This window comes from Lutjanus erythropterus, chromosome 11, assembly GCF_056507025.1.
Source record: "Lutjanus erythropterus isolate fLutEry1 chromosome 11, fLutEry1.hap2, whole genome shotgun sequence".
Classification (NCBI taxonomy): Eukaryota; Metazoa; Chordata; class Actinopteri; order Lutjaniformes; family Lutjanidae; genus Lutjanus; species Lutjanus erythropterus.
In genome coordinates, this window is record NC_139327.1 from 35,914,167 (window position 1) to 36,058,345 (window position 144,179).

General features: G+C 39.8%; 1 protein-coding gene across 1 annotated transcript; it reads left to right on the forward strand.

The window, feature by feature from the left end:
• Positions 1-9,572: 9,572 nt before the first annotated feature.
• On the forward strand, positions 9,573-113,143 carry doc2b (double C2-like domains, beta). The gene is made up of 9 exons (XM_084730664.1): positions 9,573-9,591; positions 11,870-11,949; positions 54,828-54,902; positions 72,906-73,015; positions 81,911-82,037; positions 99,011-99,168; positions 107,149-107,230; positions 109,958-110,054; positions 112,619-113,143. The coding sequence occupies exons 1-9, from the start codon at positions 9,573-9,575 to the stop codon at positions 112,750-112,752; spliced, it is 882 nt and encodes a 293-aa protein (XP_084586790.1). The 3' UTR covers positions 112,753-113,143.
• Positions 113,144-144,179: the final 31,036 nt, after the last annotated feature.

Sequence of the window (144,179 nt, forward strand, 5' to 3'; positions counted from 1 at the left end):
AACGGTTTTACTTCTCTTGTAAAAATGTGTATTCAGATTGTGGTATTTCTACTTTTATTTACCTCTGATTATTGCGCAGTATGCTGACTTTATGTATCAGAGGTGTTTGATTTGTAGGTTTCACCCTGTGAGGTCTGACATGTTGAATTATGCTGCTTATTTCACCCAAACTGACAGCGACCCAAAGCCCACAGTGTTTTTTTTTTTCTCACATGCTGTAGGTAAAGTGTTTCACTGGATTTTAATCCTGTTGGTGTGAATAAAAGGTGAAAATTTAGATCGACTCGACTGGTAATCTGTTAAATGGGATTTTCCGAGGGAGGATTTTTTGCTTTGTTGCCAGCAAGTTAAAAAAAAAAATCTTTAAAAAAAGGTTCACCTGACATTAAAAGATCAGAGAGTGTGTCTCATATTTTAATTTAAATTTGCCTCATTTACTATATTTGCTTTAAGGAGGTTTATAAAGTAAAATAAATCTCCTTACATGTGAGGAATTATAATTAGTGTTAAATATGTTGTGCTGCTTTTTAAGCAGGTGGCACGAGACCTGCACTTAATATAGATTAACATATACGCTCTTAGAAATAAGGGTTCCAGAGGGGTTCTTCCTCAAGGGATGAGGTTCTACTCAGAACCATTTGCTTCTGAAGAACCCTTTTTTGAAGACAGTTGTCGAGGGTTCTTTGTAAGACTAAGGGTTCCTTTTTTATCTAAAGAATCATTTTTGGAGAGAGGAGTTCTTCAAGAGGTCTTTGTACCCGAAAATAAATGGGTTCTCGGAAGAACCGCTTGAGTGTGTTCTAGATAAAACCCTTGGAATATAAAAAGGTTCTCGGGAGAACCCCCTGGGTGTGTGCTAGACAAACCCTTGAAATATAAAAGAGTTCTTGACAGAAACCCGAGTTCTCAGTAAAAGGGTTCTCAGTAGAACCACCTGGGTGGGCTCTAAGTAAAACTCTTGGGATTTTAAAAAGTTCTCTGTAGAACCCTCTGGGTGTGTCCTACATAAAAAAAAAATGGAAAGAAAGGTTCACTGTAGAACCTTCTGGGTGTGTTCTACATAAAAAAAAAAAACCTTGGAATATAAAAAATGTTCTCTGTAGAACCCCTTTAGGTGTGTTGTAGATAAAATTTTTGGAATATAAAAAGGTTCTGAGTAGAACCCCTTGAATGGTTTCTTGTTAGCACTAGTTCTGGATAGAACCTCCTGGGTGGATTCTGCGTGGGACCATTACACCCTACAAAGGTTCTCTGGTATGAGGACAAGCTGAAGAACTCTATATGGTTCTAGATAGCACCTTTCTCTCTCAGAGTGTCAGACTCAGGATCTTTTTCTGTTTTTTTATCACCACTCTGTTCTAATTTTGAACAAGAGGAACAAGAACCTAATGCGCTGCAGTAATTGACACAATATCAAACACAAGCGGCTGCTGTGATGTTGTTATTACATTAAAAGTAAATGTTCTCGTGTCAGAACACTAGTATGGGTCCACATGAATGTGAACTCTATCTAAAAGCATTAAGATGTTACAGTGTTTCATTTTATTTCTCATTAACATGCAAATTTGTGCAGTCATGAGCTCCCAAATTTAATCATTTCCTCTGTAGGTGGAAGCTGGTGGTGACGGTGGGGAGGTTTCACAAAATAACCTCTGATGTCAAAAACAGATTACGTTGTAAAGTGAACAGATCTGAGCGTTCAGATCTCGTGACGGCCGAGGTCAAGATCCTCTGTGTGAGACGTTAAATCAGCTCCGCGGTATAAAAGCAACACAAACAGCATCTTTTACAGAACCTGTCGTCCCCCATGAGAATTTTCCACTCTAATGAGAGCCACATAATGGGATGCTGAAGCAAAGCGTGCAATCTAATTGTTCATTCAAGCACTGCATAAGCAGACAAATTAACACTTGGGTAATTTGTCCCTCAGACTACAGTAATGCAGTGCGTAGGGTGGGACTCCCCCCTGCTTTCTGTCTGATTCATGGTCAGATCTTTGGATGATGAAACACACCAGCTCTGTTTTTGAATTGTTAGCCTCGCTTGGATGATGAGCTGGTGCACTAAAATCAGTGGACAATTAGTTTTAACAGCCCTGTTTTATGTACTAATATTGTATAAGCCTGTGAAAATACACTTCTCACTAATTAATATATTTTTATTAGGTGTCTGATGTTTTCTAGTGGCAGGGCTTGACATTAACTTCTTAGCTCAGCAGCCAAATGTCTGGAAGATGAAAAATTCTACCCATCAAACTTTTGATTTTTGTTACCAGCCAAAATACAAAAAAAAATATTTATTTTATGAAAAAAATAAGTTAAAATGATCAATTTCAGCATTGTTTTTTTTTTTTATTTCAATCATCATCATATTCATCGACGTAATCAACGTCATCGATTATGTCGATTTGCATATCATGCGTTCGTGCGTTGCTATGAACTGCTACGCCTGGTCACAACATGGATTCACCCGGGAAACAAGATGCAGAGAACACGCCTCGCAGTGATTGTCTAAAGTGTGGTCGTTTTTCAGACAGCGATGCACAAACTGGCTCCACAAACTGGACATGACTTATCTCGGCGGGACAAACTGCTCCACAGGAGTGCTGGAAGTGAAGCACCGAGCAGCCTGTCCTCCTCCTGCAGCTGCAGCAGCATCGTCCTGTTTACTTCCTCTCAGCACCCAAACACGGTATTTGAGGATTATCAGCACGTGGAACGTTTCTGTCACATTAGATAGATTTTCTAGAAGTCTCTTCATCGCTGCTATTAACTTTACACCATGCATCATCTGACTGCCATTTTATACTTTCTGCTCATTTGAAATTGGTAAAAATAATGTTACAGACTTTCAGTCAACAGAGAAATGATAAAAAAAAACAAAAACGTTTTCTTTGCTCCACACTGATGAAAAAATTCACTACCAGTGATCACCTGACCTGCATTTCAGTGATGAAATAACTCAATGTCATGTACAGGTTAAGTTTTAAGTCAGAATACTTATTTTTCTGTTTCAGCTAAATATCGACATTATTGATTACGTATTACATTAAAATGCATCATAGCTCCTTTTGAATTAAAGTTCCAATATTTTTTCTGATCAGGCATCTGACATGGAGATTATTAAATAGGCTAGAAATGAAACTTTAAAATACTCCAATATTATCGTTATTATAATGAGCTTAATGTGTCTATTTTTCAGGATTACGGTTGAAATATATGATATGTATTTTAAGTAAACTAAGTGTTGTATAATTGAATATTTAAAAAAATAATTGATAGATTAATCGGTTAAAACACAAGGGGTATCCTTCCTGTTATGTTGCTGTTGTCGTTAGCAACGCTGTGCTTCAGACTGTAGTATTAACCCATTGATAGTCTGCAATTCACAATATTGGTTTCATACTAAGTTTTTGAACATGCTAATAAAACACACACACTGTTGTGGTGTACTAAATATTATGTTGGTAAGGAGTATTGGCTATTGCTACTAAAATGCTAAGCCAGCCGGGACAGTTATCACAGTAAACAGCCAAGTTATCTCCAAGCCATATTGTAAATTAAAACCAAACGTTCCACCAGCTTTTGTATGCTGTACATTAGATGAGGTTAAAAACTACAATTTGTGTCATTTAAATTTTATCATGGATGTTCTGCAACAAGCAGACACAAGAACGGTAATATGACAATACAGAGACATGACTGTTAGGCAGTAAGGACAGACCGGGGGGGAAAGAATGGGGGAGGTTATACATATATATATTTCATGTATTTCTATTTAACACATGAAAGTAAATTAAAGTGAAATGGTGTTTTTTGCTTTTCTAATGCACATAAAACAATATACTCAAATTTGCACACAATCAGTGACCCCAAATTTGAACTATTTATTATCATTTCCATTCATTTCCTGCACAGTGATGTGAGAAAATCAAAAGGTGTTTAACCCAGTTTTGCAAGATGCATTACTTTGCACTCATTTTATGCAATTTTTGAGCTATTTACCGCTAATGGCATCCTAATTACACTCCCATTTCACCTGAGCGAGCCCCAAAAAACAAATTGTGGTGGTAGTCGCAGGGCGTGCTGATTAATTCTTGCAAATGTTCATGCCTGTGTTCCAACTGGCTTGTTGATCAAAATTCAAAGTCTGCAATTAAAAAGCACAAATGTGCAGCACATCATTTAAGACCTTCAATGTGTTTGTCTCTGTGGAAGAGGAATACCAAGTCGGTGTGTGTATGCAGGGGTACAAACCTGGCGTCGCAGTTTGTCATGAACTTTCAGTGGGGAGGTGACTGCCCGGTCAGCCTCTCTCTCAGTGGGAATTGCCTCTGCAGTTTTGCCTGGAGGGAAGTAATGGAGCTGGTGTGGCTCTCCTCTTAACTGAGCGTTGTGGTGGCCGCTTTGACAGCAGCCATCACTCAGAAAAGCTCCTGTTCCTGTCAGCTGTTTGTCCTTCATCAACTCTTTTAACACTATTATGGCTGAGAGAGCGGACCATTACTATAAAAAGCTCCCTGACATGTGCAACAAGCTGCGTGGCTGTGTTGTCACATCAGACACAAATGTGTGAATGTGTAAATTAAGCCTCTTTTTGCCCGCTAACTCTCGACTGCGGCGGAGGCCGGAGGCTGTTTCCTCGCTTTACCGGTTTTTCTAAAGCCCTCTCAGCGCTGTTGTGGAGATCAGATTTGTAAAATGTCACTTCATACAAATCATGTGTGACTCTGCCTTTGTATTATCTGCTGCCTGTTTTTTGGTACGAGCCAGAGATTTCTCTAGAGTTTGCTCAGGTTAATGTGCCTTGAGATTAGCCCACACAAGCACTCTGTGCAACAGACACTACAGCCGCAATTTCACTGCCAGGGGGCTCGACTCAACTCGACTCGACTCTGCTCTGCTCACTCTTTTTGGTATCCATTGCGGATAATGCCTGGTACTTTTTTTGGTATCATCTATGTCGAGGTTCCACAAGAGCTGAGCTGATACTAAAAGGTGAAAACACTGCAGACCACAGTGGTGAGTGGGATGTGTGAGCCACTTTAAATTTACCTGCAGGTTTTTGCTTTTAATTATTGGTGTGAGAAAAACTAGATTCTTCTCAGCGTGTGATTTTTTTAATCCCTGAATAACTAGCACAGTCTATGAGCTCGATGCTAACACATAATGGGAATTACCATAAACATGCTAGGTAAAATTAGCATTGCTATTGCAGTAATATTATCTTCACAGACAGTGACAGTTACCCATGGGTGGGTTCTAGATAAAACTCTTGGAATATAGAAGGTATTTCAGTAGAACCCCCAGGGTGGGTTAGATTTAAAACCCTTGGAATATGAAAAGGTTCTTGGTAAAACCCGCTGGGTGGCTTCTTGGTAGCACCCTTAAACGGTCAAATGGTTCTGGATAGAACTCCCAGAGAAGGTTCTGGATTCTGGATGATTCTTGATGAAACCTTTCACAGATGGTTCTAGGTAGAACTTTCTGAAAGGGTTCCAAGTGTATCATCTGGAAAATGTTCTACCATGAACCAAAAAGGGTTTTCCTGTGGGGACAAGTTGAAGAACCCTTTATGGTTCTAGTTAGCACCTATATTTCGAAGAGTGTGCTAGCAATGCAGAAAATATGAGCCCCCCTGAGTGTGTTCTAGATAAAACCTTTAGAATATAAAAGGTTTTCGGTAGACCTCCGTGGGTGGGTTCTTGTTAGCAACCTTAGAAGGTGGAAAGGTTCCCCAACGAGGATTCTGGATGGAACCATTACACCATAGAAGGGTGCTCTTCTGAAATCTCATTCTGGGTGAAAAGTTTGACAGGTTTCTGTACCTATAACCCTTTATGTTTGGTTCTTGGTAGAACTCTTTTAAAAAGTTTGCAAGTGGACCTTTATAAAAGTCTTATCAGGAATCAAGAATGGTTTTGGGGTGGTTATGGTTATGGGGACAACTTGAAGAACCCTTTATGGTTCTTTTAAGCATCTTTATTTCTAAGAGTGGGCTGGTAACAGAGAAAATACATGAGGTTTTCATTGGTTTTGAGATGTTCAGGTGTCAGCAGGACTTTTGTGTTTTAATGTGACAGTGAAACAAATCGTCACATACGTGAACTTGTCTGCTGTTCAGACATATTTAACTCTGTGATGTATTTTTACAGTCGACTTTTAATCAATGTCCCGCAGAGCAAATGTCCCCCTTTGGATGTGGATGTCACTCCAAAGCTACGATCCATCTTTTTTTTTTTTTTCCAAAAAAGTGGTCGATGTGTCGGCTTCAAAACGTTGCCTCGAGCGATAACTGATAACAGGCAGCGAGTTCCCTCGGGACGCAAATCATTACACGCGGTAGGAACAACATATTTTGTACAATAAGCGATGACACTGGGAACATTTTAACAATTTCTCAACACTTGTCGTCCGCCACTCCCCGAGAAACAATCACATCACCTGATTCATGTCCTGTTTTCATCAGTGTAATTCTCTCTGGACCTTCGCCTGATGTTTTTCTGGTTTTTTATTTCAACATATTTGCACAGTTCTGCTCTCATATGATGCTCTCACATCTTTCTCAAGGCACAGAGAGAAAGTTGTTTCAGCACCTTCTAATAAAATACCTTGGAAAAAAAATAATTATTATGTTCATTTATTCCTTCCTTTGCTGGGAATTATGTAATCAATTAATCCTTGTAGAAAAATGGGTAATTATTGCTTTCAATAAAGTTGCCACTTGAAATTGAATTAAACCCATCGCCTTTTTTTTCCCAGAATCACAGAAATTAGGTTGCGCAGCATGACTGGAGTATGACTCCACTGTCGGAGAACTGACTCCACTTTAGTAAACTCCTGTAGAGTTCACAGCACTGTTGCATCTTACTGGGCCGTACCCCACAGCTACACAGATGGCTCATGCGTTTGGCAGCGCAAAACAGTGTTACAAGCAGCTCCTCCACAAACTGCCTGATATAAACCTACTGTTCCCCTGAACACACAGATAAATACAGGACAGTAAATTAAATATTAATGTTGTGGAGGAGTTCATGGCAGGACAAACTATGTTTTGTGTATCCGAGAAACAAAAAAAAAATCATTTTTAGAATACCTCAGTTTGCCTTTCCTGCAGTCACTGTGAAACATGTTGGCTAATTGAATCTGATTAATTAAACATTAGCAGGAAAAAGCAAAGGACAATTTGGAGACTCTTGAAAAGGAGAAGCTGAATACTCAATTATTAAATTAATCGCCAACTATTTTCATAATCAATCACTCATTATGAGTCATTTTCTAATAAAAGATGTCAAAATTCTGTGATTTCAGTTTCTTAAATGTGAGTATTTTCTGATTTCTTCAGTCGTCTCTGACAGCAAACTGAATATCTTTGTGTTTTGGACAGAAGGTTGTCAGCTTGTGCTTTGGAAAACAGAGATAATGAAGACACTTTGGAGGTTCCATCATGACCTTGTTGGACAGAACAATAACTGTACTAATAATTTTTTTTCTGTTCTTAAAAACAAACCCATCCTGCTTCCAGTTCTCCGAATCGCTGCCCACATCATTCTTCAGTGATTCAGTTGGCCCGATGTTGTCCTCATTGACTTCTCTCGCTTTTGTAGGTTAAGAATAGAGACATCATTGTCCTGTGTCAGAGCCAGAATCAATTGTCCAAACACAAAACAACAGAAAGACAAGTGTGGATAAGATCAGCTCAGCTGTAAAGGCTTTTGTGAGTCGACTTATAAAAATAACACCTCTTTGTTTGAAATATTACTTTTTGAAAAATATGAGAAACATTAACTGCTCCTTGCAGCCACTGCTGCAGCTTGTCTGCTGGCTGAAAATGATGTAGCGCAGTTTGGGGTATCTGTTTTTGGATCCTACTCATAATGAAATGAAAAACGCATCAATTCAGTCTGATTATCAGGCGAAGATGAACCAGCGGTGGAGCAGAAACGTAATGGTGCCGCCAGAGGAAAGAGTACGATGTCATTAAAATCAAAAAGGTGTCTCCTCTTGGGAGCATGCTGGGAAAAGTTGATAGAAATATCCTTGTGAGATTATGTTATGTTGTTTTCTTGTGCACGAGGTTAGAGGGATCCCTCAGGGAGCGTGAGTGTGATTTGTGGCAGTGTGCTTGTTGGATTTCCTGTGCACATGTCAACCTGCTGAAAGGCCGTGATCGTTCCTCTGTGGATCATGATTGTTTGTGCCAATTTTCAAATCGCACAGGGTGTAATAATAATAAACATAAATGTAGCGACGCCTGCAAGCTAGTTCAGGCAGTCAGCCAGAGGTGCGCCGCAATCGCTTCACTCTCTGTAGTACAAACCAAACGCACCCTTCCAATCTAGCGGTGTATTTAAACTGCTAAAACCTCTCATCTCTCCCTCCACCTGGCAGTGCCATCACTGCTTTGTATCAGCATCACCGCCTGCGCATTCAGCCCCACCACCACTGTGGCATCCACCTGCAAGCTCCGACAGGGGGTCCAAGATATGTGTTCATCACTCCTCAGTATCTCTGTGTAAACATAATCTGCGAGGAACGATGAGGTCAGAGCCTAAACGCCAAACTCTATGTTCTGATGCTGCAACAAAAATTCTTAAAGATGAGCTGTCTGACTGACTTTTATTTTGAAAGTGTAACTGGTTGTTGCATATTAATTATTGCTAACTTGACAGCAGAATGCGAACAAACTAATCAAACTAATGTATTAGTTTGGAAGATGTGCTGAGTGTTGCATGAAAAATGGAAAAATTGTGTCCATGTACATGAATATAATGGATTAAATTTCTTAGAAACCACTATGAGGCTGTGTTGGACATAGCAGAGTAAAAACTTTTCACACTCTGGTTTTATATTTTTCTGTAATCATGCATCAGGCAGTGACTGTACTCAGTGATTGTTACACTTCTTCTTGTTGTGTGCGTTGGGGGTGGAGGTGGTGAAGAGGTTCAGTCATTGTTGATGAGCTCAGCTTTCTCTGGAGGACCATTGATTCACTGCTGTTTAAGAGAGTCAGGATACTCTAATCACAAACAGAGACTTCAGTCAAACTGGTGGGATTTAATGCTTTTAACGCTCTGGAAGGTAACCAAGTATCGATACCAGGTTTATTGATGTGGCACCGGTCTGGTGGGTAAGGAGACCCTGTAACTCATCTGTTTTCAAAGCCTGAAGCGTGGAAGACTTTGGGTGCATTAACGGGCAATTTAATAGCTTTCTTTGTTCCACTCTGCCACTATAAAACTGTTACATTAAAAGAAAGAAAATCCTCTTCTGATATCCAAAATCTGGTCTCCTGTAAAACTGTTTGTAATTGCACTTAATTAAAGTGAACATTGCTGGCTGCAAAGAATACACCTGAGTAATTTGTTTGAAAGCTGTGAGTGTAAAAACTCAAGTTATTCATCAGAGCTCAGTTTTTCTTTCTTAAATGAGGCACCAAAGGTTTGCCCTTTTCCAGAATAGAGCTCTTGTCTGCCCCTCAGTCACAGATTAATTATATCTTCCTGCCAGTGGGGGCGTCAAATCAGAAAAGGCTTCTGTGTGTTTGTTATATGGTGGTGTATCAGCCCGATAATGTCCCGACCTGAAAGACGTAGGCGTAGACATTGATCATTTTGAGCTCTGATCGAGCTCTGATCAGCATTTTCCACCATTTTCTGACATTTCATGGACCAAACAATTAATCGATCAATTGAGAAAATAATCACTAGTTGCGGCCCTACTACACAAAATAAATAAATAAATAAAAATCATCCCAAATTACCCAACTCATCCACTGCATTTCAGCCAAATCTATCTGGACGTGAAGAGTGGAGGAGGTGGTGGTTACAGCAGCTACAAGTCCAATTACAAATCCATAAAACTAATGTTTTCTCTGCTCATATAAATAAAGTGTGAATGAAACAGGGTGTTATTAATACCAACGATTCAATCCTTTAGAACCTGTGAGGTCCTTTCAGGCCAACATGTCTTCTCCTATGTTGTGTTTGTTGAAATGTTTTTCATCCTGACAACGTCGCATCAGTCCAGGAAGTCCCCTGTCACTTGGCATTTTGAAAGGACAGACGATGAAATCACGCCATTAATTGTTTCAGCTCACTACTCAGCACTGTGGCGCTTCAGTAAGACGTGGTGGTAGCTTCTGAGTTTAAAGAAAAGCTGGTTAATTACAAACAGAATGAAGTGGGTCTCATTTAAAGCCTGAGAGGTGAACAGTGTCAGTCAGCAGAGGAGGTTGCTAAGGAAACAATTACTCCACACCAACAAAAAACACAACTGTGAATGGAAAAATCAATTAACAACATTCAGGCCCCTGAAAAACCTAAAGAAAATCTTGACCAGTATACTTTCAACTGTCTGTCTGCTTCGTCTGTGGACGCTTGCAAACTCGACAGTGGATAATAGAAGCAGAAAGACTTCTAATTGCTAATTTTATTGTCTGGTAAGATGCAGTCTAAAGGCTAAGATGTTCAGCTAATCTAAAAATTACATTATGTCCATTAATTTTTCCATTTTCACTACTTAACATTTGCACTTGAGCTGCCCACTTACAAAGAATAGATCCATTAGACAGCATCATGTTACAGAATTTATTTATCTTTTAAAACATCGTTCTTTGCCTTTGTCCTTTCACTTTTTGCTCTCGTCAAAAGTGAGCGATAGTTAAGCTCTATGAGCAACAGGATGGTCAGTATTGGTCAGGATTACTTTAAAAATGTATCCTGATACAGTTACTAATTACATGTTAAAAAAAAGGAGTAAGTAAACTAATTCAAGTATCACAATATTAAAGTAATGTATTGGTGAAATTGGCTAGATTAATATGTTTTCTGCTTATATCTGGTTTATTAATTTGTAAATTAATGAAATGGTTCAGGTCTTGGCCATGTGTTTTTACCCACTCACCATCCAGGTCACCAACACAGTAATTGGTCTGTGCAGCTAATCTTAGCAGTTGGCCTGTTTAGCTAACAATTAAGTGTTGGTCTTTGTAGCTAGTGTTAGCAGTTGGCACGTGTGGCTAACATTAGCAGTTGGTCTGTGTAGCTAACATTCGCAGTTTGTCTATATAGCTAATGTTCGCAGTTGGTCTTTGTAGGCAACATTAACAGGTAACATTTTGGTCTGTGTGGCTAACGTGCAGGTGGTCTGTCTTGCTAATGTCAGTGGATGGTCTGTGCAACTAACATTAGCAGTTTGTCTGTGTAGCTAACTTTAACGGTTGGTCTTTGTAGCTAATGTTAGCGGTTGGTAAGTGTAGCTAACCAGATCAATGTTGTGAGACTTGTAATCCTGCTAATAATCACATTTGTACTGAATGCATCTGTAATCTGATTATGTCTTTTTTTCTGTAACAGTAATGGAGTACAGTTACCTTTCTTTGGTGTCCAAATTACATAATCCCATTACATGTAATTCATTCCTGCCCAAGCACGAAAATGTTACAGCCCCAAATGGATTTTTCCTGACTGCCTCCATACCACTGATTAGACATTGACTGTGCTGTGCTGCAGATGCACTGTGCATCAAAAGATGAGGACACAAACATTCATTGAAGTGAATCAATGTGAAATAGGATCTGAAACAAATATTGAACATATTGAAGTCTTCTGTTATTTATGCAGACACACTTCTACTTTATTGATCAAGTCTGTCCACCCCAAACTGAGACAAAGAAAAAGATTAATGAAACACGATATTCAGCTTAATGTCCATTTCTTATGGTGCCGTGAAGGTTTCCTTTAGGACATTCTTTCAAATAATGACAGCAGGCAGGTTTGTTTCTTCTCTCCCCAGCGAGCCTGTTGGTGTGCCATGAGAACGTCTTTACCAGCTACTGATTTTCTTTTCTCTCTCTGTTCTCCTTACAGCTACACTGGGGACCTTGGACTTCAGTTTGCTGTATGACCAGGAGAACAATGCACTGCACTGCACCATTAACAAAGCCAAGGTGAGTCGCCACGATGACGATCATGATGACGATAATTTGCAGCCTCTGAATGGTTTGCTTAGATAATAACTTACATGACTTTGAAAGATGTATTCTGAATGAAAACGAAGCGTCTCGACTAGCAATTCAAGTTTGTCTGTGAGCAGTCACAGCTGACTGCCAAAGTCAGCATCAGGCCTTCGGTTACATTGAATATACCAACATAAGATAAGGAAACTACAACATAAGTTCAAAGCATTTAATTTAGCTAAACTGATCCCAAGTGTTGTGGCCGTATTGACAGTTCTACTCTTTATTCATTACAAACAGCAGACCAATAAACCAACTGACAGTTTTTCAATATGTTTCCAAAATCAATAATGACTGTTAAAGATGAATATCTCTGCAGCAGCCTACTCACGTGTCAGCCTACACGTACTGGCTGTGCAGTAGCAACTTAACACGTCCCACAGTTCTCTAGGAGAGATATATCTATTTTCATCTCAGAAAGCATTAATTATTTCTGAAGCATATTGTTAACAAACAGAACAAGAATACACATCCAGCAAATTGTGTTCCTGATGTTAAAGCGGCATTAATCGCCACGGTTTATTTTAAAGATGAAGGTAATGCAACCAGCTGGTGAATAAAGCCAAACACCTAGCAGCCACGGAGCCAGAAATGTTTTACTGGAGTTGGTGAAGACCAAAACAGAGCTAAAATAGTGAATTTTGTGTAAAATGTCGAAAACAGTCTGAGTCCAGTAGCTACCCAGTGCCTGAATTGACCCTTTCGAAGTCCCGTCCCTTTTTGCTTGTACCCCAATAACAGTTGAGCAGGCTTGGCAATGGTCAACTTCTGTTTCCTGTACTTAGATATGCTGTGCTAGACTCATCTATGTCGAAAATAATTTGGAGAACGGTTAAAAGATGTTGCTGGGGGACCTGGAAAAAACACATATAGCAAAGCGATGTTAGCAAAATGCTAGCAAACTAGCTAATGAATTGGAATGTGCACGATTAATCCACCCCCTCACTCTCCTTCCTTGGGGTCTTGTTCTCGAGCGAGGGGACAATGGGGCGTGAGATGGGACGGGTTATTGGAGTAGCGAGAGCGGTATTACACTCGGTATTGTGCCCAAAGGAGAGCTGAGCCAGAAGGCCCTGAGGGGTTTTCTCAGGAGGGTGGCTGGCATCTCCCTAAAGGATAGGGTGAGAATCTCAGTCATCCGTGGGGGATGTGTAGAAAAGAGCCGATTGCCACCTGGTCGCCTGGGAGGAGGCTACGGGGCAGACCGAGGACCAGGCAGAGGCAGTACATTTCCAAACTGGACCGGGAACACCTCGGAATCCCCCAGTCAGAGCTGGTTGATGTGGCCGGGGAAAGGGAAGTCCAGGGTCTCTATATACAATTAAACATCGTCAGCCTCGCAAGTCGGGACCAGAAATACTAGTCGCTTAAAGTATAAACCTGGCGCTGCAGCCCCTGGATGTTGTCATCAATGAAGTGGGACAGATGACAGCTTGTAAAAACAGCAGGTTTGTCTGTATTTTTATGTAGAAATTTAAAATAAGGTTGGCACGATTCAACCTAACTAACCAAACCAACAAACACCAGCCAGTCAATGGCAGAGTAAGGCTTGTCTTCGCATAGTGCTGGTGGGAAAATAAATTAATAAATAAAGCATTACACGGATGTTTAGGGCTGCATACCAGGAAGTGATGGTGTGCAATGAGAAGTGAGGGTACTCATGTGGACAAAAAGTCCTCAGTACGCCGTCGCTGCCTCAACTGAAGAGAGGCCTTTATTAAAAGACAAGGTATTATATGATGATTTATGTTTAATTTCCTCTGTTTTCTGGGTATATTTTTATCACATTGTAGTGAGAAGACCCTCTGTTCTCTAATCTGCTCCTGTTTGAGGTGTTAATTTGTGGGTGCTGCTGTTTGCTGTTCATGCAAATGTAGTTCCTCCATGATTAATTGTTTTTCTGATAAATTCAGAGCATACTTCATCATCATCTCCATTAGTACAAAACATACAGTACCTTTGCCGTAACCGCCGTTATCTCTGGTCCGAGTTTCTCCTCATTAACAGAAACACTTCATCTCACTCGCTAATTAATTCTGATCAGATCTGCCTCGTCTTTATTTGTCTTAGTGTTGAGCTGCTGTCAGTAAAACTCACCCCTTACTGCAGATATTTAAAATTCAAAGCCTGCCAATGCAAACATGAACCGGAGCTGCCAGTAGACCCTTCTCACGCTGGGTATTTTGAGTTGCCGCCGTAGGAAAAGCACAAGTATCGCTAATACACACTAAAAAATACCGGTCTGAGGTCAACATAGCACAGACGCAACACTTATATACATAATTATTGATCAAAAAAGGGGCGACCCTGTTTCTTCTTTAGTTGTTCCAGCTTTCCTCCTTTTGAAGAGGACCCTTTACAGCCCACTCACCTACTTTGAAAGCTACTGACCTAGTAGGCTACCAAGAAAACCACCCAATGGAGGGGTGTTTTGATACCTAACAGTAATAGAAAAATATTATTGTCGTGTAAACAATGGCTGTGTTAACAAGGAGGTGACAGTGAGCTGTGCAGGATTCACAATAAGGGCCCATATGGAGTCCTGGAGTGTTCGCTATTAAATAGCCTAAATAATTAAATAAGTAATTATGGAAGAAAAGATGAAATGAATAATTTGTGTACATTTTAAACTGAACAACAACAATGGAGCTTTTGTTGAGTTTCTCTCTAAAGAAACTTCTGAATTCAAGTGACTCTTTCACCTCAGTCAAGCTTGTTAACTCGTCATAAAACACACTCCATTCAAACTCGACAAAAAACAAAACAAGACTCACCAAAACCATCCAATTATTTCACAGAGTTGGACGTGAAAACGTTCTGGCTCTTCGGGCTATTTTTCATCCCTGCTGCAGAAAACATTTCCAATAACTCCAGAGCTTTGTGAAGTCCAAAAGTAAAAAGTTTATTGAGAGCAGTAATTGTTCCAAACTTCATACGTTATGCCAGCCTAATAAATTGTCTTTCACTCTTTTAGAAAGGGAAATATTTTTGTTTTTATTGTGTGTTTTAATTTTAATCTTTAAAACTAAAAGCTGAGAAAATATGTTTTCTGAGTCATTTAGGATGGAGTCATTCCAGGCGGGTAAGACGCTGTGCTGCACCTGTGATTTCCTTAAGAGAGGCTGGGAACGTGTGATTGGTTGAAATGTGAGGGAGCAGTGACATCACTCAGTTATTTATATACAAACCCAATGTCAAAAAAGAAATTGGACATTTTATAGATAAATGCAAGAATGCAAAAAAGTTTTTGACCTATTTTTAGTTGAATACAGTACAAAGATGAGATATTTAAAGGGATAGTTCACTCAAAAATTTAAATTTTGGTCATTATCTACTTACCTTCGTGCCGATTGAAGGTCGGGTTTATTTTCCAGTCCACGAAACACTGCTGGAGCTTCACAAGAAAACAGCATTTCAATTTAAGCGAATAGTGACCAATTTTCAATGTTAAAAAAAAGACAAAAAAGAAAAAGAAAATGCCTCTGTACTGCTTGTCCAGGTGTTTTAGCCTAAATCTTCATTGTAGATCCTAATGTTTTTTTTCTCAGTAGTTTTTTGTTTGAAAATTGGTCACCATTCACGTTACTGTTTTTTGTAAATATACACTCATTCCGAATTTGATGCCTGTGATATATCACTGTTTGTCTTTTAACAACACTTACTACGTGTTTGTGAACTGAGGACACTAATTAGTAAAGTTTTGAAAGCAACATTCTTCCTCATCCTTGTTCAATGTACGACTTCAAGTGCTGAAAAGTTTGGACTCTTGTGTCACATATTTTTAGAAAGCCACGCTGTTGAAAAAGACGTCATCTGGACGGCAGCAAATGTTGCTCCAAAACCTGTACTGTATGTGCCTTTCAGCATTAATGGGGCAGTTACCCATGATGCAGTTGGCACCCTCATACCATCACAGATGCAGGAAGTTGAATCTGAAGAATCTGTATGTTCCTGTCCCTCGACATCTATGGTTCTGAAAATGCGGACTCGTCGGACCGCAGCGCACTTTTCCACTTTGCGTCAGTCGATCTCAGATGAGCTCGGGCCTCAAACCTTACACACTGGACCTTTAAGGCTGTCTTTGTAAGTGCCATTTGTATTTGTCTATTTATATATGTTTGAAAGAGCAGTGACTCTGAGGAGCTGAAATAGGCTGCAAATCCAGGGGGCACTCGAGTAGATTAATGTTGCAGGTGAATCAATACTGTTTACAGGCTCTCTACGGACGACCAAGGTATCATTGATGAATTCTTACATAGTATTAATCAACCAAATATCCAGCACACTGGAGGTGGACTGCTATAACTGAACCATATCTAATTTGTAATAAAAAGCCAATTTTGATCCAATGAATATACAGTAATTATGAGCCCGGAGGTGTCGTCCTCTCTGATTCGCCCCCTGTGTGTGTGTTGTGATGAAGTGGTGGCTCTGACAGCCAGGCCTGTCGTCAGCAGCTATAACTCTTCCTATCTGTCCGCCTGAATAGCTGGTTTGGAGGAAAGTGGGCATCAGAGGAGCCGCTGTTGGCAGGACTGTTGGACAGCGGAGTGGGCATCAGGCCATCTTGATTTATGGTGGTTATTTTCTATACGACTCTGCTCCTGGACTTTTCGGCTGCTGCCTAGCCAACCAGAGAAAAAGCTTTTTCTCTCTCAAATACTGTATACACCCATTTCCATGATTTAATTTGTTTGCTAAATCCCTTAATGGTCTTTCGAGCTCCAGATTTGTTTTTGTTGCTCTTGCTGCCAAAGCTGCAGCAGCTTCGATAGTAACTGTGACGGAGCAAAACTCAATTAACCATGTCTCTGATTAGATCTGGAGGAATAAATACTTAAAGGGATAGTTCAGACTTTTTTAAGTGGGGTTGTATGAGGTACTTATCCATAGTCAGTGTATTATCTGCAGTAGATGGCAAGTGGGCGCCTAGTTTCAGATGAAAGTGGGGGAACAAGATTAGTGACAGGCAAGGAGGCAGGAATAGCAGGATTTTTTTTCTGTAGATAAAAAATATACATGCAGTACTTGTCAGTAAAGCACTGGAGCTCCCTACACTCTCTGGGGAAAATATTACACCAAACCTCCTTTAAGAAATATGACATAGCAATTTCTTACGTGTCTACAAGATAAGATAAAGTAGAACTTCATTAATCCTGAAGGAACTTACAGAAATTACAGTACAGTAACATAAGAATAACTTTCGAATATGGGTCGAAAAGAGTGTAGCAAAAATCCAAGATGTCTTCAGACCTAGTGATGGAGTCCTCATGTCATTTGAGAAAATTTTCCAAAAAAGCTTCTTCTTGTTTTTTTTTACTTAGTACATGCAGATCAGAAGTTTCATTTTAGTCAGCCAGAACATTTCACTAATAATGCCACCACTTTCTGCTTTGGAGAAAACTAAAGCACACAACTGTACGATGAAACAATATTCTGGATTTATAGAATCTTCTGATAGAAATTCCTGGAGGGAGGATTTACAAGTGGAAATTGCACTGGATAAGTGTCAGGATGCTTGTACAAAGGCACAAACCCAATCCGCACTTATGTAACTCCAGTTAAACTACCTAAAATTGATAGCAATAATCCAGATACATGCATCAAATGTAAACAGGAAAGGGGAACACTAGTCCACTGTCTTTGGGAATGTGTTAAAAGTTTGGGGGAGAAATCAACACAGCTGTTGCAGAGATTTATCCCCTAAAGTTACTCCTCAACCCACAGGTCTTTATTCTGGGAATACACCAGGGTATCCCAAAATTACAGAGAAGTAAACAATCCCTCCTCGACACGGGCCGACTACAAGCGAGACATCTGATTGCCCTCTCTTGGAAAAACACTACCAAACCTTGAATAGGTCAGCAGTTGAGAGAAATGTCCTGTTGTTTGCGGTGGAAAAGATAACCTATATTCTTAAGGGGAAGAAAATGACCAGGAACTCGCCTATTCTGTGAGGTGAAATTACAGATTTCACGCACGGAGTCTGGTTGGTGAGAAGAGAAAAATATTTGTCTTATGTCACAGCAGTTTCCTGTTGGGAAAAATCTGTCTGGTGGTGAGGTAAAATGGTGCAGATACTCTAAATATAGTATGAACATAAACTGATATTGATTTTTTTAAGGTGTACCTTTTTTAAGTGGCTAAAATCCGTTTTTTTGCTGACCCTGTCCACAACAGTTCATGGCTTTGCTTCCATGCTGGTACTTTACTGTAGCTAATACACTGACTGTAGACCCCACTCAAATAATGCAGACTCTCCCTTTAAGTCGGTAGGGACTGTGCGAATGACAGTGCATTGGGGACGGGGTTTATAGTGATGCAGCAGTGATAGCTCACATATAATATCATGGCCCTGCTGGCATTTAGTCAGAGAAATAAATGGCTCTCATTGCAGAAACTGACAAAAGGTCACCAGACAACATAACTTAAGCAAACAAAAGAGGTTAAAGGATGGCGCAAAAGGGCACTGGTCTGATGATTATTCCAACAAGGAAAAAGAGCTGACCTGAATTTGAATAAACGAGGCGTTTTAAAAGAATAATGTGTCGTACGTGGGAAATGCAGTGCAGCTTATCTCTTTATACAACTACTCTTAATCACCCTGACCCTCTCGAAATGGAAAAAAACCTAAAAATCCAACATGGTCTGAATGATACACAAGAGCTCTACAAAAAAAAAAAAGAAAAAAAAAAAAAAAGAAAAAAAGAAACTGCAGTTTTTGACAAACTGAAAGGATGCTTGGGTATTCATCAGAGAATGGTTGAAAATGTGAGAGTGAATTAATTTTGTGACATTACTGTCATAAAACCAGAGCCATTTTCATCCATTTAGTCATTAATTCTTCTGAAACTGTTGAAGAATATTTAATTTTTTTTCTTTTGTTTCCAAATGTCAAAATATCAACATTTAATTCAAATGTTGAGTGCGCTAATTCCTCTCTCTGTCTGATTCCTCTCCAATTTGGCTACTGGATAATGAAGGATTGCCTAGTGCTGCAAAGCAATTTAAAGCCAGTTTTTCTCTGTTATTTAATAGAAAGTCACTTATTTGAAACCGACAACTTGCTTCCTTGATATAATTCCCTTTGTGCTTGGAAGGCTGTGGAAACTCTCTAAAGGCTTTCTAACACCAGATTTATAGCAAGCAGTGGTACAAAGACCCTTGACCCGACACTTTAATGCTAAAAAAATCATCAAGAATCCCAATATCAACGCCAGAAATTGTAAAGAACCCCAATATTACTTCTCTAAAATATCAAGAACCCTGATATCAATGCTAAAAATGGTTAAGTGTGTGTGTGTGTGTGTGTGTGTGTGTGTGTGTGTGTGTGTGTGTGTGTGTGTGTGTGTGTGTGGAGGGGCAGTGACACAGACAGGGAGGAAGAGATCAGAGGCAGAGAGACAGCAGACTGACAGGCTATTTTTGCGTTATTTCTGCTGTGTGAGAAGCTGTTAGATCTGTCCAAATTGTCACAATCCCCTAATGAGATTGTTTTATCACCCAGCGCTCAGACACCCGCCGGCGTTGTGCCGACGCTGAAACGCTGCTTCCGCTTCCAGACAGGATCCCTGGAGCATAAGGCCTCCCATTGGCTAAACGGTTTGTGGTGCGTTCAGATGTGGTCGGTTTTATGAACGCACTTCATGTTAAAACAACTATAAACTATTTCCCCCAATAGAAAAAAGAAAACATTGAATATTTCCTACCACTGGTTGCAGAATTGTCCAATGTGAACGTAATTCTGGGGGGACACAGATCCATCACAGGTCTTTTCACGTGTTTCCTTTTGGTAATTTCATTTAGAAGTATATTTTTTCACTGTTATGCTGACGACACTCAGTCAAATCTGACTCTAGGGGACGTCCAAAGTTGCATGGGTTGTAACTTTCTATCCCATTACTTCATGTAATGAGAACACATTTACACCCTGGACAAGTCGCCAGTACTACTCTCATATTTGAGATTTAGACCTCACCTCTGCCTCAGTGCATTCAAATTAAGTAATTATTGATTAAGTAATCAATAGTCAGAGGAATTTCTCCTTACCTACTATCACATGTGGAGTTCCTCAGGGATGCATCATAGGTCCTTTGTTCTTTTCAGATTTCCTCTTGGTAAATTCATTTAGGAGAATATATTTTTTTTAAATGTTACACACTCCCTCTAAAAACTGAACAATCAGAGGACTTCAAAAGTTGGAAGACTTTCTATTCCATTGCTTTGTGTGATGAGAGCCTACCTCAGATTTTCCTTTTAGACCCCCTGGTCTTCGCCATTGTTATAACTGCAAATGTTTGATTTGAATAAGCTAAAAAATGTGGCTCAGGACAATTTAGCACTCTCACATTTGTTAAAACATGTCATGTAAAATGCCACATTAAAAGTAATTTGCTGGACAGTTATTGCATAAGAGTTTCTGCAGCAAGAAACCTTTCCACACTTTATACAGCATCCAAGTCCCTTCATTTACCCACCCAGCACAATGCAGACAAAACACTACCTGCATTATTGCCCTTCAATTAAGCCGCCAATCATCACTGCTTCTGCATTTTCAATTTTTCTCCTTTTTCTTCCCGCTCTTTTATTACAAAAAGAATAGCGTGAATGGACACTGATAAACCCTTTAAATATTTCTAAGTGTGTAGTGCAGCAGTTTAGATAATGTAGAATACACATAAAGTAAGAAGTCCGTGGGTTTCTTTCCAGCTCGTCTCAGTAATCTGCTTTTGAATTAATTTGTAAGTGGAAATGAAGAGCTCTGAACCATGCAATAAAGATGAAGGTAGTAGCACAAATAGCCCATAGACTCCCTCTTGTTAACATTTAATTAAATTCCTCACCTTGGCGTGTCAACAGTTTGAGAGCCAGAACTATTTTATAATTAGCTTTTATTTCATTTTAATGAAGGTTACTTTTACATGGCAAAAATGACTGTTGCAATCCTTTTTTCTTTTTTTTACAACATGAGACTTGTCCTTTATCCTGTAAGATCTTTTGGTTTTTTTTTTTGGTTTTTTTTGCCGTGTGAGATAAATAGGGGTATTTACTTTGTCAAAGTGAACTTTGTTTTATGTCCACGCTGGCATCATGCTAGCAAATCACTGCTGGGGGGGGAATTGCATTCCATTTGAACCAAAGACATTACAGAGACATCAAATAGTGTTTCAATTAAGCTCTGGGTGTGGGCACAAATGGTGTCATTACAAACAGTAATGACTATCATGTCAATCAAATCTAGAATTATTAAGAGAATACTAATGGCTATTTACTCATTACATGAATGATTCAATTTAGATGAGTATATCATAATGAAACCTCCCTTTATGTACCAGAGACATTGAACTTCTTTGCCGCTGTCTAAAAAGCTCTGCTGACAGATGAAGAAGAAATATTCTTCCATTGTGCAGCGTGCATCAAAAGGCTTTGTAATGTTGTCAATTTACATTGTCTCCATTTAACACACATAGAAACTAAAAAAAAACAGATAAAAGGGCTACTGTTGCCTCCATTTTTAGGTGCTAAACAATCAAAGAGTATTTTTCTTATTGAGTAAATATAATTTACTTTGCCCTGGTGAAATGCAAGAAAAGTGTTTTGATCTTATGCAGTCTGTATTTTAAGAGTTTCCTTTGCAGTTGTGCAAAATATTGGAGGAGGATATGATGTAAATTCAAATATTCAGCGCACCTGTTTACTACAGCAGAGTATATTGCATCTGTAGTTTATTGTCTGGGAAAAGCAGGTATGTAACATAGTAGGATTAGTAGCGAATGTAATAACTGACTATAAAAATTGTATGCAATACTTTATACTGAGAAAAGTATAGAATCCCCGGGAGGCAAGCGAGAAAAATAATCTGGTGATCCATTTTCTAAATCTCTCCAGTGTGTGTTTATGCCCTAAAGCTGTGGTTTCCAAATGCTGTGCTGAGCCACACTGGTGTGCTGTGCAATATACAACTGTGGAAAACTTTTTAATGTATTCTAACTTTGTTTTATTGTTGCAATGCATGCATTTATTTCCCAATACAGAGGCAAATTCTATACCGTAAAAAAAAAATCCATTAAAAACTTTCCATCAAAGCGTACCCAAATTTTTTCCACATGCACAGTTGCCAGATGGTGGGAATTATGAAGAGTGTGACACATCAAAGGCCCTCATTGATTGACAGCTATTTTTCCCCCTCTGATTGGCTAGTAGGTCACTCATTGCCTCTGCTGCTTAGGTTAGTTATGGAGGCTATTTTGCATGAATGTGAAGACAGGTGTGCCTTTAGATTTTGGTCTGCCCTTTGGTGTGCCATGGGCAAAAAAGTTTTAAAAGCACTGACCAAAAGTCCACATGCAATGGAAATCTCTGGTAAAAACATACAGGAAGGACAGGAAATACAGTACAGAGGTGGTTTTCTTGCCACATTTGACACCTGGTATTTAAGGGTGAGTCAGCTAACTTAGCTGCACAGCTAACCATGCTAACTGCAGAGCTTCTTTAGCAAAAAGTAAAGCTATCAGCATGCTCAGGAAAGCATCAGGAAACTGTAAATGACCTCAGTACGTTCTCCCCTGTTGGTCTCGGAGGCTGTGTTCAGTTCTGGTTCGGTTTTGCTCACTGGGAGGCTGCTGAGCCTGCTAACAGAAGCTAAAACATACTTTCAAAACAAAATTTTCGGTGTCATAGACCTTTTTTTTTCCTGGAGAGGGCAATGAAAAATGGGAGGTTGTAGGGAAAATCAGGAGAATTGGCAAGTAAGCAGCTAAGTGAGCAGAAAATTTGACCCAGAGTTGAAGGTGAGGTTGATGTGATTTCGTATAGTAACGTTAATCAGCCCATTTTGTCCTTCATGTAGCTAACGTTAGCTAGCTGCTGAATCAGTCCACTGTAAAATGCCTCACACATAACTGGCTGTCACAACTTCCACTTTCCTCAAAGTGAACAAATTCTTGCCAGAGCCGTAACCTCTGTATTTTGGTGAAGGTTTGAGGTGGTGAACATCTTGGAAAACAAACCGATGGACTGCTCTTATTTCTATTTCAACCAAAAGTCTTTTAATATTCCAGTGCCTTTATTTAGAACCTGCTGAGAACCCTTTTATATTATGGTACAAAGAGCTCTTGACCAAAGGGTTTTATCTAGAAAACACTCAAAGGAATCTACTGAGAACCTTTTTATATTCGAGAACACACTCAGTGGGTTCTGCCAGGAACTTTTTAATATTCTGAGTACCCCTTTATATTCCAAGGATTCTGTCTAGAACACACTCAGATGGATCTTAACCCTCTTGAACCTTTGAGCAATGACTGTTGAAATCCTTGAAGAACTCATTCTTCCAAAAATTGAGTTCTTAATGGAACCCTTAGCACTTTCTTCACAAAAGGGTTCTTCAGAAGCAAACAGTTCGGGGTAGAACATCAGCCCTACAGGGAGAACCCTTTTGGAACCCATATTAAGAGCATCTGTCAGATTTGTAAAATGGACCACCAGAACTTGTTTTTCTCACTCTCGTCTTAGTGCTTCCATTGAAAAGTAATAACACTTTTGTAACGCAATTACAGTAAAGCCCTACTGTCCAGCACTGCATGGAACTGCTTTAGCGACCATATAACGCCTGGTAATAACAGTAATTAGAAAGAGAAAGTACTTATTCAGGAAGCACTTTTCTTCCAGAACACAATGCTCCGCAGTCTGGATAATGATGTTAAATTGATGGTGTACTAGTTTCTAACATTGCAGTGCCAGTCACCAACTTTTTACCTAACTAACATGACTTCATCTGTAGCTTCACCTTCTTAACAGGCTGCCGGCTGCACTGAGAGGGTCAGGCCACATCCATTGTAATAGCTCGCATGAAGGAAATAAGTCAATTTTGCCCCTCGGAGAAGGCTTTAATTGATTTAAAGGGGCGCACATGCATGTAAGACGTTCAGAGAGACAGAAATAGCTAACAGCACTTCCTCTCCATGGACTCCATCTCTGTTGGCTGCAGTGGTCAGGATGTAGAGGATCATCATGACGCAAACACAGTTAAAAGCAAGGGATGGGAAGAGACATGTTCTTACCAATGTCCAGAGATTACTGAATTGCAAAAGCAATAATTTTTTATCAAATTAAAATATAACCACTGTTGTCTGTCACTGTCTAGTCAATGTTAGTTAATGAGATTCAGCATTGTGACAAAGCCCCTGTGCTTATCATAGATGCAAAACTACATGCTTTAAAGTTTCTTAAGTCTATATTCATGGGTCTTTTTGTGCTGCCAAAATTTAAAGGTTCTAAATATTCAAAAAAAATTCAGCCTCATTAGAAGCCAGCAAACAACTATCTGCAACGAAAAAGAAGACAAACTTACACTCGCTGTGTTTTTATTGTTATTCACTCATATCTGTTTCGCCAAGACAGACGTTGTGCATGCGAGTCCCTTTTGGTTTTCCCTGCGTCTGTTTTCAATACGGAGGTCTTGTGAGTAACTTTATCACATCTCAGATAATCAGTGAACTAAAATATGTTTCTGAAAACATTTTAGGCATGAAGCAGGTGAAGCAGTAACAGTTGATCAACACTGCTTAATTTTGACAGTTTTATCTGAGTTTCAGGAGTCTCTGTTGGAAATGGTTGTGTCTTTGTTTATTGTGCACATTGTACAAACTATTTATATGTTATAATATAACAGTGCTTTTACGATCTGGGTGTGTTTATGAAAAGAAAGCACTTGGTTATGCTTAGAGAAAGATCATAGTTTAGGTTAAAATGATCAATGTCACGAGATTGAGCTTGCATGTCTAGAAGGGATCACCTGACCTGCAAGCCAGAGTGGTGGCTGCCTGGTTACAGTCTTTCTCATTTCACAGCCAAACAGTCAATAAAATGTTTCTGAAAACATTTTAGGTGAGAAATAAGCAGCGTAGTACCAGAGTCTTGTGACACTTTTCCCCCCGCAGGCTGACAAATATACACAATTTTTTGTAATTAATTCCCATGTTGTAATCTTAGTCATCACTCCTCTGGCAGCTGCACATTGTCCACTCTCGTACCGTGCGCTGGAGACTGATAGCTTTTACTATGCTTATGTCACTCTGAAACCATGAAATAGCCGCCCTTGGTCTTCAAATGTCAGCCTTTTTAGATGTTTCGCTTTCAGAGTTGTTGCCTTGGTAAGATTTTAGTGAATTGTACAGAATGACTCACAGGCCTGACTCTTAAGACCTCAGATACCAACAGAGCTTTTTAGATAATACAATAGGTTCATACTGGTAAAACTCAAGAATGTCACTGGTTTTAAGACTACAAGGTAAAGGACATTTTCTTTGTGACTTTCTTTTGTATCTGACAAACTGAATTCTGTTGAAACCGGAGCAGAGCACACATATTGTGTGTTTCTTTTTACCTGTGTATAGATGTTCAAGCCAAATCAACTCGAATACAGTGATTGTTGCCCAGATTTCTCACTTTACAGCCTCCTCATGCTACAAAAAGAGGAGAAAATTAGAGGGCAGAGATCTTCAGAGCTACAAAGTCAATAATTAATTGGACTGATTGAACTGCATGTCCAAATTCTGTAATGACAATAGTGCTTCATTATTATGAATATGCCAATATAGATCAAGGCACAGATCCTCTCCAGAGTCTGTTTGCAGCTCAGTGTCACTGCATCAGGCATCCACAGGAGAGTTGGTGTTATTGATCAGAATATTTATATATGAGCGGAGGTTGGCTGGATCACATGTTGCATTTGGAGGAACCACGATCATGACTGGTATTTTATAACACAGTGCAAGTATGTTAAAACTACATTTTAAAATGTTGACATTACCTTTTAAACACATTGGGGGTTTGAGGCTTCACCCATAGCTGAATCTTTCTTTGTCATCTGCTGATTAAAAAGCAGTGACAGGAGAAATCTGTAATATATAATAAACCATAAAACGACCATGTTGTGTCATCAGAGAAAAAGAAAACATGTTTAGTTGACACGAATGCTGCAGCTGCTGTGTGCCCCTTTTAAAATTTCCATTCTGGACGGGAATAACTGTTTTGTATGTCAGTTTCACATTTATCAAATTAAGTTCAAATTAATGCTGAATGTTTGCTAATATGTTGAACTGTCTGTTTATGAGTCTTAAGCAATCATTAATAATCTATTAGAAGGAACAGATGTTTCCAACGGTTAAATTAAGCAAAATGTCAGTGGACTTTGGATGCTGGGTTTAATGTTACAATAACAGATAATTGACAGTTGATCAACTTACGGTGGAGGACTCATTGTCACTTGTTTTTGTCAATTTATGATATCGCATGCATCCTGCACTTCTGTGGAGCTCCTGCAGCCTGCCTGTCTCTGCCGTGTCAGGGGAGGAAGGGGGCAGAGGCAAAGGGAAACAACTTGCTTGAACTATAGATCATATATTAAATCAGGATTACAGCCTATTTAATATACAGTCTATGGCTCCAACTCACTATTCAGACTGTTGTACTCATTTTTAAATGCACACTGACTACATATGTGAATTTGTGAGCAGCTGTTGATGATGTCAGCAAGAACTCATGTGGAAGCAGAAGCAAAAAACAAGAGTTTGAGAGTAGTTTTATTCTCGTTGGCAGGACAAATTTGGACTATAATTAATAGAGTTAAGAGATTCATTGAGACCGACCCTGACCCCCGGAAAGGTTAATGTGAACAGGTGAGGCCTGACCTGATTAAAGTATAAGCACTACTTATAAGTTAAGGGACACAGATGAGTAAAAAGTTTGGATTTAAAGGCTTTAACTGAGTCGATTTTCTGATGAGGTTATTCCAGAGGAGGCGGGCGAGGCTCTTCTCTTTAACTCTGGGGACACAAAGAAGCCCAGTGTTCTGAGAGCGAAGAGCATGGGATGGGATATTTAATGAGATCCGAGAGACAGGACGGAGCGAGCCCATTCACAATTTTGTAAGTCATTGGGAGCATCTTAAAGTCTGATCGGACACGCACAAGAAGCCGATGACAGGAGGCTAGGATTGTTGTAATATGATCAAAATTTTGGTTCTAGTTAAGATTCTAGTTTGATTTTAGCAAAGTTGCATAGGCGGAAAAAGGCAATCTTGATGACTTCTGTAATGTGCTGATCAAAAGAGAGTTCAGGATGAGACGTAATCAGGAATCATAAGCATTGTGTAGAATGGCAGCGATCAGCACTGGCGGACGCGACGCAGCCGTGCCCGTTGGAATCAAACGACTTTTAGGATTTTGTTCCTGGTTTTCTACTAGAACAGCTTTTTTCAGTTAAAACGCCCCTTTTTAACGAATTCACTAATGAAATCAGCTGATGAGAAACTAGTTATTCTCAAAAGACAAAACAAAAATTGACCATGTTGAGAGACAGTTGCTGCCTTCAAATGGAACAAGTAAACTTGTAATTAAGAAACAGGAACTCGATTTCTACTTACAAGGTCGCAAATACCATGGGGGAAGGGGTTAACATGAACTCTCTTCCTGAACACTGTAACACGACCACATCTAAAAGCAGCAAATCATCAGGAAGAGTTGAGATTTCAGATGCCTTGTTTGCTTTAAGTATCTCCAACATGGCCACCCTCCAGACTGATGACATGCTGTGAAAACACTCTAAGATAAAGACTCCGTTAGGACAATAATGCAATAGAACAATGAATGGCTGTTTGTTCTTTTTCGTTGCTGATATTCTCCTTAAAAGCCCTTTATCGCCATCTGGAAACTTAAAATCTCTGTGTTTTGTTTTCAAGTGATGAGCTAAGATTTTGCAAAGCAAGATAAGATGTTTGCTCTTGTCACATTGACTCCATCAGGCTTAAGGGTTTGGGTTAATCTGCACTCTTCTATGCATTTATAGGCTTGTTTGATCCAGATGCTGTGCGCATTTCTTGCCCTGCACATACGGAAATTTACAAGACAGCAGAACCTTTTTAAAAAAGGATTTATGCCAGAAACTCAGTGTTAATTTGTTTACATTTCACTCTGCCCTAGAAAACACAAAATAGTGAAAGCATTTCACAAGGTTATTCAGTACTATGTTTTATATGCAAATAGAAATGATAGGAGGCTGAATTCATCAGGAATATATTATTAAACCACTACATGTTTTTGAACAAAATTACAAGAAGCAAAAACACATTGTAGCACACACAAATAAAAGCATGAATTTATTTGTTGTGAAGGAGCTTTGCCTACTGCAGTACAAGCAAACATCAGCTATTCACCTGATGCCAACATAAAATAGCCCTGCATTCTTATTTTGTACCATTTCAAATCTCACAAAGTAACCCCCCGCCACTTTCTTTGGCTCCTGTCACCTCGGCTGAATAAAGAACTCTTCACTCCCTCATGCAGCAGCATTGCAGTGCCCCCTAAAATCAGGCAAGACGAGACAGTCTCCGTCATTGTACTTCGGTTCTGCTGCATCCTCGTAGCTTGTTATGCCTCGGCACATCACCGCACAACCATAAAATCATCCACAGTACGGCTCGCTGCGGGAGGCCTATCTGTATGGAAAGATGCCGTCCCTGCTCCTCTGCCTTTGTTCTGGTTATTCAGCTCTGTGCTTCATAAAATTACAGGCAAATTTACAATCTTACACCTCTCTTTAAAAAAAAGACAACAACTGCCAACTGTTGTAACTCACTCGCTCTGGATCTCCTCCGTCTTCATTTAAAATAGGAAACAATCTATTAACTACTGATAAGGGCCCTGTGGCAGCCTTCAATCTCCTGGACCTCGGACAGCCTGGAAGGCTTTCAGCACTGCGCTGGCACCACATCACTGCTTCTAACAGGTTTTTCCTCACACCCGACTTTTCCAATTATCTTACTTGATCATAGCTGATCCAAGGTCTGTTTTACATCTTTCTGTGTTCGAGGCGGAACTATCCGGGTGGCATGAAGTGGCAGCTTGCCACCCCTGCAAGATGCCTTGCCGCCCCAGCTGCCACCCTAGTTTTGGACAGTGTGGGAGCCTAAATGCAATTCACTGACGCTGGTTCTAAAAGAAGATAATTAAAATCGCAAAACCATTCATTCATTTACTGTAGAAGGAACTACAAGGAATATGTGCAGGTACTTTCAGATCAGTTAGTTCATTAAATGTCACTCATGTTATATTTGTAATGGTCGGGTATAGGTAACTGTTTTCCAGCTAAGTGCACACCTTCAATTGCCTTAATTGATGTTCCCATGAGGAGGGAGTTTTGGGGTTAACCTGAGGGCAGTAGAGAGAAGAAGTGAACTGTTGAACTTTACTGAGTGGTTCTGTGGGTTTTTCCAAGCTTCATTCAGTGGAAACCCACAGGCGCAACTGCAGGTTTGAGTTCATTACGGTCGTCGCTGTACTCTCACGTTGTTGTTGTGTTGGGCAGTGCATTTAAAATTACTGGTGTTACACAGGACAGGTCAGGAACACGGCCTCTGATTGGTCCAACACCCAAAAAATTAGTAATTAATCACATTCTTTGTTGGATTTATCATTATGGATATATTTACATTATATATGCCAAAAAGATGCTGTAGTTCAAGACTGGATTACAATCCTTCTGAAAGACATAGGAGTGCACCAGAGCCAACACTGTAGGCCTTTTCTGCTTAGCTTACTTCGGGGCTAACATCCTTTACCTTTCCAGCAGTTGGGAAACAACAGACGGGACTTTTCTAGGTCTTGAGAAGCTGCAGCATTTATTAATTGACGCACTGTAACCTGAACTGCAAGATTGTCCTTAAGGCTGATTTCTCTCATGTGCAAGGACTTGTCAAAGGCTTTTTAATCAGCATTTCTGGATATCTTGTATCGCTGGCAACAATAGAAGTACAGAGTATATGTGACGTTATTGACCCTTCCTGTGTCCCGTCCACTTTTTGCTCTATTCTCTAATAACAGTTGAGCAAGTTTGGTACCTCAGTCAGCTGTCTTCTTTCCTATAAAAGCAGAACATCCTAATAAGGTCTTTAGCAAAACACTAATTTTAAGTTAAGTAGCTTACGTTAATTAAAAAGATGTGCTCGGAAAAATGTCTAAAGACTCAGAAATATTCTGTTGCCACCTTTAGATATTTATATTCATTACACAATAATGTTTTTGAGTTCAGATAACTTTATTTGGGGGCTTTCCAAGCAAATATTGATATATGTAAATTTTTTTAGATAAAATCTTCATATATATATGTCTGCCACCCCTTAAAGTCTCCATGCAACCCTCTTGCCGCCCCATGAATATTTCTGTAGATCCGTCCCTGCTGTGTTCAGATGTAGAAGGTTTCTAATTGGCCTGGCTGCCTGCTGCTTGTTCAGTCTAGTTGTCTAGAGTGAAGATGGATCCCTTTCCTTGATCATTCTTGCCTCCGTAGCAGCGGGACCTGGCGATATGCGTCAGTCTGTCAGATCGTCTATTCATCTGTCAACAGTTTGTTTGGTGCACAGCAAGATATCTCAACAAACTGCTGGTCAGATTGTTGAATGAATGTTGCACACATGTTGAATCAGCAATGTTATGCACTTCAAACTTTACTTCAGTGGGTTGTGGCCAAACAAAAAGCACTGCCGTGATTGCATGGATTTGGTGAGGGGCATCGAGTACGTTCCTGTAATGAACCTGGAGGTGGATTTCCTGAAGACGTTCATGGGTTCTTGGAAAAGTTATCGAAGCCAAAAAGGGCCATTTGCTTCCTTCACAGTAGGATTCAGCTCAGCATCGTTATCCAAGTTTTTCAAAACTTTGCAGTCTGTGTTCTTTGCTCAGTACAACATACTGTCGTCTTTCCACTGGGTTATTGCAAAAGTATGTTTTAGTTATAACAAGTTTGAAAGACGGGGTTTTTGCCAGGTAGGGAGAGTCTAAAGAAAAGATGTGTGGTTGCATTCTGGGATGGGATCCAGTACTTTTAGATCTTCAAAGGTTTTGTTTTTGTCCCCCAACTTATCCTGCTCAGTGGCCTGAACTGTTGCAGAGCAGGCCACTTCCTTTAGGGTGAGAAGAAGCACTTTAAGTGCCAGTACCAAACTGACAAAACCATAAAACATCAGTTTAGAATTTTCTATACATCCCAAAAGAGAAAAGGACAGTAGGTAGGTGTGCGGCAAACACTTCATCACAGATGTTACTGAGTCAATGGCATGTGTGCTGATTGTGCCTGTAGATCAACGTGAATCAGAAAAGAGTCTTAGTGATGGTGAAACTAAAGCTTTACAGTGAAAATATACATCCCTACCATAAAACTCCTGCTTTTTGAATGGAGTTTGGTTTAACAGTCTGGCCACTGAAAGACTGCAGGGAGCAGAGGCTATTCTAACGTTAATAATTAACATAATAAACCTTCCAGTAATGAAACTTTTAAACAGCATGAAGTAAAGTAAGAAGTGGAGCTAAAACTGACCAGTTTCCCACTTAGCTCATAATATGTAAATGATTGTATGTTAATCACACTTATTTCTAACCTTCTCTAAATTAAACTTTGATACCCTCTCTAGTCAGCACCATAGAGAGCAGAGGAAGAAGTGGACGGAGCTTTCAGGTCTGAAAAGTGATGCAGAAGTCCCTTAAACCTGCATTCTTTCTCATCGCCAGCAGAGGGTGACTCTACTGGTTGCAAAAAGAAGTCACTGTATGGAGTCTCATACAAAAATGAGCCCACTTCTCACTTGATTTATGACAGTTTCCTAAAGATTTTATGGTCTCAATCGCCACTTTCAACTTTCCTTGCAGCATGACTCTCAGTTTTGTTCCCATTCATAGACATGTGCTTTTGGGCGGGGCTACCATGTGATTGACAGGTCTGTCCAGTTCAACACACAGGGTTCACAAAACTCAGATCAAACTGTCAAACTAGGCAGTGCTGATCAAATAATGATCAAGATTCTGTTACTGCATTTCCTGTGTCTGGTTAAAATACTCACTCTAGCAACACCTTTTGTAGGTCTGAGGTTCCCTCCTAGACACAACCAAGCAGCCGTCATTGTGCTACTGGTTTCCAAAATAGCCTCCCGAAACTCGGATCAAACTGTAAAATTAGACCGTATTGATCAAATTTGGATCAAGATTCTGTCACTACAAGAGCTTTCCCTGACTAAGATTCATCAAACCAAATTTGGCCGCACAATATGAATATTGGACAATTCGACCATTTCACAGTGCAGTGCACGACAGTAAATTCCTATATGAGCCTACATAAGTGTGTTTTACCAGCAAGACTCGCATTATAAAGAATGTCTTTGTCATCTGTGATGTGAAAACATCAGATTTTCACACAGTCAGAGGAAATAAAAATGTGCATCCTCCAATAGTACCCGTGGAGTTTGTCTCTGCAGGCTGCTACAGCAGGTGTCCGGCATCACATTAACTGCCTCTGTTATTTCTCTCCAGACAGACTGCATCCTCTTGTCTTGTTGTTTGTCTTGTCTTGTTGGTTGGCTGTCAGCATGGCTCTGTGTCGGCTGTACAGCTCATCTCTATGTCCATGATGTTTCACTTCCTCTTTCTCTGATCCTCCATATTTAAAGATGCCGCTAATGATGACAAAGTAGCGAGTTAACGGGAGATTGTTAAAGTGTTTCATAGCAACATGCGCTGCTAGCCAATAATTGCGATAACGTGAGCATTCACATGAAAGCGCATCACTAAGACCAGGCATAGTTAAGACTAGGCTTAAGTCTGCTTGGTGCAACCAACCTAAAGTCCATTCTAAAGACTGGTCTTAGCTAAGACCGACTTAGCAGTCAGGACCAGGTGTAGTTAAGACCAGGTGGTGCAACCCACCCTCAGTTTGTAAAGTTTACAGCCTGTCATGCTGGCGCATTGCTCTGTCTGCAATGACGTGGCTAAAACACAAACGCTGACACTTCATCACTGAACCACCAGAGCGTGTTGTCACAAGGATTTTTTACAAATAAGTGCGCCAGCTAATATGAAACTATATACATGATTCCCTTTAATTACTTATTGAAATGTTCTATGCATTTCTGTAAGCTTCTATCTGTTTTATATTGTACCTGTAATGCACACTGACTGACCAAAGAAAAAAAAGGACTACTCAGCTGGAAGAATAATGATTTGAATCATCGAGTATCTTCTCGGCTGCCCTAGTCACTAAATTGTCAGATTTTCTTTTTACAGCGCTTTCAGTTGACCTCACGTATTGATAAATTGTTCCTTTACTTCCTCTCTCTCAGGGTGGTCATATCCCTCCTCATCATTCCGCACATTTTTAAGTAAATAGCTGCATGAAGAGTCTTTGTGTAAGGCGCCGCCTCCCTTCATAGAAAAACGTTTGCTGGCCTTATCAGTGAATCAGCTGCTGTCTCACTATTCAATTGGAGATCCAAGACCTGTTTATTCAGCACCGCCTACACTACAACCTACCTTAACACTCCACTGCAGTCTTTCATTCTCTTCCTTCTTCTGCAGACTGCCCTTTCATTGCCCGGTACGCCCACGCAATTGTGTGTGTGGGAGCACACACACACACACACGCACACACACACTGGCTCTGCTTCTTAGAGACGTTTCTGCTCTTTTATATTCATTATCCTTGTTTGTATCTGTTTTCATGCCACTGGTTTTTACATTAAACAGCGTCATAAAACAACTTGTCTTCATTTGTAAACCTGGCATTACACTAACACCTGAAAAATCTGAGAAATACTTTATTTTTATTGTTCAACTTGTCACATTTCAGCTCCAAATATTGATGAAATGTCGTTCCCACAAGGCTGTTCAGAAAGGATTAAGTGAGTAGCTGCTGTGTCAGGGCCGAAGCAAAAATCAATTGTGATTCATATCTTAACAGTTAATTCTGGTGCTGTCAAGACTGGCCTGAGGCTTTTTTTCCTGCCTTTTGTTTAGATCCTGTATTGTTAAGTTTGTGCGTCATCAGCGTAAAGGTTAATATAGTTCAACATGGGAGTGAGATGAGAGAGAAGATGGATATCGCTGTAATGTCTCAAATTAAGCCATGGTTAGTGGAGCACAAAGATTGAAGGTAGGTAGAAACAGGTCGTGTCTAGAGGGGAACCCCAGATCTGTCAAGAGTGACCATTTTAATTCAAACCCTAAGTGGGTGTTTTTGTCCCTAAACCTAACAGTATCTTAACCACAGTGTTGTTACATTATAAAACATATTTTTGTACAACGTGCACAATGAAGAAACACAAATCTTACAAGAGTTTTGCTCTTTGCTGATCTAGGGTTTCCTTTTGCACCCCCGCTATTTGACTTGGTGGAGTAAACGTGGGTTTTTGCATCCCTGCTTTTTTTTTTTTTTATCACATAACTGCACTGTTTTAAACATTTAAACTGGTTTGGATCAAAAATAGTTCATAACTGCAATAAACTCAAACATATTTAATGTTAAGGCAGAGGTGCTCTCTCAGCACCAAACAGGAATCAGCAAACTGGGCAGTTACTTTAGTAATGGTCGAAAACACTCCAAAAATACCATCATACACACAATAAACGGTGAATTAACAGTGTTATGAGTTGGTGTTGCATTTGCCCAACCAGCACCTATTTTGGTGAGAAATCTTATCTTTTTTAAACAGTTTCCCTTTCCTTTCCAATGCCTTCTCCCACTTAAATAGTGCAGCTAACCAGTGGAGGCTGGTAACAAGTCGAGGCGACAAAATCCAAACTTTTAAGTTTGTATGAAAATACAGCTTAACTTTACTGATTGTATTGATGCCAAACTAACAAGAATTCTGTCAACATATGACACCTTTTATCTTGTGTTTTTAGCGTTATTTGTTTTTCTGGACAAGAAAGGAATTGTTAATATGTCATATTTCCTAAAGGGAGTTTGATGTGATATTTTCCCTGGAGAGTTCAAGCTTTAATTAACTGGTAATACGCATATTTTTTTTTTAGCATTTTGTCACCACTGCAGAGAAACATTTCCTGCCATACCTCCCCTTGGCTGGCACTAATCTTGCACACCATGGTGCCCATGGTTCTGTCTAGTTATTTTTAAGTTCCAGTTGAACAGGAGAGATCTTCAAATTTTCAATTAAAATAGTCCAAAAATCACCTACCAGCACATTTAAAATTGAAAGTCTTGTTTGTTTAATCTGAACACGTACAGAAATGTAAAAACACCAGTATCTGTTTGAATGGCGAACATAAGCCCAGCACAGGTTGCCAGATTTGGTCATTGAGTGCAGGTTTTGGTCATAGTTTCTTTAAGGGCATGATGGTACCAAACCTGGCAACCCTACTGTGATGACACAACTTAGCTGAGTCCGGCTGTTGTTTGCCAAGAAATATAACGTTTTCCATCATGCTAACGTGTTTTCTCACTTCCCTCACGTCCTCTCTGCACCTTAGCTCCTCCCAGTGAGGATGTGAGACGTGTGAGGAAGAGGATGGGTCCTAAACTGAGAGCTCCCAGTGAACACAGCCAGACCGGGACTAAAACAGCCTCTGAGACCAACCAAGCTTAAGTATGTTAGCTGGTAACTGATAATTACTGTTGGCTTGGCGAGCCCTGGGGTGCTGGGAGCCAAACCCAGCAAACATGCCACCTCAGTACAACCTTGGTACTGTATTCTCTGATGATCTCCGAGGCTGTGTTTGTCCCTAAAGCCATCTGTCCATCAGAAAATAGGACACATTTTCTCATAAGATACAATCCAGTTTCACCCAAATCAGTGAATAAAGTTCTAAAGTTTTGCTTTTGTACAGCGAGGCTCCTAGAAACTTTCCACCCCACTCACTCCAGTGAACGGATTAATTCTTCCATGCTCTGCAGCATCATAAGCAAGAAAGCTTTTCATTGGATGCAAATTTAGCAACGCCTCCGGCTGCAGGATGAGTCATCTACAGTTTCAAGTAATTTTCTAGGGAAAAAAACTATGAAATACCTCTAAATTTATTTGAGAATATCTACAAAACTACTGTTTTGCCTTTGTTTGGCCAAATACTCCCATATAAGTGTCATACAGCACAATGCAAATGTAGTAAAAACACTGAAAAATTGATTTAGACTTCATGGGAACGTTAAAACAGTGTTCACAGATTGTAAATCCAATGAGCTGCAACCTTCAAAAGCACGGTCTTCTTTTGTCCTGAGCCTGGAGGACCAGAGGAACAGCCAACAAGACCTCAGATTCCTGCTGGTGTTATAAGGCTGCAGTAGCTCTTTAATGTAGGCAGGTGTCTGTCCATGCATGGCTCTAGACGTGATCCTGATAATCTTGAGCTGGATTCTGAATTTGATGGGAAGCCAGTGTGGAGATATAAGGATTGACGTTACAAGAGAAAGAAAGCAAAGAAGCGTGTTGCCCTAAAAGACCCCAACTATTTCTTTGAAGAGTATGTCAGCCGTTTTATCTTTTCACATGTTTTACTGTATTTATTTTTGCTGTCAGAGTCAGTAAGGGCGGTGCACTCACCTTGTGGAAGAAAAGTCCACCTCCAGTCATGCTCTGCAAGAATTTTTTTTTTCAAAATAAGTTCAAATGCCTTTTTTAAATGGCTTACATACATATAACTCTGCATCTTGGCTTCTTCTGTGTGTGCTGAGACTTTAACATCTTACTTCTCTGCCTTCATTTGAAACTTGTGCGAAAGTTTGTGGGCAGAAACTCTTGCCGGATGATCCTGAAGTCCACACGCCAACTCAGATGTACTTGTTGTCTCAAACTGTCTCAAACTGTTGTCTCAAACCGCAATTAAATGAAAGTCAAATGTAAACAAATACTAACGAGTGAGTGGTGAAGATTACTGTATAAACAGAACATTCAAATGAAGAACGACATTAATCATTTTTCACTGTTTCCACAGCAAACATTTCAGCAGCACTCTGATCTGTGTAAACCATTACAGAAAGCACACAGACCGCTTCTTCTTGTTTTCCTTTCAGCATCCATCACGGTTGTTTGTCTGTTGTTTTATTTACATGTCAGTTAAGTTGCTTCGACTTTAATTTCACATGATGAATGTTCTTTTTTCTTTTTCTCCTCCTCCTTGCTCTTTTGCATGCTGTCATCGTCTTTGTGTCGCTGCTTTATGTTTGCTGTGGGGGAAAAAAAACAGCTTCCTGTCCCCAGATATAAGAAGGTAAGCCGCTGAGATCAACTCAGATCCCAACCAGCCCCTGATAACCAATCCTTAGTCTCGTCCAAACAACACCCAGACCTGTGAACCCTGATCAAAACCATCTCCAACCCCTAGTTAACCTCTTCTCAGCTTCCTCTTGTGTTATCACTGTGGTGTGATTCCAATACTTGAAGGGATAGTTCTGGTTTATAGATATAGTTGGTGTATTAACTACAGTAGATTGGAGAAGCAGAGCAGCATCAGTACTGGCATACTTTGCTAAACAATGTACTGCTGTGGACAGTGTCAGCAGCAAAACATATTTTAGACACTTAAAAAAGGCCTGTCTAAAAAAAAAAATCAATATCATTTTAAGTGTACGCTTGAGCTGAATGATTTTGAAAAGTTATCTGATTGAGATAATATTGACTGATACTGCAACTGTTGAGTTTCCTTAAGTCTATAATATGATTTGTAGGCCAGGACATCAGTGCAGCACACCAATATTGAATTTAAAATGGTATTTTGACACACATTTCTCCTACAACAAAGAAGAAGATGGCATTAGGCCATGTTGTGATTTTGATAACCTTTCGATGCATTGTTTGGCCTCAGTGTACACTATATTTTCACTGCTTTACTTTGCTGTCAGACAGCCTCTTCCGACGGGAAGACTCTGTTGTATAAGCCAAATATCGCTCTCTCTCTCACTCAACCAGACTCTATTTGCAAAACAGTAATTTTACCTCACAGAACACAGGAGTTGCTGTTCTTGATGAGATGAGATGAAGTCAGCTTTTTTTTTGTTACATTAGTTATGTTAATTAACATTTGTTTAGTTTACACACATTCATAGACGCCTCAGTGCAAATCCTCCATTGCTTTGAGGATTACCCATAATCCTTCGCTGCTACTGCTCAATGCATGTACCGATTTAAACATCAGATGCCGCTGGTGGCCCATTTAGCAGGATTTAAACATTGATTGAACATAACTAGTTACATACACTTGAACTGATATTCATTTTTTAGTTATCTGAAGTACCTTTTGTCTACAACAATACATCACTTAGCTTCTGTGTTGGTGCTCCTCTCTGCTTCTCTGAACTGAGGGTGTGTCGACAGATGAAAACCTTGTACGACCCAAATTTTAAATAATCCGAACTTTCCCTTTAATGTTTAATTGTTCACCTGTGTTATTCTGTTTGTCTCAGTCTTATCTGGTACTGGAACAGTGCTGTGTATTGTAAATAATTACTCTCAAAGACAAGTCAACTAATTAAAAGCCAACACTTTAATAACAAATAGTGACACGGAAGTAAAAATAAATTTAGTGATTGACTACACTGGACTGAAAGGTCAACCAGTGTACTGATTCATTAAAGGTAAACTCCATCTGTAGATACAAAATGTCATTAAACACCATGAATCAGAGCTGTTCAGGTGGTTATTTGTAATTAAGTGCTGTAATTTATGTTTTTTGGTGAACCCGTTTCTTTTTATTCTGCTTACAACAGTTTTTTCATGCTTCGCTCAGAAAGTCCTTCAGCAGTCAAACTGCTGCTCCTCCACTTCACTATAGGACAGACTTCATGCATCACAACCGCATGTACCGAACATGTTCCGATCGCGTGCTGCGTTCGCGCTGGAAATAACAAAATGAGGGATATTTGAACTAGAAAACAGCTCAGTGTGTTAGCGAGGTGCTGACGGACACTTGTGTCTCCCACAGCGTTACACAGTGGACGCTGCTGAGCCTCCTTTACCTGGAAATAAATGCAAAACTGTGAAAAGTGGGTCGGTGATTCGGACATCAACCCAGAAATAAAGTAGTAATCCTTAAACAGAGCAAATGATATTGAAGACATTTTGGTTTGCTGCTGCTCAAGCAAAGAGGGGACATTCCTCTCAGTTATTTATTAAAAAAATAAAAGTTTGACCCTTATTAGAATTTATTAGAAGGTAATTGGGGGACACATTTCAACAGAACTGTACTGTAAACCAAAGTGGAATCACATATCTGCTATTTCTAGACCAATGCCTAACTCTTTGATCAAAACACATTATCTGCCTACGGTATCACAATAAATCTGTGCAGTCACACACAAAGGAAATATTCATCTAAGTCAAAAAACTTGGTTCACATATTGTTTTTAAGCAGGGATGTAGCAGATATGTAATATGTCATTAATTACCATCTAAAAATAACGACTAATAAGGGTCTAAATCGGGGTTTAATAAGGGTGTAATACTGTCTAATAAAGAACATAATTCTAGTTTTTGTCTAATTTGATATAAAGTATGGCCTGTTACATCCTATTAGTGTGTTGTGAAATTAAATAGGTAAGTAGTTGTTTATTTATCCCCTTGGGGAAATGTCAGTTTCACAGCAGCAGAGACGTGAGAGGAAAGGAAAGCTATAAAAAATATTTAATACAGGACTGCAGTACAGTGCAATTAAAAGTAAAAAGAACTAGAGATAATAGGGATACTAATACTAGTACTGGTGTGAGAACAGGTTTATCAGTAAGTACAGACTAAAGCAGTGCTTTCAAAACCTTTTCTGGCATTTTTGGCATTTGGCAAGTATAAAGAGTCTAAGGAGAAAAAAAAAGAAGTGTAAAAACAGTGCATTAGGCAGAATACATCAACAAGTTAAAGGGTGTGAAATGTGTATTGTACAAACACAGTGCAAATTTATAATGAGCGGTGGTGCTGTGAGGGACGCCTGCTCAGGCTGGGGCCGTCTTGCGATCCAACAGCAGGCAACAACAAAACAGTGGTACATGCTTTAGTGGTCCATGAAATAACCGTTCAAAATCTACACTTTTTTACACAAAATTGAAAAAGGCTGCATAAAGAAAACAGACCAACTAATCTCCCCTTCGAGCTGCAGAGATGCCTCTGTTCTGTTCTGTCTCCTTTCCCTTGCGTTCCTCTCCTTCTCATTTTCTTCTCCTGATTTTCCTTCTTTTTCACAGTTTAGTGTTAGTACTTTTAGTGCAGCACAGTATCTGAATACTTCCTGCACCACTGCTCAGATCCACCTTGAGCGCAGCTGCTCTGCTTTCTCTTCCTCCGTCGCTCACACACACACCTGCCTCAAATACACACAGCGAAAACCATGCACAATGATTGACACAGACGATCAAATCCTACCCCGCGCTGGACACACGCGCACACACACACACACACACACACACACACACACACACACACACACACACACACACACACACACACACACACACACTACAGACGTTCCAGATATTAAAATATAATTGCACAGGCTGTTAACAGCGTAATGCATATCTGTTTGTTTCAGTTGTCTGACAAATGAAGTAATTTCCAGAGTATGCCAGACCAGCTTGCTTGTTTTTTACTTAATGGTGGCTGTACCGAGAAGTTTTGGTAGTGGCGTAATTGCACAATAATGACAAACAATGCCGAGACTTAGAGCAAACACTGTCGTCACCAGTGAAGGCTGCAGGTCAGGGAGACGTGAAAGCTTATTTCAATCAATTTTTGATTTAATGTTAATGTACTATTAATGTTTTATTTGTTTCACTTATTTATTTTATTTTAGTGTGACCTCTTCTTTGTGAACGAGCCCTTTATATCAGTAGTAGTAGTCAAGGTACGGGTCCTCCTTCCATGGAGGCCACCATGTTGAGCCCCCATGTTCCTACAGTAGGCCAGAAGCCCAGACAAACCAAACACTGGCTCTAGATATGACCATTTGCATTTTGTGTGATTTTTGCGGCCAGGCGAGTTGCTGTTCTACACGCAGGTCCTTTAACTCTTTGCCTTCTATGCTCAGCTGCTTTCCCATGAGGATTTAAAGAAATGCAAACACCAGCACTGAAATGACAAGAAATTTATGACCTGATAGCTCCTTAAGAGCTGGTTTAGTGCCTCTGCTCTTCGGCAAACTTCACAAAGCAGCCTCCCCGGTGTGTTTTTCCACCAAATCAGTGACACGTTATCAATGACATGACTGGCATTGAGAATAATGTGTCCCAGCGTGACCCGGCGACACCACCCCCGTGTCCACCCCGCTCCTCTTAAGCCTCTCCATCATCAGCGTTGACATTCATCGGTGATGAACGGGACCCATCTGCCAGCTCTCCATATTGCTTCTTCCATCACTCCGGGATCGCGTCAAGTAGCCTTGACCCGAGCACCTCTGCTGATCCCATGTGTCCCCCGAAGCATTAACCCCTTCTTTAACACGGCCGCGTGTCAGCTCTCTCTGGATGAGATCAATGACCCCCGCGTCATCCGCCCTGTTATCTGCTGCTCTGGGTGATTGATGCTTCCTCCACCTGCGTGTTAGCAGGCCAGTCAGATATGGTAATGAAGACATATGCCCCGGCTGATGAAGAGGATGATAGCGCTGAGGAAAACAAGCAGCCATGTGGGACGCACGGCTCAGAAAATACACATGAACAGTATTATCTCAAAGAAAAGTGTTGGTTCTCAAGGCCTCATATATAAATAGTATGGATTTGTGTTAGGAAATGATATCAAGAAAAAAACAAAGACAGCAAGAAAACAGAATACGTGCACAGGGAACAAAAATATATACCGTCGTGATGCTGTAAAAGTGATTTTCTTACGGTGGTTGCAGACTTTTGATGCTTTCAAACTCAGTTAATAAACATTTGGGGATTGTCAGGATATGTTTTTTTTATCAGGAAATGTATCTTGAACCGAAAATATGGACCACTAAGCATCAAATCTTTCTTGTTTAATGATGTGCAGGATATGAATAAGATAAGATAATCCTTTATTAATCCCACAACGGGGAATTTTGCAGCATTGCAGCAGCAAAAGGGGATACAGCAACAACAGAAACATCAATAAAAAGCAAGCTATTAAGTGAACAGTCAACAGTAAGATATAATAATTAAATAAACAAGTAAATAAACAAGACATAAACAAGAGAAAATTTGAATTATATAAACAAGAAGCAGTGGACTGAGCACTGTTCCACACAGGAACTCGCACAGTTATGTGTGAATCAGTATCGCACCTGAGTGAAATACTGATATTTATTTGAATGGTAATGAATCTTTGATATTAAAACCTTTCCAATGAACTGAACATACTGAATCATTGTTATCAATAAAATAAGACAATCCTTTATTAATCCCACAATGGGGAAACCTGCAGTGTTTCAGCAGCAGAGGGGATAATATTATGATGTAATGACTCTATTGCATGATAGTTATCCAGGAAACCTACAATTAGTGCTCATGTAGGCCTGGTTTGGTAATGAGCTGAATAGCAACGTACTGAATTTACTTAGAAGTTAACCCTGAATGTAAGGTGTAATGTACCGTCCGCTTCGTGTCGGGGTCCTGCATCGCCCTGAGCAGTGTTATTTCACGACACCGCCTCACTGTCAGGGCTGGGTATTGATTCAGATTTTCCAAATCAATTATGAATAAAAATTAGTAAATGTTTGTCTGTGAGTCATAAGAAATCAGAATCAGAATTTAGATGTGTATAACGTTTAAATTGAACAATATCTTAATGGAGTCTGGCAGCCGGTGACACAGGCAGCCACTGAACTCCAGAGTGTGTATTTTCAGAGCAGTGGGTTTTTGTTTTCAGGATAACGAGGTTAGCTTTATATTGACACACAGTTAACAGTTATAAAGAGCTGATCAGCTTACAGTAAATTACCCGTCGTTGCTTGTTATTGTCAGTTTACAGTGTTAGACTTGTCTTGCACTCCTGCAGTGTTCCTGCAGCCTGCCTGAGCTTCCTCAAGGCTCGCTATTTGGACTGCAGGACTCATTTTTGGATGTGCAGTTTATACGTACTGCTCCTTGAATTTGTGATATAGAGCAGATTTAGTGTTTTTTTTTTTTTTTACCTGGAGTTCATGAAGCTGTATGTCTGCTCCTTGTAATATTTGAACTTCAGTGCACCAACTCTTTTTCAGTTCATTATGATGTTTTCAGTTTGACAGCAGCACACGTGCCAGGCCCCTCTGCACTGCTCGCTTCCTCTGAAAGAAGCTCCTAATTCCCAAAACAAAGAGAGCTCAACTTCATTTCACAGCATTTAAAGGCTGTTATTCAAGGGAACTGTTATGAATGAGTATGTGTGAGATGGGTGGTGTGTGTGGATACACTGATGCATGTTACCCATCTGCCTTTCGCAGTGGTCATTTTTTTTCCTCCAGCCCTCGGTAATTATGATCAACCGAGTATTCACAGTGTGCTCGCGCAATCAGCAGCATGACGCAGCTGTCTGTTCATCCCAGTCCAACCCCACATAATGTGCCTCCGCTTAAATGATAGCTCAGGTGTTTGCTGAAGGCAACAATAGAGGTAGATGAAGACGGCACATTAACCCATCCAATCATCTGTCACGGTGCCGTCTCAGTAAGTTTGCTGCATGGAAAACACGGTCGAGGAGCACAGCAGAATATCAGCAACATTTCAACGCCCAGAGGATCTGCGGAGGACCCATCTAACTGCAGAAAATGAAAATCAATGGACAAGGAGTTGCAGGAGGAGCCACAATTTTACAAGACGTTAAGCTTTGACCTGGTTTATATTCCTATCTTTTGCACATGGGCCAAAAAAAAAGCACTTCAAATTGTTTGTATTTCAGATCAAGCCGAATATTTTACGTGCCTGGTTCTCCCGGGCTGCAGCTTGGATAAGGGGGGAGAAAATAAGAAACAAGATTGAGGAGACGGGGTCACGGCTGGCACACAGATTGGGGTTTCAAAGTGAATGTTGACTGTTGTATTGCCTTATTTTCAGGACACTGTAGACGGCAGAATCCCTCCTCTGCCTCTCAGCTTTGACTTGTTTTTTTTGTTATCCTCAGTGTGGCAGCAGGGCTACAGACGTCTGTCAGTGTACTGTAAATATCTAGGGCTTAATGATTATTTCCATTATTGACTGATCCATTATCTATGTATTATTTCCTTGATTAATCGATCCACGACATCCTCAGATATCTTGTTTTGTTGACAACTTAAGGATATCCAGTTTACTATTAGAGAGGAGTAAAGGAACCAGAAAATATATTTATATTATATATAATATATTTAAAATGATTTATCAATTATCAAAATAGTTGTAGTAGTCGATTAATAATCAATTATTTGTTGCAGCGCTACATGCATCTTTGACTATAATTTAAGTATTTTACAAGGTTGTACATGCTTAGAAATAAAGATGCTAACTAGAACCATAAAGAGTTCTACCAATTGTCCTCATTGGATTGGAGAACCCTTTTTTAATTCCTGTTTGAACCTTATATAAAGATTCTGCATGGAACCCTATCAGAGAGTTCTTCCGAGAACCATATATGAAAGGTTTCACCCAGAACTCAGTATCAGAGGTTCCACGGAAAAGCCCTCTTTGGTGTAATGTCCATTCTGGGGGTTCTAACCTGAACCATTCCTCTTTCTAAGGGTGCTTGAAGAACCCGAGCAAGGGTTCTACTGAGAACACTCGGTATTTCTGAGAATTTTACATGGAACTCACCCAGTTCTACCGAGAACTCCTCTATGTTCCAAGAGTTTCATCTAGAACCCACCAGGGGACTTCTTCTGAGAACCTTTCTATATGCCAAGGGTTTTATTTAAACTCCACCCGAGAGAGAAGAGAAAAGAAGCCAGTGGTTCTGGGTAGAACCGCAGCCCTTCGTGAAGAACCCTTTTGGAACCTTAAGTTCTAAGAGTGTACTCTTTCACTTCACAGCAAAGCTATCCACGATATATTATACATAAAAATATATATAAATTAGCCTCTAGCTTTGTGTTTAAGACGGGACAGAATGTTAAACGTCAGACTAAGATACAGTTCATTTCTCAGCATCACTGTTCAGCCCTCTAGCAACTCACGACTTGGCCATCAGAATAAGTTCCACTTTGTTTTTCTTTCATGTCTGTCATGACTGTGAAGTCATCATTTCACCACCGTTCTCTGGAGATGCAAACAAACAAAGGCCTTTGGCGATATTTTAATGCACATTTAATGATCATAAAAGGAAGCACAGGGACAGAATAAGAAATACATATCACCACATTGTGTTACATTACTGATATGTGTAGTTATGTGCCATGTGCAGACCTGGTGGGGATCATGCGTTAGGTCAAGTATGCATGAAGCTAATCTTGCACTGGACGCATCAGCCCAAATATTTTTTGTCCACAATTATGACTGTATGCTCAGGGACCTCCTGTAGGTGCAGTGATTCACAACTTTTGAGAAACCTATTTTATTGATGCTGTTTTATACCAACTGGCGGATCCTCACTCCCCTTAAAGCTGCAGTAGGTATATAGCCTAAAAACAGTGTATTGTTGAGACTCATCTGAGTTAGGTTTCGTTTTCTCCGTCCTGAGCCCCTCCCACCTTCAACTTTTTGAAACAACTTTCTCTCAGCTCAGTATCACAACACTCACGCTCAGGGGAAGAAAAGGAGGCTTGTCACGGTCAGCATGATGTTTCTTTACTCTCACTCCGTGACTTTCAAATACATTTCTCCTCCGGTCAGCAGTCAACATGGACAGACCGACTTACTGTAAACAGCACGGTCGGCTCCTCCGTGGTAGCTGCCGCACACAGGTTTACAGGCAAACGTACATCCACTTTTTAATCCCTGAATTTTAAAAAAGAAACGCTCTCGTCTGGCCTGTCCGCATGTCCCTAATTTCTCTGTGGTCGCTGCTGCAGAGGGGCTGAGAAGCAGACGTAAAAAAAAAAAAAAAATCCACCTTTTAATCTCGAAAGTGTAAAAAACAAAACAAAACACTGAGTTCTCTTCTGGCCAGTCCGCGAGTCCACAATTTCTTCATTGTTGCTGCAGAGGGTTGAAACAAAGGAGTGAAAATAAATCCTGTTTTAAATTCCAAAAGTTAAAAACATACACTTTCATCAGGAGCAGTACAGCACTTTCTATCCAAAGCGCCCCACAATAATTCTATACTCACACATGCACTCAGGCTGATACCCCAATGGCAAAACCATCGGGGGGCAATTTCAGGTTCAGTATCTCACGGCCCCAAGGACACGTCGATGTGCAGACCAGAGGAGCCGGGGATCAAACCACCGACCCTCAGATTAGTGGTCAACCTGTTCTATTCCCTTTCGCCTCCGCTGTCTGCTGTGGTTACAGCTCGATAATCATGCACGCATGCTGGTCCTTGTCCCTAGGTGGAGGGGGTGGTCAGGTTTTTCTTCCTGATCTTATAATAATTCCATGATGTCTTTCACATTCATTTAAGTGTTTGACAAAAACTGATGAATAATAGATTATACCGACTGCTGTTTTGCATACTTACCAAATATTGTCATGCACTGTAGCAGCAGCTAACAAACTGTAATCTGTATAACATTTGGATAAACATTTGCTGGCTTTGATGGCTGTTGATAACTGATTAATATTCACCAGTGATTGCATTAAATGCTACAATAAAACTTAGCAAAAACAATTGTATTTTTCCAGCTAGCAGAGACTTGAATCTGTTGAAATGATTTGGATCAATATTTGAATATAACTGTTGTTATTTGATGTCACTCTAGCTGGTACACATGAGCTTAATTTCCAATCCAGTCTGTCTAAAAAATTGCTGTCCAGCTGCCAAAATCCACTGTAGAGGAGAGAAGAGAGTTGATCAAAATGTTGATAAGCTCTAATTAGCATGCACTGCAGAGAGTAGTTTGTGGCCTTTTTCTTTTTGCCCTGGGTTTTGCCTCTCAGGCTCTGTTCAGGTTCTCCTACATTATTAATGGAAGTTGTTGCTGCCGGAGAGGAAACCTGCAGGCACCTCTTAGAGCTGAAAAAGTACCTGCACCTCCTCTGCATGACTTTTCTCCTTAAATACCCTCAAGGTTTCTGCCTGATTTTAAGGTTAGTGAACAAGAAAGTTTTCTATTGTTATTTTTTTATACTATACTATTACTGGAGACTAACACTTAAAACATTTTCATCATAATTTGCCCTTTTCTGGACTGAATATGACTGAATACAGAATTTGCTGTTACTGAACAGTAAAAAAAAGTTCAAGTATTGTTTAGTATTATTTCTTAGTCGGTTTGCTTTTCATGTTACCTTGCGAGGCAGCTGGATTTGCAAGATTATGCGATTGCACAAGAATCCATTTTGCCAGTCTTCAAGTTAGCCATTTATGTCGGCACCAAAAGTGGTGCAGCCAATCAGCCGGGCTCAGCAACCAAACCACAAGTCAGCAGTTTCGGGAGCGCTGTACCGAGCTGGTGATTTTTGAGCTAACAAAAGACTTTTTGGGGGAGTTCTGTTTTGTTCCTGTCGAGTTTAAAGTGTATTTTACAGACAAGTTCAAAAGACAGAAAGTGCACGATTTATTACAGACAGCCAGTGTAAGAATCGTTTCTTTCTTGACATTTTTGTGAGTTTTTATTGTTTTTTTTCTGATAATCTATAAAAGCTAAGAGCTTGTGAAAGTTTCAACGTCTGAGGCAGCTGAGAGTATGAGTGGATTGGACTCGTGTGTGTGGGTAGGGGGAGGAAAGGCATCTGTAACCTACGTCACTGGTTCTTGTAACAGCTGAGTGGCCGTTTCCATTTGAAAAAACCTGGAAAAGAAAGGCGGTGGAGTCGCCCCGTCAGCACTTGTGGGAGTCATCATTGGACTAAACAGAAAAATGTCACATTTTTCACGGTAACTCATAACTCATGAACGGTTTGTAATAGAGTCTTGTGGTAGGAATCATTGGCAGACAGTTTCTTTTTCAACTGATGTGACTTAGACGCACTCCTTAGACTTAAGCCATGGAGGTTAAGTGGTTGTGTGTGGATGCATGTGCGTCCATATGTTGCAACAGCTGGGTTTTCCATGTTTTACAGTAAACAGCTCCTCTGAAAATCCTAGAAGGACAAGCATTGTCCTGTCTAACAATTGCAATCCTGTTGAAATGATATCTTACTGTGTGCAGACATAACTGTCTCTGTGACAGACCTAAATGAAATAAGGCAAAGCCAGAGAAAGTACCTCTCATCTAGTTATTGTTTCCTCCTGAACTGATTTAATTGTCTGTTTTTATAACGTGATCTCCTCTGTCTGGACTTTTCCTCAGATGTCAGAGAACAAACTACATCCGACACTGTCTCTGTGCAGTCAAATTGTGGACATGTTTATGAGAGCCGGCTAAAGAAATCATTGTCACTGCAGTTCTCTTTTGTGCAGACAGGATCTAAAGCAGTAGAGTTGCCTTATTAGAGACACAGTCGAGTGTGTCACTTTGCTGCCAGTAATTCCTGCTGAGTGCTGGGCTTTGAGCCGAGCTCCTCTATTAAGCCTGATAATTGTGGGCGAATGGACGTCATTTGTTTTGTTTTTCCCCTTTTTGGGTCCATTAAAGGAAGAAGCATAAAGACAGAGAACAATTAAAATAATGACATCAGGCTCATAATAAAGAATTTTCTACTTTTTTTTTTTGCATGATGGCTGTTCTCAGTGATGTGGAATCTGTTTTTATCTGCCAGATGAGAGATGAAATCTTTGTACTGTGAGATGATAAAGCCACAGGGTTTCTGAGCCTTATTATTCTGTATCCTGTGTACTAATATACTGTATATGGTTTATTATTCCGGATGTCTTGTTTTACTGTGTCTTCCTCTCTGTGGGCTGCAGCACACTGCAGTGAGGCCAAATATAAAATGAGTGCCATTTGCTATTGCTATTCCACAAGTCTAACCATTTCTATTACATTTATAACTCTTGCTTTCATTTATAACCGCAGATTTATTGTTATTGTTTCAATTATCCACCAGCTACAAAGAGGAGGGAGCCATTGTGATATGATATGTGGAAAATTATTATGCATGGCAATCTAACAGGTCCCATTTTTAAGGTTTCCCTGGTTCCCTTTACCTTTGCGCTGTACACACCGATACAGAGTCCGTGCTGCTCATCCAGGGCTGTTTTCAAGGTTTTCAAGGCGATCGGAGAGCAGACAGTCTGAAAACTTTGTGTAAATTTTGGCCCTCCTGCTGCTTAAGATCCTGCAGGTCAGGTGTTTGGTTTCCCATCAGCGACCACAGCTGTTTCTTTTCTTCATAAGATGGCGTTGGAAATGTTTTTTTTAAGTAAGAAATATCCAGACAGGGCTGCTGACATTTGACTTCAGCTTGGAGTGAGATTTGTTCCAGAACTTCTGGGGTCTGCGGGTCTGATTCCACCAAGTACGGCACATCTGCACCACAGTTCTGATCCATCCTCCACACAGCTGTAGGCCCCACCAGCGGCGTTTCAGAAGCATTTCAGCAGTGGAGCATTTTGGCCGCCTGATTATGTTACCTTGCTCAGATTTTGTTGATTAGGTCCTCTGTCGTTGTTCTTTATGATCATGAGTCTGCACGGGGTCTTTTATTTTGAAAATGAACCGGATTCTCCCTGCCTTTTCTCTGTCTGACTTCCTGCCCATTTGATCTACTCTGAGCTAATTGACGCGGCATCCATCAAAAATAGACTTGGCGCGTATTTGAAGTGGAGCGGAGCGTAGAACCGCTTCTGCGACATGCCAAGGCGCTGCTGGTGGAATCACAAGGATTGTGTAGGATGGGTGCAGTCAGCTCCGGCTGCGCCTGGTGGAATTTCATTAAATTAGAAATGACCATTGCACAGCTCTTTTATGCAAGTATTTATACATAACTTATTTTCCTTTTACTACTTTATACTTCCACTGTGTGACAGTATAGAGAAAAATATTGGACATTTTACTCCACTACATTTATTAACAGCATTAGTCACTAAATACTGGATGGTCTGTGGATTTTCTTGAGTAACCAGGTCATGATTTTTGTAAAGAGACATTGCTGTTGATTTTTTCATATGAATATTTTGAGAGTAAAATAACTGTTTGCATAGTAACTCTTCCTGGACTCCAAATGTGTTTGAGGTGCTCCTTGTGGATGAACCATCCACGTGTCCAAAACACAGCAACTCACACCATAATAATCTAGATGGATAAATGTCACGATGGGCCAGCAGAAAAATACATATTTTTGATTTTGTCCCTTTAAGTTTCAGGAAAGGTAGTTTTTTTTTTGTTTTTTTTTTGTTTTTTTTTAAGGAGCAAGTTGTTGCAAAAACATATTATACTTTTAAAACAACTTTTCTGGCTAGTTTTACTGGAGTCTGTAATCCTGAGAAAAAAAAAAAACTATGAATAATGAACATGAAAAAAATAAATGAGAGAAGCTTTAACTTCTGCCTACCCTGACTGCTCATCACTATAGTCAACAAACTAGGATTCAGGTTGATCTGGACAGCAGACAGCAGAGGTGGTACATAATGCAACCTCACCTGCCACCTCCTCCAACAACAATAATGGTGATTTTCAAATATTGATTCCATGGATTTGTTTAGTACGGTGGACACGAGCACCGTCGGCCTTGAAGGAACCCTGGAAAGATCACCGTAGGCCTTGGCCCTGAGAAAACCCTGAAATGCTCCTCCTGACGCTCTCTCAGAAGGATCGGAGTAAAGAAAAATCAACATTTTTGGACAGTTCAGCAACAAATCGTAATATACTGCATGCTGCACTCCTGAGTCTGTTGTGCCGCCCCTGAGAATCAAGACTCAACTCTTTGCACCAGTGTTCAGCAATCACACGGGGTGAAATCAATTGTCGAAGAGGCACAGATAACGATTTCCCACTGATGGAAACCTCAATACTCCAGAATGCCTTACAGTGCAGCCATAAAAAATCATCTTGCATACAGTCGGGGCCACAGCTTTCACTTTTACTGTAGGATTACTGACATACTGCAGGCAGGATGATTCACAAGCACTGGGTTTTATTGTTTGAGGAAATAAAGCCGCAGAATTGTTGAATTTCAACTTGATGTTAGACCTGTTTCTCAATGCAGCAGATTCACTTTTTAACTGCAGACTTCATATGTTACTTTGTGTGTTTTAATGATGGTTTTATTTTATTTTTTTGTTGTTGTAATGGCAATTAACTTCAGCATCACTGTTGTCGCTTTGACCTACAATTTAATACGGTCCCATTAATTCAGAACTGCAGACAAACACAAAAAAGTCAAAGGTGACTGGTTGTGCTACCTAATTATAAAAAGTTAGTCCAACAAAAAGTTGCCATGGTATGACTCATCATAATGCTTGTTTATTTATAAAAGAAATATATTTAGTGTAATAACTCATAAAATGATACGTCATCACAGATCATGGAAACATGTTAAGTTGAAATATATTCGCTTCACTTGACATGAACGCTGTCTTCCAAATTAATGCTGAGTGTTTGCTGAATGAGAAATTGTCTGTTTATGAGTAGTTAGAAATAGGTGTAGATATTTATAACTGTTAAATTACACAAAATGTTAATGGAATTTGGCAGGCAGGTGAGGCAAGAAAGGTAACTCGTTGTCCAGAGTGTGTATTTTCAGAGCAGTGGGCTTTTGTTTTCAGGATAACGGGCTTAACTTCACATTGACAGACAGCTGACCTGATCATCTCACAGTGAAGGACTCTTTATCGCTTGTTATTGTCAATTTACGAGGTTGCACGTGTCCTGCAGAGCTCCAGCTACCCATCTCTGCCATGTCTGGAGACGGCGGAGCCGGGCGGAAACAACTCACTTAGACTGTGGATTGTATATTAAACAGGATTTCAAACTATTTAATATACAGTCTGGGCGGTGCAGTGGTTCGCTCTGTCAACTCACAGCAAGAAGGTTCTGAGTTTGATCCCCCAGCTGGCTACGTGTCTGTAGGTTTTACCTGATTAAAACTAATTCATTTTCTGTTATTTGTTGGATTGTATTCGACTGTTTTGTGGCTGTAGTTGAGAATGCAATTTGTCCAAATTTTGTTGTGCAAGGTTTTAAATAGCAGTCTCCACTTGTTAATGATGTCTGACTTTTTCTCATCATTATTATGAACTGTTAGAATTAGTTTATTTAAGAGATGGGGGAGCTGAACCATGTAGTATCTTATAAAATAATTGGTTGTGAACAAAATAATTTCAGTACTTACTAAGTCAGCTGTAAGTAATTTTTATAAGAAAAAAATGTTTCAGCTCCTGAAAGGTGAATATTTTCAGGTTTCTTTCATCCTCTCTGACAGTAAACTGAATATATTTGGGTTTGGGGACACAACAAGGCTTTGTGAAACACTGATTGCTTCTCTCTGACATTTTATGAACCAGACAACAAATTGATCAGCCAAGAAAATAATTGGCAGATTAATCGAATGAAAATAATTGTTAGTTGCAGCTCTAGTTTAGAGTTCAGGTTCAGGTGCAGTAAATGAGGTAAAACCTGTTAAAAGGAGAATTAACCAATTTCACATGTTCACTTGAAGGATGGAGAGCCTGAACTGCAAACCGGTGGAGTTTTTAAGGCATGTTTATTCACCAGCAACGGAGGCTCTAACAAAAATATCCTCTTGGTTGCATCATCCTGTGTTTTTTAGAGCTTGACTCATGCTAGGAACCAAAACTGTGAAGATCTTTGTTTCTGCTGCTTTGATTTTGACTCTCGTGGGCCGGCCCGGTCTGTAATCATCACCAAATTTCAATCAATCAATTTCTTTAGTTTTTATTTGTATCGTTATTATAGTAACAACCTGATTAAAAATTATACTCCATCTGTGTGCAGATGTGTGTGATGTGACTGGCTGAGACAGTATTTAAATCCACCTCCAGTCACGCTTTACACAATTTAAAATGTTCTGCAAGAATTATGGGTTTTTTTTTTGCAAAATAAGTTCAAACACCTTGTTAAAATGACTTACCTCTGCTCCTTGCCATCGTTTAGTATTAAAGGAGAAATTAATAAGCAAAGTGTCAACATGCTCCTCACACACACTGTGCACCTCATCCTCCACCCCCACCCCTACGTAGCTGCACCTGCCTTCACCTCTGTTTTGATAGCTAAACACAGTAACTAGCAACATCTGGCTTCTCCCACAGGCAGAGCATCGCCGCTAATGATGTGTATAGCGCCGTCCCCTCGATTAACGGGATTAGTTCCTTAGGTTTGTGATGTCATATACCCAGACTAATCACCATCCACTCATCTATATTCACCTTCACCCGGCCCCTTTAACACAGTAAGCTGCTGCACATACATGAACCAAACTAAGGTGCACAAAGAGGCGCAGTGCGTGCACAGTGTTTGGCATTTATTATTAAAATTGATTATTAACATCTCAACTAAGGGTCCAAATATTAAACTGAGGCTGCAGTGTGGGCTTTTGCACCCATCTAGAACTGGGCCTGGCCTTGTTAACTGTGCTTGTTAGTGTGAGTTTTTTTTTTTTTTTTTGCCATCTATACAACCAGTGGATTTATAATTAAATTGTTTACAAGGTCAGAAAGTTCTTCACAGATCGAAGCTGTTACTTTTGCCCCAGATTGATGCATTAAGCTTGATGCTCCCGGACTATCTAGTGTCCGTATCAAAGACTGTGGCTGTTATTGTTGCGTGTTTGCCCTGTTGAATTTATTTGGGATGAAGTGGGAGAAATAGCACTAAAAGTAGCATTTTTTTTACTTGAGAGGTTAGGTGGTATAGAACAATGTTGTAAATTTAAGGAGGACCCTCAGACACCCTGCAGAATATGTTTTTTCTGAGTTATTTCAAACAGAACTGGGTGCTCATGTCTCTAGCGTCAGAGTTTGGCCACTGACCAAGCTGCCGTATTTGACGAGTCAAAACATTGTTATTGATTTTCATATTTTTAAATAGGTTTTGAAGGATCACATCCATTGATCTTTTGCGAAATCCTTGAACATACAGTAAGAATGTCAAAAACTTGAGAAAGTTGGCATTTGCGCTGCTACCTGACAGATGTGATATAATACCAGACAAACTATCCTCAGCGGTGTCAATAAAACCCACTCATTCATGGACTCTTAGTTTAAGCTTTCACCTCTAAAGGAGTGGGAAACCTGAATAATCTCAACACCACATGAGGCCAAAGAAAAGGAAACTCTTAAGTGCTCCGTCTGCTTTAAGGGAAAACACTTCTGATTGGTGTTTCACGGCTGCAGTTTGTTTCAGTTCTTTTGTATTTTCCCTCTGCATAAATCCTTCAGTTCCTTTCACTTTACTTTGTTTTGTGGCGCACACATGGTGTTGTTTGATTCGGTCGTTGTATGACTGACCTTTACATACTGTTCCCTCCATGAGTCGCATTGATTAGCTTTTCAGAGGAAGGTAAAAGCTGTGTTTTTTTTTGTTTTTTTTCTTTCGGTCAGTTCTTCTGTTCACTTCAGTGATTCTCAGGGTAATGTGGCGGGCGCTTCCCTCTGAGATGGAACCGCACTGAATGTGTCCCACAGCTCAGAGCAAAAGTGTTGTGGTTCAAAGAAGAAATAAGAATTAGGATGTAAAATACACTTGAAGAGTTCAAGGAATTAACATGCAGAGGAAAACTGGAAAGAAGCATCGTTTTGCTGTTTTGCTGTTGCAACAGAAGCATCAGGCCAAAATTCCCATTCAAATCCCAATCGGCAGACAACACGATAATCTCCAGAGGATGCACCCTTTTGATCTTTTTGTCAGCTTTCTTTTTGAGACTCCCAGAAACTGTATTTGTTGCACACAAGATATTGAAACTGATCTGCCGTTTTTAAATTAAATTTACAGGATATTTGTGCTGTAAGAGGATGAACTGTAATACTTTTGTTGACCCAGTGACCTGAAGATGTGTGTTGGCTTAGGGCTGCTAATGAAACTGTTTAGACCCTCTTAAAAATTTTTATCTTCATGATTTATAATGAATTCTCTGTATCTAATTCACAGGGGCTCAAGCCGATGGACCACAATGGGCTTTCTGACCCTTATGTCAAGTTGCACCTACTGCCAGGAGCCAGCAAGGTGAGGGACGTCAATTAATTATAAATCTGGGCTGGAGTTTTTTTTTTACTTTCCATGAATGCATCTCTTTTACTGTCGTAACAGTTTTGCACAGCTCTTCACAATCACAAGTGTAATTACCCTCACCAGCCGTAAGCCGGGAGGGATCATGTAAACACTTATGTATAAGCGTGTGTGTGTGTGAATGTGTGAGCGGATGTGTGTGTCTGCCACAGCTCGTCCGCAGCTAATCTCAAATACAGCTTATTTTTTGTGTACATTCATGAGTGTGTGCTGAAAGCAGAGTTTGTGTACTGTTTGTTCAACAGGTGTTTGATAACTTCATCATACTGTCTCTCTGTTATGGATAATGAATATCGGCATTGTTGTAAAACATATCCTAAAGTCTGTGTCAGTCCCTCTGCTGAACTCTGCTCTGAAGCTGCGCTGCTGTCCACTGCGTGTGTGTGTGTGTGTGTGTGTGTGTGTGTGTATGTGTGTGTGTGTGTGTGTGTGTGTGTGTGTGTGTGTGTGTGTGTGGAGAAGCCTTGCAGCCTCTCCCCTGTGCAGCGTCACAGACAGAGAGGAAGAGACAGCAGACTGACTGACTGTTGTGTTATTTCCGCTGTAGTGAGTGAAAATTGTTCTCGTTGAAGTGTGTTTTTTGTTAAGCAACAGTAAGTCGTGTTTAATTGCGTGAGGGACAGATTAAACCTGACTTAAGGTAAATATTCACTGGTGCAGACAAACATCCCAATTTCAGCATCCAGTTTAAAATACAATAAAACCACTTACTCAAAGCCCCAACCACAATTTACAACTTACCTTAGAGTTTGCATTTCCACCACATTTTCAAACTGAAGCTCAGAGAAACGGACTTTCCTTTTTAATCTGGATTACTGGATAAAAACTGCATATGTTGTATCATTGGTAGGGCTGCACAGTATAATAAAAAAAGTTATATTGTGATTACTGTGACTTAAATTGCAATCGCGATACGCAGTACGATAAATGGGAATCATCATTTTTGCATCACAGTTCTCATTTTTACTGAAAAAACTCTGTTCAAATCATGATTATGAGACATTTGTTGGGGTCTGTAAATGTTTTTATTTCATCTGGAGAACAGGATTTTTAGTCTGGCGCACTTCTGCAGAACCACAACACTTCATTATAATCCTGTTTTCTCACACATTTTCCCTTTTTCAAAAAATTGCAATTTGGTTCTGGTTCTACAATTTGCATATTGCAATTAATTGTGCAGCCCAAATCATTAATTGTGTGCCTTAGAAGTGGCACAACTGGTGCACATTGCCTATCTATTTTAGGGCTGTCAGTTTTAAAAAATAATGTGTTAAAAAGTGTAAATTGATGCACATAATTTAATGACCTGCTCTGCTCTTTGGTGATAGTTTTATGTTTACTGGAAAAGTGCATATTTAAAAAAAAAAGAGGAAAAAGATTCGGAAATAAAACAATGAATTGATTTCTACTGGCACCTTCAGATGTTTTTCAGCACTCTTCTCGTGATGTTTTTGAGTTAAAATATCTCCTAGTTCCGAGTTTTTCTGAGCAAATATTGATATGTATGATTGTTTGTTTGACTCACCCATCCAGCCCACCTCTGCCATACACAGACTTTCTTGCTTTTTATACTAAATCACCTCACTTCAACAGCACATCAAAACATAATGTTAGAGGAGTGCCTGCAGAAATGACACTAAGTGGTACCTACAACATGATAGAAGGGGCTCTGACCAAGCTGCTGTATGTCAGGAGTGAGAATGGCCCGACACAAACAAATAACACACAAACATGATGGTTATATAAATCTTCTCATCTCACCCTCCTGATGAAATTGAATAACTGTCTTTCCCAAAATGTAGAACCATTCCCCTAAAAGAGAAATCTGTAATATATTTTCTATGCTAAATTATAAAACGCCCACGATATATCATCAGAAATGAAGGAAACATGAGAAGGTAAAATATCACCTTCTCTGAAAACAATGCCAGCATGTTCTCCTTTGAAATGTCCATTCTGATCCAGAACAGCTGTTTTAGTTTGCCCATTTCACATTTATTAGTTTTAACATTAATGCCAAATGGTCATCAAATGAGTTAGAGTCAGTTTATGAGTCGTACGAAATCATTACTAGTCCTTTAGAAGGAGTAGATGTTTGTAACGGTTAAATTTAGCAAAATAATAATGGAGTTTGGCAGGCACTGAGGCAGGCAGTCACTGAACTCAAACTCCAAGGCGTGTGTTTTCAGAGCGGTGGGCTTTTGTTTTCAGGAAACAGGCTCAACTTTACATTGTCAGACAATAGACAGTGAGAAAAAGCTGATTAACCTCCAGTATCGAACTCACTTGTCAGTGTCAGAATATAATGTTGTAGTTGTCTTGAACTCCTGTTCAGTGTCAGGTCTGCTTGCATATATCATATATTAAATGGGGCTTCAACTTATTGGATATACTTTCTCCAATTCAATAGTCGGACTGCTGTAACAGCAACATATGGACAGGATCACAGCCTCCCGGGGTGAAGCCAAAGTATCTTCAGTGCTCCCTCGTGGCCGGCTGCAGTACAAGTAATAAATTCAGCCTTTCAATGTCAACAGACGGGACATGGGCCAAAGTAAATCATCGAAGTATACGTCAAATAAATATTTCCCAAAGATGGTTTCTGTCATTTTTTTCATGCTGATGTTTGTTCAAGCATTAATTTTTCCCATCAGTTTGACTTTGATTAGTAATTTGATGATATAAAAATGGAGTTTCGTGCCATGATTGACAGCTGAGCTCGGCTGGCCGTGTAACGGGAACCTGAAAGCACAGCTCCAACCCTGGTCACTATGATTACAATGACAGTTCACACAGATTTCATTTGGCAGACGCTTTTATCCAAAGCAACATACATCTGTGAGCTGATACAACACAAGCAAGGATCTCGTCAGGAGAGAACAACACGAGGAAGTTTCATGAAGCAAAGTTCAAGTCTGATAGGACATGGCTTCCTACAGGCAGTGGCAGTGTACACAGAGTGCATAAGATGCATTGGATTTTAGTTTTTCAGGATATCTTGGGCAGTCAGTCAAGTACAAAGGTGTGGGTCTTAAATCTTTCCAGCTAGAGTCTAGAGACCTTGGGCCCCATTGTGGTGGTTAAATCAGGCATCTTTCATTGGTAGAGCATAGTGACGGAGAGGGAGCGTAGACCTGGATGAGAGAGTTCAGGTAGGCAGGAGCTGTTTGAGTTGCATTACCCGCAATTTCCACCAGGCACAGCTGCGGAGCGATTCGCGGGCTTTCTAGACAGTGTTTGTGATTCCACCAGAAGCACCGTGGCGTGTTTCAGACACTTCCCAGAAGCGTCTCGATGCTCCGCTCAACGGAGAATATGCACCAAGTCTATTTGTTTTTAACCAAAGAGTTAGACACAGTACAGACTAGGGCAAAAATCTGCTGTTACAAAGTTGCTCCTTGACTGCTTCATACCTCATTGGATCACCATTTGTTCTAAATGATGATTTTATTTAATTTCTCACCAACTATTTGCTGTTGTCTTAAATGAGTCCTCTGAACCCACCGTCTCTTCATTTTTCCCCAGAGTCATAATCCTGTACATCATCTCGGTAACGTTGCTGTCTAATCGTTGCTGTTTAATAGAACCGCTAACTGTGCTAATAAGCTAAAAGCAGCTACAGCACAGTGACTACAGTGTTACAAGAGAAGCATTGCAATAATCTCCTGGGCCAAATTTTAAGGCACAACACAAGTCTATGACACTCTCGCCAGCAGGTTAAGTCAACTATTCAGGGGTGAAGGGATGGATGTACATGCATTAAATTCTTTGAGGTTGTTTAAATGAGCTTTAATGGGTCAGTAAAGTTCCCTGAAGTCTGAGTTTTTTAATATTTTGTACAGATCTCTTCATGTGGTTTTGTAAATAGACCCAGATGAGGGAGAGGACTAATAATCTATTTCCTGATTCTGGAAGCACCGCAGTGAGGAGATGTCAGTGCAGGGCTTCATCAATGTAAACAACATTAACTGAATGACCTAATGTACCCACTTACTAATGACAGGCCTCACTTGTGAAGGCCGTGCCTCTTATCACCCCTCTGTGAGCCGAGCTTTGGTCTGCTCAGCGTCGCAAGTGGACGCACTCGAAGAGACACGACTTATGATCTGTTGTGTAAGAGCCATTAAAGCTCTCGTTGGTCCTCACGTGTCACTGCTTTTCCAACAATGTTATTACAGAATGCACAAAAATGGAAATGCGGCTCAAATTTCAACATCAAGATGACTCACTGGTTGTTTTATATAAGACAATGATTTTTTTTTTTTTTTATTTTCCTGCGTCAAACAGGAGGCCTTGTGGTTGAATTAATCCTTTCATTAAAGTCTTCAAATCTAATATAGATCCTGTGAATGAGTACATTCCACAAAAGCAGCTTATTGAAGGCTAAAGCTGTGTGATTATCCATCTACTTCTGCTAATACCTTTTCAAACTCCTCTCATTTATTCGTTCAATCAAATTTGCAATTGTTAAGTACCTGCTCCTGCCGTGAACTTCGGCTTTACACTGCTGTTATGTGTGTAGTTACGTCTGACAGGCATGTAAATGAAGGATGAAAAATCACTTGACTGTGTGTGGACTGACAGTGGGTGTTTAAATTTAACCAGGTGCTGATATTCTGAGGAAATTCACTATGCAAGACAAACCGTGTGTGTTTACTGTACTATGAAAGTCAAAGTATAAGCTTATTACAGTAAGTTGGCTTCAATAACAAAGACAGACTGTCCTTGTTGAACTATGATCTAAGCCTCTTAGCAATGACTGCTTCGTACTAAAGATTAAAAAAAAAGACGAAAAACCTCAAAAATGAACAATTTCCAGAAAAGTTTTTAGAGATCCTGGCACAGATGATGGAGGAAAAACACGCCACAGCAACATCCATTTAGAAGTGTTGTGAGTGATGCTCAAGGCCGTCAAAGGAAGGATGTTTTCTGTCCCTGCAGCGTGCAGTAGATAACTATTATTACTGCAAACCCGTTGAGGTCATACTCACATTTATAGATCCACAGATACTGCAGCTCTGACGAATTCACTTCTCACTGTTATATTAATGTAAGCGCAGCGGTGGAAGGATTACTCACACCCTTCATTCAAGTAAAAGTAGAAATTCCATCGTCTTACAAGTAAAACTGCTTAATTTAAACAGTATGGAAAGTAGATTACTGGCTCAAAAACATACTCAAACAGTTTAAAAAAGGAACATGTTTTACTAGTCACCCCTGGACAAGACCAGCCTGTTCTCATTCCCAACTTGTCAGACGCCAAATTTTGTCGCCACTGTTCGGCGACTCATACAAACGTGCACGTAATACCCATTAGCGTCTGAAAAAGACATGCTGAGCCTTCAGCTGACGCTTTCATGAGCATCCTGATAGGTTTGCGTCTTGCTAAACCGCTTGCGTCTTACATAACCACTAACTGGTTAGCCAAGCAGCTAAGATAGACAAACTTGGAAGATGATGTTGGGTCCCGGACTCGCCGTGTCCACTCCCAGTCCAGGAAGAGTCAGGCAGACTTGACGATGCATTTAGGTGCTAACTGGCTACTGCGACACGCGTACATGCTGAAGCAAGTAGCACTCTGATCTAGTTTTACGTGGACTTTAAACCTCCCCAAACTACGACTGTTTCACAAAGCTGTTAAAAGATTTTCTGGCAGCGTCTGATATAGCCGCCAAAGGGAACCTTTAGGCCTGTACAACGTGCCCCGGCGTGGTGACAAGACGCTGGCGGGCTTTGTGACAAGTTGAGAGGAGAACAAATTGACTTAAAGTCTGAACTGAAGACTCAAAAGTCTGTTAGATCTCTCAGACAGATGGAAACAGCCATCATGTTTGCTATGCATTTTCCACCTTTTAGTGCTACTTAGACCACGGCGTGCTCTGCCAGACTACGTGCTGCGACTGTTATTGTGCACCACGTGTACAAAACACATTGTTATTAACATTTCCGGTCTCTTCTTCACATCTGACTGGAATAAATTACCGCCTGCTTCATGTGTGCACACACTGATGGCGTTCTGCTGTGACACAACTCGTTTTCTTGGGATTTAAAAATGGACTAATTAGTGAGAGACTGCACAGATAGAGTTGTGATTATTTATTAGCATGAGAATGTGTAATTAGCCATTCAGAAAGTGAGAGAGCCCAGGGCCTGACAACTGTAATGAAACAATAGCGTAATAATTGTCACAGAACACATGGAATAGGCCCATAAAACAAATCAACAGTCTGCCTGCTGTTGGTCTGAATTGAACAGCTCCTCCCCTTTAATCACTCGAGTTACCGGAGAAATCCGCCAACTGGAGATATCATCTGTGATAATATCCGTCCAACAGATTTGGTCCACAGAAAGATTTTCGTAACAACCAGTGACCAGATTGCCGTGTATATTCACTGCACCCTGAGGAGGATTCAAATCATTTTGGGTCTTGCAGGAGAATCAGTGTATTTTTTACTGAAAGACTACCCACAGACTCGTGTTTACACAGCAGAAAACACACTGTAAAAGCCCTGGTTAGAAAATCTTTGTGTGCTCTCATTCTGCAGAGACAAACATGAAGAAAAAGTGTCACTTAGAAGACAACTGAAAACACCATGTAGCCTACACATGCTGTGGTTTGAGGCTAAAAATACTCTGAACCTTCGAAAGTAAATGACACATAATTACGTCAGTAATGAATCATCACTTCATTTGTTCTAAATGGTGATTTTATTTAATTTCTCACCAACTAATTGCTGTTGTCTTAAATGAGGCTTTTGATGGGATTAACCCAGTTTTTAATGGTTATGACTCATTTATTGTTTTAGACTATTGACTCTGAATCGGATGTCATTACTCTGTGATAAAACCAAATCTAAACATCTGTCCACTGTGGGAAAAACACCCACCAGCACCTCTAAAACTCACCAATTAACATGTTGTGTATGTCATGCACAAGCTGAAAATGTAAAAATAACAATGTGTGGTGTTCAGGGGACATATGCTGGAGCTATTTCTTGACAAGCGTACAGGCAAAATGACTGTGAGCTTCTCTGTGTTTTCATAATGAGTTTGCAAGGTTTGCCAAAACTTTCACTAATCAACTGCAAAATCTGCTAATTTTCTTTTGCTTGTAATGTGATAGACAATATTCATTTGGGAAAACAGAGATTGTTTTTGAGCAAAAATAAGCACACAATGAATTAAAACAAACTAAAAATGACCTCAAACAGACTAAAAGAAATTATTATTTGGACTTTTACATTTGAATTTTTTTTTCCATCCCCAACAGTTCACAAAGAAATGTTTTGCAGGAAAAGTCAACCATAAAATGTAGGACATGAGACCACTAAAATGCACAGTTCAATGTGGAACAGAGAGCAAATATTAATTTGTGACACTGTTAACCATTAAAGTTTTAGTTTCACAAACAGCATCTCTATAAAATCTGTGTAATGTTGTCAGTGAGTGACTAAAATAGCGCCAGGTATAATATAACACAAGTTTTGTACAAACTGAGCAAATCTAACACGAATCAAAACTTTTAGTCACTGATTGTATTTGGCAACCTGTGCTGCACACAAAGATGGTGCACATAAATACCTGGCAGATGGATAAACTGTTGTTCATCAAGGAATAGCAACTCCCCACAAATGAATCTTTTTACGTGTCCGTTTAGTTACAAACTGAAATCCAATGTGTCAGTTAGTTAGCATGGGTAGGCTTCCAGTCTTTATGCTAAGCTACATTAAGCTAAAGCCGGCTGTACACTGTACAATTTGAGCCACGTGACTCAATGTCCAAGGAGGGACATAAAAAGTTATTCTTTCATCCCTGCTCTCCTCCATTTGTAAGACTAGTGGAGCTGGAACTGGACTACTGATGAAACTGCCTATCAAACCAGTGGATCCAGCTGCCTCAGCAAGAAGAGTATCTGCTCCTTGCTTGGGTGAGGGTAGGATTTAAAAAGACTGTTCAGTGGTTCATTGGGTCAGGCCTGGAGAATGATACCCACTGTCAAAACATCATTTAATAAATGCTGAGCTTTCATAGGAAAGCTCCCCTAACTTTTGACACATTCTGCTGTGTGCTGTAGGGATGAAACAGTTTCATGAGTAACCATGATAAAAATTCACCACGATTAGTATAACCATTTCAAATATTAATTATTACTTTAATAAAAATCCAGCATCAATCAAAGTTAGCAACAGTCTCCGTGGGCGCCAACTTGGGTTGAACACTGGGGGGCACAAAATGTCGACCTATGTAATGTTAGATGATGTTATATGGAGAGGAGCAGGGTTTAATAATTTCCCAGAAAATGACACAGCATACTACCCTGATGTATGTGGGTTCTAAACCTGGCCACTTTAGTCTATTATCTGATTAATTATTGTTAAGACACAAACATAAACTGCACACGGCGCATGAAGTTTGACCTTCACCACACCTAGCACAGCCAGGATGAAAGTTTACTGCCTGTAATCTGTCACTGTCTGACTGAACAGCCTCATAAAAGTAATTAAAATTCTTGATATTTTAAACTAAGGATATTCATTGAAACAAGTCATTTGTTGTTTTCAAAGTCACGATATTGAGCTGAGACAGATTTCATATTCTGCTCGTGCTCAGAGGCTGCTGCTGAGCTCAGCAGAAGGTTCGTGCTGCGCATGCTGCAGTTTTCAACATAGCCGGTTTAATAAAGTTAATGATCGCTCAAAATTATGAAGAAAAACTAAAAAAAAAAATCTCTCTCTCTCACTTGGTGTGAGGCTTCAGATGGATTTTTGGTGTCTTTCTTCAGTGAGGGGTGCTTTTAGCCACAGCCAACTGCTGAAGGTGAATCCATCGTGTGCTGCAGTGTTTCACTCAGAAGCGTTTTTGACAAAGTAGAAATCCAGTGTTTTTGAAGGTTTGGACTTTCACCCAGAATTTTGTCTGAGAATTTTGTCTCAGCAAACCTCAGTCCAGCGTGTTGTATCCCTCCAGCGCAGCGCACATCATCTTCATAGTTTAATATTGAAGTATTTCCACACAAAGCTGGTGGCAGACACCGTGTTGGGCATCCAAGTCAGATAGTAGAACCACAAGTTACTGCGTTAAATGCAGTAATGATCAGAGTTGTTTGAATTCATGGCACTTTGTGCTTATTAACCAATTAATTAAAGAGCTCGGTGTGCTTGACCAGTAACCCATAAGAGCAACAAAACACAATAAATTAAATCTGAACAATAATAGAACACATGCTATGACTTTATTTGTTGTTCAAAAGCCAATTAAATGTATTCATATGTGGCAATTTTACAGCTGCATTTTTTACTGCTTTGTCTCAAGATTGGAGGGTCTCCGCACCTCCAACTTCAGCTTTACTCCCCCGTAGATGGCGCTTAACAGTCCCCCAGACTCAGGCGTAGCATGCAACCATGGGTTTGTTTTGCATCAGAGAAAACAGTGATGTCGCAAAGGACGCGATGCCATTTCAAACTGTTAAAATCGCAGTGATTTCAGTATGTGTATCAGTACTTTTTCAGATCATTTTAACAATACCATGATAATTATCACCATAACAATTATGGTCACCATAACTGTGACATGAAATGTTCATACTGATTCACCTCTAATGTGAAGGCTCTCTTGTTAAGAACTATAAGTAGGTGTTTTGTCGTCTTTCCTCATTGATAGGCTTCAGTTTTCATCCACCGCTCATTTCTTCAAAGGCTGAAAGAGGCCAAGATGCAGACTTTTTGTTATCTACAACACTGAGTTTGGCATGCTCCCCCTGCCATCTGCTGCACCCACCAGCTCTGGCTGATGAAGTGGTACTGTACATCTTCTGTGAATGGATGTCGTGGCATCACAGTCAGCTCTCACATATTCAGAAGATTTTGTTTAAATGCGGTTTCTAAGCCGATTTAAATGTACTTTTCAAACTTCCCTGAACAGACGAAGACAAAGTTTTGTGCTCCTCAGGAAAAAGCCTTGTTTCTGCAGTGCTGAGATCATTTGTCACTCACACGGTGTGACCAGTGTCGCATCTTTTTTTTTCCTGTGATTGGTTTGAGTTTATGTAAGGGGTTTTCCATTCTTTATGTGTCCTGTTATGGTGGCTATCAACACTAATGTCATCTCCTTTCAGCTTAGTTTAGAGAGCAGCAGAACAGGCATATTTCTGACAAAATGTCACGGATTATTTGACGTAAGTGAAATAAAACTCTCCATGAGGGCATGTGGTTTGTAGGGGATTTGTCTGCTGTCTCTGTAGCAGGTCTCACAGAGGCTTTTGCATATTCCTGCCAGTAAAACAAGATGCCGTCACCTTCTCCCCCCCCCGCCTTCTGATATTCTCACAGCTTGCTCTCAAAATAATCATTAGGCTCGGTCTAAGAGCCTCATTAAGACCCACTAAAGAGGTCATAAGTTCTGCTTGCACTCTAATCAGAAGTGAAGTTTCACGCTCTGCTGCCAAGCCAGATCACACTTTCATCTCCTTTGAGACCACAATCAAACACAATGAAATGCCTGTAATTATTCCAGATTAAACTGTCGATTACTGACAGGGATTAAATACTGTAAAATGATGATGTTTTCACAGAGGCACAAGGTGATTAACTGCTGCAGTTGACAAATTTGGGATACAGTAGCCACAGCAAATATCTAAGCTGTTTGTGTGATATGATGCCGATAAACAGGCAGGATTTACACGTCCGGCGTCTGCTAAAATAGTTTCTCAGTGTTTGACTTGACTGTTTTGTAAAGGCTCAACAGTCGTCTGACAAATCAATCAGTTTGGGGAGACTGAAATTGATTCATCATGAATAAATCTCCAACAGTGTTTATTGTATATTGTAGTTTGAATTATGCAATAAACCACCAGAAAGGCGACGTTTGAGGAGGTAGATATAAAACAAAGAATCAATGCAAAAAATTGATTGCACAAACACATTGAATTGCAAGCTCAGAGACACTAAACGGCTCTTTTTTATTTTTAGATTACCTTGAAATGAAGTCTGTGACTTTTCATATTTATATTATAGTTTATCAACAGGGTTTGAACTTAAAGGGAAAACCCAACACTTTTTATGTGGATGTCCAGATGGTAAATGTAGTCAGCTGAAGCAATGAATTCCTCCGTGCTGCCGTATTGACAGAGAAAGCTGAGTTCTCCTGCTGCAAAATCTGTGGTTCTTCCTGCATCCAGTGATGTCACAGTGATGTCGTTGGAGTTAAGGAAGAACTACAGGTTATTTCAGCTTGTATTTCTTGTATCTCCACCTCTGGGTAGCCAGTTGTGCCAAATTAGTATTTTTGTTCTGCTGTTGTATACTGTATGCAATGCTTCTGCTTCAGTTCATGAAATCATGAAATCCCTGCAGCACCTGAAGGCAGCAGGATACTGCAGCATGTTATGTACTGCCGTTCATTGTGTTTACCTTCATTAAATCACCTGAAAACAACACCAGCTGCTAAATAATAACCATACAGACCTTGACACACACCAGACTGGTCGGCTATAACCATGTATTCAGCTTTTTTAGGAAGGAAACATCTGGTTAGAGGGAATCTCTTTCCCAACGCTTTTGTGTAACATTTACTAAACTATGTGACCATGTATGAGGTGAGACACATTAGAATTATTGCTGAAGTGTAGTTAGAGTTGGCCAAAAGTGATCATCACCAAATCAGTTTCTTTACTTTTTATTTTGATTATTATTATCTGATAGAAAATCAGTTTTTGGGTGGAGATTTGTGGTGATGTGTGTTCATGTCGTGATGCTCTGAACCATCCAGACATGTTGGACATTTCCTGAGGTAAATGTTTCTGTTTGCTGTCATTACCTTGTTTAACTGTGCGCAGCACAGCACAGCTGTTTCAGAGGTGTGCATGGAGAAGCAGTCTGTGCACCAGACCTGCCACCTTGAACTTGGCATTTATTATTCAGATTTGTACCCTGGACTGGGCCTGTGTCAGACAAACGTACAAAACTTATTAAGCTTAGTTTTGGCTCAATCGTTCAGCAGGAAATGATGGTCTGCTGTCTGGCCACAAACTAAATAGTCACTAATAGATGTTTCTTTTAACATTTTAGGCGAGAACTCAGTTTCAGGAGGCCTCCACTGGAAACTGAAAACACAATGATAGCTGTCAGGCTGCGACTTTTCTCATATTGCAACTAAACAGTACAAACAGTGTGACACATTTCTAAAAACATTTTGGCCGATGCAATAACAAAACCTTTATCCATATTTGATCAGCAATGTTAAGAGTATCATCATTCATGAGCCCTGTGTGCTGCGCTGAACAGACTCACTGAGAATGACCTCTCCGTCACACATGTTCCTCTGAATGGGACCACAATTTACTAAATGAACATCATGCTGTTTAAAAGAAGACTTGAAACCAGTGATTGAGACCATAAACTCAGGAAACTGTCTCCTGAGTGTGCACATGCAATCTGACTTATTTCTGCAGCCAATAGAGTCTTCAGCTTCACTTTTCAGACCTGGAAGCTCCGTCCACTATGAGGCTAAAAGGAGCATTTTGCTTAATGTCCACTCACACAGTTGCAATGGGTTTTAGCTGTTTCTGATTGTAATAAGAAAAAGGCTACTTAAGTCACACAACTGGCAAGGAAAGGTTCTGAGTGGAGCCATCTGGCCAAATGAAGAACTAAATTTGTCATGTTTTCTATAATTTGTCACACTTGAGGAATGTTTGTACTTTCTGTTCTTCTAACTTTGTAACTTAATGAAAAGTCTGTCCTTTTGTTTTGTTTGTTTTTGTCCTTTTTGTTTTTGACACGTTGTCAGTGCCACTTAGTCACCGACTGAGGAAACTCCCACCCTGGGATTGATTAATTAATAGATTTGAAATAATTTATTGAATTGTACAGCAGGTCTAGGTTGAGTATTCACTATGATTGACTCAGTAGTGTCAAAATGTAAGTGTGTTTGCCCAGTTAAAGGCATAGAATTAATCTGTGTGCTCCAGTCCAGTAATACAGATAATAGTGAGATACAGTTTTCAAACATAGATTGAACCAGCAGTTTTTAGCTGGTTAAGTTGCAGATTTTTAAGAATTAATTTTTAGCGTGATTAAAATTCGGCTAGTGAACTGTCTAAAACTGCAGCCCAGTGACTGACGTCTGTGCCTTGGCCCTGCTGCGTCTCTCCACACCTCTTCTGGGGAACGTAGGCCTTTTAAACTGAGGCTAATTTGAGCAGAGATCCAGAGGTCCGTGCATGAAAACCCCAATAATTGGCCTGATAAGGAGGCTTTTTAGCCTCTGCAGCTGAAATGACTTGTGACACCGGTTGCTCATTTGTAGCTCTCCATCTGTGAGCAGGTGGTAGAGGTGAATTATTTCCCTCTTTAATGCATGCTGATCGCACGAGAAAACTCCATCTCTACAGAGAGTTTACTCTTTATCTATTTATTTCAGTCCTTTCATCTGCCCGGTTAAAACCAGCTGCCTTTCATTATGTCATTTTAAGGATCTGAGCCGTGTGAGGCTTTGAAACCCTTTAATTAAAGACTTGTTGAGTCATAACCTTGGGTCAACCTGCTTCATTATGATTTATTGACATCTCGGCCCACATCTGACAACATTGTGATTCAACTGATCACTTCTTCTGCCTTTTGCCAACAATCCACTTAGTAACCACCAAGCAAAATAAACAAGGTGTTCCTCTAACAGTTGGATCACCTTGACCTTCATGTTTGACAGGAAGACGGCTTCAGACAGTGATGGAGTAGCCGAATGGACAGGTACAATATCACATATTGGCCTTTTCTGGCGAAACTGAATTATAAAACAGCATCTTTTGGCTACAAGTTAGAGTTCTTTGCTGGTTTTAAGTCTTTTAATATTCACCACAGCAGCTGTTCAGTAACTGCTTTGTTTTGCAATATTGTGCACATTAATTATTCATCTTTGTATGTATTTAGGTTGGAGTGAAATATTGCTTCAGTGGGAGGTCTAATTGCACACAAATCACTCTTGATGGATTTTTGGGTTAATTATAAAGTAAATATTTAAATTTGTTTAGATTAGCGTTGAGGTTCCAGCACACATCAGGAATGTCTATCGGCTTAATTTATCAGCTCAATCATACATAAATAGGCCTATGAATCTTGTGACTCAGTGATCAGCGATCTAAAACGTCATTTATACATCTTCAACAAGGACTGAGCTTTGAGAGCGTGCTGCACCCTCATCAAACTTTAAATAAAAACTCAGGTTAATATGCAATAATTAAGCGTTTCGGCCTTTGAGCGAATGATTTAATGCATGGCAAATGTAATGCCGCCAAAGGAATCAAATAAAAATGTTGGGACGTCATTAAATCAGTGCAACAGTCCATTGGAAGGTGAAGAGACACAAAGGAGACGAACAGAGGAGGAGAGCGATATGGAAAGCGGGTCATTGCAGGTGAGCCGTGCAGAAGTGTCGGCTCTATTACGCTTGATAATGAGGGGAGAAATTGAAGCTGCTTTTGACAGACTTCAGCTGCAGCTTGATGCTTTAAAGATGGAACTCTGCCTTTCAGTGGTGAAAATGCTGTCATCATCCAAGAACTGACACCTAATTTAATTTAATTCTAATTTTAACGTCAGCAGCACAGAAATCCAGTTAGCTACCTGTGAATACTACTCTTGCTGAACAATATTTTTGTTTCTTTGAGTTGTTCTTGCCTTGTTGTTTGATTTTATGTCATATGTTAGTATGATATTGCATGTGCATGTGTTGAGCATTATCTTACGGTGCAGCAATTTCATTGCATTTTAATACACGTAAGAATGAAGTTGAACTTGTTTGCATTTACCCGTACCTGCTATGTTGGCAGCAGTTGTAACATGACTAATGTTAGCCGCGTTAGCTTCAGAGCCTGTGAGCAGAGCGGAGCAGGAGCGAGCAGGTATCACGAGCAGAGGAGGGTTGGATGGAGCATGAAGCGACTTTTTTAAAAAGATGGAGCATCATGTTGTCTCCCCCTTTCCGTGTCGCTCAGGTGCCACTCACATCACGAATTAGCTTTTAGCTATTGAATAAAGCTTATTGAATAAAACTTATGTTTTTAGGCTTTCATTTTTAGACAGTGTGGTTACCAGCCCTAAAACTTCACTTTGAATGCGCCTGTGTGTGTGTGTATATGTGTGTGTGTGTGTGTGTGTGTGTGTGTGTTTGTCTGTGTGTGTGTGTCTGTGTGTGCGTGTGTGTGTAAGCTTCCTGTGGGAATCAACCACTGATTGAGGGAGAAACAATCAGCGAGGGCCTTATTACGTGGAACCCTGCCATCAGACTTGCAAATAATCACACCAGCTAATTGATTAAATTCAGCAGAATCACATGTCCTCAGCCATGACTCACAGCGCACTATCATCATCCTCATCTTGTCATGTTTCGGCGTGCGGCGTGCTCCGAGGATTCCCCCGCACAATATCGCACTGATAAAGCCGTGTCGCTCGTCACAGTCATTTTTATCACCTCGCTGGATTGCAATAGATGCAGCTCTGACAAAGTAAGTCGGTGGAAACGCTCCGCAGCAGTCTGATGTCTGATTATTGGTGCAATTCTCGATAATCAAGCCTCTCGCTGACTTTATGTCTGACATGAAGATCTCAGTATATTCCACACATCACACATGATATCCATCTGGAGGGCTGATCCTAAGTTAGTCATAGTTCACAGTTGGTACTGAAAAGTTTGAACTTACTGGATGTACAGGGCACAAACTGTGATGTGATCATTTAGTTTGTTTTAGTTTCAACCACTCGCACTGGTGACATCATTTGGAGTCTGCTCAGTAGCTGCGATCTTTGGAGCTGTGCTTTCAAGTTCCTGCCATAGATATATTATTAGGAACTAGATTGTGAATGCAAAGATGTCGCCCGTTAGGGCTGCACAATTAATCAAGCCAAGTGCAATTATTGCAGAACCACAAATCTCAGTTTTTTGAAAAATGTGTGAGAAGTCCAATGACAGTTCCAAGTTTTCTGGCTTGTGGGTTTGCCTCCTGGTTATACGCCCCACTGAATATATGCAGTAGTGTTTCCTGTGTTGCCTCCTGCTTGGCCCATAGTCTTTACATTGTGGTGACATCTGAGGAATTCCTTTTTCTACAAATATAAAAACTCCGTGGATCAAAAATTCGTAATAAAAAAAGTCCTGTCAACAGTTTAACAGACGTGGCCCATGGGGTAAAATATTTTTTGGGCCAGTGGGGAATTTTGCACGGCAATACTGGAAGTGGCCACTGGGAAAAATTGCTGGCACAGTTCAGCGGCAATGCCCCATCTAGTGCTATTATAAGTTTATGGTACTCATACGCAGCTCGCCGACTGAATCGTGAGCAGGGCTCAGCTGTCAGTCATGGCATGAAACCCCCTTTTTATAGCATCAAAAACTAATTACACCAAACGGATTAAAAAGATGACTTGAACATACATCAGTTTTGTGTCTATGAGATAAAAATAGCGCCGAGGTCAGTGGCACGGCACAGACTGAAAGCAGAGGGAATCAGCTAGCCTGGCTCTCTCCTAACTTTAAAAATATGCAACGCCTCCAAAGCAAACAAGTTAAATGTAAAAGCTGTAACTATTTCTTGGCGAACTACACTGGAGCACAGTGACTGTTCTGAGCTCTCGCTGTCACAGCGAGGTTGCAGGTTTGGCACCATAACTGCAACCTGCACTCATCCATCATATCTGCCAACCTGCGCTTTAGCCAGACGCACAGCACAGAAAGTGGTGGGCGGCTGAACTGTTGATCATCTAGAAATAGTAACTTAATCAACAAGTGGTTCTTATTACATTTATGTTTATGTGTAGTGTAAACAAACTGCATCATATAAATTAAACACCTTTAGAAGTGTTGTTAAGCAGAAGCTATTTATTCCATTTGGGCAGAACCAGGCAAGCAGTTCCAATGTTTCTTCTGAAGAAGGGTTCTTTGTAAGACTAAAGGTTCCATTAAGATCCCTTATCATCCAAAGAACCCTGTTTGGAAGAAAGAGTTCTTCAAAGATTGTTGGGTGGGTTATAGATTGAATATAAAAGAATTATTGGGAGAACACCCTGGGTGGGTTCTAGATAAAATCCTTGGAATATAAAGGGACTCTTGGAAGAGCAGGTTCTAGATGAAACCTTTGGAGTGGGTGGGTTCTTGTTAGCGATTGTGGAGAGAACTCCCAGAGAAGATTCTGGGTGGTTTACATTACATCTTAGAAGTGTTCTCTCTGGGGGGGGGGGGGGTTCTAGATGGAACCTTTCGCACAGATGGTTCTCGGTATAATGTTTTATGTTGGGTTCTTAGAAAGATCTTGTGAAAGGGTTTCAAGTGGAACCTTTATAAAGCGTTCTAGCAGACACCAAAAAGGGTTCTTCTATGGGGACAAGCCAGAGAACCCTTTATGGTTCTAGTTAAGATGTTATGTGTCAGTTATCACCTGATTTAAGGTATTAATTGTCTTACGTTCATGTTGTTGGATGTTCTTTAAATATTCTTGTAGCATGTAGCTTAAACATAAAGATGTTTCTTTTTTTCCAAGTTGTTAACGTAATGCTTGCTGGAGGTTCTATGAATGGAACATTGTTTTCTAAAAACAAACAGAAACAAACTGAGCCAGAATGGAGCCATTGTAACTATCTTTTACTTCAGTTAATTCAGCATCATTCACTTCCTGCATTGCTTTGATTACGCCTGTCACTTCATGCAAATACAGCCGTCTGTTTATTCTCCGTTCCTGACAGTGTTCAAGATGCAGCAGTGAGCTTTTGTTTGCATGTGTACCACCAGATGTCAATGCATTGACAACTTTTCACCAGGGCGGAGCGGCTTTGTACATTTTCGGGGATGTTTGTATAATTCTGGCAGCGTTTCAGTGAAACGTGACACCTGAGGGATGAGCCGGTCATGACGTTCAATCCCGTTAAAGGCCGACGTCTCCGTTTGTCTTTTCAGGCCAATAAACTTCGAACCAAGACCCTGCACAACACGCTCAACCCTGTCTGGAGCGAGACCCTGACCTACTACGGCATCACCGACGAGGATATGGTCCGAAAAACACTCAGGTACGCTCAACTCTGTTCTCTCTGTGTGTCATGAAAAGAAAATAAAGAACATGAGAAGTAGGAAAGAAAGATGGAGGAAACACCAGAAGAGTAAAAGAAAGAAAGAAGGAAATTAAATCAACTGATAGGAAGAAACAAACTGAGAGGAATAGAAGGGGAGGAAAGGTAGGGAGGAAGGAGGTAGAGATAAAGGAGCTAACTAGAACCAAGGGTTCTCCAGCGGCCCATAGGAAACCATCTTTGGTGCCTGGTAGAACTTTTCCACTTGGAACCCTGTCAGAGAGTTGTAACTAAAATCTAGAGTTATATCTAGGACCATTTGTGAAACGTTTCACCCTGAACCCTCTCTGAGAGGTTCTATAGAGAACCCGTCTATGGTGTTATGGTTCCAACTAGGGGTTCAAAACAGAACATTTCCACCCCTCTAAGGGTGCTCTGTTTGGATCCCAGAGATTTTTGTCTGAAACCCACCCAGGGGATTCTAATGAGAACCCTTTTATATTTATCTAGAACACACCCAGGGTGGTCTACCTCAAACTCTTTTTAGATTTCAAGGGTTTTATCTAGAACCCACACAAGGGTTTCTACCAAGAGCCATTTTATATTCCAGGAGTTTTCTACAACCCACCCTGGGGGTTCTACCAAGACCCCTGTAATATTCAAGAGTTTCTTCAAGCTACCTAAAACCCTTTCATATTTCAAGAGTTACAGCTAGAACCGATGGTATTCAAAGGAAAATCATTTTAAAAGATTTCATCTGGTAAAGAGTTTTACCTAGAACCCACCCAGAGGGTTCTACTGAGAACTCTTTTTCTAATATTTTTAAGTGCTGTACCTAGAACCCACACAGGGGTTTCTACCTAAAACCCTTTTGTATTTCAAGAGTTTTATCTAGAACCCAACCATGGGTTTCTACCAAGAACCTTTTTACATTCCAAGGGTTTTATCTAGAACCCACTCAGGGGGTTCAGCTGGGCATCCTTTAATTTTCCGAGGGTTTCATCAGAAAGTTTATCAGTTTGAAGGTTAAATATTTTGTCTTTGTTCTGTATTCATCAGTTGATTGTTGACTGACATGACTTTCAAATTAATTATTATTCTCTTCTAAATATAAAATATAGTGTTTGTCATTCATACTACTTTATTCGTACTTTCCGTACAAACATTTGTATTATATTTAAAGTACATTCCTGTGACATTATGCCAAATTGTGAATTAATGTAAAACTAAATATATAAGCTGTCATGAACACTGTTATGCTCATCTGACAGATAATAAAATACAGAAGTGGGCTATTATAAAACAATGGAAGGATGATTCAGCTGTGCCACCAGTTATATTTAATTGACGTCGGGTTAAATGACGCCTCTGAAGCAATGATGTCTCACTTTGTTAAATGCCCGTTGCCTCGACTACTGTCTCCTCGTGTGTCTTCCTCACCTCCTCCCCTCGCATCTCAGGTGAGAGGGACCGGGACGCGAGGAGAGGAGACGAGGAGAGGAACGACCGAGGAAGTACGAACTGAGAAACGAGTAGAGGGGATGGAAGATATGACGAGAAAAAAAAGAAGGGAGCAGTGAAAGAAAGAAAGGAGAAGAGAAAATATGCCTCTTGTTGTTGTGATATGTTTCAGCCTCAGCTGTTTTGAAAGGGTTTAGAAAATCATTTTCAGGGAGCAGTGATGTTTGACAGTTTTTCCTCTTCCTGACTCTGGAGGTATATCTTTTTATTACAGCCTGTACGTGACAGCAGACATTTTAACCAGAAATGATGTCGTTATTTATCCTGTGTGTTCCTTTTCACTACAATTTATGGTGCATGTCTGCATGCCAAGGCGAACGTGAAAGTGTGATAGCCCCCTGAACGGTTTACCAGCCGGGAAATCCTTTGTTTGTGTAAATTCCAAATAGCACTTTTGTTTGTGTGAGATAACTTCCTGTTTTGTTTGTGTTTTCACTACGACACCCGAGAATAGACCAAAACCTGGAGCACAAACTTGCACTTTACATGATGACACTGTTATGCAATAGAAGTGTTACTTCACTGTTCTTTGCTCCTTTATTTTTACCAAAGTGTTAACACGGCGGTGGAAGTAGGTTATGTAATCATATGTGTAATCATTTCGGTAGCTACGGTTCAGTATACTGTACGTCCCAGTGATAAGTGGGCCGAAGTGGATTTTAGTTTGCTTTAGTTTTCTGTTTCCCCCCGAAGGATCTGTGTGTGTGTGTGTGTGTGTGTGTGTGTGTGTGTGTGTGTGTGTGTGTGGGAGGGTGGCGGGGTGTGTGTCTGTGCCTTTAGTTGTGACTTCCTGTGAATACCGGCAGCTCTGCCTCCTGGAAAATATATTTAAATACAACTAATGAGCAACAACAAAAACTTTTTGAGGGCAGTGTAATGCTGACTGAAATACAACCCCATGTCCAAAAAAGTTGGGATACAGTGGTACAGCATGAATAAATACAGAGCGTAATGATTTGCAAAAACTTTTCGACCTATATTCAACTGAATATGGTATAAAGATAAGCTTTGTGTTTTTTTGTAAATATATACTCATTCTGAATTTGATTCCTGAAACATTTTCCAAAAAAGTTGAGATAGGATGTTTACTGTGATGCAGCTTGTCAGTAAGCATTTGAAAACTTCAACAATTAGTCTCCTCAGTTCTCAAAGTGAAATGAAGACTTGCCGTTGGAACACATGCAGAACTTATCTTGGCATCATTTTGCTGAAATAAGCAGTGACGTTTCTGAAAAAGACGTCGTCTGGATGGCAGCATATGTCGCTTCAAAAGCTGTATGTACCTTTCAGCATTAATGGGGCCTTCACAGATGTGACAGTTACCCATGATGCCATGGGTACTAACATACCCCCATACCATCACAGATGCTGACTTTTGAAGTTATAATCTAATCTGGATGGTCCCTTTCCTCTTTAGTCCAGAGGACACAACATCCATGAGTCTGAAAACAATATGAAATGTCTTTCATTCCCAAAAGCCTACATTTAATATACTACTTGGCAACTGTGACAAACTGCGCTCCCCTGAGACGCGTCTGTCAGATTGCGATTGACAACTTGTGGAAAGCTACTGGTTGCATGGCAACAAGTGGCACCTCCCGAGTGTCACAGGTGGACGACTCCGCGGTTTAATATGGAAGTGAGATGGAAAAGTCGCCGTAGAGAAAACAATGCTGCATGGTTGAGGAGAAAATGAAGTTCCGGGAAAAATGGATCAACTCTTGGTGTGTTGGACCTCGGGGGACAGATAATCCGCCTTATCTGCAAACAGGCGAATCTAATGTTAAAAAGACCAGTTTGAGATCACTCATAAATCCTACAATAAGTTTATTAGTTTCCTTGTGCAGCCCTCAATCATATGATAATTTACTAAACTGGCATTCAGCCATCCAAACTTTGAGATCCCCTGATCGAGCACCGCCATGAGGTCGACATTTGTGGTTCTGAGAGGAAAAGAACATTTAGACAGACGGCCGTGAAATTTGGTGCTGACATTCATGCCCCCCCCCCCCCCCCCCCCCCCCTCACAGTTAATTCTAATTATTTCGTTACCCCTCAACATTTCATTTACTCCCCTCACTGCCTGGTTTTATGACCAAATATAATGACATTCCCATTGAGTGCCAAGGTCATGACATCACTTCCTGTCCAGCCTCTATCCCACTAGCTTCTTTAACTCAGTGCAATCTCTCATTCAGCAGTTCTTTCATCTGCCTTCTCTGTAAAAGATCATACAGGAACTTAACATAAATATACGTAAACATGATATTTTATTTATTCAAGGTAATTACATTTTCTAGTATTTTATTTTTTGTCATTTTAGTATTTATTTTCAACACTTCAGAACTTATAAACATGAGTTCTTATAGCCAATCAACTAATTAAATTAAGTTTCCAAAAAAACATGATCATCATATTAGAAGACTTCCCAGCATGCATTGTTTCACAGTTTAAACTCTTTTTATTTTTTTTTATAGTTTAACAAAACATATGTGATGAAAACTTGCTGTGTTTCTCTGATAACACTTTAAGATAAGTCACGGTGGCTTGTTTTCACACTAATGGAAACAGTGCGAACCATGATGAGGGTTAGTATTAAATTCAGTTCCACCCCCTCTGGGAGCAGTTTCATATATTGGCTTTGTGTCGGTGCAGGAACAACAGGAGCAGCTGGAAGTTCTTTCTATGAAATGAAGAGCCGACTCGTCAAACTGAGAAAAAGTGAAAGGAAATCAGATTTATTTGTAATGTCTGGCGCCTGGTCTAACTGAAGAGTTGTTGGTTCAACTTTAGTATCTCAAACTTATTGAACATGTTTTCTCCAGTACAACTTGCAAAATTACCTCAGCTTCTCTTTTTAAATTCAGTAAACTTGCAGCATGGATACTAACTTTTTTATCTTTAGTTTTCCTGAAAAAAAAAATTTACTTTTCATAAGAAGAATCTGCATCTACTGCAACAGTTGTTGTTAGAAATTAAATTTAAAACTTTGTGATAGCAGGTGGCCACTTGACTCACTCTGTTGGCTGAGGGCTTATGGGAAATGGTGAAAATGGAAATATTGCATGAACAGTCACATAAGATCATTTGCTGCTTAACATATGGCGGGTACAACACAACATGTAATGGGAAATGTTTTGTTCCAAGGCTTGAATTTTAGTCATTAGCATTATTACAAGTGCCACTGAGCCTATGAATGAGAATTACTCTGCAAGTTCATTGAGAGCCTGTTAGCATGCTGATGTTAGCATTTTGCTCAAAGCTCTGTTTTGTTTTATGCCTGGGGCCTACGCATATAAATTAGCATTATTGCTAAAATCCTGCATGTTCACATCTTGTAAAGTTATTTATTAATGCGCGCCGTCCGTATAGCTATAGACTCTGTTTACTATCTTATTTGACTGCCTGTGAATTTTTATGATGTGTTGTCATCAAAAATTGGATATGGTACATTATGCACACTGCAGTCTGCTAGCAATCCCAAAATGCAATGCCTTGTATCTTATAGATACTGTTCATCAAACCATCAAACCAGCTATTTACTGTTTACTATACCAGTGATTTTCAAAGTGGGGGCCACCACAGGGGCCTCAGCACAATGCTGAAAGATATGTAAAAATATTATTGTGTTTATTATCACTAAAAACTAATTTTATTTCTTGTCTACCCACAGGTTGTGGGCGATCTTAGGGATGCTCCTGGCAACTAGTCAATTAAACGGATTGTTTTATTTAGACAAATCAACTAGTCTGTCTAAATGCTAATCTAATGGAAAGAAAAAAACTCAGAAAACAGTTAAAGTCTAAAACAGTTTAAGTCCTATAATAAATGCCACTGAAATGTGAGGCAATACTGCACATTATCTTAAAGAACGTGATAACAACTCAGTAAATGCTTCAACTTTTCAGACCGAGTCTGCAGATGAATGACATTGTTTACCCGGAGCTGACGTTAGCTGCTTCTTGCAGGTTAACGTCCACGTGATGAATGTGGTTACTCATTGCTCCAGTCAAGTTTATTTGTACACAGACTACATACAACCTTATTTTCATTTTGTAGAACAAAATGCTGCTAAATCGCGCTGTTCACAAGCTGTCACCTGTCCCACTGTGCTGACATTTGGCCATACAAGCGTTAGCAAGGGGAGAGGAGCTGCCGTCTGACGGAGCTGCGGCCCCTGTTACATCTTAGAGGCAACAGCTAAAAGGAGTTGTACATTAATTATATTAATAATATTAATATATATATTATTAATAATATTAATAGTTAAATCAACTAGTTTTTCTGGTGCTAGTCGTGCACAGTCCGAGTCAACCTGCACATCATTATACCCTGTAGTATTGCCCAACCCATAAACTAATGCTATTTGGGGGGGGGGGCTTGGCATGGAAAAGTTTGGGAACCCCTGCACAATACAGTAAACATGTCAGTGTACTGGATGAATCACAACTTGCTGTAAGCCTCTTAGAGGGAACTTTACAGTATCAAGAAGCTGCTGGAGATATTTCTACAACTGAGACCAAATTGGATGTTCATCCGTTAATACATAATAAACTTTATTAATGACTGAATGAGCTCATCTAATCATCATAAAATGTTTTCACCATCATATCGTAAACATTTTATTGCATTATCATTTTAATTACTGTTTGTTAAAAGCTCAGATTATTTTTTTAAAAGTCATACAGCCGGTGAAGTACTTGCTTCATCCTCGTTACTGCCCGGCAACCTTATCAACGCTCTGCAAAACATATTTTGTGGTTATTTCGTGCCGCAGAGCAAGAGAAATATCCCTGTATTGCCATTGCATTGAGCACCATAGCAACAACAAATGTCAGTAACTTCTCAGAGATGTGATCTGATGGACAGTCGTCTGCACACGAGCCAAAAAACTCTATTCACACAGCGGTGCCTTGATTAACCATTTTCCAGGAACAATGCTGTGAGAAAACCTCCACATTCCCTCCACACGCGCTGTTCATTTCTTTTTGTAAATTGAAATTTGAATTCAGCACCACCTGTGCATGTAGCAGATAAGATATATATATATATTTTTTATCTGTTGAGTTTCACTGGGATTCTGATTACACCACATATTACTCATGCCGCCGGGTGCACAAAGGCTGCATGTTTTCTTCCACACGGCGGCTGATTATGCAGAGAAAAACACTTGAAAACAGGCGGTATTCCGCTACATGAGCCTCATGAGTGTGAATTATGTCATGTCAGGGTTGTGAGTGCATACATCGGGACAGCTCTCTGCATTTATTGAAGACATAGATTCACCTGAGAGCAGCGTTGTCCCACAACCATAATTGACAGTCATTACAAATTTAATGAAATGGCAGAGAGAAATATAGAGCCCCAGTCTGTGAGGGTAAAACTGAAGCTCACAGTGTTACGGTGTGTGTGTCTTTGTCCTTGTGGGGTTTGAAACGAGAGCTGCCTTTCAGTTCGCCATCAATCATTATCTTTTGTAAGCAGTTATACTCCGTAATGTCATGAATTTTCTTTTTTATTGATTGGAGAACAGCGCTGGCAAACATGCGCTGCCTTTCTCAAAGGCTGTTGCCGCGCTCTGAAACGAGGCGGCGTGTTGTGTTTGTGTGTTCGGTGGAAACAGATAATACAAAGAGGTAAACAGGCTGAATGCGGCATGCACACCGCGGCACGGTTCAGTTCAAGCTGCACTAATTGAGTAAATAAGACGAGCACGGCAAGACACGTCCACGTTAAAGTCGTGATTTGGTTTTAAATGATTTTGATGTGATGGGGAATAATGGCGTCTTTCAATCAATCGAGTTTCCCCTCCTATTTTAGTATAGCTGAGTTTTATGATCCATATATGGCTAAATGCATAATTTTCTGTTGTGCTGATTTTTAACTTAATGATTCAAAACAAATAAACTTGATATTAATTTAGTTGTACTCGAGAAAACATGTTCAATAAGTTTAAGATATTAAGTTGAACCAACAACTCTTCAGTCACAGTACAAACAAATTTACATTTTCTCAATTCGAGGAGTCAGTTCTTCATTTCATACAGAGAACTCACAGCTGCTCCTGTTGGAGCCTCTTTGTTCCGGCGTAAAGACGATATATGAAACAGCTCCCAGTGAATTTATTACATTTAAAGTGTGAGGGGGTGGAGACTGAATTCAATACTAACCTTTATTATGGTTTGCAGTGTTTTCAATATTGGGAAATCAAGCAACCATAACTTATTTTAAAGTGTATCAGAGAAACACAGCAAGTTTTTAACCATATATGTTTTCTTCAAACTATAAAAAAGAAGGGTCTCAGGAGAGTTTTGACTCTTCAGCAGTGCATGCTGGGAAGTCTGCTAATGTGCTCATCATATTTGTGAAGAAACTTAATTTCATGAGTTGATTAGCTCTAGAGTTGTTTGAACTGTGTACGGTACATTTATTCAACTCATCATTTCAAGTAAAAAGACTTAAACTTAGATTATTAGTTGAGAAAACATTTATTTATTTACTATTTATTTATATTTACTACATGACATCTGATGAAGGGCTGGGGCCCGAAATATTGCATGTATATTAAAAACACTATAAGGAGTTTCTGGTGTGCAGAATTTATAGTTACAATTTACTAATGAGAAAAGATAAGTTGATTCCACTAAATACTTTTGATTTCTACAGTGTAGGGTCATTTTTATAAAAATGAATATCACAGGGAAACTCGCCCAGTGGATTACACACATTAAGACAGTTTTTGCATCACAGGTTTGCTGAAATGTGATGTTTAAGTATGCAAATGATGCAACATCTAATTAAATATGCACACATTTACAATTTAACAGAAGTAAACACTTAAATGTTTATTTTTTGGACTTTTTCCGTACACCAATCCATTAGAAAACATTAAATGGAAGCAAAATATCTCAAAACAATGTTTTTGCCTCAAATAATCTTTACATGATCAGAAATAATGGCATTTTTCCGATTGCAAGACTTTGCATGAAGAGTTTCCCCTCTCACTGAAGAATATTTGAGTCTTTTGATCCATACATGGCTGAATTCTTCCTAAAGCATAATTATCTCATCATCTTCTGTCATGCTGATTGAGTCTGACAAAAAAAAAATCTCATGAACTCCATCACCGCAGAGCCGCTCTGGTTTGTGTTTCAGTGCCGCGAGGCCCACAGAGTCGGTGGGAGTAGCTCTGGAGTTAAGTGGAGATTTTGTCGAGAACTGAATCCCTGCGATGGAGGATGACGGGCTCCTGGTGGAAAATGACTGGTTTTATGGTTTTAGGCCTCTTCTCAGCCACAGAACTTTAACCTGAGCCTCACTTTATGTCACTTCACTTCCTCCTCTACCTGCTCTGTTCTCCTCCTCCTCCTCTCAGGATCTCAGTGTGTGATGAGGACAAATTCCGCCACAACGAGTTCATCGGGGAAACACGGATCCCCCTCAAGAAGCTGAAGCCCAACCAGACGAAAAACTTCAACAACTGCCTGGAGAAACAGTTACCTGTAAGTCCAACCTGCCACACAGACACCTGTGGTTTTATAAGTTACTATAAACACGTGATTATGTGGTTGTTGTTTTTTATTTAACAGAATAATTTAAAACTCTAAAGCTCAGAAACAGTGATCAGACAAAGCTGTATGATTAAAATTAGCTTTTCAACAATTATTCAGGCTGCTGCTGGCCTTTTGGGTGTCCTGAGTATAATTACTTTCTAGTGCCCAACCCCTCTAGTCATAAATCTCTAATAAAAAATGTGTTTTGGTCAAGCACATATTAAAATGTTGAAAGTTTAGAGCGTGTAAAGGCTTAGAACATTATGCCTGAAGTTTATGATGGTCATTTGATGCTCAGTTATGTCTCAGTTGTTGCAGAAAAGTTTGGGTTGATACAATTAAAGGAGAAATATGTACATCCAAAAATGAAAACTGTCATCCAAGTAAGAGTTGAAGAATAAACTGTATATGAAATAGGTGAAATCCTATTTAATAGCTGAGTTTTTTTTTTCCAAATTATACACTTAATACCTTTTATTAAGTTCCTTCAAAGTTACAGGTCAACATAGTTCCATATTACATTCTTTAAAAGTCTTTGCAACAGACGTTTATTTGAGACTTTTGGTGGAGACAAACTGTGAGACAGTCAATCTGTTTTATACAACCACTGACAGCTGACTTCTCCCTCCTCTTAACCGACTGTAAGTGATCAGCAATTGCTTCAGTTGAAATCTTGGTTCAGCTCAGGACAACATATGTGGAGCTTCATGCTAATGTTGGCAGAACTTTGCAAATCTCTGCTGGTTGCATCTGGTGGTTGCCGTGGCATTGCAGTAGGTGCTTCACCATCTGTCGCCTGGCGTGGACCTGCACTCTACTGAGAGGCCTCTTAGTTTCTTTATCACGCTGAAGCAGAAGGCACATGTTGTTGGAAAGGAAACCAAATGTTGGAGACAGTTTGGGTTTTCGGGAAGCCCATCACTGGTGTATATTTTAGTCCGGTGATCAGACCTTTCTGGGCAGAGTTTCACAAAGCACTAAAAGGCATAATTAACACCAACCTGCTCCTGCACTTTTCATGTTATTTTTAGGAAATGTTGATTATCAGGCAAGGCATCCTGAACATATGAATATGTTTGGGATTTTGATGTGGTTACTTCCTGATCCCCCCATAATACAGAAGTAGATATATATATTAATTATTAATGTTGTTAATAATGTTATGGAAAATATGACTTTTCTCGTCTTAAGAAAAATATGTCCATTAAATTCTGGATTAAGTGCATCAAATATGTACAGATTTTTTGGAGGTTTCAAATGCATGAGGCTGTAATGTTGTTTTATTCTAGCAAACCTCATTGATTTTTGTTTTATTTTTATTTTATCCTTTTTGCTCCAAACATACTTTTCATTGCTCTTATCTGCACAATTTACCTCTTACAGAATACAAGAATATTAGTCATGTTACCACTAATGATAACCAATTTTCAAAAGTAGCAGTTTGCTCTGCACATAAAACAGATATAAACTTAAATCTACACCATTACAAAAAAATTCAAAATTAGGGTCTTGAACCAGAACACTGCTGGTTCCGTGTTGGTGGGCACGGAGAGATTCTACAGAGAACCCTTTTATGGCATAATGGTTCCCCCTCTGTAATGGTTAAGGAGAACCCTTTTATACCCTGAAGGTTTCATCTGGAACCCACCTAGGGGGTTATACATGGAACCCTTTTGTATCTCAAAGGTTTCATCTAGAACTCATCCAGGTGGTTCTATTGAGAACCCTTTTATCCAGCAAGGGTTTCACCCATCCAGAGGGGTTATACGGAGAACCCTTTTACATTCCAATGGTTTCATCCAGAGCCCACCCAGCAAGGTCTACCAAGAACAGTTTTGTATTTCAAAGGTTTCATCTTAAACCCACACAGGGGGTTCTGCGGAGAACCCTTTTATCCAAGCAGAGGTTTCATTTAGAACCCAGCCAGGGGGGTTATATGGAAAACCCTTTACCATTCCAGTGGTTTCATCTAGAGCCCACCCAGCGAGGTCTACCAAGAACCCTTTTGTATCTCAAAGGTTTCATTTAAAACCCACACAGGTGGTTCTACTAAGAACCCTTTTACACCCCAAAAGTTTCATCTGAAACCTGCCAAGGGGATTCTGTGGAGAACCTTTTTATACCCTGAAGGTATCATCTGGAACCCACACAGGGGGCTCTACTGAGGACCCTTTTAACCAGCGAAGGTTTCATCTAGCACCCAGCCAGTGGGGTTATATGGAGAACCCAATGATTCTTCAGAGAACCCTTTTACACTCTGAAGGTTTCATCTGGTACCCAGTGAGGGGGTTCAACAGGGATGTACTTTTCTGTGGGGTTCTATGAAGAAACAGTGGAGCCCTTAATCATACAAAGAACCCTTTCTTGAAAACAAAAACGTTATTCCTCAGCCCTTCATGAAGAACACTTTTGAAATCCTTTTTTCTAAGAGTGTAGCTGTACATCCCACCACGGCGCGCTGAGGGTGTTCCATGTTTCATGTCGGTAATTAAAAGACGAACACCAGTACAAACAACAGCATCTGTAAGGATTCAGTTTAAACCACATGACAGATTAGAGGGTTGAGTTTTGAGCCCATGAGTGGGGTGCAGGAGTGGATTATGTGTTATGAGAGCATCGGAGCAGAGTGGAGTATCATTGAACTGCGATTGGATATCCTTTTTTTCAAATTGCCTACACAGTTTCTGGTTTTTAAAAGAAACGAACACAGTGTAATTCTGGATCGTCCGTATTTGGCGCACAGGACGCTGCCTTGTGTTTGGAGAGACAAATTCCTGTTGCTCGTCTCATATGCTTTGTTGTCTATGTGGGAGTGTGAAAAAAGCTTCCAAAAATACAAAATATGTTTACGTATAACTGGTATCAAACAGCCGCGGTGCTTTTAACCATTCAAGGCCCTGCCAAGGTTTACTTAGTGTCAGTTCACACTTTAATGGCCATATTTTGAATGTGTATGGTGGTTATTGTTGTAGTTTTGTGCCATTGTGGTAGAAATCAGAATATTTGTAAATGGACATTAAAGGGATGGTTTCAATTATTCGTAGGTTCCTATTCATAGTCAGTATATTACCTACAGTCAGTGGAGGGCTGCACACCCCAGGTTTGGAGAAACAGCAGGAATACTTGTGTAGGAAGCAAAGAAATGCACTGCTTCAGACGAGGTCAGCAGCAAAATGTATGAAAATGTAACAATAACTATTTAGCATAATTGCATTGCTTTACCTTGCCGTCTTTTCCGACGGGAAACTGCTGTTATAAAAGTTGAATTTGGCTGTCTCCAAACCAACCAAATGTAAAATGGTAAAATGGGCCAAATAAAAACATCACAAGGATCCCCAAAATTTGAAGGATATAATCAGTTAACAAAATTAAAATGGCCAGAGCAGAATGATAAAACCACTTGACTGTGATTAACAATTTGTTTTGATGGTATCCTGCAATAAAGTCCAATAAAACATAATTATTTTGGCAGTAAATCACCATCCTGCAGGAATAATTTGCTTCTTCATTATTACATCACCACATCATCTCAGCCCTGCCTCAAAGTGCCAAAAAAACTTTCCAGAAAAATTGGCCCAGTCACTCAAGATAATCTCCAGATCTTGTTGTGAGCAGTTTCATGTGGGAACTATTTGTCTGCAGTAAAATCTACTGGAACTACTTTCCTTCTACAGGAGCTCACGCATCATGAGTGCCATTTAGTCCCATAATATAATTAAGATGGATTACAGCTGATATCTCCAAAACTCCAAAACTTAACTGCCCCTTTAAATATTTTAAAATACTGTTTTAACAATATGCACTGGCTCTGAATTCCACCTGACCATGCCTCTACATAGCTGTTTTATGCATCACTTTATGTAGCATGAACCTTCTTTCTGTTGAATTCCCTGCAGAAAAAGACTGCACAGAGCGATCATTTCGGATGTTTACAATAGAGGCTGTCAGTCACGTATATTCATAGCCTCCACCACAAAGAGCACATCCTGTCAGTGGATTACATGATGTTTCCGGCCGGTTCTACACAGTCACCATAACTAAATATGAAAAATATTTTAGAAATTGAGGGTAGACCTGTTTTAAACTGCTGCCTACAGCTTCCCCACAGCTATCTTCGGCATAAAGTGGATGGATGTACTTCCTTTTAGAGCGACTGGAGGAGTACATCTGGTAGCTCACACCATCACAGCGTGCACTGCAGTGTGTTTTACACCAGATGTTTGTGTCAAACTTCATAACTGTGTTTTTCAGGGCTGTCTGTTCTTTCCCAGTTAGGTTGCTTTGCTATTTTGCACCATCCTGTCATATGTCTCACCCTCACAGCGGAGAGTATAAAGCACAGTTTGGCCATTTTCACATAGAAATGCCCGAAGGCGAAGTGAAGCTACAGCCGCGGCTGGTTACAGAGAGAAGGAGCTGAAGGCAGAAGGCTTTCTGCTCTGCTTGCTCTTGAAGTAGCAGATAAAGAGTTCTGTCTGAACACAGGATGTTGTTTGCTGTGCTGGAGAGAATAGAGCACCGACCATTTAATCATCTCATCCAGCAGCTAGCAGGGCCCATCTTATTGATGGTTTTGGGCTGACAGTGGAGCGTTTTGACTGGCCTGTCCAGCTCATAAATAAAGCAGGCAGTACACCAAGTGGGATGGACCTGTCAGGACTGAAATATAGTTAAAGGAAAGCAGAAGTCTGATTAGATGTAGCCTAAAAGTCTAAATTTATACCATGTTTAATCGATTTATGTCCTCATCAGTAAATCACCCAATCAATGTGAACACTGCTGCAGGTTTTAGTCCTAAAACCTGGAAATGGGTTTGCATATCTGCGCCTCTGGTTCCCTCATCCTGAAATCATCAATTTTGAAGCTTTTACAGGTCTTAGAGTATATCCACACTGCTAAGGCTACATTTCAACATCATGTTCACACTCCAGCATTTTAGGACACCTTAAATGGAGACGTTTGGAAACACTGCTCACCCCCACCTCAATGACTTGGCTTCCTGGGTCTTGTGATAAAGGTCACAACATGTCATTCCCTACTTCAGATGCTGTTGCATGATTGTTTTGTTTTAATGCTCAAATTATTCACTTTTAGTTTTAATGCTCTTTAGTTTGTAACTGATCTTCATCTGCCTTTTAATCTGTGCCTTGTTTGCCCCATACTAATCTTCAGTGTCGGCTGAGTCAACAGCCATGGCAGCCAGGTAGTTTTATATATAATGTTTCGGTTGGTGGTGTTTCAGTAAGAAAAGAGACGTTCATCCATTCAGTTTTGAGCTGCTGACTGCCGCCATGTAAACACCACAACACGACTAACAGAGCTATCAGCTATTTACAAAGTTAGCATGCTAGTTGTATCACCTGAGTGATGAGGGAAGATGGATTTGCTGTGATGCGCTAGTATTTGAAAGTTTATTACGGTATGTTAGTTGCTAGCTTTAGTTAGCCTGCTGTTGGTGTTTTAAGTCTGTAGACAAAGTAGAGTAATAATCGCGATCAGATGATTGATCGTGATTGAGTGTCTATTGCGTCTTCAGCAGTCACTGTTGTTGTTTTTACTCCTCCTTGGTTCCTTGACAACAGTTTTAATCCCACCCACTGGTGCTGATTGGCTAATCATTAGTCCCCATGATTTTTCAATCAAGAAACGGCTGTTCCATGGCAGATGAGAGAATCAGTCAGCTCTGTAGATTGGGCGAATTCAAGCCGTCGACCCATTGGCTTTTTGTCGAGGGAACCCGAGTGATGCCGACCTCAGGGTTGGCCCACAGAATTCATCATCCCTGCAGCACACGAGTGGCACTAAAGTTTATTAAAGCATTCAGGCCAGCATTCATGAATGAGTAGTGAACATGAACCTGAGGGGACCAGAAAAATTTATACAGGAACGGACTCAAAAGAGTGCCTGCATTATTATCATAGATAGTTAAAGAGGAAATTTGTACACATGCTCACATAAAAATGAAACAGAAGAGCTGTTTGTATGTTTTGGTAACCTCAAGGTACCTGGACAGCTGTGTCCTTGCTAACATTGTGACCATTCACCCGTTTCTATCTAATGGATATGTCTGCCAGCCTCCGCTCTGGATCTGCCCTTAGCATTGGCACCAGCATACAGCGAGAGGGCTGGAGCAGTGTCAGAGCCAGCAGTCTAATCTGGCAATGAATCTTGGATCTGTGTCTCTGTGCAGTACATTTTTCTATTCCCTCAGCTCTGTTGAACAATGAGAGGCTTAACTGTAAGAGATGACCAACCATTTGTAGCTCACCCTGTTGCCATTTTGAGGTCTAACTCCTGTTTTTGGAATTGAACTTTGTGGCACTGCGGTTGCATGTAAACCAGAGTTTAAAAGTTGTAGATTTGTCTGCCCTGGAAGCTCAGCAGCACCAGCTGTAATGATGCTGCTGTGCTGGATTGTCAGAGAGGGCACACAAAAGGTTACGGCCCCATTAGTGGAGGGGCCTAAGGGTGAGAATGTTTATTTCACAGAAAGATATACTGACATGTAATGAAACTGAACCGTGAAACATTCATGGTCCCCGGACGGTGACCCCTGGGGTCAGGTCAAAATCTTCTGTATCAGAGCCGGTCCTGACCTAACTTCCAGCTAATCCAAAAATGGGGCAGAGAGTTGCAGAGCGAGTGGAGTTGAACCAGCTGAATGAAGCTGCTAGCCACCTGTGTTGGTACCCATGTGTCACTTTAAGTGGGCACGCCCTTGATTATGCATAATTTTAAGCCTTAATATAATTCACCTCCATTACAGCTGTCATGAACTGGGAAATTAGCTTTACAGACAAAAACTTCTTCTTGCACCAGGCTGTAAACATGTTAATTTCTGCCATATGGCATTTTAATATAAGGGTCTATGGGGACTGACTCACCTTTGGAGTCAGCCTCAAGTGGCTATTTAAGGAACTGCAGTTTTGGCTTCATTTATCAACCCCAGAGGTAAAAAGAAGGAGCTGCCATGTTTATCAGAAGTGGCACAAGACTTACTGTTGCTTCCCCGGGCCAACAGAGGAGACAAGAAACTCCAACCACTTCAGCCAAATTTCTGTGAATATTCATGGTCCTCAGTGAATTCATTTATATCTTCTCTGTCAGGCGATCCATAAAGACTCTGAAAACCTCAATCAAAGTGTTACTAGGAGCAATGGGATCCCAGAGGACATGAAAAACAAGTTTTCTGCCAAAGTTTTGGCTATTTCACTTGAGAGATTTCTGTATTTATGTTGGTTTTCACGCTGGTTTGAAGTAGAAGAGCTGGAAGACGGCAATGTCACATCCATGAACCAGTTTTCAACAGTTTTTGACTGTTAAAGGGATGGTTGAACATCAAACATCAATATCAGTGCCATCATACAGCCTTTACTGACAGGAAACCATCATTATCAAAGTCAAATATCACTATCTTCTCTCTGCAGAGGCCAAATCAGCAATTTTACCAGGCAGAATGTGGGAGGTGCTCATCCACCGCTGCCGCAATCTGTGTGATTTTGTGACACCTGTGAATCAAAAGTCGCCAAATTAGGCCGTGGTAGACCTGCAGCTCCTGTGTTCTGCCAGGTTAAAGGACTGTGGAGTTTGGTTGGTTTGGAGAGAGCGATATTTGGTTTATATGATGGAGGTTTCCTGATGGAAAAGACTGTCAGATGGCAAAACAAAGCAGTGAAAATATTCTAAATATAGCGTACACTTAAACTGATACTTTTTTTTTTAGTGGACCATTTTTAAGTGGCCAAAATACCTTTTCTTTATTGCTTAGCTTCTGTGTTGTAACTCGGCTGTGCTTCTCCTAACATCTCTTGTAACGCACAGACCATCATACATCATGTAATCTAAAATATACCTTTAAAATTTTTGCTTTTTATTACAAATGTCTCTTTATGAACTGCATAATCAAATAAGACCAACTGCAACTTGTTATTTCTATCAAGTTATTCTTAATGCCTGCCACCAGGTCGAATTATTCTTGAGATCAGATAAAAATGAGCCTGTGTTTACATTTTTCCAGGTAAAGTTACATTGAGTAGTTCATTGGCCAGTTGAAAGGAAGAGAGAGGAGATTTTTATCAACTTATTTTTATTGTTAACATTATATTTTGTGGTTATGGCAGTGGAAATGGGACCACTTTTGTTCACAGGGGCCTCCTGAATCAACACAAATTGAAAGTTCCTTGTAGAAGCTTTAATATTGCCCCTCAGATTTTAAACCAGGAATATGTTGCATGTTCAAACTGAATGCCAGCGCCCTGTAAGCCGTGGCCTCTTCTCTTGCATCAGCACAATAGTCAGCGCCCCGCTGCTCTCTGAGAGGTGTTGATCTGAGGGATCCTACCAGGACATTGGCAGGAGATGCGTTTTGGCCCGGCTTCCTGTTACACACATTTACAGCCTCATATCCTGAGCTGCCCACGCATTGTTACAAAGAGCTTTACTAATGACATGTGGCACAGAAAAAAAAGGCCTGTGCTCCTCTAAGCATGTCTGGATTTCTCATTGTACTGTTGGGCTTTAATACGGAGGCGAGACACAAAGAGGGAAACACTTGTGGCAGGTAATTAAGATTTCTACTTCAAATTGTAAGTTAAGAGATGAGAATTATTGGCGCAGGACTAGTCAAAGGAAAAAGCCCCTTCATCCTGAGATATTACCTGACCTTTTTCCAGGTAATATCATTGTTTCCCTGGTAACCCTCGAGGGACTAATACCTGGAACCCAGTCAATACACTGTGAATATTATTGTGTTGTGTTGCTGCCTTTGTGCTTCGAGTTCAGAAAACAATGAGTCAGGCAGAGAGCGAGCGATGTATATCTCAGTCGATTATTTAGCTCTGCAGCTACATCCACTTAGAATGATGTTCAGACAGTCACGTCGGAGGTGTCCGGTTATACTGTGCCTTAAATCCAATTAATGGACATCCTCCAGCCAATCTTAATTGAGTTTTCCCCAAGGCAATGGTACAATTAGCTGGAAAATGTTAAGCAAACACTGCTGCACAGCACTGTGTTTGTTTATGTAAGTTGATTTTATGTTTGTGCAGATTGATGGAGAGAGGAAGAGGAGGCTCACAGAGGCAGGGAAGGAGAGCAGAGGCCATGCAGTCAAAGGCAATTTGAGTGTTTTTTTATTGATGCCATATGTGAGAATTGGCCATTTGTCGAATTCACACTCCAAAAAGTAGGGGACAGCATACCAAAGTAACCGTTAAGGGCTTTTGTCCATGTATTTTTTTTTTTTCTGAGTGCCAGAGTCTTTTTTCAATTGTTACCAATTCTTTTTTGAGAGCGCTCCGACTTTTTTGTGTGGCTGCTACAGACGCTTCTAGATGAAAATCTCAAAACTTTTCAGAAAGGCCCTGGTGTTGTCATTAATGCATTTTTTTTTAAATTTAGATGGAGACTCATCACCCCGGTAACCAAAAAAATGTAGGAGATCTGTTCTGTCCATGTCTAGTCTATACGTCAGATACGACATAAAAAGCCCATTTGCGGGGGCAGATTTCGCCCAACTGAACAGTACAAGCACAGCAGCTCCAGCTAGAACTGTGACTCTGGGGACGACAAAAATGTGGCAGGCATGCAGGAAAAGGTTTGGAAAAGGGCAGGCACAGTGAAGAAGTACTCTCCAGTTCTGAAATAACTGATGCTATCACATTATCTACGCTAACCTCCTCAGGAGCCGCCATTGTTTGTTCGAGACGAGTCATTTCCACGCCTGTAGCTGCCAGTAGTCCATTCAAGGAAGCTGATTCGCTGCACTACTTTTGGTACACTCATGCAGATGTTTAATACTCTGCAGGATGCTGGATTTATGTGTGATCACTGTTGTGACTGGGACAGAAGTCAAAGAGAGGGGCAGCGCCTTGTGCAGTCTAGCATAATTAGAACTGAAAAACACGCTTTTAATTGAGAATTGTTGTCAAGGGTCAAATTTAAAAACTAAAATAGAAAATTAGGAGAAGAAATTTTAGAAAGGCCTGGCAAAAATAATATTTATGTAGGCAGAGCCCAAAAGGGCAGGTGCTCGAGCACCACCTGGGGCCTATCTGTGCACATGCCTGCAGGCAAGGACAGGAGAGACTTGAAGCAGGAGAGGACCAAGAGGGAATTCGGGCATCGCCAGCAGGAAACCTAGACAGAATATTTTTACATTAACCTCAGTTGATCATTGTTGGAGAGGTGGAGAGACTAACCAAGACAGTTTTTGTGAGTTTTACTTTGTTTCTGTTGAGTTTTAAAAATGAGCAACAAGGCAATTAAATTAGTCTTAGTTTGCTAAAAGAGAGAAACTATCATTCAGAAGGGGTGTGGTTGTGGTTTTCTGCTTAATAAAGAAAAGGTTGCAAGAATAATTCTTTTCTTGGCATTTTGTGAGTTTATTTTGTTTATTTGAGCTTGTTCGTTGAAGCAAAGTCACCGCTAGCACACTTCTCCCAGCTGAAATTACGTAGCAATACTATCCAACTACTGCCTCTTGAGGTACAAAGTGGTGTTACAAGACACGATGGCTAGGCTAGCTGAATAGCATGCTAACTTAAGTATGATAGCTCAGCAACACAACACATAAATGTCTCTGATATAACGTCATAACAGTTATTTCTTCTCACTCTATTAACGTTAATCAATATTTGAATGTTTTAAATGAAAATTCTTACATATTGCACCTTTAATAATGTCACATGGAAATCAGTTGTGTCTGTGAGAGTTAAGTGTGTCTGTTTGTTGGTGTATCTTGTTTATTTGCCAGCTTAAAATATAATTTGTTAGAGGAGTAATGCTAGCCAGACTAAAGTCTTTGTGTGAGGCAGAAAAGAAGACACTGAGTGCTGTAAAGATGTCTGCACTTGTCAGGTATGCCGACCTTGATACCATCCAGGCCGTCTGAGGTTTGCACTTCCTCCCTCGCTTTCTGTCTCGATACTCTTGTATTCCTGTCAGCCTCCCGGTTTGTCACAGGCTTCCCAAAGTGCATCTTGTTAAAGGAGACAGAAAGGCAAAGACAAGAGTAGGATGTCCTAAACGCGGGTAAACAGGAGAAGGAGAGACGGAACTAAATGGATTTGACAGTAACGCGTGTTGTTAGCGTGCCAGATGAAATGGATGCAGAGTCCACAAGTCCAGTGAGACATCTTGTAAAAGTCATCTGCGATTCATGTAGAGAGAGTCAGATCCCCGGTGGTATCTGATTAGTATCCTGCTGTGGACACCGTTGGACAGATTGTCGAGCACCGTCTCCGGCACACAGTACGAGACAGAAGTCTGTGTCTGCAGAGACTTCTTCTGTCTGCCTGTTTATCTCCTTCATTTTGTTATTTCTACACTGCTTCCGGATATCGAGGATGTTTTTGGGCGTCGGTGTTACACTGCAAATGTGCAAAGCCACATGGTTGTCTCAAAGACCACTGCTTGAAGCTTTTGATGATCACTGATGATGATTATTTGAAGTGGCAGCTTTCAGAAGGCCAAATCATAGCTGTCCATTTGTGTATCTGTTCATGTGGTTCCTTGGTGATGTTTCAACAAGCTACAAAAAGCAGAAAGTTTAACATGTCTGGTACTGTAACAGTGGGCCTCATCAGCACCATTCTCTTAAATTGTCTCTTATATTTTCCCTTAATTTCCTTTTAAGAGAGCAAATTTAAAAAAGTCAATTCCAGATGCAACAAATGTTTAGAAGTAAATAAAAAAAACTCAAGCTCAAACTCAAAACAGCACAAAATTATTATTTAAAAAAATATAAGTGCACAGAGCATTGGTAAATGTCAGTAACTGTGATAAATCTCTTCAGTATTTGTTACAAAATAAAAAAAAAAATAGTAAATTATAAATCATTGTGTTGGTTCATTGAGACATACATGTATGATTCTAGCGTGCTATGACTGCTGGAACTCACCGGAAATTACAATTATCTGTGAAATTTGCAGAAAACTTGAAAAGTGATTTTCCAAAATTGCAAGGTTGTGCAGAATCCACCGGGATCACCTGAATTTGCATTAACTGTTGCAACTTCCTGGTGGGACCGAAGGGAGGCGTTGCAATGCGCGTCCTCTCAGGCTCCACCCTCTCATCCAAATACTTCATGTCTGGCTGCAAAAAAACAAAGCCAAGATGGCGATGGCCATAATACCAATGTCAAATGTTCAAAATGGTATTTCAGAAATCAACGAGTTGCTTTGCAGAAGGTTTACACCAGGCTTTGACATACAGTGGAAGGATTCATCAGTTGTGTATTAAAATACTACAAAACTACAAAGAAACAAAGTAATTTAAACTACTTTTCCTACTTCATTTAACTTCATAGCTTAGCCTGAGCATAAAGTAATTGGCACTTTGTCATAAAGAGCTGAATGAGACAGAAAAAAAACTAATGAATATCAATTTGAAACGGCACAAACCAAATTGAAAGAACTCACAGTCCCAGTGCCCACATTTCCACTGGTCAGTGCTCTTTAAAGTAGCTCTTGATAAGCTTGAAGTTGCTAAGCCTGTGTGCATTTGCTCTGCTGATATGGATGGTCTTACACTGTATGTGTGATTTAAAATAATTGCTGATGTAGGGGAAAGCCCAGCGCGCATTCTCGCAATCAGCAGCTGCGGGACTGTTCCTGGTAAATTGCATTTTCTAAGTCATTGGTCATAGCGGTGGCAAAAACAAAGCTCAGATAGCTCTTTGGGGGACCTGGGATGTTTTTCTGTAGAGAGTCAGACGCTCAAGTATGTGTTTTTCTCTCTGGAGGGCTTGAAGTGCTCTGTAGGACACTGAAAGAAGCTGCAAAAAAGACATTCACACTGATGTGATAAGAGTATGATGTCTGGTAAGTGATACTTCACCACTAACCATTAAGGAAGAACCGGCTCAGTTGATTGATGGTTGATCGGATGGTTGGTCTCGGGCAGATATAATGGGCCTGCAGGGCGTCAAGGCTGGAGGCTGAATTCTTGAAGATCTTCAAAATAGCGATGAAGGAGCCGCTTTTCAATAATTTAACCACGCAACCAATCAGCTGATCAGTCGTACAGTAAGCTGTATTTTTGAAATAACATGCAATTTCATGCAGCTTAAGCACTGCAAGCCTGTCAAGCATTGCATTTCTCTACATGTTGAAGTTGTGTGCATGGGGCTCTAAGACGAGTGATTGAAGGCCTCTGGCATCAGTGTCTTTTTTGTTGTCTTTTTTTTAATTTTTATTTAACGTGCAATAATGTCCATACAAAAGAAGAGGAGACAGTTATATAGAGATGCCTAGACAGCCAGAAGGTCTTATGTAAGTAAGACAAACAACAAAAAAGTGAGAAACAAAAGAAAACAAGAACAAATAATACAAAACAAACAAACTGGGGGACACAATACGTATTCAGACTGTATTTGTCTTTTTTGTAGTACTTCACAAACTTAAAACACAAGAGCAAACATGCGAGAAGTGGATTAAACTATTCCCAGGGGTTACATTTAATTTCTTCATGTGGGGGGTTTAAAGAGGCCCTTCCTGAGGCGATCACAGTCCGACTGGTCTGGCTGAGTGACCGTCTCATGGACCGCTGCCTTAATCCCCGCGCTTCATTTTCTGCCTGTAATGTTTGTATTACTGTCATCTATTGTATATGTGTCATATTTCACCATCCTACCAATGTTTGCCAGGATGCAGCTTTAGCTTCAGTCTTTTAGCATTAACACTAAGTAACTTTACATAATTCAGACCCTTTTACAGGGTTCTCGTTTTAAAATGTGTCAGATGAAAACATTTAAAAGTCAGCTGGAGTCGGACTTCTCAGCTGACTCAAAAAGTTTGAGCCCAGTGTTGGGACAGTTGGGGAAATTAGTAACTAGTTATGATTACTATTTACAGTAACTGGATTACTAACTGAGTTACTGCATTATAAAAGTAACTTTTGTGTTACTTTTTTGCTTCAATACTATGTTAATGCACACATTATTGTATGTTGTTGCTGTGGCACAGTGTGAGACAAAACAACTGTCCAGTGTGAACGTCCTGTTTTTTATTATGTAAGGCATCAGTACTGGTAACTGGGACATTTTAAAAATGTAGTGACTGTGCATTTCATATTGTACTTGCACTGTGCAGAGTGTGCTTCCTGTTTTTATTATGTAAGACACCTGCACTGGCAACCTGGTGACTTTATAAGGTGGTTATTGTGTATTTCATATTGTATTTTGTACTATGCAGTGTGTACCTACTGTTTTTTATTATGTAAGGCACCTGCATTTACTGGATTCTGTATTTCACTTGAAATTTTAGTTATGGCATCTGCTTGCAATCTTATCGACCTAAAGTTGGTCATGGAACAAGAAAACACAACAGACATGTTTTAAAACTTTTGATATTTTTGGCACATTTATTGTAGCCTCAGCAGCCCTTCAAATCAAGCATTGGTATTACTAAAAAATACCTAGCTTTGCCATTCAGGCTAATCTTTGGCTAAATGATTAACATGGTTTTATACATAACCGTAATTTTTTAGACCAGAATACATTTGCTTTGACTTAACAGTTATTATACCTGAAATCTACTTATCACAGCCAGATGATGAGTTTATGGTCACATGACAACAAATGTGCACAGTTCCCTGGAAACAGCAGGCTGGTCAACTTACCCACAAACCAAACTTACCCCACTCTCCCCTATCTAAGAAATTCAGAGCATGTACTGGATCATCGCTCCTGGGACGATGTGATTTGTAATGCAGTGTTAACGCTGCTTATGTGAAGGAATTTTTCTCTCATTTCAGAAAAGCTGGTGCACTTAGTGAGGAAGTGGACCTCCCAGTGAGAACACAGCCTGTGTTCTCTTGATGTCCTGGTTTTGCTGCATAACGTGTTGTTGTTTCAATGTCCAGGCTGTGGTAAAAGTGTTATTTAGTTTAGCTGTGTTATTTTTATTTATGAGGCGTCTTATCATGTTTTTCCAAGTTGCCCGGACTGACTTTATCAAGTTTTCGGTCTTATCTTGGTTTAACTCGACAAAGTAACGTGCCGTCTATGGACTGAGATGGAGTGACAGTGGTAGAGGTTAGCTGACATGAGTGATGCAGTTGCAGCATCATATCAGAGAAGCTGACAGTTTCAGAATAAGGACAAAAATCTGCCTTAAATTGAGCCTTGGTCATGTCATGTCATGTTTAAATAAATAGTTTGGATTGTTTGAAGTGGGGTTACATGAGATTGTATGAGGTGCTGCTGTAGATATGATCAGCAGCAAAAACATGTAGCCTCCCCAAAAAATCAATACCAGTTTAAGTATACACTAGATTTAGCATATTTTCATTGTTTTACCTTGCCATCAGACAGCCTTTTCCAACAGGAAACTGCCTGTATAAAAATCAAATTTGACCAACCGAACTCCATAGCAAAAATTGGTAATTTTACCCTGCAGAGCACAGCAGTTGTTGGTCTACTGTTGCCTCGATCTTTTAGTTTGTTTTTGTTATTGTGTGACTTCAATGAATCTGAAGTAACCCTTTAAAACACTGAAGTAACACAATAACTTGAACAAGCTACCAGATTCAGGCAGAGGTAGACCAACAACTTCAGTGTTCTGCGAGATAAACCAACTGATTTTACCAATGGAGTTTGGTTGGTTTGGAGAGAGCAATATTTGGCTTATATAATGGCAGTTTCCCATTGGAATAGGCTGTCCGATGGTAAAGTAAAGCACTAAAAATATTCTCACTAAAGCATACACTTAAACTGATATTGATTTTTTTAAAAGTTTATTTAACTAATACAGGCAAATAAGACACATAATATTCATAACAATACTTTTTCCAAAAGAAATTGACTTCACAGCGTGTTTTTTAGACAACTTAGATTCTGATTAGTCTGAGATTGAGCTTTACATATAAATATTTTACCAAACACAATAATTCTGTTTATTATCTGGGGATCAAAGTCTAAATTTAAAGTGAATGTCAAGTGGCCTGAGCCCATTTTGGATGTTGATCCAGAAACTTACGATAAAAAAACAAATGAATCTGGTCTTCCTCTTCCTCATTACAGAATCTACTTGGGGATGATTGATGTTAAACACCTTAAGTTGTTTTTTAGTGGCAGTAATTTTGTAGAATATCTTAAATTGAAATATTCTGTTGTATGAAAAGAAAGGAGATTTATGTTTTTTCAGTCAGACTTTTTTTTTAGGTGGCTGAAATGCGATTTTGCTCCTGACCCTGTCCGCAGCAGTGCATCTTTAAGTTTCCTACACTGGAACCCCTGCTGATTTTTCAAACTAGAGGCGTGTGGACCACCTGTCCCTTTAATATAAAATCCTCCAAACAGCCAAAACTGTTTGAATAAATTTGGCAGGATGTGAAAGTTTGGTTCTCTTGTTGAATTCCATCAGTGAGAGGGCCTGATGTGGTGTTTGGAAAGAGAACAGGCCTGCTCTTGGCATATGGGTCATGTGTCAGTTCAGATGTTTATCTTGTCTCTAAAGAACTTGGCAAATTAATTTTGATGAGGCAATTAACTCGCCATCTACAACGGAGATGACATCAATCAGCCAATCAGTGTTTGGCTGATTTTCAGGACACACAACTGTCAAGAAGTGCTGTCGCTGCTGAATACTTTTTTATAATATCGACTTACCCTTCGTAAAATGCTTTACAGGACCAAAAAAAAAAATCCTGGGATATAAAAACTGAATTAAATCCATGGTTTACAGAGTGAGAACATTTCCAGGTAATGATTCTGTTGTCTACACGGATTAATAGCATTTTTGGAAATTAAAGCTTTGGGTAAATCCCAGGTGATGATGATGCCAGGAATGAGAAATCAGTTGCAAATGATGCTGGGCACGAGGGGGAACCGCGGCTGGCAGCCACTCTGTACCGGCATGTGGTAAACTTTGTAACAAAAGCGGGTTATTATTTCTAATAATAACATTTTGTGTCCTCTGCAGGTCAACAAGACAGAAGACAAGTCCCTGGAGGAGCGAGGACGCATCATGATCTCCCTGAAGTACAACACCCAGAAGTCTTGCCTGGTAGTGGGCATCATACGCTGTGCTCACCTCGCTGCCATGGACGCCAACGGCTTCTCCGACCCCTACGTCAAAACGTCAGTATGCAGACACTCGCAGAAGCACCCAAACACAAACTGGAGCTCATAATTTTGGCTTCCATCTTCATCTGTAATAATAGGACAGTACTCACCAAGTTGATTGCTCTTTTCTTACAGTGACATCATTAAACTTTTCAGTGTGCACAGTCAATTTCATAAATTCATTACCATTAAAAGTTATATATACGACAAGCACCAGAATCTTAAATAAAAAAAAGAAAAAGAGCGCGCCCACCAGACTCCATTGACAAAAAGTCATTTTACTTTGCACACGCACTTCATTTAAACTCCGGAGAAACAAAATAAAACTCACCAAAACTGTTTCAGTCAGTCTTTGCATTTTTCCAACAATCACCAACACTTTTTCACTTGAAAAATAAACCTTTAGATTTCCCATGAAACGGCTAGCAGAGCACTTATTACTTACATGTGTCGTGTAAGTGATAATTTTTTCACAGGATGGCTAAGTCAAGGTATGAATATTTAATGAGCGTGAATCGTTGCTCATAGCGAACAGATGTTTTTGACATCAAAACCCTTCTAAAAATTGCATCCAGATTTAGACCATATTGCACCAGGAGTTTTTGTAACTGGGCCTTTTTTCATCCACTTCAATGTGCAAATACTAGCTTTGGATCTTCACTAAATAATTACACCCAAATTTGTCAGTTGAAAGCCAGTTGCCTGGATCAGCCACCACATCTTAAAAGCCACTTCACGTGTTGTGTCATTACTTGTACCCCGTAGAAGCAGTGACACACTGCCATCTGACATTTCATGCATGTCACCCAAGCAAATATTTTCCTTTATCACCTTTCAAAAGGCAGTGACTAAAGAAGATAACTAAACTATCTTAGGTTCAGAAGTGCGTGTTAGTATATTGCCTCTTATAACCACATATGAGTCAATATATTTTTTTAGCATCTTCCTGATTAATGTGCGAATAACAGCCACTTCCTTATTTAGTTGTCAAAAGGTTTGATGTCAAAAATGTCTGTTTGCTATGACTGGATGCGCAACGATTCCTGTTCGGTATATTTTCCAACTTGACTTTGCCATCCTGGAGAAAACACATTGCGTCCTGTCAAACAAGCAGCTATGGAGGGACTTGTCACAGGCATTGATTGCCATTTACAGCAGCCAGTAGTGCTGCGCGTTTCGCCCCCCTCAGCCCTGCAGCTAAAGTGACTCATGGATGTAAGAGGGACCACGGTCACATGAGCTGACTCTTCCCAGACTGAAAGCTTGACCGGTTTAACGACAGGGAACAGGTTAAAATACTGAGCACCCCAGGGCTGAGTCATGGCTAAGTGAGTTAACAGCAGATAGCGATTAGCTAACTTAGTTTAGCAACAAGTAAAGCTATCTTTCCATCAGGAAACTCTGTAAACCATGGTTTCCGTGGGGTCATAAAAAGTCTTGGAGGTTGTGTTCATCCTGGTGACCGGTCATGTTCAGTGGGAAGCTGCTGAGCTCATTTCCATTGTCTGCTAATGGCAGCTGACAGCTAACCGTTATGATTAGCTACTGTAGCAAGAAACTAGCTAAAGCTATCTGTCCCTGAGGAAACTCGTAACTGTAATTAAATCACAGAGAGTTGAAGCTGAGCAGCCAGAGGAGATCAGAGGGAAACCCAGAAAATATTTTCTCCAGTTTCACCCAAATCAGTGAATAAAGTTATAAAGTTGTGCTTTGGTACAGTGAGGCCCCCAGAAACACTGCTGTGTTTTATTGGACACAAATTTAGTAACATCCCCCAGGTGATTTTTTTGGCTCATATAACAGTGGTCTCTCATCACAAAAGGGTGTCTGATGGCAAGGTAACATGGTGAAAATACTCTAAATATAGCATACACTTAAACGGACACTGATTTTTTTTTTTTAGGTGGCTAAAATACTCCTGCTGCCTCTCTAAACTCATAGTGTGTCCCCTGCCATCTACTGTAGGTAATACACCGACTATGGATGAGTGCCTCAAATAACCCCACTTCAAATCATCCAGACTATCCCAGCAAGTCTACCAAAATCATGAAACAAAGATATGTTAAAGCATTTGTGAATGTACAACACATTTATCTGCCAACATGGGTTCCCATAAAGCCACCTGTTGACTGATTTTTCTCTCCTCTCGACGAACATTTCCCCTCACAGTAGTGGATGCTCGTCATAATAACGCTCGTCTATTTTTAGTGGCTGTACAACGCAGTGCAGAAGTGCTGAAATGGATTAGCTGGCAGTGCTGATGTTTTAGCAGAAAAAGAGACAGACTACCTGTGATTATCAGCAGCATGAAAGACAGCACACAGCACAAGAGGCCATCCGCAGGGCTGAAATTTGAAGGAGAGTCCTATTTATCTCACCTGAGCATTTCCCAAGTCTTTCATCTGGCTGAGCAATGAAAGCGCAATTAATTTTCCAACTCTGCTGTGCACACCGCTGAGAACAAAAGCGCGACTTTTTTTTTTTTTTCGGGGGGAGAGGGCCTGGCAACAATTTCCCAACAGTTTGAGGTTGAGAAAATCTCCCTGAAGCTTGAAGGACACTCAGGCAGATAATAGATTTACTGACAAGCTCATGTGAGAGGGAATAAAGGAAATGTACACTCTGTCAGATCAGCCCGTGTCCTGATGCATCAAGTCACAGCCATTACCTGAACTGTAAATGGCTCTGTTGTGACGATTACATGAGGTTTATTCTAAAAATGCACGTGCCATATGGATGCAGAACGCAGGCACACATTAGTGGAACGGTGGTGTTGGAGAACGTCGTGAGAAATGACAGAGTAAATGCTCCCTTTAATGGCTCCTCAGCCAATGACAAATGCATTTCATCAAGCTCAGAGGTGCAGATATTCTTACATTCTTAGAAATAAAGGGGCTAACTAGAACCATAAAAGGTTCTCCCACATAGGAGATTTTTTGGGGGTTCTTGTGAGAACTGTATATAGAATTGGAACCCCTGCAGAGAGTTTTACCAAAAACCCAGCACAAAGAGTTGTACCTAGAACCTGTGAAATTTTCCACCCAGAAACCCTATATGAAAAGTTCTAACAATGGTGGCAATGGTTCCACCTTCTCTGGAGTTTCACTCCAGAACCTTTCCACCTTCCAACGGTGTCGACAAGAACCCAACCAGCAGGTTCTACTGGGAACCTTTTTTTTATATTCAGTGGGTTTTATCTAGAACCCACCCATAGCCTACTACTGAGAACTTTTTTATATTCCAAGGGTTTTATCTAGAACCCCACTAGGTGGTGCTACTGAGAGCCTTTTTATGTTACTAGGAAACCCTACATCTGTGAAAGATTCCACCCAGAACCCCCTTTCAGAAGTTCTACAAAGAACCCATGTGTGTTTTTTATCTTAGAAGAGTTTCATCTAAAACAGACTCATGGGGTGCGACTGAAAACCTTTTTTATATACCAAGGGTTTTTAGCAAGAACCCACTGAGGGGGTTCTACAGACAACCTTTTATATTCCAAGGGGTTCTACTGAGAACACTTTTATGTCATTGTACAAATACTTAGGTTCTCATAGGTTCTCAGTGGGACCTGTAGTCTTACAAAGACAAACCCTTCCTTCTTCCGAGGCAAATGGTTCTGGTTAGGACCTCAGCCCTTCAGGAAGAACCCCGTTGGAACCCTTATTTCTCAGAGTGTAGGAATAAGCGTTCAGTTTCATTGCACAGCTGCTGAACAAAAGCATAATGATGTCAGTGCTGTAAAACTGCAGCAATTTACACATTGTAATAACATTTAAATCCATTGTGTTGCACAATAGGATTGTTTGCATCCCAACGTTCCCCCTGAGCTTGTTTTGCCTGGGGGGTCAGTAGCCCCATTACACGACAACAATTAGGTTCGTTGTAATATCCTCATCAACAACAATTCCAGCCCTTCCGTCCCTCAGGGGTACATTTGTGAGCAATAACCCACTTACCCTGCCTTTAAGTCTCTGTGTTACCTTGGGAAATGGAAGAGTGTGTGGGGGTCCAGTGAACACGTAGAAGTAAAGAGGGGTGTGACGAGCCGCTGTAATTGCTTACCGGATTGAAATATAACACATCAGAATGAGCATTATTGCCCCCAAAAAACTGCTCTTTTCCAAATGACCAGAGGTGATGCACAGCATTCACTACACTGTGCAGGGTGTCATAAAAGTCCAACCTGCCTTTTGCTTCGTTTATGAAAGTTGAACGTCCAAATTGGCTGCACCTTCATTAAATACACAAATGCACCCAGAGCAACACTCTGCATGTGATATTGTGATTTCGTGAATCCAGCTGCCTCGCTGAGAGACTCCATTAACATATTGCTCAATTTAACTGTTATACACATCTACTCCTTCTAAAAGATCATTTGTGGTTTCTTTCAACTCATAAACACACAATTACTCATTTGACGAAGATTCAACATTAATTTAAACTGTAATTAACATGCAAACATAAACAGTTAAGGAGAACACCATGGCTGTAGCGTATTTCAGTTTAGCACGTCTCCTCAATCTGATGACATACCACCACAGTCATTTCATGATAAATTACAGTAAATATACTATAGATTTCTCTTTTAAGTCAGAGTTTTCTCAGTTGAAAAGAAAACATGGCCATGGAATTGGTTCAAAAGGTAAAGTTTTTCCACCAACTATTTCAAGACTTGGATTGGACTTTCACATTTAGGTTGTATTTCACCAGGATTTGCAACAGTAACATTTTCCATCCTCTACGATGTGCACATAAAAGGCTAAAGTCACTTCTGAGCGTCGCTAAATAACTAAATCCAAATTATTCAGTCGAAAGCCAGAGGAGAAATTGTCACACATGGTTCTCAATCCCCAGTGACCTGAATGAAAGCCCTGTGTTTGTCCAACCCGACCACCGCATCTTGATGAAATCTTTGGTGTCTTTGTCACTTTTTATACTACATCCCAGTCAGAGCAGTCGGAGCTGAAACCAATATGGCAAATACTTGCATATACTCGATAGGGTACAGCAATAAGCGCAATAATTTCTCTAATTTACATTAAGGACTTCTCCCTTTGAAATGTCCTGGAAGCTTCTTGTTGGCAGCACACAGACTGTATAGTTCGTGTTTGTTTTAGACTAGAAATGAATATTTAAATCCCGGTTGGTGCTCACTGGGGTATATTACTGATGTCACCAAATGAAGCGGTGTAATGAAATTACAGCAGCACAAACTATATGCATCATGTTGCCACGGGAACCTCAGTTGGTGATGCAGAAACTCTGTGTTTTTTTTCCTGTTTGCTTCGGGTCATTTTGACACTTTAAATGTTACAAAGCAGATTATCCTCACACTAACAGAATGATGAAGCAGCCACAGACACTTTGAATGATGTTTTTAAGGCTGACCCTGATTTGCTCCCAAGTCAGTTTTGCATTTCTGATATTAAAGCTCAGAGCACCAATTAGAGAACTGATTAATATATCCTGTTTATCACGGATAAAATTCAATTAGTAACATTTATTTTACTTTGATTTGTCAAAAAACTTCCACTTATCCTTAATTATGAGACAGCGTCAGACTGGAGATATCATGTTTAAATATTCTTTAAAAAGTTTAAAGGTACAGTTCACACCAAAATCAAAAATACATATATTTGCCTGGCTTGTGGTGATGTTTATCCATCTAATTTTTTTTGGTGTGAGTTGGGAGTTTTGAAGTTACCAGCTGTAGAGATATCCACCTTCTCTCCAGTATAATGGATGCTCAAAGCACCAAAAAATACATTTAAAAAAATTGAAAACCAGTGTCTTTTTCAGAAATCATGAGCCAGTTACTCTAAATAGCCGAAAGAAAAAGATTACCTTGAGTATCCAGCATCAGGTGGTGGAGCATGCAGCCCATGTACTGAGGCTGTGACTCCTCTGCATCATCTTACCTGCAGTCCTTTGCTGCAAGCAGTTGCCTCACTCTCTCTCTGTCCTATCAATTAAAGGCATAAAAGCCCCCAAAAATATTTTGCTTTCAGCACCACAAGCCAAGTGCCATTTAGTTCCATTATATGGTAGAGAAGGCAGACATCTCTGCGACTCACAGCAGAAACAGCTAGATGGATAAATAGCACCACAGGCCAGGGGAAAATGATGTATTTTTGATTCTGAGGTGAACTGGTGCAGTTGTCAAGTTAGAAATAAACGGCAGACTTTAAGAGCGCACTAAGTCATTTAATAATTTTCTTCCAGTGTTCTCCTCTTGTCTTATTTGCGGCAACAGTGTTGCTTTTTGTCATAATATATTTTTGATGTTCTCTTTAGCTCTCCATTATAACAACCTGTTCCTCTTGACCGAAGTGTGGTGAACATAATCGGGCCTTTTTGTGTGAGAGAACAGTCAAATTATGCAGCAAATTCCCCTTTTTATGGAAGAAGAAAGCCATAAGTTTACAAAGAAAGTTGATAACCGCTGCTGTGATGCCTGTTTAGCAACACTTGGTGAAAAAGCAACACCTCCACAAACCACAATCAAGTCAACTTTTACTCATATTGCGTATTTCAGTTTTTTAGGTACACCTAAACAAAGCAAATGCAGTCTAGTACAACTGTCCTGCAGTAAATCCTCACCCTAACTAATAGATATTTGTTTATTACTATGCACCTATATACCAAGCCAAACTCACGGTATGTAAAAACCCAATTAAAACCCGATCTTAGTTGTTTATTCAACTTTATGGTCATTTTGAAGGCTGTAGTTTATAGCAGACTATTAAAAACATCTGTCAGTATAGTAAAGATATTTCAAACTTCAGCAACTCTGTAAATTACAGCCTGTAAAATTACCATACATTGAAGATCCCCTCCACTCAAATGTGTTTTTCCTCATGTTTATGTACCTTAAAGCATCTGACCTTCACTATACTGACTTGTTTCTGTGCAAAGTTTGGCTCCAGTTCATTTTTCTACTGAAGGGAGCGATGTCTGTGCATGTCCCTTAAATCTGAAATTCGAAAACCAATCACTGCTTAATATGCGGCAAAGAAATCTGAAACCTCGAGCACAGAGCAGATTAGTTGTTTTTGCAAAATTGGTATCGGAAAATGCACATCAAAATGAGCAAAATAAATCAAATTAAACATAAACGAACTTTGTCAGATTACATCAAAGCTGCAACACCATTTCACCACCATCCAGCAGCTGCACACGAGTGGAGAATTGGCCTCTGTATTGGGAAATGAATGCTCACAAAGTACTGATATAGTAAATTAAAAATGCATTACCATTATTAGCAGTTACAGCTACATCCTGCACACTGGTCCTTTGAAATAGAGATTAAACACCGTAACCTTGGTGATAATTGACATTTGACCCTCAAGGAACATAAGAACTGCCTAAGAAACCTGTAAAAACTTTAAAGATTATAAAACTCTTCCAGAATAAACTCATAAAACCTCATAATGATGATTTATGGTTTAAAGAAACTCCATATTGGAGATCTGCACTGTGCTGTGATGCAGCGGGAGTATCGACTGACTTTGGAAGAGTTTTATTGTTCTGATGTGAGGTGTTTTCCCCTTTGTAATCTCATTAAAAGACACTAAAATGAGATTTTGTTGTTAAACTAACCAGGTATTGGGCATTAATCTGGACACAGAAGAGCTGCTTTGAGACATGAAGACGCGGCAGGATCTATGTATTAACAACTGGAAAGAAAAAATGCCTTTAATAAAAGCTCAGGTGGAGTCTATTAAAGTCAGATAATGTGTTAATGTAATGTAGTGTGTGAGTGTGTAATGTAATGCAGCTGTGTGGTAGATGTAAGGCAATACCACAGCACCCTCTAGAGGACAGAAATGCACAGAATGATGCTTTTATACATTGAATGTGAGGATTTATATAGTTGATGGGGGGTTTAAAATAATACATCAGCTTCATGAAGGTATTCACTAAGATAATTTGTAATATTTTCTCCCTGTCAGCACTGATTTATTAAGTCTTCCTCTCTGCTCTGCTCTCCTGCAGGTATCTGAAGCCGGACGAGAACAAAAAGTCAAAGCACAAGACTGCTGTGAAGAAGAAGACGCTCAATCCAGAGTTCAACGAGGTATAACCCACGCTAAAACCCCACAATTCCAATTTCATTTTTTCCTGATTTTCCTTTTCCCCTGAGTTGAGTGTTTATCGGGTGCTTTTATACACTGAGCAACCTCCGTGACCCCAGGACCTGCAAAAACCGCTCTGAGAGGGCACGGCTGTCAGATCGAACAGGCAGCACGTTTTGCTAAATTCATCACAAAAGTGACTTTTTGAGTGAGCAGCAAAACTGAACCCGTCCATAGATGTAGGAAGATTTATGTCGCAGAGGTTATCCACATACTTCAGGTGTCTTCAGGCGGCACAGATACTTTATCTGTGCTCTTACAATATCTTCTCCCGTCCACTGGAAATCTTTGCTCAATGTCTCCTGCTAAAGATTGAGATTGTGAGACATTAATGCCTTGAAATATGTTTCAGGCTCCTGATGGCATTTTGGGAATATCCTGACTAGTATTTGACATTTACACGTCTGTAATACTCCAAAAATAATTTCATGTAAATTATGTGATTTGACCATAAAAAGTGTAAAACTTGTGTTGGGGGGGGGGGCTGGGGGGTTCTGTCGAGAACCCTTTTATGTAATGGTACACAAAAACCTTAATGAACCCCTTACAAAAAAATTCCCAAAGGAATCCAACAGTCTTTGAAGAACTCTTTCTTGACAAGAGTTGGAACCCTTGGAACCCTACAAAGAACCATGGACAAACCCTTGCTTCTAAAAGGGGTTCTTAGAGAAGCAAATGTTTCTGGGTAGAACCTCAGCCCTTCAACAGGAACTGTTTTGGAATTTGATTGTACGTATCTGCTGCATTTGTAAATAGGAAATTGTTTGCTGACACCAAACCAAGAATCAGTTCCACCCGGTTTAAAATATGGAACTTGGAACATGTTTTGTTCTGTAAAATTGTTTTGATAAATTCAGTGTGTGGAGGAAACAAGAGCAGCAATCAGCCCTTATTCTTTTCTAAACTGAGCCAGAACAGCTCAGTCTCACGGACGAACACCTCTTTTGTAACCAGAATGACTGATTGTAAATAATGTTGAAATCAGAAATGCATTGTTAAAGACCCCGAGGACCCCGCCATGTTTTTGTAGGAGGATGCCAAACATGTTTTCAAGGCTGAGCGGGCCCCTCAGCACGTCGTGACTCGGGGTAGCTCAGCTCAGGAGTATCCGGCTGTATACGAGCGGACGGCCCTGGCCAAACACTCACGCAGGCCAGTGGCTTGACATTTCCTCTGACATTTTTTGCCTCCATATTCCTCCATCACCTCCTGGCCTTTCTGTCAGAGACGAGCAATGGGGTCGTCCTCCGTATCAAGGCATTGATTTCATTAAGGTGGAGCAGCAGCCTCGATTGAACCGCAGATTGAAATGCAGAATAAATGCTGCTGCTTCACACGCTGCAAATTGATATCAGAAAAATGTTTGTTTCATTTAGAGAACAGTGTGTTTTATTGATTAGAACGTTCTGTTAAAGTAGCTGCATGGCTATTTTATATCTGATTCCTCCGTGCTCCAATCAAGTTATGTCTGACTCACACACTCTTAGAAAAAAAGGTGCTAACTAGAATCTTAAAGGGTTCTTTGGCTTGTCCCCATAGGAGAACCCTTTTAGGTTCCTGGTAGATCCTTACATATAGTTTCCACTTGGAACCCTCTCAGAAACCAACATAAAGGGTTATATCTAGAACCATCTGCCATCTCCAGAACCCCCTATGAGAGGTTCTAAAGGAGAACCCTTCTATGGTGCAATGGCACCCAGAACCCTCTCCAGAACCTTCCCAACTTCTAAGGATACTACCAAGAACCCTCCCAGTTTTAGCAAGAACCTTTTCATACACCAAGAGTTTCATCCAGAACCCACCCAGGCAGTTATACAGAGAACCCTATTATATTCTAAGGGTTTAATCTATGGCCCACCCAGGGGGTTCAAGTGAGAACCTTTTTATGTTCCAAGGGTTTCATCTACAATCCACCCAGGGGGTTCTACTGAGAACGCATTTATATTCCAAGGGTTTCATCCAGAACCCATCCAGGGGGTTCCATTGAGAACCCTTTTATATTCCAATGGTTTTATCTAGAACCCACCCATGGGGTTCTGTGGAGAATACTTATATTATGGCATAATGAAACCATGGTGAAAAAGTTACTCCAAGATTTCACTCTTCAAACTCTTCAAGAAAGGGTTTACAATATGGAAAGAGTTCTTTTTATAAACCAAAGTCTTACAAAGAACCACTAATCAGTAACTCTTTTCTGAAGAAAGGGTTCTTCAGAAGCAAATAGTTCTGGATAGAACCTCAGCCCTTAAGAAGAACCCTTATTTGTAAGAGTGCACTGAACGGGTCTGAATGTAAGTGTCCTGAACTAATAGGACAGGCTGTGAGAGAGAGAAAAGGCGGCGACATCAACCTGCGCACTAACAAAAAAATTAAACTCAATGAGGCGCTCAGAATTATGTGAATCAATTTCAACAGAAAATGAAACAAATGTCAATTGCATTCAGGTTTGTAATGATAATTATGCAAAACCAACACTGTGCAAGAGGGTGTTTTATTGTGAAGGTGATGAAGCAGAATGGACCCTCATTCAACATGTTCAAGACCTTTAAACACACATTTAAGGCTTTATACTGTGTGATATGAAAAGACGTGACATGTAATTGAAATTGATCGTACTGGAGAAAGGAGCGACTGGGGTTCTTATTTTCTAACTGTTCTGTTTTCTGTAGGAGTTCTGTTACGACATAAAATATGCAGACCTCACCAAGAAGACCTTGGAGGTGACCGTGTGGGACTATGACATCGGAAAGTCCAACGACTTCATAGGTAAGCACAGGTGAAGCGTGCAGCTCAGGGCAGCTCTGCTTTCATCAGAGGTGACGACAGCTTGGGACGAGCTTAAATAGCTTGGACTGATATTTATCAGCATCAGCAGCACCACTGGCCTCCTGTCCAGCTGAGTCGGCCATCTGCCTGGCCCTCTCTGAGGCATGTGGCTGGGAAACAAACAAGCACCGAGCCATGCTGGGAACTAACTGGCCTGCCATCACGTACTCATGTCTGTTTAAAGCCACACTCCAATGTACTTTGGCATTTTCATGATATTTCTGAGTCATTTCCTGACAATGTTGATTAGCCACACTGTTTGCCAAATATTTTTTGACAATCAAATACTCCCACGGTGCTCCGAGCTCCCAGTCCTGGCCATTGATTGTATATAAAGATGGACACAACACTTCCACTTCCTCCCACTGTACAAAAATGAAGCCAAAATATCCTGGATACAAGTGCTGCCATCTTGTGCTGGTGGCGTCATTTGGAGATTGAGTCTGCAGTAGTAATCAAGGTTGGAACCGTGCTATCGAGTTCCCACCCACACAGATGGCCCATTCAATCATCAGCAGACCTCAGCTGTCAATCATGATGTCAAACCTCCTCTTTATACCATCAAATGGCTAATTTAAGACAAAATTGATCAGAAAAATGAACACTCAAACAAACATCATCATGATAAAAAAATACCTTAAATGATAGAAACCATCTTTCATCATCTGGAGGGACTGCTAGCTGGAGTACTAGCTGAACAGACTAGCTAATGGGAGCTCCAGTTAGCAGAAGTTCGTTGTTACTTTTGCAACAAGTAAAGCTATCTGTCCATCACAAAACTCTGAAGCTTCATATAGCAGCAGTTAGTAGCCTTTACTTCAGCACAAGTAAAGCTATCTGTCCATCAGGAAACTCTGTAGCTTCCGTTTGCAGCATGTAGTGGTTACTCTAGCAACAAATAAAGCTATCTGTCCATCAGGAAACTCTGTGGCTTCAATTCACAGCATATAGCAGTTACTTCAGCAACAAGTAAAGCTATCTGTCTATCAGGAAATTTGGTAGCTTCAATTAGGAATTACTTTAGCAACATGTAAAGCTATCTGTCCATAAGGAAACTCTGTAGTAGCAGTAAGGAGTTGATTGTAGCAACAACTACAGCTGTCTGTCTATCAGGGAACCCCATAAATTACAGAGAGTTGTGGCAAAGCAACCAGACAACATCAAAGGGAAAACCAGAAAACATTTTCTTTCTGAACAAGAGTTTGCTACTGAGCAGCAGCTTTCACTCTTTCTTCAACTCAGTGTACTGTGCTATTAGGTTAACTTCTTGGAGAAAGCATAAGTCTCCCCCCAGGGGAAAAGGTTTGAGCACCAATGGTCTCTTAGGATCTCTTGGGGCTGTTTTGCCTTAAGTAGTTGAACAAATTTCAAGCTCTCATCCCTTAGTGACCCACTCTGAAGATCAAGCTGAAATGGCACAGAGTTCTGAGCTGCATCTCAGACTAATTTTCAGGTTCCCAGCTTTCAGATGATGTATAAGTCTACAAGGCAATTTATTTTTCTTTATTTATATCAATTTATTTTTATTTATTTATATAACTTACAGCAAGGTTGCATGTATGCTGCTACCCTGCTGCTATTCTGAATTTGATGCCTGCAACACGTTGTGAAAGTATCATGATTGGGTACTAATGGAACCACGTTCACATTCAAAAGCACAGATGGGGTGAGGTTCACCACTGCATGGGCAAATATTCCAACAGTTTAAGAACAACGTTTCTCTACACAAACCTGCGAGAAAGTTAGATCTCAACATGAGATAACGGCATCTTTTTCGGTGACGACAATGCCAAGACACATTTTGCACACATTACTACAGCGTGGCTTCGTCGTAAAAGAGTTCAGGTACTCGAATGACCTGCCTGCTGTCCAGACCTGTCTCCTGTTGAAAATGTGTGGTGCATTAAGAAGCCAAAAATACGACAACAGAGACCCCAGACTGTTGAGCAGCTGAAGTCATATATCAAGAAATTCCTCAGTAACCAAACACTTACTGAGTGTTGTTGGAAGAAAAAGTGATGTATCACAGGAGTGGAACCTGTTGCAGGATTTAAATTTAGAATGAAAGTATTTTTACTAAAATCAATCAAGTTTATCAGTTTGAACATTAAATAGCTTGTCTTTGTTGTTGTAATATGATACTTTCCACCACTGCTAAAGCACCATTTAGTAGCTGTTCTGATATGATTGATACCTGCAGAACAGCTACTAAATGGAGCTTGAAGGGAGGTTGTTTTGTCACTATAAATGATTTATTAACCATTAATAAATCATTAGTCACAACTTATAAACTCTTTACACAGGCTGTCTCATTAAAAAGGTGCCGTCGATCACAACACCTCTGATGCCATACCTGTTTTCAGCTGTTTTGTTCTGTTGCTAAGGCACTGCAATTATCTGCTGTTATCCTTTCACTCTTTTATAATGTGTCACATTGTAAATCTCCTACACATTTTGCTGGGCGCTCAGCGGATGACTCATCCTCTCTTTGTGCCTTCTTTCAGGTGGTGTATCTCTGGGTATCAATGCAAATGGAGAGAGGCTCAAACACTGGTTTGATTGCCTCAAAAATAAGGACAAGAAAATTGAGCGCTGGCACACGTTGACCAATGAATTACCTGGTTCATTAAATGACTGAAGACCCACATCCTGTCGTCCCCCCCCACCCTCCCCTGGCTGCACCAGATAGGACTCCTGCCTTCATTTTCCCTTCCTCCTTCTCTTCTTCTTCTCTGGATTTTCCTCTTGTTGGCCACAGCGACCTGTGACACCTCTTTGGGAATATATTTCCTCTCAACAGGGCTTGTTTAAAAATATCCAAAACCTTATGTTTGTGTTCACAGATACAATAGGGGTTGCACGGCTGCTCATTTATTATTTTCTTTTAAGAGAAATTCAATCAGCAAAATGAATCGCAGGGGTTGGTAGAGCTGAATTCTAAGTTTCATAATTCCTTGTATGATCAGTGAAGATAAAAGGAGAAAACACTCTCTATTGAATGAGATATTTTAGAGCAGCTGAATGATTTACAAGTGATTCATTGGTCCCTGAAGCAGCACAAACAAAGCTTTCATACTGTCATCTTGGTGGTAAAAGTGTGGAGAATCTAACAAAGGATGTAGCAAAATTTCAAACTGTTGGAGTTTGCAGAAATGTTTACTGGAATAGTTCTCATCTTCTCAAGTAAACCACCCAAATTCAGTCTGCTTGACACCGATATTTAGTGTTGCAGAGGAGCAACTGAATAAACAAACAGCCACAGATTTCTTTTTTCTTTTTTGTTCGATAAATGAAGATGCTGCACTTTCATATGATTGTAAAAGTGTTTGGTAGCAAAGGTTCTGTTGTCGTTCAGCCCTTGTGTAAGTGGGTCCCGCAAAACTACGAGCAGTTTTGGCAGTTTTAGAAATGTTTTAGAGTGTTTCAAGGTTAGAACAATGTCACACAAACGCAGAACCTCCTTAAAATACTTCACAAGTTAAGGCCTCAGTATGCTTCAGATGAACTAGATTGTCCTTCAAGCCAAGGAAGACAAAATACTCACATTTCACTTATTTATTTGACTCACATCACAATAAACAGTCACACTGCATGTTCGGCACATGCAAACTTATTTATTTGGCTAGATAATTAAGTGAAACGGAGGTATTTTGTCCTCTGGATTTTGGGTTTAACGATTCACTCAGACTCCCAATATTGAAGCGCAACCTCCTTTACTTGCACAGCTTCATCAGCTGTGCAAGTATGTTATGTTGTGTTCAAAGACCTATCGTAGCTGCAGGAATTATGGCTATTGCTGATCGAGAGCAAAGAAGGTAGTAATGACTTTATGGAGGCAGAATGTCCACAGAGGCAACAAGTTATCATTCCCAATTGGTCAAATACGGCAGTTTTGCACATGCAGGGCTTGGCAGTCAAGTTTGAAATAATAAATATGCAATGACTGGGTAGAATTTCAGAAAAAAAAGGCACAAAAAATACTTGGTTAGGGTTAGCAAAAGATCATGGTTTGTTTAAAAATAACTTCATAATTTATCGTACCTGATGTAACTTACAGAAGTTATGTTATGTACCTAAGTTACGTTGCTTCACTTCTTTCCAACTCATGTAACGTAAATTGAAGTGTAAGTTGAATTGAAGTCATCGCTGACTACTGGGTTCACAATGGACATGAATCCCAGTCTCTTTGGTTAAAACCCTGTTTGTTTTACCCATTCATCCACCTGACCTCCAGATACACAGACTTTCATTAAGACATAACACTGGAGGAGCGCCTCCAGAAATGATGCTAGAAGGGCTCCTACAGTGTCAAAGTTTGAAGAGTACAGGAACTGACCAAGCTGCTGTTGAGGCGGCTGAAAGTGACAACGGTCTGTCAGAGGCAGATGGTCGAATGGGTCAGCAAAATATTGGAGTTTGACATGCCAGACTGCTTCACTTCTCATTTCCTTTCAATAATTTTCTTCTTTCATGGTTTCTTTTAACCATGATCATTCCCTAACTTTTTGTGCCTAAACCAACCATAGAAGTGTGACATCAGATAACTTTTTTTTTTTTTTTTGAGGAATGAGATCCTCCATGTGTCATTCTGGAAGGCAGTTAAGAAAAATGCATTTTGTGATTTAATCTGGAGGACTTGTTGGTCTAAGCATGTCTAAAAGAAAAAGTGTTTATACCTTTTCTGAAGTTAACATGTAAGTTAATATGCTCCTCCTCCTGCATCCTCCCGCCTCTCCAGTCTCCAATCTCCAAGAACTTTTTATTTTGTCTTTGTAGTCCCAATGTGACGGGAATCGTAATAATGGGGATAACAGCGCACACTTGAAACTGTCTCTCCTTCAAGGCATTTATGGTGTTTACATGGTATTACAAATGAAAGCTTTGTAGTAGTTCTGAGAAGAATGGAGAAGAGAGCTTAAGAGAGAAGTTCAAATACAGCTTCAGGCTGTCAGACAAAACGGCCCAGTGTTTAAAAAACATTCAGAGGGCTGAGTTGGTGGAGGGGATGTTGTTTCAGGTATTGGTGAGACGATGAACAATTAAGACAGTTCAGGAAGTTCAGTTTAAGTTATAGATCCATTAAAGTTAAAGGTCTGTTAAACAACCAAACACTGCACAACAGCTTATAATATTACAAGGATGGATTTTGCATCTCTGGAAAGTTATCACAGCAGCAATCATTTTACAATCTGTGAATCACAAGGCAAACAATACAAATGTAGTGTCTGCGAGGTGTCATACAGTTGTTCGGACGGTTTATTTTTCCAAAATCCCAGAAGACGTCAGAAGACGTCTGTTATCTTAAAAACAAACACCCATTGCTTCAAACTTAACTGATGTAACTGACATACTTATTTTAACCCAAACCTGATCTTTTCCTAAAGCTAACCAAGTGTTTTTTGTGCCTACTCAACATTAGCTACATGTTGATTATTGTCACCAAGACAAGGAAAGTCATCTTACTATGATGACAAGGGTCACCTGACGTTTCCACATCAAAATACTCCCAAATAACCCCCCAGTCTCAACCACATGCAAGTCAGACTCACACGTCTTGCGGACAGAAACACTTTTATTTTAATCTATGCAGCTGTCTGCAGCAGCTCCATGCATCACTCGTCCCAGCTGCATCAGTCGAGTGTAAAATGACCTGAAATGTTTATGTGAAAGCCTTTTTTTTCAACAGTACAGGCAGACGGTGCTCCAGAAACAGAGCAGCTCACTTTTCATGGACAAACTGTACATTCACTGCCACTAGACAACATCGCAGCTAAACTTTAATCCTTCTGCTCTGATTGCCAGCACCTGTCTGTCCTGAGCAACCTGCACTCTCTTTTCTCCTTTGTCTCCTTTTAGCTCACTCACTGAAGTTGCACTGCCACAATCGTATGCATCGTGTTGATGGAAAAATAGATCAAGAATATTCACACATATCAAAGAAAAACTGAAAAGCTTGGCTGCTTGTTTGCTGCTCACACTTTAAAAGGTGCAGACAAGACAGACATTTGTTGGGAAAAAAAACAAATGCAGGTAGAGTGTGTATTTCAAGAACAACAGGCCTAGGGAGCAGTTGCCTTTTGTTTTCGGGATAATGGGCTGTCAGACAAATGGACTTTCAGTCCAATGGAACATTTTTTGGACTATTGGGGTTTCTGAATAATGGGCTGTTGGAACAAAGGGCAGTCCCCTTTCACATCACAAGGTAATCTCTTGTCAGAGCACCCTGCATTTTTTTTAACGGTGTCCTCTGTCTTTGGACGCAACTGCCTCATGAAAGTTGCCTTTCTTGCTGTTGTCAGTCTGAACTGGGCCTAAAGTGGGTATTATTGACCCCCTTTCTACCATTGGAAAAAAGAGTCTCAGACACGATACTATACGATGTGACAAGTACCTTGTCTGAGGCATACTGAGGCCTTCATTCCTGTTCCCTGTAAACTGCAGTGCAGTTTGTTTGGGGAGGAGAAAGTACCACAATCATACCAAGAACACAAAACAACCACAAAATCTGAGGCGTAATGGGTGAAGGAGACGGATGTTAGCAGTTGATAGCCATAAATTCTTCTTAGAAGATGTCAGGACAACGATGCTCATCTGTAAACTGATGACAGGTCACCAAATTTCTGTCCAGTAAGAAAACAGTTTTTTAAAAATACAAAAATCAACTTTGCCTAAACTCCTCCTCAAGGCTGCTTACAGCAAGTATTCATGACGTTACACCCACTGCTTCCCTGTGTGTCTCTGTAAAAACTAATCAATATGAGACAGTGTCAGGTGTCATAGCACCACCTGCTTGGATTACTCACTGATTTTTCAGTGCAACCCCTGATCTACAGAGCTGCCTGGTTTAGTGGTACTCCTGATGTCAAGGCTCCACAAGTGTTTCATCCCACCCAGACTGCAGAGTAGCTGGTTTCTTATTTGCAGCGCTGAGGCAATGGTTGGCTAAATCAAATATGCATCATTGGTACAAGGCCACAGCGCTGTTTTCAGTCAGCTGGCTGTCTGTCTGTGGTCAAAAGTTATATTTGTAATGAATGTTTTAAAGAACAGGACTCCTTCAAGGGCGAGATTAGATTTCATGCAGAGTGTCTGTAGGGTCGCTCTGAGCCAAATTGGGATAGAACGTCAGAAGAACAAGTGCAGTAAGGTCATAGACATAGCTTTCTATGATCATGTCTTTAATGCAGTGTAAATATACTTATAATGCATTATATGGTGCTTATAGCACTGTATAAATATGTTGGTAATAGAACTTATAAATGGCCCAAATCAGAAGGATGCCCAAATTGAATGGACTGCAATCGTTATCAGCCAGTATCCTTAAAAAGTAAGTAATAAAGAGATTGGGATTAATACTTTCTAGTCATCAAATGCAAGAACTGTTGATGCAAAAAAAAAAAAAACTGAGCCAATTGTCAGCTGAGTTTGTGTCGTTGTCACATGCTAATTCGTTAACCAAAATGAGGACTTCACCCCGATTTACATATCAGTTATTCACACTGTGTTGCCTCAAATCCAAACTAAAATCCAAAATATAAAACAAGCTATCCACACATTTTTAAAACAGCAAAACTGTAGCAAAACATTTGTTCAAAAACAGCCCATAAAAATCAGGTTGATGTTCACCGGTGCCACCCTCTCTGCCAGAGACAGTCCAGGAATTACTGTGTAACACATGAAACCTGCCAAGCTCACATCATGTCACAGGTACAGGTGATGTAATACGATGTAAAAAGCTGCTTCCTGGCTGTCATGCTGCTTGCGACAATATTTAATTTCATTTTATTCTCTCCTGGATCCCAGGTTGTTCTCAATGAATTGTTTAACTTCCAAGCCAATGTAAAGAAAAGATGGAAGCATTTGAGCAGTGACAGTTACATCACTAATTGGACAAGTCTAGTTTCAAATGCTAAAAGCTGTATAAATCAGCTTTTAGTCTTCCTTATTTCATCCCAAACTTCTCCTATTTGATGAAACATAAGACCGGCAACATGTCAGCGAACCCCCTGTTCCTAAGGCCACGCCCCCTTTTTGGTGAAAACTCATGGTTTCGTATAATGGGAGAGACAGGAAAATGCCGTAAAGCTGTAGTTGTAAAACAAATAAACATACAAATCCATCGCTAGCGCTGGTTCCATCCTGGAAAGAAAAGGGATCCCAAAAAGAGAGTAGCAAAAATGTCTGAGCTTCCAGAGAACAGTAATTCTTTATTTTGGCAGCAGTGTTAATTCATTTGATGACAATTATAATCAATTAGCTAATTTATGCTGAATTAGAGATTAGAAACAACCATTTTAATAACCATGGCCTTCACATTGAGATTTGAGGCACATAAGATACATGAATATTCGCTGTCAGTGTGGGATAAAGCTAAATGATGCTGGCAACAGTTATTACTGTCAGCTAACATCAGCTTAACGTTACAGCACAGCGCCGTCAGACTGTCGTCTCTGACTAAATCTCAGCTGACTGATGAACCTTAGTTTATGAATGTACTGTTAACACTCAGGTTCAGGCTTAGTGTAGTTTAAAAAAGACATTTTGGCATTGTACCTGTATGTGCCGTCTGATGTATAACATATTATAAGTATGTTTGTGATGCATTACAGACATTGGCGCCATAGAAAGTGTTACCGCTGCTTTGAGTCTGTGATTAGTGTGATTGAGCTGAAGAGGGTGATGGATGTAAAAATAGATCCCAGAACACCTGATGATTCTAATTATCAGTGGATAATGTCAGCGCAGAGGTGAAACAGTCACTGCGATCACATCACACAGCCTCACTTCACGGTGTGTGTGTGTGTGTGTGCAGAGAGGCCACCTGACAGAGACCAGCTGTAATCAACAACAGAATCAAGTTCGGTGGGTGAGCCGCCTGGTGAAAGTCACTTGTCGAACCCCAATACCACATGATTGGGCAGCTCTGTGGTTGTGTGTGTGTGTGCAGCTTATTGTTTACACTTACAGAAAATGAATTTAAACAACAAAAAAAACACAACTGCATTTTCAACTGTAATGTGGCTGAAAATGTACCTGCTGTTTGTCAAAAGGGCCGAATTTTAAAAACAGAAAGTTTACGTCAAATATAGAAAAAAAAATTACTAATAATAACAAAAGCATGTATTGTTTACAACAGCCTAATGTTGCTGAAGTCAGTGCGATTGTTCAGTCGTGCAAATGCAAGCTTTGCTGAGACGGGCCGGGGTGAGAGGGGCAGAATTTTTAATATACTAGCCGTGTATGTATATTGTTGTTGCATCTGTTGAGGGGTTATTTTTTTGTTGTTTATTTTTTAATGTAAGCAGCTCCACTATAAATGTATCAAACAGAATGTACATGTTTAACCCCTTCTATTCCACAGTAAATCCTCTAACGAATGTGCAGCTTAGTGCTCTGTGTTGTTGATATTGTTCATATGTCAAATTAAAGCTCTGTATTCGGGCAAACGTATCTGGGAATAGAGATGGTTGAACTCACGCAGCCCAGGAGCAAACTACCAGGGGCTGTGTCACTCAAGTTATACACCAGAACTGGGTCGCACCAACAAAGATTAATTTAATGTAAGACTAGCACTACTCAGCTAGCTAAAAATTAATCTCATTTTAGTAAATCCAAACTTAGTGAGGTAAACCGCAATTAAATATAGATTAATCAATACGGAAATCCTTGTTTACTCAAAATAGAAATAAACTTTCGCCTGCTCTTTATTCCTTAACTGAATATTGTATTGTCTGCCAACTAGTTAAAATTTTAAAAAGTTGTATTGTTTGCTAGCTAGATTAAAAAAATCAAATAAAATGTTGCCCTGTTGACTAGCTAGCTAAAAAGTTAGTAAAACATTGCACTGTTTACTAGCTAAAAAGTAAAAAGTTAAGAGCTAGAAATGTAAGGAAAAACATTATATTGTTTGCTAACTAGCTGAAAACTTAAATAAATGTTGCATTGGTTGCTACCAAACTAAAAAGTCAGGGGGCGTTGTATTGTTTGCTAGTTAAATTAAAAAGTGACAAAATATTGAATTGTTCTAGCTAGCTAAAAAGTAAGAAAATATTATATATTATTTGTTAGCTAGCTTAAAAAGTTAAGAGAAACTGTTATATTGTTTGCTAGCTAGCTAAAAACTTAGGAAAGTTTGCTAAGTAGCTAAAAAAAAAAGAGAGAAAATGTTGCACTGTTTACCAGCTAAAAAGTAAAAAAGGTAAGTTTGCTAGCGATGCTAGGTAGCTAAAAAGTAAAGATAAAACATTGTTTTTGTTTGCTAGTTAGTCAAATATCTAACAAAATGTTGCATTATTTGCTAACAACCTAAAAGTAAGGGGGAGGGAGTTTTATAGTTTGCTAGCTAGCTAAAAATTAGTTAGCGTAGTTAGCCTACTCATGATGACTCGGCAGATAAGTTCTACTTTCTCCTCCTTTGGGGAAAACTTGTTTGAATTATTAACTGGACTGAAAGAAAGAAGAAACTCATTATAAAACTTAATTGGGTTGAGCTTGTTCCATAACTTTCTTCAAGGAACTTGATTATTTTGCTGAATTCATCTAAAAAATCAGCTGTATTAAAATGTGAACCTCCTCAAGTGTAGGATTAAAGTTATTGGATCACATTTTAATTAGAAATCTAAAGAGAATCAAATTTAACTGAAGTTTAAAGAGAGATTTTCTTTTAATGTAAAAGTTTGGTGCAACATAATTTAAAGTTAAACCATGATTTAATCAGATTTAAATATTAATCCTTGTTGGTGCAGCCCAGTCTAAAACTTTACTTTGACTCCCTCTAGCCTGTTGAATTATTTATGTTTTCATTTTTCATTAAATATTTTATGTTAAGGTTTGTTACTCTGAGTCCCTGGTCAGTTCTGGAAACTCACCAGGTCTGAAAACCTCCAATCTTGAGTTGCCCTCATGGATCAGTAGGCTGGGATGCATGCCATGTATCTGTGATTTTTATGAGTTTGATTGACCTTTTCTGCATGCCCCCACACCCACCTTTCTTGTAAATTTCCACCGTGCACTGACTGGTAACACAGAAACACGACACTAATAGTCCTCACGTAAACATTCAGGATTCCTGTCAGGCGCTTGCAATTCAGCTAACAGCTTCTCGTCATGACCTCACGTCACTGTCAGTGATAGGCCGGGCATGTTTGTTCTTAGCAGCATGTCGATTCTGTCAGTGTGGCTGACTGTTTTTATAATTACATCACTTTAAACTCCGTAATTACAGCTGGTGGTTAGTGACAAACAGCCCTAATGTCCATTTGTTATATTATTTACCCTTCCTGACCCATAGTTTTATTGTTGACGTTGTGTTTTTAGGAATATTACGTTTACTTTCACACCACATCCCGTATATTTCTGGAGGGTATCACACCTTAAGAGAGCTGGGGAAATTAAATGTTTAATTCATCAAAACAGCGTTGTTAAAGGGATAGTTTGGAAAACTGGACATGGGGTTGTATGAGGTAATTATCCAGTCAGTGTATCACTTTCAGTGGATAATGCATTTTGGCAAAATCCAAGTTTGGAGAAGCAGCAGGAGTACCAAGGCAGGAAGCTAAGCAACATACTGCTGTGGATAGTATAGAAGTAAAAATCAGTGAAAGTATATTTTTTCCTCCATACCTTGCCCTTTTCCAACATGAAATTGCCGTTATATCGGCCAAATAGGACTCTCCAAACCAACCAAACTCCATTCACAAAATGAGTCATTTTACCTCACTAAATACAGGAGTTGTTGGTCTGCCGCTGTCTTGGTCTGTTAGTTTGTTTGTGTTACTGTGTGACTTAAGATGAATCCAAACTAACTTTTAAAAACATCACACAAATCACACAATAACAAAAACACCGAACTGACTGAGGCAGCCGCAGACCAGCGGCTCCTCTGTCCTGGGAGGGAAAATTACTGATTTTTTCAATTGAGTTTGGTTGGTTTGGAGAGAGCGATACTTCACTTATATAACAGTAGTTTCTCAATGGAAAAGGCTGTAAGGTAAAACAGCAAAACGCGCTGGGCCATTTTATACATCAGTGGTTCTCAAGTAGAGGTTCAGGGACCCCCAGAGGTCCATGGCACTCTGTCAGGGAGTCCGTGAAGAGTTTTCATGTAAATGACCGTGATATAAAAAGCTCCATTTTATCCTGCATTTATTTCGTGAATGCACTTCTAGCAATCATTTCAGAATATGTCCTCTCCACAAACAATTTTATAGATCAAATTTAAGATTATTGGATTATTGATTCACAATACCAAATCTTTACAAACTTAACCAAATATATTGGTGGCTTCATTCCTACAACAGTATGGTGGTGCTTACTGATAAAAAATACAGGTGTAGTAGAGAAGATGGCAGGGCAACAGGTGTCCAGCGTTCCACACTCAACTTTTTTGCCATTTTGAGTCCAGTATCCGGGTACTCGCGGTGCAAATCGTTTTGCTGTAAATGTCAATGTGAACACACTTATGCACTCAGAACGGGAAGTGGAAGAAAAGTGAAGTTTGCAAAATTGATGTGTGTGAATTATGGGTATTCTGTGTTTACATGGTGCACTTTTTCTTCTTTTTCTTTCTTTGTGTCTTCCTGTCTTTCCTTTTTTTCTTTCTTTATTGTTTCACATGAGTAACTACAAGAGTGAAAAATAGACAACATCATTACATTTGGAGGGGGGTCGCAGTATTTTTTTTTTCCTATGTTGTAAGGGGGTCCTTGGCTGAGAAAAAAGATTAGAATGGAACATTTTTCTGCCGACCCTGTCCACAGCAGCACTTTGCTTCTTACACAGTTACTCTTGCTTCTTCTCCAAGTTGGGGGCGTGTCAACCGTCATCTATTGTAGGTAATACGCTGGCCATGAATAATAACTTCATCAAAACCCCACTTCACCGTCCCTTTAAGAGCGTCTTCAGCCACATTGATTTGTGAGGCACAAACTGGCTGTGAAACCTTGTTGGCATCTCAATATCCTCCTTGACACACCAGTGATCAGTCTCTCTCTGATGAATATGTAATGAATACAACCGACATGTGATTTTGATTTTGTAATCTGTCTGCCTTTGTATGCAAGCTCAATATTATGAAAAAAAAAACAAAACAAAACAAAACTGCATGCATATGTTCTTGGTTTTGTCATGAGATGACTTTGCCTAATGTTTGATACTGTTTTCTGTATAAAAAAATAACAAAATACACGACTGTGGATGCTCTAAGATTATGCTATAAGTCAGTCTTTCTTCTGGACAACATTTTGTACCTTTGAACACTATCGCATTGCCTGTTTGGCTGCTGTATTGACTATCTGGAAGCGTGACTTGATGTGAATTAAAATCTCTCCTTTGTTGTTTTGTTTCCTTTTTAACACTCAGGCACTTGTTTGCATTATTCTGGTTTGTTGAATGTATGACTATAAATGCATTGTCTCAAATTATATTTTAGTCCTGATGGACAGGTTACCGTGCCTTTCCTTGTTTCCATTTCTGTATTTTTGCTTGCATGCTTTTCAAAGATTAATTAAAGCTACTACAAGGAGTTTTTTAACTGGTTATGAAACAGTCACGGTTTAATACAGGTGCCTCTATATGACCTGCATAAGTTAAAGACCATCAGCAAGAAAACTGTCTATTTCTACATGATTATTATATTCTTAAAGCCTGTCCCTGGGTCAGATTCTCCGTAAAATCACATGACCTTAGCCTGTGTTTACATTTTTCCACCCAAAGTTATAGAGAGTATTATGTTAGCCAGGTAGAAAAAAAGCAGGAGGAGAATGTATTTAGATAATTTTGTTTTTGGCGTTACATTTTGTGGTTATTACTGTGGAAAAACTACCACTTTTGTCCACAGGGAACTCCAAAATCAATCAAATTTAAAAGTTCTTTGTAGTAGCTTTAATTAAAAAAAAAAAGAATTACTGGGTTATTATAATCCATCCACTCCAGGCACATTACATTGCTATGATTAATAGTTACAGCCTCACAATTGCACGCCTTCACCAACCAGTCAAGTCGCTGTTTACGTCTGTCCACTTACATAACGTTTATTGAAGATTTTGAAGGAATTTAATTGAAGTTATTAAGTGTATTTTTGGTCTTGAGATACCACATCTGTGGAAATGGGATGGTCATGAGGTCACAGTGACCTTGAACTTTGACCTTTGACCACCAAACTCAGTTTATTCTTGGGTCCAAAGAGATTTGGAGGGATTTCAGGTGTTCTTGAGATATCGTCCTCACAAGAATGGACAGACAGACAACCCGAAAACGGCCTCAACTGTCACTGGCACAGAGGCATTAAACGTTTTTTTAAGAATCTGTAAAGGGGCTGAGAGCACGTCTTTCTCTTTCAGTGAGAAACTCTAGATCTGACCCTGCACCCTGCCCACCACCGCTGCTTCCTCTGGGTCAGTGGTGCCCAACCCTGGTCCTCAGGGACCCCTGTCCTGCATGTTTTAGATGTTTCCCTGTTCCAACACACCTGATTCAAATGATCAGCTCGTCATCAAGCCTCTGCAGAAGCCTGACAACAACCTGGTCATTTGAATCAGGTGTGTTGGAGCAGGGAAACATCTAAAACATGCAGGACAGGGGTCCCTGAGGACCAGGGTTGGGCACCACTGCTCTAGGTTGACCAGTGTGGCTCTAGATTGCTAACATTAGCCTTCACTAAAATATCAGAGAGATTTGAACACGTTTGAGCCTCAGACCAGACTCAGATGAGGAGTCTGTCATGAACCAAAACTGCAGCTTGGCACAGACATATCAGAATGGTGAGTGCAGTTGCATGACTTGTTTGTTTGTTGTTTGTTAGCTTGTAACTGGCAGTGGCTGGCACAGCTAATGCTAACTGCGCTGACAAGTCTCTATCGGTTTCAGGTTTCTTTACCTGCATCTTAAACGGCAATTGGCTTTTGGATTTGTTATGTGCCAAATGTAGCTCACCTGGGGTACGTTTGAGTTTCAGACTTTAGGGCACAGATTTCAACGTGAAAACACCTCTCTGGTGACAATATAGTCAATATAGTCAAGGTTACGTACGTAAGTGGACATAAATATAAAAAAAGCACATTTTTAAGTGGAGGGCATCTTTAAGATATAATGTGCAAACAGACAAAACCTAAGCAAATTTAGAAATATAGTCTTCACCAATTTAATCAACACTTGCACACCTTTTCAGAAAAAGTCTGTATAGAAATAAAAAACACACAAATACAAACATGCAAATACAGAATCATGTTTTTCTGTTTTCTGTATTTGCTTTGGTGCATATGTTGTCAAATTGAGATGAAAATATTTCTGCACATTAACGATAACAGACACAGTGGAAAGTTGCATCAGGGGCAAAGTTTGTGTGTGTACTGAAAAAAAAAAAAAAAAAGCAACAGACCAAATTATCACTCTGGTGCTGTAAAATGACATAATTTGTGTAGGTCAGGTCAGGGTCCATGCTAATGGTGCTTGCAAACAGCGGGCGGTTCCTGCCAGCTCAGTGATACCAGTCTAATGTATTTTGACTGGGAAGCAACAGGAAACTACATGACTGCTGTGTTTCCTGCTAAAACAAGGCCAGAATCATCACGCAAGTTCATGTCTGCATGCTGCCTGAAACTGCTAATTGAGCAGAGAGACAGATTCATGTACATCTTTTTATTGTGTTGAGATTTACACACAATTAATATATCAAAAGAATGAAAATCCTGTTGATGGCAGTGGTTAATTAGCTTCTACCTCCTGCTATGTTTAGAGCTGAACACCGGTGTGAAGCATTCCTGCTGCAGAAGGTAAGTCCTCTTTCAGACAGTGCAAATTTTTACCATGTTAACCATCTTAATTTAGTGTATTAGCATGCTAACTGAAGAGTATTAAGTTAGGATGGACTTGTTTTTAGACTTTGTCAACTCAGTGGTATGTATGTTAGGACAGATGAACACATGCAGGAGTTTCCAATTGAGTCTTTTATTTTAAGTTTGTCTGACAACAAAAAAAGGGTTAGGGTCATGATTCCTGATTTGAATAATAAACAATCCAGCAAAGTTCATTTACCTTTAATCACAAATTACTATAAATCTAGGAATCAAGAAATAACTTCACAGGAACTCAATACACACAGCACAGAAATAATAATCTGCTAAAGTTACTGTAAATGCATTTGGACCAAAGGAAACTCACATTTCATATACTCAGTTTAAATAATTGTAAGGCTGGGTGAGGACAGCCAGATTCTTTGTTTTCTCAGCAGAAAGGATTTGCCACAGGTGAACTGGCTGCCTATAATGACTCTGGGGCTCCGCCCATCCAGGTAGAGGAGTGGGGAGAGGAGATTTTCCACACTAACATGTAGACTGAATCCCAACCAGACGGCTACACACACTCACTCCGCTTGCACATTGGTGTGGAGGGTCTGCCACATTGAGTGTCGTCCCAAAGCAGTTAGCCTTAAGGTGGCGGGTTGTAAATCCCTCCAGCGTTCAGTCTGTGTCACTGCAGGCTCATAAATCACGCTCCTCTCAGGTGCAGCGCTTCTGTTGTGTCCAGGATCGAGGAAGCATCATGAAAATTTTGTTCCACGTGAATGGAACAAAATTCATGACAGTCCATCCAGTTGTTGGGATATTTCCATCTGCACAAAACATTGTGGACTTACTGACCGACCAACTGACCGCCACTGCCATCCCTAGTGCCTTTTTTATATTTAAGTAGTGTATGAATTATCTAACAATTTTTGCATGATGAAGAAAAGTAAAAAAAATGTACCCAAATTAGCTAAATTAGGTTCCAGGCTCAAAATGGGTCACAGACTCGTTTTTACTGGCTCACCAATTGGCAGTAAAACGCATAACAATCCCTATGGGGAATTTTCAGAAAATTTAGAAAGCTGCACAGCTCTGATTCACGCAGAGAAGAAAGGAAAATCAATTAGCAGTGTGACTCTTTGTGCCTTCGTCTCCTAATGCACCTCATTATAACACAACAGTGGAAGAGTCCAAACTCTGTCAGCTACATTTAGGTACTGATATCCTCTAACAGGCTTATCCTCAGATCATCAGTAACACTGACAGATTTTCATGTAATCACCTCACATTTTTTTAAGAGAGAGCTACGTACAGTTAAAACTCCACTAATCATATGAACTATCAACGGCAGTGGACAAAGTACTAAACCCCAGTACTCAAATCAAAGTATAAATACTCCTGGTCAGATATTACTCAACTACAAGTGAAATTTACTCAGTCAAAATTTTACTTGAATTAAAGTACTGGAGTTCTTGCTTTTAAAAATACTTAAGTATTCAAAAGTACAAATTACAAAGTACATTTTCTAATATCAATTATGCTGTGTTGTTTTCACGATGCATTTACTGAACCTTGTAACTCTCTGAAACCACCTGATGATGCATTGACCTGCTGGTAGACCCACTCTGCTACACAAAGTCTATAAAAACACCTATAAAACTTCAGCATAGAAATACAATCAAAAACAAAACGGACAGCTGTTGTCATTTTCTGATGTAACTGTATTAAAATCACCACATAAAATTATATTGAAGCCAACTGTAAGTAGTTCTCCAAGTCTGTTAAATAACTGAGATTTCTTTCTGTCTTCAGGGGCAGAATATACTTGAATTATGTGGTATTTTTCACCCCGATAAAAACAATCCAACATTAAAAGCCTGCCTGGAATTATTTCATCATTAATGAGAAGTGATTAATACACACAAATTGTTTCACAGTACCTTTCAGAGATTGAATGGTGCTGAAATGAACATAAAAAGACAAAAGTTTTAACCAGAAGACCAAAGCTGCTGCAGCCATGTTACATTACATGTAGTTTAGAGTCTGAGACTGATTGTCTGAGACACATGAAATGTGGAAACTTCTTCAGCAAATAACATTACAGTCCTCTAACTTCTGCTCTGTCTTGCATTGAGAGCTGTTCCCATTCAGAGCCAAACTGCATTGTGCCTGTCTATTGAAAAGACGGACAATTTTTCAAGTGCTTCTGCCTTATCCATTACAAGACAATTGAAGAAAGTACAGATCTCCTTTTTGTGCCTTTTACCAGGTTACTCTTGCAGAAAATCATATGGATGCATCGCTCTGATTCATGCAGGAAACAAAGGAAAATCAATTAGCTGTGTGACTGCCTATTTCATTGTGCCCTCATCCCCTAATGCAGCTCATTATAACACAACAGTGAAAGAGCCTGAACTCTCTGACGGCTACATTTAGGTACTAATATCCTTTAACAGCCTTGACTCAGATGATCAGTAACACTGACAGACAACAGCACTCATCAGTTAAGAGCGTTACATACAATTAAAGCTTCTTAAATCAATATTTTATTACTGTTGGGATGATATCTCACAATACCTTCAATATGTATTCAAGATAATGATGCAATTTTTGTTTTCTTTTTTAACACCAGACCACATGGGGAAAAGATGAATCATACATTTCTAGAGACTGTTCATTATGAGTCATGTTTCTGAAAACAATGCACATCACATGTCATTCAGTCTCTCTGAGTTTTAAGTAGTAAATAAAGTACTTCTTGAAGTAAACTGCTAAACTGCTCCTGTTCATCAAGCTAGTGTCATGAAAAATTTGATAAACAAAATAAGATATTAGGCCGAAATAAGTAAAGCCCCTTCTTTTGATTAAAAAAAAAAAAATCAGTTCAGGAATCGTAAAATGAGGATTACTTCTGGATGAATTTTATTCCTGATTGCAATGAATTTTGTTACAGTGCAGATTCATGCCTCTGAGTGGCTTCATCTTTGTAGCAATTGTAGCTAAGACTCATGGGATGTCACATTATACAGGAGAGAATGCAGACATCTCTACAGCTAATATCTCCAAAACTTTACAACCCACGCTAAAATTATCCAGATGGATAAAAAGCTCTACCTGCCAGGGGGAAAATATGTATTTTTAATTTTGGGTTGAAGTGTCTGGATTTACCAAACTAATTTTTAATTTAATTTTTAATTTAAACTAATTTAATTGCTAAACACTGATTAGGACTACTCTTGGACTAAATGAATCCTTGTCAGTGCAAAGGTAGTTCAGTGGTTAATCTGGTACTTTGCATATTTATTTATTATCACAGTGACTTTGGGAAGACAGAAACAGAAGTACTGAACAGAAAGTTCATTAGTTACACAACAGGTTTTTTGGTTGTTCTTCCTCCTTTTCATGAGAAAGAAAGAAAGAAAGAAAGAAAGAAAGAAAGAAAGAAAGAAAGATCATCTCTCATCCTTCAGTCATTTAACGACTATGGTTTGACAGGATATGTGTGAAGAAAACAACAAAGAGCAAAGTGCAAAAATGCACAATAATTCTTGTATGTATCTTGTATTATTGTTTTGACAGGAGATGGTATTTTGTGTGACAGCCCGCGTTAGAAGAATATTTTTTTAGAAATACATACAGAACTGTGGAGGATGCCTATTTACTTTCCTGTCAAGAGTAAGATTTTAAGGACAATCTGAACTTGTGATTTATGTTTTTGAGCAAAACAGAAATGACAGAAATGCGAGCTCTCAGCCATCTATCTAACAAATGGAGAATGCATGAAATGATGAACGAGTGGCTCCGGTGACTCGTAGAATCCTGCAGCTGAACCCTGAGGACTCTTTACGTCTGACGGTAAAGAGGAAAAAGAGAACATTACAGCCTGCCACAAGACGGATGCAACTATAAAAAGGAAATGAAATCTGAAGCTGGGGTTAATAAGTTCATTTCCTTGATGGCACCCTTAAGGTTCTAAGTGTAATATTTCTACTTTTATCCATATATGAGTACTACGTTTCAGCCAGGGTTGCTGAGTGTTAGTTAATGACAGAGTGGCACCTGAAGTGGTGATTTCTGCTTTCCTAAGTGTGACCATGGCAACCACAGAGACCACTCACCGCACACTGTGGCAATAAGGCCTCGCTGCATTTTTAAATTTGCTGAAAGGGAGGGTCCTGACAGAAATTACACGCTGAAACTCTTTATGAAGCAATCTCAATTTAATACTTACGCCTCTGTATGACGTACAGAAGCAACAAGACCGTCTGCAAGAAGTCGGTTATTCTTCAGGTGCGATTCTCCTTGAAATCAGATGGAAGTGAGACATGTGCAAAGGTGGCACAAATTCTTTACTCAAGTATTCTTTACTCACAGATACTTGCGTGAAGATAGACTCTGGTAAAAGAAGAAGTACCGATTCAACTATAAGTTGAGTATAACAGTAAAAAGTCGCCCTCTGAAGGACATTTCTACTGACTGTTTTTGTGCAGCCGTCTTTTCTCCGAGGTTTAGTCTCGCTCTCTGTCTGCTTCGTATTGTTACATCTTTTACGTTGTTCCTGTCCCATGTTTTTTCGCCATTTTCGTCTTGTTATGTCATTTGTACCTCGTTACATCTTCCACATAATTTTCATCTTGTCGTGTCTTTCACATCATTTTTGCCTTTTTACATTGTTTTGATCTCGTTACATTTTTTATGTTGTTTCTATCTTGTTTGGTCTTTTACATATTTGTCTTGTTATATGGTATATGTGGTATATGTTTGTGGTATATGTTTTGCGCCATTTTCATACTATTACATCTTTTTTGTTGTGTTACATCGTTTTCATCTTGTTACATTAAAGCTGCAGTAGGTAGAAAGCCTAAGAACAGTAAATTTGTTGAGTCTCATCTCCAGGATGTGAGTGATGTTTAATTTTCTCCGTCCTCAAGTTTTATGTGCGCATACAACTTATCCAGAGCTCCTCGGCTCTGAGCAGCTGTCTGTGTCTCAGCTCTGTTGCGTCCTCTCGGCCCTCGGCGAAAGCCCCACGACAGGCGCCAATGAATGCAAGTGCGGGTAAATTCAAAAGTAACAGGGTGAGCTGACAAACTGACAACATCAGCTGGACTCTTTTTAAGATTCTCTTTCTGATAATTACACTTTAAATTTCTCCACCGTTGATTCAGGGTCTCATTGAAGAAACACACACACAGCTGCACTACCAGAATAGCTAGAAAACAGAGCCAGGAGGAGGTGCAGAGGTCTAGTTCTGGCTAAAACCACTTGATTCAAAATATGCTGAAAGCTTATTATGGACTTATTTCTCATTGATGCCAAAAAATGTTGCCTACCAAACTTTAAAACTGGGGAGTCTGTTTTGAAAATGGATTAGAAAGTGTCAGGAGTAAATGTAAAAAATTGTCAGTAAAGAAATACTCAAGTAAATTACAGATATCTGAAAAAGTTTGTTCTTAGTTATTTCCCATCTCTGGTCATGTTCTTACATTTTCATAGACAAAGTTACAGTGAGTGGTATCTAAGCCAGTGAAAAGAAAGATTGACATTGACATGATATTTTGTGGTTAAGATGTTCTTCAAGGATTTCAACAACCCTTGAAGAACTCTGTCTTCCAAAAAGGGCTCTTAATAGAACCCTTAGTCTTACAAATAACCTTTGCCAAATCCCTTCTTTAAACAAGAGTTCTTCGGAGGCAAATGGTCCTTGGTAGAACCTCAGCCCTTTAGGCAGAGCTCTTTTGGGACCCTTATTTTTAAGAGTGTAAGAAAGGTGTATTGAAAAAGCTTTGTAGGGTTGCAGGAGTGCAAAGGGCAGGAGTATGAAAAGGTGACAGCGTTTTTACATTTTTGAAACAGCTGATCAATAGTTGCAGGTGTACTTATATAACCTGTCGGTTTAGGTAACAGGCTTTAGTATTTCCTGTTCTTGAGGGTGTTCAAAGTCCATTCATCCATGGAGAATGGTGTTTGCACAGATCACAGTTGTGTGCACTGGTGGAGGGAGGTACTTCTAAGACGTGGGCTGAGCCCTGCCAACACCCTGGTTGTTCTCAGGATTTCATCTGGGTCACGGGGAAGAGATTAGAGCTTACCCCTGTCCTCCATTTTATACATGCCTCCATCTGAGGCTCCGCTGCCTCTTAAATGACATCCGGCAGCTGCTGCACAGAAACTCCTAAACATGAGCGGAGAATGCATTCAGACTTCAATCAGGGCTTTCAGCCTGCTCTTTTTTTTTCTCAATTTAGAGATGGAAACGTCTCACAGCCACAAATTCATTTCATTAAATCCAAGATTGAAACACACGGCTCCGATAATCCTTGAGAAAAGGCCAAATCTCTGACTCTCAGCACCTGATTAGATTATTTCTGGAAAATGTCTGATGATTCAGACACACAGGTAGACTCACACATTTTGTTATGGATAAATTGTACAATGCTGCAGGACAAATAACTTCCTCCTGTTCCGTCTGCATTTGTTCAGTGCCAAAAAACCTTTTAACGTTTACGGTGTATCTTCTCAGAAAGCACTTTCTGATCAGAATCCTCATGAGTGAGATTAGCAAGAAACATTCACTGGAAGTAAAGTGTAATTTAAACACACCTTCGTAAAGGTTAGTTGCTTGTAAAGTCACTTCCAAAAAAAACAAAAAAACAGTATGTGTCAGTAGAGGATAAGGGTGTCATTAAACTGTCTGTCATTAATCTGACAGAGACATAACTGAAAGGACTGAAAAAAAAATTCAATAGGAAAGGAATAAAGTCTCACTATCACAGCTGGTAACAGCTATGTTTTAAGGTTAATTTATTTCATGGATCAAGTTTAAAACACAAGGTTGTATAATGAGATGTTGCTTGTAGTTCCCTTTATGCTACTTACAAAAAGAAAAAAATCATACACAAAAAATATATACAGCAAACAGGTAAATATAGGATGAAAATAAACAAAATAATACATTTTCAAGGTGCCTCAGCTTTAGGAGGTAGAATGGAGGTACAATTTCTGCTTGAGGCCTTAAAGAATAAAGTATGGTAGCTTCATATGATATTTGCATTGTGCCATTTGGGTGGACTATTTATCTTTAGCATAAAAATATTAAACACAGCAGATACTGTTACTAATTAAAGTATATATGAGAAATTAAAATAATATATTCTATTTATGCTAAATTAATGCTATTCCAATGTCTGTGTGCATACATACACACAAACTTCATGTCACCTCTGCATAAGTTAGTGCCTGACTTAGGCCACCCAGGTCAAAAAAGTCTGTTTGTACCGTTTTCTGTGCCATATAACCAGAGCTGGGAAGTCACAAAGTATTTCTTATTCTGGCAACTTTTTACTTTTACTCCCTACATTTTAACACACACAAAAAAAATATTTGTTTTTACTTGAGTAAAGAAGTGGAATTTGTACTTCTTCTTTGACCTTCTTCTTTTTTAAATCAAGTATCTGTACTTCTGCTTGAGTAAACAGTAGGTGTACTTTTGACACCTCTGCATATTTCAGGATTTTTGTGCAGTGAAGTCCTCAGAAGTCCTCATATATCTCTTGCTGCCGGGCAGGGAAGGTATAGAGTACTGTGACTGAATATACATTAAGGACAGACATTGCACTCATACACCAGCTGTATTCTGAATGCTGCTTCTTAATGCAGCCTTTAGGACTTCATATATGATTAAAAGAAATCATATCTTGAGCGCGCCAGTTTCCTCTTGATCATGGGATTAGTACCTGTGACAAAATAATCCCAACTCAAGGTCCATTTTCTCGCTTTTTCTGAGCTTTCGGCTGCGTCTTTCCTGAGCCACATATATTTTCTCCCACGCAACTCTGCTGTCATTTGCAGCGTCTGCGATTTGCTTTAAAGATTTTGCAGTAAAGCAATCATCATGCCGCTGCCAGACTTTAAAACGGTCCCTTGCTCAGCTGCCTTTGGCTGTCATTTCAGTGTGGTTTTATGGACCCCACCTCCACTCCACCTCCTCCTGTGTTAATTCTGCTCCTCTGAGGGAGATCCATAGGCAGGATTTCCATTTTGGTGGCTGGTTTTATACTATACTCATATTCCATTTGATGCCTGTCCAAATATGAGTGTGCATAACGTCACAGTGAGATATTTTCAGTCTAAGTGGAACGAAAAAACTTTGCACTTACCATCAGGTGTCAGCATCTCGGAGGCAAAGAGAAAAGATCCCCCACAGAACTCAGAATCTCTCTATTAATCCAGTCACACGATATGTGGAAATAATAATAACTGACAGCATCGAAGGACTCTTTTCAGTTTGGACTTTAATAAGTTGCAGAATTCAAAGCGCTCCTCCAAAATGGAAGGCACCTAAAGTAGATAATCACAAGGTACAAAGCGGTCCAAAAACAGTCCATGAAAAGCAGCCCTCATGTTGAAAAAGCTGCTCCGAGCTGCTAAAAACACTTTGACTGATGACTGAAGTAGCGTATAATAAGCTACAGGCAGGACGTGCTGCACTGTCATGAATGGAACCTACTAGTGATTCATCTATTTTAGCCAAATGCTGAATTTGTGAAGTCGAAAGAACATATCCTGGCTTGCTCGTTTCTCATTTCATGTTCTGTTCCTGTTTCCACGTTAACTTTGGTACCAAGCAACAGAAGTGTCAAATGAGACCAGCTAAAAGCTAAATTGGATGAAATTCAGTCCTCCAAAACATATTACAGTGGAACTTATTGTGAGCATGTCTGTCCCAGTCAAACTGATCACTACAAATGTTTCTTTCACTTTATCTCTCATTCAGATGAGCAGAACTAGTATTTGTTTATTTATTACATTAAATAATCACTGTGATACACAGTATTACATTTCAGTTTTCTTCTACTTATGTTATCCAGATATAATTGCTAAAAATGGGGGACAATATCTTCACATTTCTTTCTTTGTTCAGCAGGTAGACCAGACCTGGTTGGTGATGAATCCAAACTGTCTGATCCAGGTTTCAGCTCTTGTCACTGCGGTATCCTTTGGTATAAAGCATCACATTAATTAGTTTGTGCTGTTTTTCTGCGCCATATTACCAGAGTTGGGAAGTAACAAAGCGCAAATACTTCGCTACTGTACTTACGTAGAGTTTTCAGGTGTCTGTACTTTACCTGAGTATTTCTTTTTCTGGCAACTTTTTAGTTTTACTCCCTACATTTTAATTAATCCACAAAATTAACAAAACAAACAAACAAAAAAAAAAAGTAGCAACCTGGCAACCCAAGAGGAGTAACAGTACAACATACTCAGAATATTACAAGAGCATGTTTTGTATCTTATTATCTTACTATCTTTTGTAATCTGATTACATAATCCTAATTACAAATAATCTCTTACTACCCAACCCTGGGAATAATAAAACAAGTAAAATATACAATTATTAAACAATCAGCTTTGCTATTTACTCAAACATGGTGTCAGCCTCAGCAGCCTCCTTAAGTTTCTCCAATAATAAATGACTCAAACTGGCCTATGGAAACTTTGAAAAAAAGTCCTCTCCCGGGCTCGCTGCCAATTCTCCCGCTTGAGAGTGACTTCAACCACAGGTGTTTTCTCCGAGTGCATTCGTCTTCTGTCTGCATCGCTAGCGGACTATTTCTCGTTGTCAGCTTGGTGGAGTGGGCGGGTGAGAAGGTCTGGACCCAGGCGAGGATTTACAAGAAAGATTTGAGAGATCATCTTTTATTAAAGCCCCACTCCGGTGTGTTTTGGCATTTTATGATATTTCATTTTTTTCGGAGTCATTTCCAACAACTGATTGATTAACTCCCTAAATCCCAGAACACCCGTTCTATATTTTATTATAGCGCCTGGGGAAAAAAAAAAGTCCTGAGCTTTGTGTTGTAGATTCTTGAAGCTGTCATCAATAACCAGAACTGGAACATTTTTTTTCCACTGTTAGTAAACAGCATGACCTCTCTGACTCTCACTGCCGGAGATGGACACATGGTTTTTGGGTGGGAAATGACTTGTCTGTGTTGACACTCCTCTACTATAAATTTGTTAGTAAAATTGCAATTTTTGTGAATTTGCAATTTTGTCGTTGCCAAAAACATTACCCACAACACCACTGTGAAAAATGACAAAGACATTGGGCCTCATGCAAGAACCAGTCGTACAAGCAGATTTATTCTTAACTCGTGTGTACGAGTGATTTAGGAGAACATGATTTCCGAGTGGTCCAGACCTGTCGAGTCACGAGTCATGTGCAGTCAGTCTGCTGTTATCCAAACTGAAGTGTCTCACTAATGACTGTATATTTCATTAGTTTGAAGACATTCTGACTTTGAAAAACTTCATAATTATGTCGACATTATCCTGTTTGTCTGCATTTCAAATTACAGTAACTGTAAATTTATATATAAAGCCTCTCATCATTAATTTAATGATGCATTATTACCTATTACATGGTGTATTGGCTGTAAATCTTAACACACAGGTTTTGAAGTTGCTGTCCTCTGTCCCCGTGATGAAAACTTCCCCTTAGCCCCCTCCTCCTGTTGCAGTTATCGATCGCCCCTTACTGTGGCGAGTCGTTTTTTTCTTTGAACTCTATAGTTGGTTGGCATATTTTAAATTATTTAACATGTTAAATAAAATATATAACACACATTCTTCAGAATTGGAACAAATCAGGACCTTGACAATACCAACACTTTAATTCCTTTTTTTTTATTTTATTCTTTCAGGATTTATGTATGAAATATATATATATATATATATATATATATATATATATATATATATATATATATATATATATATATACACATATACATATGTGTGTGTATATATATATATATATATGTATATATATATATATATATATATATATATATATATATATATATATATATATATATATATATATATATATATATATATATGATTAATCTAAACTTGCTCTGTGCCAGAAAACACCCTTTACCCAGATAAGAATTCACAACTTCATTTTAAAAGCCTTCAACATCTTAAATTAGTAATACCTACTGAGAACATATGTGTGAAAAATAAGCTTTTATAATTAGCTTTGTTTTAAAATATATTTTTAGGAAATTATTGGCCCAGTTGTGTCCCAGATTTCTGTCAACTCCATCAGACTTTTATGAAAGCATGATTTAATAAGGCCTTAAAAAGGTTTGCTATAACCTAATGACACTTCCTGGTTTTAAAAAAGGAGGGAATTCTGCTCAAGTGCTGTGAAGATTTCTATTTTTTGATAAATCCATTAAATATGAATTCGAATATGATTTTTTAATATGTATTTTCCAGCCTAATTGAAGAATAAAATTCAAAAGCCCCTAAAAATACAGTTTGTTCCGGTTTTCAAATATGAGTGATATTATTATTTAAGTTATTTAAGAAAACAGTCTTTTGAGTACCTTTGATTAGTCATATCAGTGCAAAATTGGTGCACAATCCACTTTGAAAAGGTTTATTTTTATTCCAGCTCAAATATTCACAGTCAGAATGGTAATTGCTGAATTTTATGCTGATATTTTATGGTATCGGTCTCAACAATCCCATATCGGTTTGGCTCCACTTGAGACCTTGTAAAGAAATTCCTCGTTGTCTTGGCATTAATGTGTCTCACTTTCTAGGACATTTCTTTGTAGTTTGAGACAGTGGGTGTGTTTGATGTCACGTCTGTCCAGCCGAGACTACAGAGGCGCTCAGACGTGATGCATCATTTCAAATCCAGAATCCTGGGGCTGTTTTTTTCTTTTTCTTCTCGACTGTCACGTCTCGTATGATGCAACCTAAACTCACTGGATTTTTTATTCATCCTCTGCTCCGGCTCCCCTTTGTTGTGGATCTGTGTCTTGGCAGGTAGACACAATATCAGATGTCTCATGGAGGACACGAGAACACAAAAGAAGTCGGGAGAAAGAGGCAGCGAGTGCGCGGCCCAGTTCCACTGACCGCCTTAAAGCCCTAAACCCTGAACCCTCACAGACCTTAGCTGACGTCAGCTGTGACATCCCCGTCAGCGTCTGAGTTCAGGAGGGTGTGAAAAACACTGTATGAGGAATGAGACAGCATTCTGGACAGAGACGCTTCTGGAACAGGTGAAGTGTGACGCTGACATTTTGTGTTACAGTATACCGCATGTAGCTCAGTGCTTGTTGGATTCCTGTTGGACCAAATCAACATATTTAGAGGTATCATGTCAAGTAGGTTTGCCACCTTCAGTGTGGAAAAATAAGGGACATCTTGCCGGTGGCCCCATGCCCTGACTCACAAATCAAGCGAGGGGTTTTATTTGCCTGCATTCTGGTGAATTTCTGTGCACTAATTTCTCTGCTGCTCTCAACATGAGTCAACCCAACCGCTCCAGTGGTGCAGTTCAGTGACCGGCAGATAAGACTGTGGTTGTACTGGGCAGCTTCCAGGTGTGAAAGTGATCAGGGCATTCCTGCAGAAGAGAGCATCACTCTGTGTACCTACTCTGAATAAATAAAGGTAAAAAAAAATCAGTCTGACAATCAGACAATTCCAGTTTCATGTTTTTTTCATGGTAGCTGTTGTACTGTAATAAACCACGATGCAGGGAAACTGATAAGATTGGTTATGAACTAAGTAACTGTGAGTAAAGTGTTTCAAATAACCATGAAAAAAAGAGATCAAAAATTCTAATAAAAATGTGCATTTTTGACTTTATTTGTAAGAGAAGAAGTGCACCTGGGGGTGTTCCACAAAGAAGCAAAAATCATTTTGGAGGTCAAACCTATAAGATAATGAAATGTGTTCTTTTCAATACTCATGATGAAATGAAAAGAAAAAAATGCAAATAATAAAACACTGAAGTGTTTCATTGGGATGCACAAGTATAACATCTGTGTTGGGGACTGCTGTGATTGGTTGAACTCATGGGAAGCGACAATGATTGGTCAAATTTGCAGAAAAGTTGCAGTGATTGGACAAATTTGCCAGGTCCTGCAGAATTCACAGGTGAAGCAGAGCCTTTCCAGTGAGCCGACACGCACGGCGGCAGCAACCCGACTCTGTTTGACCTGAATGGAGCAGAACCTTGATTAGTATGATTGGTAACATCTGTGTCTTCGCTACTGCTTCATGTCAAAAAGGCTGCAGTGAAAAAGATCTGCAGGGATGAGAAAGCACTTTAAAGTTCTCTCTTGAGCTCTTTATTTTCATTCTTCACACAGCTACTTACATCACTTGTCGCGTGCACGACCGAGTGCGACAACAAAGCCTTGGAGGAAAGACCTCCTTGAAACAAGGGTCCCATTTGTATGTTTCATCACGTTGAGACAACAAAAACACGCAAAAAAGTGTTCTTAGAGATGCTTCAGGGAGGCAGTGGGATGCAGCCAAGAGGAGGCAAACATGAAACGGAACCAGCTTTGTAATCAATTCGCCTCTAGGCTAAAAAGGGAAGCAGAGTCGAGCAGCTGAAGGAGAAAAGACTGCCTGTTCTGTACACACGGACCTCCTCCCCAATTTATGAGGCATAATCACGTTTTTCTTTGGCCGTAATTATACAACAGTCCACAAGTGTTTCTACCTGTGGCTGTGCAACCTAGATTACCTTTAATGCCCCTGTGGAGTGGAAAGAAAGCCATAAGTAACCCTGCGGATGAAAGAGTGGACTTAATGACCATCGGCTAACGGCTAAAACACTGACGCATCATTGTCCAGCTGAACCTATTAATGCTTTGATGGTGCACTTGTGTCGAGTTCAAGTCTATTTATTCACTTACAGGCACAATGCAATAAAAGATCCACTTCCATGCAATCGATACATTATACTGTACATTAAACATGAGAAGTAAAAGGAGATATATTAAAGAGACCTGTGCTCCATACACCGTGCATTAGTGGGAATTGATCGCTGCATAATGGGCTGTTATGAAAGTTTCCTGTCTGTGAGGAATAAATGATGCTGCTCTTAAGGTTGTTTTATAATTTATTGATGGTTTCGTCAATTTTTTTTGTTTTAACTTAAATATTCATTTTTAATACTTACAGCCTACCACACAAGAAAGTGTCTTATTTGCAATGTCTCAACAATAACAACGAGCTCATAAATAATAATTAGTAGTTTTGTTTAACTCTGCAGTTTACTGGGTGACCCGGTGGTGCAGCTGGTAGCAGCTGTGGGTTCGCTGTAGGGTTCACCTACAGCCCTTTGCTGCATGTTATTCCCCTACTCTCTCTTCTCCCTATCTTCAGCTGTGCTATAAATAAAAAGGCATAAAAACCCCCCAAACACCAATTTAAAAAACAGCTCTGCAGTATATTATAATCCAACAGGGAATACCACAAAAAAAGTGAAAAATTATCATTATATTATATTATATATATTATTATATGTAAGATTTTAAATGCTACTAGAGGTGTGGACTCAAGACATATGACTTGGACTTGAGTCAGATTTAATTCCTTAATTTAATTACTATTGATTCGACTTGACAAAATCAAAGAAGACTTTCAGCTTGCTGACTTGCAATCTGCAGCAATGTTTTTGGCATCTGTTCTATTTTTCCCACGCTCTGTGAGCAAATCTGGCATGATACCACACTGATAATCTACTATAAACAGCACAAATTATATATTATAAATTATAAAAATGAGCTGATTTTGATAAATGATGAAATATTCATCCCATCCTGTCCAATTCTTCATGTCTCTCCTCTCTCTCGGTCGTTCTCCTGGAGCAGGGGTCTGCAGCCTGCGGCTCTGGCCCCTCTCCAGTGACTCCCTGCGGCTTCGACAAAAAAAATTAAATGGGCCTGAATAAAGGTTCCTATTTTAACGTTCTCATTTTCATGTATCATTGTTATAGACCTAAAATGATTCTAACATTCTCCACGTAGCCTAAACACCAAATTTTTAAAAAAGTTTTAATATTTTGCCAAATAAAAAATAAAAAAACCGGTGGTTAGTCAGACTGAATCTGTTTTTTTTTTTTTGTTTTTTTTTAGGCTACCTTGCTCAGACATGGCGTTTGCTGCTTATGACATGTCTTGTAACACATGTAAAACACCACGTGTGTTCAGCCGGGCTGCTGCTCGCTCCTGAACTGACGTGACGCAGCACTTCCCGCCTCCCGTGTGTCTCCAGGGTAACACCACTGACTCATGACTTCACTTGGACTTTTGACTTGAAAATACTTGATACTTCGCTCCAGGGCCGAGGATTAAAACGTGTTGTTTAAAAAGTGTGCCCTGATTAAATTCCTTTCCCTTCATCTCCTGAATCAACTAACAGGGTCCAAAATAAAAACGCCTGCCAGATTTTGGTTCGGTTCGGTGAGTAAATCTCAGAGGGCTGAACCGCAGATAAATGTTTGTACCAAAATACCCATGTCATAAAAACTATACTGAGAGTCACTCTGCAGTGTGTGTTTCGGATTTTCACACACAAACACAAAGTGGACAATCATGGTGCATTTAAGTTCACCTTGTATACTTTTAGAGATTGTTTAAAACATTTTCTTTATTGAAACACATAGGTGTGCATCTGTCATCACTTTCTTGTTCTTTCACTACAGCATTTTTCATAGTTAGAACCTCATTCATTCATTCAACCTTTATTTTAACTTGGAAATACACTGAGATACACACCTCACTTAGAATGTAGCTGAGTAAAACATGAAATAAAAGCTCCTAGACAGAAAAAACGCTAATTAGAAATGTACATAAAAGAGGCAACAAGAAGTAAAAAACAATAAAAGCCACAAAAATAAATTTGGGAGTAAAATGTCATACAGGACAAGATATAAATTGTCCTATGGATAAAAATGAGGAAAGCTTTAGATTGTTCTGCGTGCTGTTTCACGCTGCAGGTGCAATTCAGTAAAAACAGGTGGCACCTGCAGCATGATCCACATTAAAAGAAAGCATAGAAGCATAGTGATGTTAAGAAGTATATCATAATATCTTATTACTGTCTTGACAGATTTTAAAAATTCGATTGACCTGGGACTCCACTGCAAAGACTTGAGACTTACATGTGATTTGCAAAAGGATGACTCAGTCCCACCTCTGCAAAAAAGTCTTTGAAATGTCTGTATATTGTTGTTGTGTATTTATTTGTACACAGATTTGTTTGCTTTCTGAATCCCGTCTGAAGATTAGCGGTACAGTAGTCGCCTGTCACAGGGGAAACACCTTCTCCCCGTTCAGATATGTTGACGCTCTCTGTTGTGGTAGCACAGCTCCTGTCTTTGTGTGCTTAATTAATACTTTGTTGTGGGCTGTTACATCTAATTGTTCTTGCAATTAGAGTGTTGGCTGGAGATGCTATAGTGACAGAGGCCCTCGGCGAGACACAATTAACACCACAGTGCTGCTGTGATTTATTAGACAACAACACACTTGTCAGGGAGGTGGTTTAAGACTTGAAATGCCAAAGCGAGCCTTTGTGCAAAGATATAGATGAGAGCAGCACATCCAGGTTGTCTGACCTTGCTACCATTTTTGGGTGAAAGCAGTCCCTCTAATTTCACAGGTGATGAAGGTCTTTGTTAATTTAAAGCTGAGATCAAATGAAAGATGCCTTCAGCATCATCCCAGTCATACTGCGCACCTATTTAGAAATAGATGCACAGAAAAATACAAAAAGTATAACTTTTAGCTGTACAGAGATAAGATTTATAAGTTAACTAACTTGCAAAAGCATGCTGTGTCTCCTGGCGTTGGCCTCCTCAAACCATGTTACTTGTTGCTTAAATACTGTGGTTTTGGGCACAGTGACTGAAAGTTATAAGAAAAGTGTCATATATGTCACAGACGTATGGACTAGCTGGGCCTCGCTGTTGACCGTCATCATCCTCTCTGCAGACGGCCTGAAGCCACAGATCTCTTCTTTTACTGTCCTTCGCTGTTTGGAGAAGTAAAGAAAATCATAAAGAGTTTTTAAGAAAGAAGATTTGAATTTCTGTCCATGAGGGGAAACGCTGCATTACTTCTAAAACAGTCAGTCAAAATTCAAATTTAAAAGCCCTCAAGGACAGCTCACTTGGGGGTTTGAGATTTGGAGACAGGGATTTAAGGTTGGTGCTCAGCTTCGTCTTCCTCAACACATGATGGACAGGAAGCAACTTGTTTAAACCCTGAACCCCTTAACTTGAATTAATACCACTGCTAATAATAATTCTAATAATAATATAGAGTCCCCCCACTTTGGGCTGCCTATTAATGAATTAATCAGTGAGCTCCTGGGGCAAAAATTTGTAGTTTGGTCCCCAACCTCAGATGACACATGGCCCAAGGTTAACTCTGATCAGTCAGATACAAACAAAATATCACATGTGCTAAAATAAACAGTTTGGTATGCTGTAAACAAGCGCTCTGGGGAGCTCAGTAATTGTGAACAACCAAGCAGATTGCAGACAAGACAAACGGTGTTGCAGGTATAGCGGAGAAACCTTCTTTACAACTGCTTCATCCATGTAAAGAACATGTTTGAAGTGCGTAGGTGGAAACGTGTCAAAGGCAGTTATTTCACAGGTCCGGCGCGGCCTACTTTAATCGCGCCGTGCCACTGCAAGCCGTGAAAACGCAGCGGGGGACAACAATTCACACATGCAGAGTCAAAAGCCAGAGCATCCCAGTTATTGTGAATTGAATCCAGAAAACTCTGCTTTTGATCCCCCATACCTGCTCAGAATGCACCCAGAGATTTGATGCAGGTAAGCTAAGAAAAGTATGATTTTGCTGCTGTTTTTATGTCTTTTGCTTAATTTTTATTGCATGGCATTTTGGTCAACTGTTACTATTTTTAAAATGTGCTTTATAATTAAATTTGAACAGGCTTTGGATTTAAATTTTTCTATTTTCATTATTTATTTCACTCAAATTGCCATCCGTAGCCTTTCTCTTGTGCTGCCAAAAACGTGAATGCATAGACAATAAAATACTTGATGCAGATGTAAATTAAAGTGAGCTTTCACTGTCCTTGTTTCACTTGAACAGATCTACCTGTGTAGACAAACAAGCTAGAGAACAACATTTCCCATGACGCCCAGCTCCACTGCAGACCCGCCCCCTTCGTTTGAATGGCAAGTTGTTTGTTTCAGTCCGACCAGCTGCTAACTATTCCAGTCGGAGAGCAAACATGGGGAACAGCGGTCCTCTGCTCTCCCATTTAACAGGTCTGACAAGCCACGGGAAGCTGGTGGCACAGCCGCTTCCACCTTCTCTTCAAAATAAAAGCACTGAGATTAAAACAATTCATTAGGGACATCCCCATTCAATTTGGTCAGTCTTACTGAGAAATAGTCAGCATAATGTGATCAGGG

Excerpts from the sequence above, each read along its gene's own strand:
- doc2b (XM_084730664.1), top strand. Across the intron at positions 11,950-54,827 it reads GCACCATTAACAAAGCCAAG|GGGCTCAAGCCGATGGACCA; the intron begins GTGAGTCGCCAC and ends TCTAATTCACAG. Across the intron at positions 99,169-107,148 it reads TCCGACCCCTACGTCAAAAC|GTATCTGAAGCCGGACGAGA; the intron begins GTCAGTATGCAG and ends GCTCTCCTGCAG.